The sequence below is a fragment of the Schistocerca americana genome, chromosome 7, assembly GCF_021461395.2.
Source record: "Schistocerca americana isolate TAMUIC-IGC-003095 chromosome 7, iqSchAmer2.1, whole genome shotgun sequence".
NCBI lineage: Eukaryota > Metazoa > Arthropoda > Insecta > Orthoptera > Acrididae > Schistocerca > Schistocerca americana.
Window position 1 is genome coordinate 597582661 of NC_060125.1, and position 122360 is coordinate 597705020.

Below are 122360 nucleotides of genomic sequence, written 5' to 3' on the forward strand. Positions count from 1 at the left end.
CGGGGTCACCTGATACTGTAATGTACAACACAGCCGATAGATGGCGAATGACTTTAATTGTTGCACACATTGAAAGCAAAGATCTTATGCTACTTAATGTGACACAGGCACCACCTGCACCTGCTGAAAGATTCAATTGTGTGAATCTTTTTGTTGTGCCTATCGCGACTCAGCATCTCCGCTATATGGTGAGTAGCAACTTTCCTTCTCGGGAATACTGTTTTTTGTGTACATAGCTACTCCCCCACCCCACAAGGAACTCCTTGAAAAACAGCCAGCTAATCTGTATCCTGATAAAGGAAGTCTCTGAATTTTCAAATTATTTAAGTGGTTCTCCGACATACCAATAATTTCAGAATCAACATCTATAAGCAGTTCACTAACTTTGTCTCTAATAACTCTTATATTTTGATGAAGTATCCTAATTCCTTCTCTGCTTGGAAACACGACGTCCTCTGAAGGTGAGCCCTTAGTAGGAGGGACTTCCTTTAAACAGGTATACCTATCAGCTGACTTCAATCTAAAAAAGGTGCAGCTTTTCCATGAGTGATCCCACCACCACCCACTACACCGTCACCATAAGCTTTGCCAGCCTCTCCTTCCCATACCTATTGAGGTGCAGGCCATGCCTAGTGAAACCTGATCTACTGATAGACCCAATTGGCACCACTGAAATGTGACCCACGCCCTCTGCCATCAGTGCCCCCTCAAGCCCCTTGTTAACACGCCTAACAGCTGCATTAAGATGAGGCCGATCATGACGTTGAAACAGTTGCACGCAATGATTAGTGCCACCAGTTTAAGTAGTTATCTTTACCAGATCACCACCTATGTCATATTCCCCATCTCTAGCAAGACGTTCCCTGCTCCACCCACTATCACTACCTGGTCCTCCTTTGTAAAACTCCTACATAGCTCCTCTATGGCTGTCAGTCACCTGAGCCAACCCTGCACTAGGCTTCACAATGCTGGTGACCTGGTACTCACTCCTCAACACTTCCTGCAACTGCTGGCCCACACCTCTACCGTGTGAACTACCTAGCAGCAGAACCGCCTCCTTTCTGTTTGACTTTGCAACTAACCTAGGCCTCCTAACTGCTGAGGACTGCTGCAAGTTCCGTACATCTACAGCTACAAGAGGCTCCTCTCCACTCAACTCTGACAGTTGGTCAAATCTGTTGCATATATGCAAAGTATAACTGCCTGAATACCTCCTCCTCCTAGCTGCCTTCTTGACAACTGCCAGTTCCCATTCTCCACCACCCTTCACCCTCCTCAGCCTATCTAGTTCCTCCTTTGCACTTTGTAACTGCACCTGAAGGGCACAGATCTTGCACTCCTGCTTCTCTACCAGCTTATTTCTACTACAGATTCTGTATTCCCAGGAGAAGATCTTGCTAGAATGCCCTCTGGCTTCCCCCACTGCATTCCCCCCCCCCCCCTCCCCCCCCCCCCCCGAATGAAAATATTTTGAATGAATCCCACACAGTAATCCACTACTCACAAACCTACAACAGAGCCCACACTTTTCACTCATGGTAAAATTTGCTGCCTATAATGAAATACTAATGAGGGACAGTCATTATATTTTACAGTGCTCTATGTGTGGCTATTAATGCAGAAATAGGAATGTGTCTTTCTCACTGAGAAGTTTTTCAGGGATTACAAGTCTGTCTTCCATCACTGATTACTTTGCACTCCCCTCCTCATGATGCTTGTATTCTAGTTGGGTATAAGAAAACAGTTTCGAACTCATTAAATGGCATACAATTCCTCCTCAAGAGTAGACTGACTTCATAAGGAAACTGTACTCTCTTTATTGAAAATATGACAAAAATATAGACAAATTCACTTTACTATGCTGATGAAATTGGAACAGCTGTTTTGTACCATTTGTGCAAAACAATTGAACCTGGAAAATTTCGATTTGATCGGGCAAACAAAATAGATTCAACCCTAATATGTGATGGTGAAAAATCATTTCCAGAATTTGGTTTTTGTCTTCTGCAAGATGTCCCACAGGTAAATGTGGTGGCTGTCTTCAACTTTAGACATTAATCCAATAAAGGATCCAGTAAGGCTCTGACAGGAAAGTTGGCTGACATTATATTATTATTTATTGGGATTCAATTCTCAAGAATAAACGTTGAGTCTAATATTAAATGCTTTATATTTCTTAATAACCAATCAAATCACACTAATCATTGATACAAAAAATTAGTCTTCTTTATCACATTTTAAAACAGAGAATGAGCATTTCATGTAATCTTAAAAAAAGAAGAAACATATTGCTTTATATCACATGCATTGATTATAGTTTCAAAATACAATAAATCAAGCTCATTTACACGTTAAGATCTGTCACAACCTAATATATAGTATTTGTACTATAGACACATCAAATACACCAGTAAGTATTCTACACAAAATGCACATCAGGTATACAATGTAAATTATATATCTGTGACCACTATTTTTTAAAACCTGTCTTTTTTTTAACACATGACTCTCACAATATCATCTTCAAAGTTAAATCCCAAGGTATTTAGTGAAGCATCCGATACATTTATTTCTGAAATTCTACAAATAAATTTAATCATCAGTAATTAACAAAAAAATGGGTTTGGAAATTCTGCAGCAAGACCTTCAAGAAAATTCATAACAAAAATAATTATGTGATTAAAATAATTATGTGATTAAAATAAGTCACCTACATATTTTGAATCATGTGAACATTGGATATCAAAATCACAAGGTTTTGCAATTCATTTCCAAGGAAGACTGAGATGGTAATATATAATTCAGATGATTACTTACCTACGACACACAAAATCAAAATTAAGACAATGTACTTTCAAAATTTCTATAGAAAACATGGAAGACAAAATATTTAAACAACTGAGCTGATTACACAACCGATGCTGCATTAAATAAATTGCAGACTATCAGTCTCTAAGATCTATTGTATAAAAATTCAAATATGTACACATCAAAAGAAGATCTACAATATTATACTTGGACATACATCGGAATAAAGTCAAAGACAATATCACATTTTAGAACATCTACTGAAACTTTGTAGAATATCAGATGCATATATTAAAAGGCTCAAGAAGAGTTCTACCACATTTCGGACATAAAAACTCACTCTCCTCATTTCCTGCTACTGCTAATGGTATTTAAAATCTTCATATTTAGAAAAACTAGACAACTGAGACTACCCGCAGTGTGTTTTGAGAGAAAAAAAGCAGCTTCAAGGCAGGAAGGAGCAGGGCATAGTAGTTTTTCTAATGGACTAGAAATATGCATGTGATATTTTTCCCTTTCTTTTTTTCTACTGTGGACAACACACTGATTAAAATGATTGAAACACAGCATCGTGAAGAAGTTATTCAAATTCATGATCGCAATAACAAGACAGCCAAACTTTGTCTGTCTGTTACATTATTTGTTTAACATTCACTTTTAAATTTCGCAACACAATTACTCCACAAATATATAAATATTTAAAAATTTACCATATCTTTGGTGTCTCAAAATGGTGTCCCATTGACTACTGAATCTCAGTTTTGTTTTTATTTAGTTTATATTTTCCTTTTTAAGTGTAACAGGTGTAGATAACTGATGACTGTTGTAACAGATTGGCAGTCAGTTTCACAATTTATCATAATTTATATGGACCACAAACAAATTGTAGGCTATATCTGAAGATCTTTTAATAAATTTGTGTCGAGATTAACACACCTGCCATTTGACTGTATGCTTGCAAAACTGTAAGTTCTCAAAAACCTGGCTGTGTTGTGGGGAAGAGAAGTGACTTCACAGGCAGATGCTATAAGGTTAGTGAAACTTGTCCATTTTCCTAAACTTCCATTAACCACCGTATTTGAAAAATCTGTTTTGGCACTAAAAACAGATCTCATTTCATGAAGTGATTGCACAAATTTCACCACACAGTAGTGGATATTTCAGTGTATATAACATACACACACCTAAGTGTAACACAATCACATGATTGTGATTTAAGAAGGGAGAATAAATTAAACACAATGCTTTGAATATTTAAAAAATTCAAACATAACAGGAAAGAGCTGCCTGCAATGGAAATATATAGATGCATACCTAACATGTCAAATCTTCTGCATAAGAATGACAAAAAGAAATGACAAAATATATTATATGGAAACATAAAGTCCCACGTTACACTACTAAAAAGGAAAGACAATTTACACTGCAGTAGCAGAGCACTCAAATTCATGAACAAAAGTATTTTTACAGGCACCAAAAGAAAAATCAACCATATGTCCTGAAAGCTAAAATGTAGCAAAGAGAAACTACTAGGAACTGGTATGTATATGTAATTTCTGGCACCTGGCATTAGACTTTAGAATTCTTTTTCAGATGTTTTAATATAAGTAGTTGCCCATGGAATGTGCATAAATGCACACACCACTAAAGAAATGAGAATATTATTATTAGAAAATAAGACATGTGGATTAGAGACAAGGATCCTACAATAATTATGAAATAAAGGACATCACAGGAAAAACTTATGTCAACATATAACCTCGAAATGGGAATATATCTGTCACATTTCATTTATGAAAGACAAATAAACAGATAAATAGCCATAAAGAATTTGCAAAAATACTAGTCATTTTAGGGTAACTTGGTAGTTACCTATCTTAGTGATGAGAGTTAAGAGTAATATAAAGATATTTTGTGTATTTTACGAAAGAGATTGCATACACTGTGTTGTAAACTTTTGTGAAAAAGTTATCAATGAGTAAAAAACTGCAAATAATTCTAAATATTTGAACACTTTCATCAAAAATGTGTGTATTAAATGCAAGAATTCACAAAACTGGGCTCTTCTACATGAAAGCGTCAATAAACTTTTCAGTATCGAAAGGTAAAAACTGATGAAACTTATGAACTAAAAATTGCGAAGATACTTACTAATAATGTCAGTACTATTGCTTGACACCAAAAATCTACTGAAATAGTAAAGATGTAAAATCTGTCTACATATCTCAAACTTCCCTGTTTAATGTGTTAACCCAACGCTGACTGTCAACTCTAACAAAATGTGTCTCAAAGGAGTAAAAATGTGCTTTTTAGTCTGAAGTATTCATGTGATATGTCTGCCTGAAAACTTCGAGTCAGCAAACTGAACACTGTGAAAACTTTAACACTGGTCTAGGAGATCTGGTATTTCCCATGCAATCCTCAACAGAAGAGAGAGATTGATTTCTGTCCACACAAATGTCAATATCCGAAACAGTGCAAAAATGTTTTCAAAAATAAGTGATGTAAATATGGATATGGAGGAAAACGAGGAGGAAGTGAAGTAATAGTCAAATGGGGGTACCAGTGATAAAAGAGCAAGACAGCCTTAAGTTGAAATATGAAGAAGACCTGATACATATCTAACTAATATGTAAATCACAAATCAAAAGTTTATATTTGATAGATCAGTTATCAGGAGAGTCATAGACATATATAAACACACTTAACAAGAGCTTACGGACAAGAAATTTTAGCCTCACGAGACAAAATAGTAGAACAGAAACAGCAAGCAATGAAAAAAAACTATGATTATCCTTTAAATGTAGAAAATACAGGTGGAATGTATAGGCCAAGCAACACAAAGAGCAACAGCAATGAGAAAATAATGAGGGAGAAGAAGAATAGGAAGGCTGGGCTACTGGGAGCAACACTAACCAGCACTGCTCAAATGCACCAAAAATATGTCTCCTGTGTAACTTGTAAGCTATTGTATCAACAGTGTTTTGTTGGCAATCTGCTGCTACAAAACAGCACCTCATTAAATGGAAATTTCACAGTTTAACTGCTTAAACACTGCATGATGGAAAATTATGAGGAGGGCAAGTTAACAGAGTTAAATAATTAAAATTTCTTTTTGCAGGATAAACGTGAACACAGCAAGAAGAACTAGCAAAAGAACCAAAGCAGTCAAATTTATGATAGTGGTTCAAGCTTTGAGTTGTACACCAAGACCTGTGCATCATGTAAAAACAAGCTACAAGCAGAAGCTGGATTGGACATAAGATGCTTCCCAATGTTAAATTCATACAGGTGGCAGCAATAAAGGTTACAATGTGAACACTTATTGTACCACTAAGAAAAAGGCAAAGGGAAGTTGATGAAACAGAACTGAGAAACATCAAAGAAATGTGAAGCATTACAAAAAATGAAGTTGGGATGAAAAAGAAAGGTAAATAATGCTGAGACATCCATTAGACCTCTCGTGGAGATATACATCTAAAATGATGTTTAAACATTGAGGAGGGAAAACACATTATGAAAAGGACCAATGAATCCACAGAGGGGGACAACTTGCACAAAGAAGTAATATATTAACTGAACAAGGATTAATGGCAGCAATTTTCATGTTAGTAGCAATTAATATGGCTGGATAGTTGAATTTCAACGAAAACAGACATCAATGTGATTTATGCTGGGAATTGTCAGTACAAAACATTCATATGTATTTAGAGTTATACAATGAAGATGTTGTTTCTGCACATTGGATACACATTTATTAAGACCTATTCTTAGTTACAGAAGTTGTTTCTAATTAAAATGTTATTTTTTAGGCTTACCCAAAGCAGTGAACTCATATAATGTGTTATCATTTGTAATGTTTTACAAATTACACTGTTTTTTATAGTTTAACACACAATGAGTTTGCTATTTTCGTGAGTATGTCAGCTTACTCTAAAATGACTCTTTAAACCCAAACTAGTTGTGTAACTAAGAAGAGATCTTACTAAATATGCAGCATAAGAGGAAAAATGTTGAAGTAATTCAATAAATTCACGACTGTGGTCCCACTAATAAAAAACAGAATTTAATAAAAAAGAATGAAATGCAAAAATAAAGTTTTGAGTACACTGGTGAACACAGGGAAGACACACAAACCTACAAAAAGTATCAAAATAAATGGTTAAAGAAAATATGCAGAAAGATTAAAGGCAAATGAACTACAGTTTCAATCCATACAGGCAACCTCCTCACTGTTTGCATTTACTTAAATCCTGAATATATGAGAATGACTATCACAATTTTTGCATATGATAAATCACAGCATGATAATAACAAACAGCATATTATTACAGTATAGTGTATCAAAATAAGTTCTCTGCATAAGTCATGTCATTGCTCCTTCACAATAATTCAGTGAACCAGGTTGTGATCACACCAAATTTATCTCAATGCACAAGGAAAGATTTGTACAATTCCTTTCTCTGATTGTTGGTAGACTGCTGGTCTATTGTTGCTGTCAGCATAAAGCACTAACACAACGTCATGTGTATGTAAATGAAGAATTCTGTTTGTTTTGGTGATAACACACATTACTTCCATGCCTCCCAGCAATGCAGCTGATGCTTGGGTTTTTCCTTACAGCTGCTGCTCCTCTTATTCCAAAAATAATTAAACTTGACCAGATGTCTCCTCAAGGAAGAGCTGAACAATTGGTTTTCAGATCATCTCAGCTGCAGGCACAATAAGAAACAACAAAGTTACCACTTGACTACATTTCAAAGTGCAATTTTAAACTAGCAGCCAAATGCTAATCTATAAACTACATTATTAGAACAGAAAATGTTGACTATTACACGGTTCCATTTCATTAAAATATATTTTTGTATTTGACCTGACAAAATCAGAGTTTTAATATCTTCTCTAACATCCAAAGACTACTCCTTAGAGAGTACATCCAAATAATCAGCCTTACAGAGTTAACACTGTAACATTCACAGCACTTGAGATGTACTTCATGGCAAACCAAACTGGAAACATGGCCATCTGGCAGCACTGTCATGTTTATGCCTGATAAGCAGGGAGGGAAGGTAGCAAAAGCGTACAATCTAGTACTCTTACAAACGGAGCACTGTGACAGTCTACATGTCTTTAAGCAACACTGTATGAAGTGCCCATTTAGAACAAGAACAGAAACAGAACGTACAATATTTCTCACATTAGCCACTCATGATGCTTCACTGACAGTATCCATAAAACTACCCTCACTGATGATGTTTCTATTTTCCGCAGTGGTGATTGTAATTCACTGTCTGCTACTTCAGCTGTGGATGACAATATCGACTCTTTGCTTGAATCTATGCCTATTGATTTTATTATGTTTTAAGTTTCTCGTCTGCCATACATTTCTCCTACAGCAGTCATCAACACGTTTTTGGTGTGATCCATGGCCTTTTAAGTCTTCTGTCACATCAGTCAAAGTTAACTTCATAGCTGCAAAAGCAAACTGACCATATGAGCTAGCAGTTAGCATTTTTGGCTAACACCAGGGATCAGGATAAATTCCCATTGATCACTTCGATGTATATATATTTTAGGAAGGGTGAGGGGAGGGAGGGGAAGTTCTGGATGCAGGCCCACCAAGGCTTGTGAGGCCAACTGAAAAGCTACTTGAACATGAAAACAGCAAAACTGGTGTGCAAATCACCGAAGCAGACTTACACCAGGCTTGCAACAGGCAAGATGACTCACGGTCTTCATTCAGTAACTGCAAAAGCATCAGCCATTATGTTTTCAGGTTAGCGTATGAGATGCCTGATGTACTATGAATCTTATTCTTTGCAAGATTTCAGACCAGTTCTATAGAACTTAGGCCTAGATGATATGGTGGCTGTAGGTAGGGAACCATTTTGTTGCAGAATATTGTCAGGGGAATAAAGAGGAGATTGTGTGTGCTCCTTAATTAATGCTAAAAGTTCAGCTTTCCCAGTCTCCAAATATTTTAATTGTTTTCTGTCCATTTCTATATGTCAGTTAGATTTCCTGTTACAGTCAACAGAAATTTAAATGACCACGAAACAAAACTCTGCATTCACAGCAATGAAATGTTACCTGGCATTATTGTTTGGCATTACTCGTCGAACACTGCTCAACATTTATTCACAGTGCAGTGTGTACGAAAAACAAATAATAATTCATTTATTCAGGTACCTTCTAAAATCAAATCCCATAGATGGAACAGTTTCTTCTTGAATTTGTTTGCTAGCCTGGGAATATAGTTTTGTGTGACAAAGGCCGTGATATTTTTGCTGAGACAATGTTCTCTGCATTGTTCATAAGATAGCAAAAATTGCTGTCTAATGATACATTATCTGTATCATTAATGGAATGTTTATTGTGTGCATTTAACTTCTACTTTGGAGCAGATACCTGAAACTTCCTCCACTTGGCTTCATACCCTTCCTTCCATAATTTTCACATGATTGACTCAACTTCTGCTTGTAAACATTTGTTTGCACCTACCATTGCCTCCTCTGTCCAACACTATTCCATTTTTTTTGTTCTCATTGTCAGTAACACTAATTATGCTAACAGCAAGTTGTCATGGCTTCATGCAAAGGTATTTCCTATGATCATTTTTTGTGATCACTTTTCATGCTGATATAGCAAGTTAAGAACACACAATGATGATGATGGTGTGTTTATAGGGACTAAACTACTTGGTCATCAGTCCCTCCATTTCATGAGAGAAATATGTAAAAAGGTAAAAAGCAAAAAAAGTGGGTACTTGGATGCTGCAACTATACAAGTAAGTCAAAAAGTTAGAAAAAGGGTGTGACAGTAGTTGTAACATGATAGGTAAAAGAAAATAGAGATAACCCAGGCAGCATTTTGCACAAGAGGGGTCTCAAGGCACAATGAGGTGAGGGGGGAAGAAAGTAACATGCAGTCTCATGGAGGGTACTGGCTGCTGGGGGACGATCTGCCCCCCCCCCCCCCCCCCCCGCCCCCAAACCACCCCCAACATTGAAAGTAGAGGAGTATTATAGTTTAATGTAAAGTCCACTCTCCCACAGGAAATGCAAACTTTGGTAGTGGTGGACTCATCATCTGCAGGCATCGAAGGTAGTGATGTTGACAAGCTGTGAGCACGCCCAGATCGGCCAGAAGGGCCCACTCAACAAGAACATGCGCTTTTGTCAGTAGACTACTGCAGTTGCAGTGAAGAGAACCCTTCTGACGCAGAAGGAACTCATGAGTGAGTCTCATGCGGCTGCTGCGTTGTCGGCACAACATAATGGCATCTTTCTGAGAGGCCTGGAAGGATGTATGCCACACCTTAGTAGAACTTTTAATCACTCTCAATTTGTTTTGGGTCACAGTAGCCTGCCATTCCAGTCCCCAGAACCTCAATAAGTTCTAATCGTATGTCACCACCTGGAATTCTAACGTCAAATTTATCTCCTGCCATTGCATCTTTAGCTAGATGCCTACGTGGCTCGGTGCCCACATGAACTTCACTGCTCTAAAATGGCTCTGAGCACTATGGGACTTAACATCTTAGGTCATCAGTCCCCTAGACCGTAGAACTACTTAAACCCAATGAACCTAAGGACATCACACACATCCATGCTCGAAGCAGGATTCGAACCTGCGACTGTAGCAGTCGCGCAGTTCCAGACTGAAGTGCCTAGAACTGCTTGGCCGCTCCGGCCGGCGAACTTCACTGTCTTTTCAGAGTCTTACGTGTCAACTAATAGGTCCTGGATGCTGGCAACCAAAAGATTTTTGGGGTAGCACAGGCATATGTCTTTTAAGCAACTCATAGAATCGTTACAGATCTGAAAAAGTTTGCCATCGCCAGGGATTTGACATACCGCAAAGCCAGAGATATGGCAACCAACTCTAGTGTATATACTGCAGGCATTCAGCAGAGAACACTTCTCATGTCCCCTTCCATGTACTAAAGTGTAACCAATGCAATGACTTTCAATCTGTCTGTGTAAATGCGTGCCAAATTAGAATAATCATAGAGCATCACAGAGCATTGAAACAGGTGACAGAGAAGGGTAGGAAGAACTATGTGGTCTGTGTCCCACTAGGAGTGACTTAAGGAAACAAGAGCATTCAGCTTCTTCATGCAAGTTGCCTCGAGCTGGCAGACATAAGGCAGCCAAGTTAGCATGTTGTCAAATAAAATACCCAAGAATTGAAAAGTTTCAAGGACTTCACGTAACTGGTCATCAAGATGAATTTCTGGGTGTGGGTGCACTGTCAGGAGTCAACAAAAATGCGTAACTCATGATTTTGCAGGAGAAAATTGGTAGCCGTGATTCAGGGCCTGGTCATGGACTCTCCAGTCAGCCCCCTGAAGATGGCGTTTAGCAGTGCGCAGTGATGCAGAGGCATAGTAGAGGCAAAGATCATCCACATACAGTGACAGAGACTACTATGAGGCCCATTGCATTTATGATACCACAGCGAACAGTGTTACACTCATAATCGATCCCTGAGGGACTCCAGTTTCCTGCACATATTGGTCGCTCCAAGTCAAACCTATCTGAACCCAAAAAGTTGGAGAGATAGAAAATTCTGGATAAAAATGGGTAAATTGCCCCAGAAACCCCATTCATGCAGTTTAGACAGGATGTGACATTGCCAGGTGGTATCGTATGCTTTCTGTAGGTCAAAGCACGCAGTAATCAGATGTCAATGACACGTGAAAGCATTGTGTGCTGCAGATTCCACCAGTGGTTCACCATTCCTTCGAATAAGTTACACAGCCAATTCATGAGAGAGACTGGCCGGAAGCTAGTTAAAATATGCAGGTCCTTTCTCAGTTTCAGGAAAGGAATATTAATACCTTCCTTCCATTGAGAGGGAGATTCTCCAAATATGACGAGGGGTAAGATACTCGGACTCTAAACTTTGAGATCAGTAGGTGATTATGCTCCATGGGTCACACTGATATGTGCTGCAGCTGCATTGTTGGATAGGCAGATGTCCAATTCTGAAAGGAGGGATCCCAGTACTCGGCCTCTGCCTCTGCCTTGTCTATAACAACACTTAAGTAGAATAACTTTTCACTCATATAACTGCACATTTTCCTTCTTTTGCCTAATTGTAATTAGCAATTTTTCATGTGCTTTAGTGGCAAAAGGAACTTAGAGTGGTATTGAATTAATGGATGGGTCTCATGCAGGTTAAAGGTTCTAGGAATTCATGTTGAGGTTTCTTACTTTACACTAATTGTATACAGAGGAACTTTCAGAACTGATTAGTATTTTACAAACCACATTTGATGATTATCTCTGTCATAAATATTGCACTATTTTATAGGTTTAATTATTTACTACTCCATTCTGTATCAATTTAAGTGAGAAATTGCTTGTGGTTAATGATTCACCCAAGTAAAGTAGAGGAAAAATTACTGTGTTTGTCCATTAGTATCTATGTAACCCCTGAATTAACGACATGGACTGATCAATTTGAAGATGAGATAATTCAATACTTTTTACAGTGAGTAGGTATATTATTTCCTTTTCTTCCATATGATGTCTGTTTGGAGTTTTGCGGAATACTAACTTGTTATGTTTCCACTTATTGTTTTTTTGTCTCTTTATTTGTCTTGACATTTTCATAGAGGATGAAATGCTACATTGTTATTATTGTGTAACAGGGACTTTGTGTAAAGCATATATTTGACATATTATTCTAGTTCTGAATTTTCACACATAAAAATAAAATCCTGGTAACAGTCTTTTTGACAAACCTCGATACTACAGCTACGTTTAAGTCCCTCCCACATACACTAAATGCAAGCAATTGTAATAGAGCCCTCCCAGAGTTTTAAGATCCCATCTGGGCAACCTGCCTTCCCGATGAAGTGTGTTACACCCTCTGTAACCAATATAAGGCATCACTTCTTATTGAAGAGGGAAGGATGTGCAGGGTGGCCCACCAACTTAGGGATTTTTAGGAATTTATACATAATTTTAATTCAAACTTCATTTTTTGTAGAGCTTTTCAAGTACTTCGCCATGTTACTGCACGCAACATAATGCCACTGTTCCTGTGACTCTTCTGAATAAGCTGGCATATGCACAGTACACACACCACTGCTTTAACCAACACGGAACATGAGAGGTGCATAAAGTGTGTGGTTGCTGGGAGGTCTTGGGATGCGGATAACAGCTGCATCTCTGTCCTACTTCCCAACTTCTATTCAGAACAAACACTCTCTCATGCTACAGACTTCAGCAGGAAAAATGGCTCCCGCTGTCTCTCCTTAGCTGGGTGCACCAGAACTTGCCACCAGCCACGCAAACATTAACCACCACCTCTTCCATTCCCTATCACTATTCTTTTTGATCAAACTCCAGGACTGGCAGTCAACCTCTACCTCTGTCTCTGCCTCCAGTGCATGTCCCTCCTGTATTCCATTACTGACAATATATCCCAAGTTTTCATTAATTAACTCCTTTTATTTTGCCATCTCCCTTCTGACACTCAACAATCGCAATCCACATCCTGTACAGCTGATATGGCAAGTAAATGGAGAACTTTTTATTCAAGAATAACAGCTGATAATATAGAAAGATACTGGCTGTCTCTAGGGGAGGCATCCTTAAATAAAACATAAATCTGTATTCCACAAGTAAGTTGGTTTGAACACCAGACTGCATAATGCATGGTCCTATTGGACGTGGTGTGACCTTCCACAGACATTTGAAGCTGACTTAGTATCAATTATAAGGACACCTACAGCTTAATATGGACTCTGAACCATTACACAACTTGTTTCATACATCAGATCATCATAAGAGGTGAGAAAAAAAAGCAATGACAAAAAATCCCTGGATCAACTGAGGACTGGACCTCAAATCTCTGAATTAGCAATCTAGCACTTCTGCAGTTAACCACAAAACCTCATTATTTGAGCAGATTAATGCAAAAGTCAGTTGTTAAGATGTGATATAGATTAATATGCCACTTCATTTCCACAAAATATGACATTTTTCTTAATATGATGCAATTAGTATTTTTAACATTTAAACATTTTCAACATAATTTACTACAAGAATAAAAAATATCCTTTTACATTTATTACAAATTACTAATGCAAGTATAGCACTAGATAAAATCAAGTTTCCAGGTTACTTTTACTAATGTAAAAAAAAAAAAAAAAAAAAAAAAAAAAAAAAAAAAAAAAAAAAAAAAAAGGAATAATATGACCAATTCTTTCATATAATTTGTGAGTATGTGAATCATTATGCTAAGAAACTGTAAAGTACACTTTGATAGACACATACCTTTTGCAACAATGGCTATACTCAAATTCAGCTGAGAGTATCACGCTGACTACATGGGCTATCAAGGGCAGATGCAGGATACGACTCCTCACTTATGGTAGACAATGCCTTGCGATCCTTTGGAGGTAGTTTCTTGTGACCAAGGGAAGCCACTACCGTGTGTGGTTGTTCACCATTCCCTAATGATGTAAAGTCTGATACAAATGGTAGCAGATGTGGGCTCAGAGGCGATGTCATTCTCTGATACTGATGAAATCCAGGCTCTGATGTACCGTCCTGCAATTTTTCACACATACCATTAAAAAAAATTTATTGGAACAAGTAGATACTTAATCACTATAATGGATGATGATGATGATGATGATGATGATGATGATGGACTGTCCAGCTTATTATAACATGGGATTTAAAGTACGGCATATGATCAGTTGTGAAATTATGTGATGCCATACCACTCAATTCTTTTCCATCACACATACACAAATTCTGAACAACTACGCTATAAGAATCTACCTATATTATTTTACCCACGGATGAGGACATTTTTCCTCAGAACGGACACATCAGTTGGTGATACCCCACATCCCCCCAAAAATTCATTTTATCACATAAGCAACACATTGGGCACCCCCATCCCTCCCCTCCCTCATACATTAGTTGCCTTTCCTTGGGCTATTGGTAAGACATTTAAAAAATCTAAATCTAGTGAGCCTGGAAACACATTGTTTTCACCACTAATTATGATACACACTGTGTGCAAATTCTGCATTAGGGGCACCTATGGTGCCCCTCTCTGCTTGACACCCTAGTCAGCCCCTTGTCTCACTTGGGTCTGTTTTTACCTGATATTGTCCACTATTAACATCTAATAACAAAATTTTATATATAATAATTGTTGCACATAGAAAATGTTCCTATGAGGAGATCACCAGTTAAGTTCAGGCAAGTCAAGCCATAAGGCAGAACTCATTTTATGAAATATGCGAAGAATGCAAGAATTAGATTCAAAACACCTGAGTACATGAAGATTACAGTGAGAACACAATTTAAAATGTTAAGACTAGATTTGTGATTTTAATGTAGTTAAGTCAATAGTGTGTTGCTTGAGAAAATCAGTACTTGATTAAATGTTAGTTGGCAGGAAATGTGCAAGATGATGGACAAAATCAGAAAATAAGTTACAGTTTATGAGTTTATAAGGGAAATATAGAAAATTCTAAATGGCAGATTCTGTGAAGACCAGTGGACTTAGTACCAAAATGCAAAGACTGACTGTTAGCTCTGCCTGACACTTTCATACTATAGCAGTTGAGATTCATATTTACTACATACGAAGGGAACAAGCGTAGATGGATAGAATAAGGTACATTCATGTTTCACATCAATTAATAACAGTTAGGAAGCAATATTATAATGAATACTTAATAGCCTTCTGTTACCTATGTAATTCGTTTATCAATGTTATGTGGTGCTATCATAATATCAGTGACTGCATACAGTGTAGTACAGTTCCTGCTACAAAGGGAGAACATATATAAAGCTACATAAATGTAAATAAATTAATAAATAAAATTATTTTTTGTGTAGTCTTAACAGCCACTCATGTGAACTGATAATTTAGTAATTGCCAAATTAAGGTATCTTGTCATTGGTAATTAAAGATGATGTATTCTCTTGAGCAGCTCTTCCTTCTATATCATACATTCAATATCTGTTAAGCAGTAACAAGCAGTGGTGATCTTTTAAATAGTGTTAACATATAATGAGATTATTCAGTTTCATAGAGAAAGTGACACACACATGCCCTAAAAATTAAAACAGACAGTCACAAACTTCCTTTCCTGTCAGAAAGTAACATTTATCTTTGCTGGGTTCAATAAGCAATTAACACCGCTGTACAGTTCACACTAATAGCACATTTAATTTGCCTGAGCTTTCTCACCGCTGTGTTATAACGGCTTGCAAGGGCAACCTCTGAGTTATGAGTATCTCCTTCCACAGGTTGAAACACACACAATAAAGTCCATGTAGGAACCAGGAACTTTACAAGCATTAAAAGTGATGCAACCATTGAATAGAATATCTGTCTGTGAGCAAACAATGCACTGCAGCCTTCAGCTTCGGTACCAACTGAAACAGAAAGAAGAACAAGAAAAGTGCTTGTAATAGCATTCTTAATAAATTTTGTTGTATTAATAATAAAATATATTTTTAACATATTTTAACATGTCTTTCAATTTATTTAGCAAATAATTCCAGTAAAATTAATCAATCTTACCTTTAATGTCTTACAGATTTCAGACCATTGTAATATAACCTAGCGTGTGACATTGACTTTATCTTTATGACTACATCTGTGACCTGATACTTACCAAATCGCATAACAGCATCATGGGTAACAGTAAGCAGAGCAGAAAATTCATACACAACAATTATACTCCATAAATCTCGCTTTTGTGTGCCCTTGAATGAGGCAAGAGAAGATATTCCATCAGCACGTCTGGTAACATACAGTGCTACACCAACAAATAGTTGCACCATTAGTAAGTCCGCAGATGACAACATTACATAGTAAGGTCCTGCAAAAAACAAATAACCGTTTAGTTAGAATCATGGAGAATGGGATATTGAATTTATGTTATAACTGTATATACTAAATTATAAGTAATACAGTTCATTTACAAGCATATATTTAAATATGAAAGAGGTGAGACTATCACTAAATTGGCACAAAAACTTCAATGAACCTCTTCAGTTGCTTCAGCTATAGTAGAACATAATGAGGTAACACTGTGACATGTAATCTGTTGTATTACCTACAAAACAGGCAATAACAATCAAAGTCACTCTTTATATTGCATGCTACAGGTTTGGTTGCCATAATTTTCTTCATACATTGCCATCAGTAAAGCTATTGCTCTCTAAAGTATCAGGATTGCAGGCTATAGATTGACCACAGAAATTTCTCCCATGTGAGAGTGAATTCCAGTAATGTTGTTTCATTTATTGCTGGAATGGACCATTTGTCACTGCCCTCTAATAATTAAAGATTAATTTATGAATATACATAGCTGAAACACAGCAAAGGATATAAAATCTTGTTTTTTTCTGGTAACTGTTAGGTGGTATAAATTTGGGGACTGCGAACCACTGTTAGTAATATAATAGGGAATGCCTCTCATCCTGAGTAGTCTCAAGTTACAATAATAACTTATTTTAAGAGCACAAAAATTCTATTCTTTTATTCTTTTAATGCCTTTTATGTGGTACTGTCCTGAGTGCAAACACAACTCCAAAGTCACAAAATCACAGACAGTATTTTCTTTTTCTTCTGAAAGATGGTTGTAGATTTTCAGCACCCACTACCACCAACACTCTTGCAAAAATGTTGAAAGATGAGTGTATATAAAAGAATTTAAAACTTTAAAATAGATATAACAAAAATTTACTCTCAAATACATGTATACACCCGCCCTCTTGCATACGAATCTGCTATAAGTGTGTCCCCCCCCCCCCCCCCCCCCCAATGCACTTATCAAATACAAATACAGTAGAAGCTCGATATAACATGGTTGTCGGGGGACATACTTAACTCCCAAATTCTAGCATACCTGCGGGATATTGAGAGTGAGCCATGTAATGACAAACTACACATGGAAAGTTAGGGAGAACATATAAAGCAAAAGTTGTACACACCGTACTATACTGTATTTAAATTTAAAGAACATTAGAAGTAAAACATCTCAGAAAGTTACCAGTGTGTAACAATTAGACAAACTTCACTCAAACTTTGTGCCAACAGTAACATGAGTTCTAACACGATCTGTAAAGTATACTATCAAATACAGTATGGTAATTTATAACACAGCCTGCAAGATACAGCAAGTAATTATTCTACTGCTATAAATAAGTCAGTCAGCTTTCTTTGTGCATCATTTCACATGGTTTTTGTAGCACATATTGTTTTTTGTTTATCAGGTGCAATGGCTCAATTTAGTTTGGTCCAATTTGTCGCTCCGTCCACATAATCTGACATGTACTGGGATCATCATCTATACTTCCTTCTTCAGTTTCGTCATCCTCATCCTCAAGTGTTTCACTACTCTCACTTAGACCAGAATCAATAATGTCCTTGACACCTATGATCTCCACATTCGGTTCTTCGTTGTTGACGACTACCCAACGGTTAGTCTTCAAGATCAATATTGCACTGTATAACATCAAATGTAGACTGGATGTCACAGCAGTTGAGATCTACATCACTATAGCATTCATATGTTGCATGTCCTTCAATGAGAAACTTGTTCCAGTAATTCCTAATAGTGGTTGGACCAATGCTTTGCTGCGATGCCAGGCCTACTGAATACAGAACTCTCTTTAGATTACAAGTTTCAAGAAGATCTCCACTTCCTCATCTGAATTTACTATCAATGAGAACAATTCACAGCAATAATGAACCTTAAATGCTAACATGATGCCCTGATCCAGTGGCTGAATTAATGCCATCATGTTGTTTTAGTAAAAACTAAGTTTTTTTTCTCTCTTTTTATCTTCCAATTGCAGCACATCAGAAGGTGGATAGATGGACAGTGATCAGGTGCTTACTCATTGATGGAACAAACTCTTCTTGAAAACAACTGGTGAAAATGTCACGTCATCCAAGCATTCTTTGAATGCCTGTAAGTGAATTGTAAAGACGACATATTTACATGCCTGAAACATTTCGGGCTTTTACATTTACCTATACAAAAATTTTTCAGCTTATGTCAGCCCAGTTTATTTGTGGTGGAAAAGAAGAGGGTTATTCTGTCTTTATTCATCTTCAGACCCATTTTGTTTCCGGATTTTTTCTATATCGAGCGGTGTGGTTGGAAGCAACTGGTAATAAAGCACCACTTCATCACAATTATAACCTTAATTATGATTAAATTTTCATCTACTATTACTATGTCCATAATTTCAGGAAACTGTGAAACAGATTCACCGTCACAAGACCAGTCAAACAGATTCACTGCCACAAGACCATGCATCTCCTTCAATGGTCATTTGGGTGAATTCCATGGTGATGTTTCCATCTGGGAAACCATCCATTGGAAGCTATAAAACCTTTATTTCCATGTAAATCAAAGTTAAGTTCATCAGCTTGGAATTTAATCATTGGCCTCAAAAGTCGCACACCTTCACTTCTCTTTGTTAAATACCACCTAACTAAAGACATTTGTCAAGTTCACTGTCTTCTCCTAGTTTAGTCCTTTTTCTGTCAATTCCCACATCACTTTCAACTGTGTTTACAAAACTTCTAAGTTTACTCTCTTGTTTTGCCCATCCTCTGGTAGTTACTTTTGATACACCCCACTTGCATGATAAACTTACTTTTGTTTCACAGCTCTCCACAAGATCAATAATTTTTAGCTTATCATTCACAGAAAACGCTTTCCATTCCTGCGATGCAACAAGCACACAGAAATCTAGCCACTGAATACATAACATATGATCCACAACCTGCCATTTCAATTATTGCCAAGCACTGCTTCATAGTCACTTTGCTGGCCACATCACAATGTTAACTATGAGATGTGTATTCAAAGCTTCTTTAAAGCAACAGTCCTGATATGCTGATAAGACGAACCGAAGGTTGAGTTCAATTACACCCAGCTATTCTCATTATTGTTTAGAAAGCTTGGAGGCTGTAGGTTCATACAGACGGTAATAAGATTTTTTTTAAGTTTATAAAGTATACTAGAGTGCAAAAATCATTAATAAATGATATTTTATCTTGGGGGACATACTTTATACCAAATTATATCTGAATCTGTGGTATACCAGACCATGGTATATCAGTCTTCCACTGTACAAACATGGAAGAAACTAAAACAGCTAGTCAAGATACTGTGGATGACTTATCACTTACACAAAAACACAGATGAGACAGGCACCCTGAGAACACAATAAAATATCCTAACAGTTCAGGTGAACTTTGATTAAAAGAACTTTGTACTGATGTTTCGACAAGTTGTGTGGTAGAGCCCAGCAGCTAGACACTTTCTTGAGTGCGTGTGTTCCCCATCTTTTCTGTACATTCAGGGCCTTGTCAGGCAAGGCAGCCTGGTAGGCTGTAAACCAGCAACACTGCCTCCCCCCACCTCGCCTCTGTACTCTGTTAATGGCAAAGTGATTTTATTTGAGCTATAGAAAGATGAACACAACACAGAGCCCCAAAACACATATCACTTTTTTTCTTTTGTCACTTACAATAGGGTGTTGAATAGTTAGTAAACAAGATTCTGGTTTCTCATCATGATATAAAACACAATGATTTAAAGTGTGACATAGGCCTACTGAAATATATATGCCACAAGAACTTCACAAGGGCAGTTTCTTATGTGGGAAGATCCCTTGCATTATAGAACATTGCCTTAAATGCCAATGCATTAATTCATTCATTCATCATCTACTGTAGATCTCATCAAGGAGGAGAACCTTCAGCAGTGTTGAACAAGTCAATGTACACATTCAAATGTGTTCAAATGGCTCTGAGCACTATAGGACTTAACTTCTGAGGTCATCAGTCCCCTAGAACTTAGAACTACTTAAACCTAACTAACTTAACTAACCTAAAGACATCACACACATCCATGCCCGAGTGAGGATTCAAACCTGCAAGCGTAACGGTCACGTGGTTCCAGACTGTAGCGCCTAGAACCACTCAGCCACACCGGCCGACTCAATGTACACATTAACAAGAGTCAAAGAACTCATAGAAACTTAATCTGTATACTATATTAACAATAAACTATCACTATACTGCGTAATGTTATTCGTGCTTATGCTGTATAAATTTAATCAAGTACATCAGTGAGGAAGCTACTGGGTCAATCCAAATGAAATGGCCCAAAAAAAAAAAATTAAGTTGGTTGCTTGACCATTTTTAAATATTTTTTTTTTATATGTGATTACAGTACAATTGAGAAGTTCAAAACAGTTTTTTTTTTAATTACCTTTCACCTTTACTGAATGGTGACCATTTTTATTTGTAGGCATGTGACGATTTTTCACTTTAGAGACGTTAGAAAAATATGAATATCTCTACACTGGTTTAAGTTACAACATTGCAATTGACATGATTCTTTTTAGAAAAGTGTCCTCTACAACATTGTCTATTACACAAAATACCCTAAATTCAAAAATATCCAGTCAAAATGACCTCTGAAGTATGGTATCCAAATTTCCAAAAATCCACTTTTTAGGCCCGAAAATAACAAACAAGGAGTGATTTATGAGAGTCTATTTTTGCTTATAGTTAGATATCATACACTCCTAGCCTCATATGGAGCAAGAACATTTACAAATGTTTCCTTAATTTTTTTACGAATTTTTGAAATTTGAAAATTTTCATTTCCTGTAAAGTTTGGGGTTAGTTATCTCAGGTGGGATTGAATATAAAAATTTGATTTGTGCACAGTTTGTACACCTACACGATAGCAACGAACTGTAAAAATTTCAACATTGATATCTGACTGTGAACAAATATATGAGTTTTTGAAAATTAGGAGATAATTCACATTACAACTGATCTTATGGCTGTTGCCTATTCATGTGTGATATTGGCAGGATATAATCAATTATTATTGAAGTAAGGTACTGAATTATATACAAAAAGTGGAAACATCACTGAAATTAGCCTTTATATTATTTTGAAATACTTAAAATAAATATTTCCAATTAACATCCTTCGAGATGCGACTGTTCCTAAACCTGGTGGTGAATGTTTTCTTCACACAGTTTCTGTGATGTAGAATAAGACCTTCTAGTTGCTGTGGTAAGTTCAAGCACTTAAAGTTTCCTTAAAACATTTCTCATTGGTATCCAAACTTTGTCACTAGTAGATTTCTTGAATGATGTTCTTGGGCTAGCAGGGTGGTAAAAATGCACAAAAACATCATTGTTTTCCAAACTTATTCTTTCAACCTCTGCAAGCCACCACTGTACATCATACACACATGCCACTATGTCATTCAACGTTAAAGACAGCGATGTAATTTTACTGACACAATGATCCTCATAAATTTCGGTTTCTGATGTTACATAGCATCGAACTAAGTTTTCTGCAATGCCAAGGAATTGGTGGGAATGCCTTGTTCCTTTTATTGCTATACAGTTTTCAAATCTAGTTTGAAGTGTTGTTTTCATATTCATAATAATTTCTTCTTTCTTGATCAGAAAATAGGTAATGCCTTTAATACTATCCTTGCAAAAGACATACATGTCCTGTACTGTGAGAATTTGGTCTGTAATTGGTCTTTGTAGGCTAGCTTTACTTACTTCATGGTTTTTTTATTTCTATTTTTTTTTTTGCCTGGTCATTGACCCAGTAACAATTTGGGCACAGGGAATTTCCAGGAATCACATTATTTTTCAATTGGGAAGCTGTTTCTCTCTCACATAACAAGGACAAATGTTCAAGTTTTATTTCCCTCAAATCTTTAGTAACAGGCTTTTTATGAACTTTAAGTGGATCACAGCACTTTCTTCAAAAACTGTGGTTGTACTTCAGAATATATTTCTTCTCATGATACTCACACAGTGATATTACAGAAGAACTTACTCGAAATTTAAACAAAGTTTGTCTAACTTCATCAAAGTCATTGACATTTTTCAAGTTTTTTGAAACTGAACTGTACTGTTTTATGACACACTTCACTTGCTATCTGTCCAACAGAGCACTGTTCATCCACGTTATTGCATTCCAGTTAATGTCTCAGAATTAATTACAAATTTCAGAACTGACTGACTACAACAATGCCACACCCAGCAATAATGTACTTCTTTATTGACAATAAACCTAAATGTAAATGGGCATTTTTAGTACTGTAGAACAAAAGCGAAAGCTCCTATTGTTTAATATTGCATTATTAAAAATAAATAAACTAAATGAATATTGGCTGATAGTGTTAACTAAATATATGTCACAATTAAATTTTATTACAATGAAACAATAAACCATTTAAATAGGCAACAGCCATAAGATCAGTTGCAGAGTAATGTGAATTATTTACTCATTTTTAAAAATTCATATCTTTGTTCACAGTCAGATATCAATGTTAAAATTTTTACAGTACATTGCTATCATATAGGTATACAAATTGCGCAAAAATCATATTTTTATATTCAGTCCCATCTGAGATAAATAAACCCAAACTTAACAAAAAATGAAAATTTTCAAATTTCAAAAATTCATAAAAAAAAGGAAACATTTGTATAAGTGTTCTTGCTCTATATGAGGCTAGTAGTGTATATCTAACTACAGGAAAAATAGACTCTCATAAATCACTCCTTGTTTGTTATTTTTGGGCCTAAACAGTGGATTTTTGAAAATTTGGATACCAAACTTTGTAGGCCATTTTGACTGATTATTTTTGAATTTAGGGTATTTTGTATAATAGACAATGTTGTTTAGACTTTTCTAAAAACAATCATGTCAATTGCAATGTTGTAACTTAACATTGTACAGAAATATTCAAATTTCGCTAATGTCTCCAGACTGAAAAATCTTCGCACGCCTACAAGTAAAAATGGCCACCATCCAGTAAAGGTGCAAGATAAATTATTTTAAAAAACTGTTTTGAACTTCTCAAATATATGGCAATCACATATAAAAAATTAAAATAATTAAAAATGGTCAAGCAACCATCACTGGACCACTTCATATGGATTGACCCTTACTTCAAAAGAAGTTGCTGCCGCCTAAATTTTACTACATCGCTGCTGTTTATCTGCCATTACTAGTTTCATATTTACTTGATCACAATGGTATTTTTCGAAGAAAATATTTTTATATCTATAAATACTGAGTCCTATTTATAATACATTATTATTACTTCTCATATAGCTCTATAACAAACATTGTTACTTGCCATGTAGGTAACAAAACTATTGAATCCATGAATCTAGATAATAATGATAGATAATTCAGATAATTTGTAGAAAATGTGGCTAATAACATATGTTTCAATTGTTATATGAATTGGTAGAAATTCTCAATTTCTTGCTTTATGTTTGATGGGAACATATTAACACCACAGTACATAACTTCATCCTGAACCCTGGACAAGGAGACAAAAGTCTAAGAGAACATTATTTCTATAATGGAAGGAAACATTCCACGTGGGAAAAATTATATATAAAAACAAAGATGAGGTGACTTACCGAACAAAAGCGCTGGCAGGTCGATAGATACACAAACAAACACAAACACACACACAAAATTCAAGCTTTCGCAACAAACTGTTGCCTCATCAGGAAAGAGGGAAGGAGAGGGGAAGACGAAAGGAAGTGGGTTTTAAGGGAGAGGGTAAGGAGTCATTCCAATCCCGGGAGCGGAAAGACTTACCTTAGGGGGAAAAAAGGACAGGTATACACTCGCACACACGCACATATCCATCCACACATACAGACATATTTAAAGACAAAGAGTTTGGGCAGAGATGTCAGTCGAGGCAGAAGTGTAGAGGCAAAGAAGTTGTTGAAAGACAGGTGAGGTATGAGTGGCGGCAACTTGAAATTAGCGGAGATTGAGGCCTGGCGGATGACGAGAAGGGCAGACAGTGTTTGTTGGTAATGAGGATCACCCTGTGGCTAAACATGCCTTGGTACACAGCCAGCACATCTTGGCACAGTGTTACACCGTCCGGGTTATCTGGATACTTCCCACCAACACCAACCTATCCGAACTCCGGAGATGGGAACTTGCCCTTCAGTATATCCTCTCTTCTCGTCATCCGCCAGGCCTCAATCTCCGCTAATTTCAAGTTGCCGCCACTCATACCTCACCTGTCTTTCAACAACTTCTTTGCCTCTACACTTCTGCCTCGACTGACATCTCTGCCCAAACTCTTTGTCTTTAAATATGTCTGTATGTGTGGATGGATATGTGCGTGTGTGCGAGTGTATACCTGTCCTTTTTTCCCCCTAAGGTAAGTCTTTCCGCTCCCGGGATTGGAATGACTCCTTACCCTCTCCCTTAAAACCCACTTCCTTTCGTCTTCCCCTCTCCTTCCCTCTTTCCTGATGAGGCAACAGTTTGTTGCAAAAGCTTGAATTTTGTGTGTGTGTTTGTGTTTGTTTGTGTATCTATCGACCTGCCAGCGCTTTTGTTCGGTAAGTCACCTCATCTTTGTTTTTATATAGAACATTATTTCTGTGTTTTCAAACAATGGGAAATCCAGGATGTATTTAATCTTGTTTCCCCTTTTTGCATCTGTTTCATCTTTCTCATGATTTTTCCCATGTATCTGGATGTATTTTTGTGAATTTTTTTGTATGTATTCTCATTTTTTTTCCACCAGCATGGATCCTTGCCCTAGCCAGAATCCAGTCCCACATACTGTTCATGTGTTGTTGCTTGGCTCATTGAATTCCCCCAAATGGCCTTACCAACAAATTACCCCTCTCAGGCTGTCACCCCTCCTTCCACATTGACATTCACCTGTTCAGATTCAGCCAATCCTTAGCCCTCACCAACATAGTCCCCCAAAACCTTATCAACCAAGCTCAAACCTCCTTGCAGTACCTTCACTCCATCCGCAAAATTCTCCTGCTATGTAATCTCAAATCCCTAGAGCCCATAACACACATTGAAACTCTTGCCCTCCACAAGCTAGAGCAACATGCACAATGCCACCTCAAAAAGCTCTCCACCCTGATCACTTGCTATTCCCGCCTCAATGTACCACTGTCCACCACCTCTACAAAAACCTCCAAACCTCCTCCTTGTCCCGTCATAGCTGACAAACCCTGTCTCGCAGACCTACTACATTTACCCCAACCTCCAAAACTCCCTCACACTAACACACAGAATCCAGAACCTAAACAGACCTGAAGCACTGTCATGAATCTTTTCTCCAGAAGCTTTAGCGCCATAGAAATATCAGTCCTTTCCAAAGGCCTTACCTTTTGTCCCACTCCCAAAGCCAATCATGCAGGACTTGTTAAAGACCTTCTCTCCTTCTCCCGCTCCCTACAGGGGAAACACTTGTCGCCACCAACCCTACCAATCAGACTCAACCAAAGACCAATGTTGAACTCTGACTAACTCAGTTCACTCCTCCATCCAACTGTGATCCACCCCCACTGTTCCCAAATCACCCCCTCTTATCTTTCCAGAATTTCTTAATCTCAAACCTTGCTTCACTATCATTCCCCAAATCCCTCAACATCCAAACTAACCTTACATCCACAGAAAGAGCCACAGTCCACCATCTAAAAACTGATCCTGACCTTATAATCCTACCTCCATACAAAAGGCTGCACCACTGTTGTTTTGAATCACAAGGATTACCTGGCAGAAGGACTCCATCAGCTGTCAGACACATCCACCTACAAACCTTGCCACAGTGACCTCATTCCAGAAATCCAGCAGGATCTCAGCCACTCCTCAAATCCTTAGGCCCATCCCAGAACCTCTGTCCAGACTCCATCTTTCTGCTCACCCCTACCATTCCCCGCACTCCTACTTTCTACATGCTTTCTAAAGTCCATAAACCCAAACACCCAGGACGCCCCATTGTGACCGGTTACTGTGCCCCCAATGAGAGAATCTTTGCTCTCATAGACCAACACCATCAACCTATTACCCGGAACCTACCCTCCTATATAAAATACTCTCCACAGTTCCTGTTCCTTTACCACATGGTGCCCTGCTCATCACTATTGACGCCACCTCCCTTCACATTAACATCCCTAATGCCCATGGCTTTACCGCTATTGAACATTAACTTTCCCAATGCCTGACGGATTCCAAACCAACAACCTCCTTCCTAATCGCCATGACCAACAATATCCTAACCACAATTACTTCTCCTTTGAAGGCATTATCTGCAAACAAATCTGAGGTATGGCTATGGGCACCCACATGGCACCACCCTATGCCAACCTATTCGTGGGTCATCTAGAGGAATCCTTCCTATACACCCAGAATCCTAAACCTCTCACCTGGTTCAGATTCACTACCGACATTTTTGCGATCTGGATTGAAGGTGAGGACACCTTATCCACATTCCTCCAGAACCTCAATAACTTCTCCCCCATTTGCTGCACCTGGTCCTATTCAGCCCAACAAGCAACCTTCCTAGATGTTGACTTCCACCTCAAAGATGGCTACATCAGTACCTCTGTCCATATCAAACCTACTAACCACCAGCAATAACTCCACTTCAACAGTTGCCACTTGTTCCATACCAAGAAGTCCCTTCAATATAGCCTACTCACCCGTGGTTGTCGCATCTGCAGTGACAAGCAATCCCTCTCGAAACATACCGCGGGGTCTCACTGAAGCCTTCACAGACCATAATTATCCTCCCAACCTTGTACAAAAACAAATCTCCCATGCTTTATCTTTCCAGTCACCCACCACCTCCCCAAGTCCCACCATCCGGCCACAGAGGAGCATTCTCAACATAACTAAGTACCACCCCAGACTGATGCAACTGAATTACATTCTCTGCCAGGGTTTCATCTACCTCTCATCATGCCCTGAAATGAGAAATATCCTGCCCACTATCCTTCCTATCCCTCCCACAGTGGTATTCTGCCGTCCACCAAACCTACACAATATACTTGTCCATCCCTACACAACCCTGCTCCCAATTCCTTACCTCATGGCTCATACCCCTGTAATAGGCCTAGATGAAAGATCTGCCCCGTACATCCTTCCACCACCACCACATACTCCAGTCTGATCACAAACATCACCTATCCCATCAAAGGCAAGGCTACTGGTGAAACCAGTCAACTACTGTGCTACATTCTGTGTGTGGGCACGGCAACTAACAAGTTGTCTGTTCGCATGAATGGCCACTAACAAACTGTGACCAAGAAAGAAGTTGATCACCCTGTTGCCAAGCATGCTGCCGAACATGACATCCTTCATTTTAATGACTGCTTCACAGCCTGTTCCATATGGATCCTTCCCACTGACTCTAGCTTTTCTGAATTGCGCAGGTGGGAACTTTCCCTGCTATATCCTACGTTCCCATAACCCTCCTGATCTCAACCTTTGTTAGTCATTGTTCTCATCCACCCAGCCTCCTTGTTCCCATTCCAGCACTATATAGCCCTCAATTCCACCATCACACCCAGTCTTTTTTACTTCTCTCCTTTTCCACTAACCCCTCTCCCTATCTCTGCCCTGCCCTCCATCTACCCTCCGGATTGCACATAGCTGCCATATCCTCTCCACCTTGTCCTTGCACGATCCCCAACAGTACTGCACTGTCCGCCACCCCTACCCACTATCCCTCCCCCTCTCCGCTTCAGGCTCCTCCTTACTCCACCCAGTTGCCACTCTTATCATGCACTGGTGCTGCTGCTCGCAGTGTGGCTAAGGTTGTGTGTGTGTGTGTGTGTGTGTGTGTGTGTGTGTGTGTGTGTGTGTGTGTGTGTGTCGCCTACTTTTTATGAAGACCTTATGGGCCAAAAGCTTCATTTCTAACAAGTCTTTTTGTTGCGCCTATCTGTGACTTAGCATCTCCACTATTTGGTGTGTGGCAACTTTCCTTTTCATAATATTATTTTTGTGTTTTGTGTTGTGACTGTGAATCTCACAGTTCAGTTGAAACTGATGTTTTGCTATCAGCAACAGAAACCATTATGGAGTCAATGTATTGGGGTGAGAGTGTATGAATTCCAAGACCCTTAAAATGACTTCTACAAGTTGTATGGTTATCAACTTGTTTCATGTACATCCTCCCACCTGTTCCAAGCCCATCTTCATTCCCTTGTCAACTTATTAATTGTTTGTATTAACATTTTCTATGTCTTTTGTCAAAATCCCAGATTGTTACAGTGACAAACAGTTTCCTTTCATAGTTTGATAGATCCCGTTATCACTATGTCCATGTGAGGTATTTTAATATATTTTTTGTATGGGATCTAAAATTTAAAAACCTCTCTCACACCGGCCTGATTTAGCTTCATTGATCAGGATAGTAAAAAACATGCGTATATTAAGGGAATTTTCATTGACAAAGCAGGCTTATCACATTCACACAGTTCAATACTGTTCTATCCTGATTAAATTAAGCTTAACTTAAATTCCATAAGGCAGTGAAGCAATTTCGAAGTCTCGGTGCGACGAAAATTGTCAGTCGATCTCCTGGAAACATTTGTAATAATTATTAACTTTCGGTGATCACATGGGGAAGACTGGAGATCTGCTGGTAAGACCGTGTTAGCCTATTTATTTGAAGTAACTGGATATCTTGAGCATACAAAACGGCAGGTTCGTCCAGTGTAAATCAGACGTTCCCCACTGATCCCGTGCAACACAGCGTAGTAAGCAGACACTGCCAATAATAATAATCCGTTAAATAATACGCGAACACACTTACTTTAGTTTAGTTCATGTATTAAATTCCTTCTCATACAGAATCTCATCAAGATGGCGACTAGCTCAACAATACATGCATATACATCCCTCTTTCACGACTCATCGGCAAGAAGTCCCCTATTCTTTTTCCTAAGATAAAACATAGATAGCAGAGAAGCTATTCCATGGAGTAAATGGACGCTCCAAGGAATAATTGGGCTTGAAACTACTTTGCACTGATAATCGGTAAGATAAGAAGAGATATTTCGAGATATGTACTGAGTTATATAATTTATAAAATTTCTGAAAATATCGTGGAGAGACCGCTGCAAGAGACATTACAGTATGATACCCATACTCTCATTTTTAATTGGGCCACCCCTAGTAATTTTCATTTAATAAACCATTATCTTTTAATTCACATGAGCTTATGAGCAGCTTTCCATATCTGTAGGTGGCTGGGAATAGTATTTGTAGCATCTCATCTCAGATGTATGCCAACCCACAGCCCATAGAAGGTACAGGAAACATGCAGTTACCTTCTTTTAGGCATCAATTTTCGGGTAAATTTTAGAAAAAGAAAGAGAACAGTAAAGAACTATATTACAAACATGGTTAAACAGTTAATAAAAACAATGGCAACTTGGTCAGTGTAAGGGTAACAATGAACTTATCCATTAAAAAATTTAAACAATCTGTTAAGATCAGCTTTTCGTATCACAACAGAAAATTGGAAAAATCTGAAGATATTTCTACAGATGGGTTATGTACAACATAAAATAATTTTTAAAGCACAGGAATTGAACAGATGCACCTACACAGATATAAATGAGAATCATTTAAAGTCAGTCAGGACAATTACAATGGAAGCTGAGACAGTGTGGCTACCGTCTGGAATCAAAGTACGAGAGGCAGTCATAAAGTTTTACTCATTACCTGAAAAACATCAAGCTGTGGCCATGAAAATACTGAAGATTCTTCATAAACTGTGATTTTTGCTAATAAAACAGTTATACTGATGAAGGTCTCAAATAGATTGATTCCAAGCACAGCCAGAAGAGTAATGATTATTCATGGAAAACAACCTAATGCTTAAATCTTACACACACTCATGTCATACAATTTCAAATCAGTTAAAGCATCAAACTGTATCCAGTTTACATCTCCACAACGTGGTACCTTGAGTATTTCTTTCTGTTACTGTTACCTTTATGTAAACATTAAGACATAAAATGAGCTTTTGATGTAAACGAACACTTTGTTTCATCCATGACACAAATAAAGCCAATAGAAAAATAATAAGAGTGTACAGTAAGATTGTCAGTATCCAATGAGGTAAAAAAAACAACAACAACAATACATAGGCTACACTAGATTGCACATTACGATACACATAATAATTTCATCTTGTACATTTGACATCCAAGTTTATCTTCAGAGAGCCAGTATATACAAGTACAATTTGCAAACACTCATCACACTTTGCTGAACCCTATGCAATATACATGCATCCACCATTGCCGAAGTGGCAGGCACATGAGCTATTAGACCATGTTCATCCAGGTGTGGTGTACTATTCACTTTTATTAACAAATAAAAATCTGGTGAGTTAAGGTCTGTGGAACTTGGGGGCCAGAACATTGGAACTCCATGACCAATCCATTTCCTGGAAACACTTCATTTAAATAGTTATGCACATTCATTTCAAAGCCTGGCACTGCACTAAATTACTGAAAACATAGCTGCCCCCGAACAACAAGTGGAATGTTTTCTAATGCATCAGTGAAAGTACTGCACAAAAACGTACAATAAAGGGGTGCATTCAACTTGTCTGGCAATAGGTAAGGACCCACAACCCCCCCCCTCCCCCCACAATTACAGCCCACAGGTTTATGCCAAAGTGTGCCTGAAAGCCACATTCATGGCTGACAGAGGTTGTGTTCCCATCAGTAACAGCTGTTGTGGTGGTTGAAAATAACATCATCAGTGAAGCTATTTTCATTAGACCATTTCATGTTATTTATAAAATGTTTGTAATCTTCCACTCAGTGCAAAAGCCATTCACAAATGCACTCTTCAGGCCACTGGTGTTGAGTTAACCTGTAATGATACGGATGCAGTTCTTCATCATGCAACACTTCAACAGCCAGTCTCTGCGATATCTGGAACTGCCTTGAAATATTGCGGGTACGTCACCAAGGTGATTAGTGAACAGTTTCAAGAATAATATTCTCTTTTTGCAGAATACATCTAGTCCTTGGATGACCTCTGCCCATTACTTGTGGATGAAGATTACCGGTTTCTCAAAGGCATTGCTCAAGGCAATGAAAAACATTCTTATCGAGAATTTTATTGAGTGTATCATGCAGCATATGCATGAGCAGCACTAGCACCAAAGCATACTGACTTATTCATCATTTGTATACTCCATCAGGAAGCCATCCTGCATGAACTTGACAGGATCAGTTATGGTTGTGCACTACTTGGTTAGACACACATGCACGCAATTTCATGGATCCTACTGTCATGTGATAGGCTATGTCATGTGACAAAATTATGTCCTGCTTATTAATGACAGGAAGTAGGGACCAGACATCTAAAAAATAAAAAAGGGACCTTACAAGGATTTAAACCATAGCTACATGATGGATGTGGGTTTGATATTCCAGGGTCACTCAGTGAGCTATGACAGCTGGTACATTAGTTCAGGGAGATACATGTTCCTCTGTACATTCTGATGCACTGCATGATGTGACAGTGTTGCCAGCTCCTTGTTTTCATACACACGTTTTCAAAATGCAGCTGGTCTGATTTTGCTAGATAAACTTTTGTCATGAATCTGGATGAGGATTCGCATGCTGACCTCCTAGTGCAGCATTTTTTCCTTCACCAGGTGTAGTGTTTTTGGGAGGAATTTTAGTATTTTAGCATGTTAGTACAAGAAAATTTGAATAAAATTTTCCTAGTAACCAATTCTTATTGATTTGAGAGATAGAGCTGTTTACAGTTATGACTTTTCATTTCATGTGTATAAGTAAATCAGTTATAATAATCTCAATTCCAAAGAAAGCAGGTGCTGACAGGTGTGGAAATTAATGAACTATCAGTTTAATAAGTCATGGCTGCAAAACAGTAACATGAATCCTTTATAGAAAAATGGAAAAACTGGCAGAATCCGAGCTTGGGGAAGATCAGTTTGGATACTGGAGAAATGTAGGAACACGCGAGGCAATACTGACGCTAACGACTTCCCATAGGAGATAGGTTGGGTGCAGGCAAACCTACATTTATAGCATTTGTAGTCTTAGAGAAAGCTTTGACAATGTTGACTGAATGTTCTCTCTTTCAAATTCTGAAAGTGGCAAGGGTAAAATACAGGGAGCAAAAGACAATTTACAATTTGTACAGAAACCAGATGGCAGTTATAAGGGTCAAGGTGCACGAAAGGGAAGCAGTGGTTGAGAAGGGAGTGAGGTAGGGTTGTAGCCTACTCTTGATATTATTCAACCTGTGTACTGAGCAAGCAGTAAAGGAAATAAACAAAAAATTTGGTGTAGGAATTGAAGTCCACGGAGAAGAAATAAAAGCTTTGAGGTTTGCCAACAACATTTAATTCTGTCAGAGGCAGCAAAGGACTTGGAAGAGCAGTTGAATGGAATGGACAGTATCTGGAAAGGAGGATATAAGATGAACAACAAAAGCAAAACAAGGATAATGGAATGTAGTCGAATTAAATCAGATGATGCTGAGGGGATTAGATTAGGAAATGAGAAGCTTAAAATAGTAAGAGAGTTTTCCTATTTGGGAAGCAAAAAACTGATGTTGGTCAAAGTAGGGAGGATATAAAATGTACACTGGCAATGGCAAGAGAAACAATTCTGAAGAAGAGAAATTTGTTAAAATTGAGTACAGATTTAATTGTCACAGAGTCCTTTCTGAAAGTATTTGTGTGGAGTGTAGCCATGTATGGAACTGAAACATGGATGATAAACAGTTTAGACAAGAAGAGAATAGCTTTTGAAATGTGGTGCTACAAAAGAATGCTGAAGATTAGATGGATAGATCACATAACTAACGAGGAGGTACTTATAGAATTGGGGAGAAGAGAAATTTGTGGCACAGCCTGACTAAAAGAAGAGATCGGTTGGTAGGACACATTCTGAGGCATCAAGGGATCACTACTTTAGTACTGGAGGGAAGTGCGTGGGGTAAAAACCACAGAGAGAGACCAAGAGATGAATACAGTAAGCAGATTCAGAGGGCTGTAGGTTGCAGTAGTTACTTGGAGATGAAAAGCCTTGCACAGGATAGAGTAGCATGGGGAGTTGCATCAAACCAGTCTTTGGACTTAAAATATGGTATTTGTGTAGGATAGTGTGCTGCTGCTGCTGCTGCTGCCGCCTGTAGAGAATACAGAAGACAATTTCCTAATCACTGAGTACCAGATTCAAGAGAATTTACTCACATTTTCAATCAAGTGTGTGAACTGGTACAGTGCCCAGCAGACACATTTCATCTGAATGTAGGGATGAAGAAGATGACATTATTCAGTTGTTGGAATTAGTTCTTCAACAAGCACTCACAGAATTTCTACACGTATACATGTTCCACACAGAAGAATATGGTGAACATTATTAATGAACAGCCTCTATCCTTATCACTTACAGTGGAGTCAATACCTTCAATAAGGAGATGAAGGTCAATAATTAGAATTTTGTCATTGAGTAATGGCACATCAAGGAGTAATCTCACTAATAATGTGTAGTGATGAAGACACTCACACTCTTGATGGTATCAATAACATTCATAACTCACAGTAGTGGTCTGACAAATACCTCCCAAGCCTTTGTGGACAGACATTTTCAAGAATACTTCTCAGGTGTGGTGGTGCGTGGAGTGGTACTGATTGGCCCTGTCGTGTTACTGTGTTGTCATAGAGGGTCCTCTTGTCCAGACTGCCTTGGAAATGAGCTTCCAGCATTACTGAAAGAGGTTCCTTTGGTACAAGGATGAGTGATGTATCATCTAAATTTAATATTTCCCTGAAGACAAATCGACAGAAATGGTTACCTTTTCTTTGCCACCAAGGTCACTGGACCCTATCAATTTAAGTTTTTGTCTGAGGGGATGGTTGAATGCCAAAGCCTACAAAGCAAAAGTAAACACAATAGACAAAGTGAGCATTCAGATTATGAATAATGTTACACTCATAAAAGAATTTCAAGATGACTTCAGAAGACATGTCATGTTGTTAAGAGAATTTGTAGGTGCACTGAAGTCGGAATAGGAATTTATTAAAGTCATCTTTGAACTTAAATGATTTGCCTTTGTTTAACACCTCCAGTGATTACTTGGGTTACATTCTAACAGCTGTATCTCTGTAATCAATAAAGCTTGGACACACAATATGCGGAATGTTTTATTTGTATTAGTTGGTATTATCACCTCCTAAAACACTTCCTATTCCTCAACAACACCTTGTATACACGATTCAATGAAGCCTGGTTAACATACAATCATGGAGGCTAGCTGTTTGAAAGTCCTTTGTCCTACTGAACTACATCAACCTGTAGGTTCCAACTAAAATGGCATGAAAAACCACACCACGATCAGCACTACTTTGTATATTTCCAGTCACTAATGTTCTCTGTCATAATCTTCTGCTGCATGGCAGGTAAGGTCAATAAAGCCTTTATTCTACAGACACATCCAGAAAGAATATTCTTTAAAATTGTTAAACGAAAATCTTTGAGAAGCCTCCTCAAGAAGCTTGAGATTCTTGCACACACATACCAATACAATTACTCCCTAATAGGGTTTGTGGTTAATAATAAAAATGAATTTAGTATGAACCGAAAAAATTCAGGATCACAATAGAAGAGATAGACATGATCCAGCGAAAAGCAGCGCGATTCGTCATGGGGACATTTAGTCGGCGCGAGAGCGTTACGGAGATGCTGAACAAGCTCCAGTGGCGGACACTTCAAGAAAGGAGTTACGCAATACGGAGAGGTTTATTATCGAAATTACGAGAGAGCACATTCCGGGAAGAGATGGGCAACATATTACTACCGCCCACATATATCTCGCGTAATGATCACAACGAAAAGATCCGAGAAATTAGAGCAAATACGGAGACTTACAAGCAGTCGTTCTTCCCACGCACAATTCGTGAATGGAACAGGGAAGGGGGGATCAGATAGTGGTACAATAAGTACCCTCCGCCACACACCGTAAGGTGGCTCGCGGAGTATAGATGTAGATGTAGAATAAATTAAACTCCTCCCAAACAGGCCACGAAGGCCCAACAGTACTGATCGGCCGCCAAACAACCCTCAGCCCATAGGCGTCAATGGATGCGGATATGGAGGGGCATGTGGTCAGCACACAACTCTCCCGGCCACATATCAGTTTCCGAGACCAGAGCCACTACTTCTCAATAGTAGCTCCTCAGTTTGCCTCACAAGGGCTGAATGCACCCCGCTTGCCAATAGCGCTCAGCAGAACGGATGGTCACCCATCCAAGTACTAGCCCAGCCCAACAGTGATTAACCTGACGGGAACCAGTGTTACCACTGCGGCAAGGCCATTGGCCACGATCACGATAGAAGAAGTAAAAATAATTTCCATACAGAATATCCCTATCTAGAGTTCAGAGAGGAGTTTTATATTCTTGTGGAAAGTCTAACAGGTTGCCATCAAATGTCAATGAGTCATTCTCTCTATGGTTTATCATAATATATAGACTAGGGTCAACACTGATGCCCACATTAAACAGTTCTTAAATACCCCAGTCCTGACAAAACTCTACCATCTGGTGAGCAAGATATATGGGGCAGGTGAAATACCCTCAGACTTCAAGAAGAATATAATAATTCCAATCCCAAAGAAAGCAGGTGTTGACAGATGTGAAAATTACCGAACTATCAGTTTAATAAGTCACGGTTACAAAATACTAACGCGAATTCTTCACAGATGAATGGAAAAACTAGTAGAAGCCGACCTGGGGGAAGATCAGTTTGGATTCCGTAGAAATATTGGAACACGTGAGACAATTCTGACCCTACGACTTATCTTAGAAGCTAGATTAAGGAAAGCCAAACCTACGTTTCTAGCATTTGTAGACTTAGAGAAAGCTTTCGACAATGTTGACTGGAATACTCTCTTTCAAATTCTGAAGGTGCAGTGGTAAAATACAGCAAAAGGCTATTTACAATTTGTACAAAAACCACATGGCATTTATTAGAGTCGAGGGGTATGAAAGGGAAGCAGTGGTTGGGAAAGGAGTGAGACAGGGTTGTAGCCTCTCCCCGATGTTATTCAATCTGTATATTGAGCAAGCAGTGAAGGAAACAAAAGAAAAATTTGGAGTAGGTATTAAAATCCATGGAGAAGAAATAAAAACTTTGAGGTTTGCCGATGACATTGTAATTCTGTCAGAGACAGCAAAGGACTTGGAAGAGCAGTTGAACGGAATGGATAGTGTCTTGAAGGGAGGATATAAGATGAACATCAACAAAAGCAAAACGAGGATAATGGAATGTAGTCGAATTAAGTCAGGTGATGCTGAGGGAATTAGATTAGGAAATGAGACACTTAAAGCAGTAAAGGAGTTTTGCTATTCGGAGAGCAAAATAAATGATGATGGTCGAAGTAGAGAGGACATAAAATGTGGACTGGCAACGGCAAGGAATGCATTTCTGAAGAAAAGAAATTTGTTAACATCAAGAATAGATTTACGTGTCAGGAAGTCGTTTATGAAAGTATTTGTATGGAGTGTAGCCATGTATGGAAGTGAAACATGGACGATAAATAGTTTGGACAAGAAGAGAATAGAAGCTTTTGAAATGTGGTGCTACAGAAGAATGCCGAAGATTAGATGGGTAGATCACATAACTAATGAGGAGGTATTGAATAGAATTGGGGAGAAGAGGAGCTTGTGGCACAACTTGACTAGAAGAAGGGATCAGTTAGTAGGACATGTTCTGAGACATCGAGGGATCACCAATTTAGTACTGGAGGTCAGCGTGGAAGGTAAAAATCGTAGAGGGAGACCAAGAGATGAATACACTAAGCAGATTCAGAAGGGTTTAGGTTGCAGTAGTTACTGGGAGATGAAGAAGCTTGCACAGGATAGAGTAGCATGGAGAGCTGCATCAAACCAGTCTCAGGACTGAAGACCACAACAACAACAACAACAACAAATGCCCCAGTGCACATAGAGCTGATAATTTTATGTGGAGCATTTATATAAAAACATAATTTGAATTATTATACACAAACATCACTGAATAGTGTAAGGACAATTTTTTTCTTCTAAATCTGTTACGATTCTGTCAATATACATCTATAAAAGTAATCTAAAAGTATGCCATAACTGTGCCATCCAGTCTCACATTAATGTGACCACCTGTCAAAAGCCAGAATAACCACCTTTTCTGTCCTGAAAGATACCAATATGGATGTGGAGCCAACCCCAGTGCAGTGGCCGGCTATGCTAGATTTCTCAGCTGAGGATCCGTGGCACTCAAGGTGGTCCCACAGTTTGTCAACTGTGTTTAAATCTGGGGAGTTTGGTGGTCCAGCAAGTACAGTAAATTCATCCTGGCGCTCTTCAAACCACACACATACATTGTAAACAGTGAGACACATTGCACTGTTCTGCTGGTAGATGCCATCATGCCAAGGGAAAAAAACTGCATGTAGGGGTGGACATAGACCCCAAGGATAGGTGCAAACTTATATTGATCCACTGTGCCCACCAGAATAATGAAATCGCCCAGGGAATGCCACAAAACATTCCCCAGACCATAACACTCCCTCCTCCCCTCCATCCTGAGCCCTTCCAATGATTGCTGCACAACTTTTGCCTTCAGACATCCATTGTCAGATGGAGCACAGAAAGGGATTCATCTGAATAGGCCACCTGTTGCCACTTGGTGGACACCCAGTTGCAGTACTGGCATACAAATTCCAGCCTTCCATCACTGATGAACAGCAGTCAACATGGGTGCATGAACCAGGTAACTGTTGTGGAGGCCTATACGCAGCAATGTTCACTAAACGGTTGTTGAAGAGACACTGTTGGTAAAGCCTTGGTTCATCTGGGCAGTCAGTTGCTCAACAGCTGCATATCTATTCACCTATACACATCTTCTTAACTGTCACCTCTCATATCTATGGCACATGCTGCACCACAGTTGCCTTGGCACTAGTTTTGGATAGTGCCATTTTGCCATGCAAGGTATACTTTAATCACGGTGGCATGTGAACAGTATACAAACATAGCTGTTTCCGAAATGCTTCCACCCTTGGGCCAAAAGCCAATGATCATGCCCTTTTGGATGTCAGATAAATTGCTCCATTTCTGCAATACAACAACAACTGCACTGTTTCCAGTGTCCTCCTGGCACGCTTTATACACCCTCCACTCATAGTGCTGCCACCTGCCAGCTGTGAGTGGTTGCTGTACACTGATGCTGAACATAGGCAGTGGTCACATTAATGTACAATGTGATTGGACCATGTATCTATGTGACTACATTACCACTAGTTGTAACTGGCTCATTGTCTACTTTACAGTTGTAAGCCAGTAATGATGCTTCTGCCAGCTGACATATAACAAGATTTGTTCCACATACCTAAAGGCTCTCCATCATGACATATTTATGGAACCTGATGTGCAAATGAATGACAGTGACTGTTACTGCTTGCAAATCTGTGGTGACTAAAACAGGTGAGGTACAATTTCACTACCGCCACATACAGCAATGACTTATTTCTCTCAGAAGTGAGAGCCCTTATGAAATGTGGGCCGAGTGACAAAGAGTTTACAAGAGTGTATTAACAAGCCTCGTAAAAAGCCAATATAAAATCGCTTTACTTTTCACCTCATTGAAGAAGTACCTGAATCCATAGTTGAGGACACAAATATACACTACCAAGATGGAACTCAACACAGAGGTAGCTAATTTGAATCCTGGTAGTGGAAGAAACTTTCTGTCACCAACATTTGCAGTAGCAAAAGGAGAACTGGTAGCAGAAAGCTCCTAATCATCAAACCTCAAAGCTCCTAATCATCAAACATCACACCAAGATTCTAGATTAAATTTCAAATCTCCATGCAGTGTTTCAAGGTGTGAAAAAAATGAGACTGTTGGTGGCAACTTTTTTTCAGTGAGAGAGTGATCTTAGTGCGTTATCTGACACTAAATGAGATGCACAGAGTGTTTGCTGGCTGATAATTTCACCCTGGTCCATCCTTTGATTGTGTACTCATCCATGAGAACACAGAAATAATACTGTACTGCACAAGCACTCATCACAGTGCAGCCTGAGACAGATAACACACTTGACATTTTCCAACAGGCCATACAAAGAGGACAGGAAAGTACCCCACTAAATATTGCCCAAAACAACAGTTTAGAATTCTTCTATTATTCTCAATACATTACCTGGTTACTGGATCAACTGTGAAAGTGGGGTCTGTCACACTAAATACTATGTTAAGAACACATTCATTTTCTTATTTTATGAAAATTTATTTCCACTAATTCATACATTTTCCAAAACAGGGAATATGAATAAATCACTTCAGGCCAAACCAGAAGAACAAGATATGTGAAAAACCAATTCAAATTCCAACTTATGCTGACATGAGCATTTTTCTAGTGTGCCAATCTCGGAGGTTTTCAGTTAACTTCTGTTTCAAACATTTGAATAATGAAGCACAGCAGGATCAAATTATAGTCTTGTCTATCACTGAGTAAGCTAACAGCATTACACACTGGGAATTCAAAAATACAATGTCCATCACTGACGAAATAGTTTCCAATTGCTTTGATGAAATCTCACAAGACTTTGTTCACAATTTTGGTTTCTGTTTCATCCAAAAAATACAATGGTAGGTCCAAACTTTAACTGCTGCCACTGTTGCATGAATGAAGTCTCAATGAATGGACCTAAAAATTGCTAAATTCTGCACGTAAATGTTTCTCTGCATCTCTTCCTGGTCAAAAGTCTGCTAGTTAGGTACCCAACACAGGATTCTCTCCTGTTCACTTTTCATGATGAATGCAATGTGCTCATTCAATTGAGACATCTACAGTATTAACTAGATGGTTTTCTATGTTTAATAACAATGGACAATTCACTTTTTTAATATTTGAATCTATACATCACACTGCAGATGTCTGCCAACTACCAAATGCACATCATATCCACTTGAAAATTTCAGCAAAAATGTTATTAAATTAATGTTTTCTATGAGATGGCAGTTTAATAACAATTCCCCTTTCTTCATTAAAATTTTCCAAACCTATCACTCTACCCTCTAAACATTCCTCTTGAAGAACTAAATGGGATATTCTTTTTGCATTAGCAGTTTGGTCCATGATTGATCTTCTCACCATTTACATATATATAAATGAGAGAAATAGTGCAACAAACACAATTTCTTTAATAGAAAGAAAGTAGTGCAACAAGCATGATTTCTTTAATGGAACTATTTATTTACTGATAGCTTTTTTTCTAATTTAAATCTATCTTTAGATGGGAGCAAACATTTCTTGTGGCATTTAATTTCTTATGCAGATACAGTATTATTTTCTAAAACAGTACAGAGTACACAATGTCTCCTGTTGCCATGACGACTCAAAGGTCTCCAGCAATTTATGGTAAATTTAACTTAATTAAAAGCATATTTGTCAAGCTCATGTACAGAGAAATCTGTAAAAATACTTACGCATGCATTGTGTCCATGTGTCAGATATGTCAACCATACCCATGAGTGCAACTGTAGTGCAGTAAAGAATATATAGGCAAAGGACTGGATTGACAACATTCTGCACAAGCACAGGAGTCCTTGCATACAGTGACCAGTGGAGATGACAGACTGCAGCTAGCTGCAGCAACCGTAAAAAGTAGGCGGCAAATTCCAGTTGTGGGACAAGAAGGTTGGCAGCAGCTGCAGCAGCACTGCAAATAACATACAAATGCGAACATACTCTTCAACACATGCACTTGTTGCATTAGCTCTATTGTGTATCAAAATGACAAGGTGTGACTTGAGGAAAGGGTACAGAAGGACTACATATTGCCCAGTTGTTGACTGTATCCTCCAGCTCACTAAAATGTTAGTAGTTTAGTTATTTACGCATTCCACAAACTATAGACTTGCAATCTTCAAATTTGTCGATTGATTTATTGTAATACACATATTTTCAGCAAATATACAGTTGCATGAAGATCAAATACAAAAGTTCATTGTACTTATATATTTTATACTCATTTAGTTCCAGATTTGTTTTACTTTAAAATCTCTTCTGTCAGCATCTTTAAGAAGCAGTTAAAAGAGTATTATGGCTGTGTAGATAACTCATAAACCTAAGAAACTGTCAACCAATGATAGGAAAATTAAAGTAATATTAAATACAGACTTCGCTCCAGTTAATATGAGTGTGACAGGCCATTTAATGAACAGAAAGGTTTGTAGGGAATGCAGCACACCACAGTGGTGTCAGGTGGAAAGCTGATTCACTTGAGTGATCAGTTTCTCCTTGCCACAGTGTGAAGTTCTGTGACTATTTATTTCTGTGTTTTAATTCTCTTTTGGTTACCACACAAACTTGATGCTATGCGTTTGTATGTTAAATTAGTTACACAACAGCTTCTCTGTGAACTGTTCCAATTGTTCTACACATGAACATGCACGACTGTTCTGAATAAAACACTGTCTCAAGATACCGCATTACATTTAATGTGTGTGTCCTCACTGTATTACAACTCAGCATACGTATTAAGTTCAGCGCGACAGACTGTCAATCCAAAGGGCCCGGGTTCGATTCCCGGCTGGGTCGGAGATTTTCTCCGCTCAGGGACTGGGTGTTGTGTTGTCCTAATCATCATCATCATTATTTCATCCCCATCGACGCGCAAGACGCCGAAGTGGCATCAAATCGAAAGACTTGCACCAGGCGAACGGTCTACCCGACGGGAGGCCCTCGTCACACGACATTTCATTTCATTTTTCATAAGTCTATCAACAGACTGTGACAGTGATGATCCTAATGTGATACAACTACAGGAAATAAAGTCAGCAATACAGAAGCATCACACCAAATTTTCAACAAACAGGGAACTTCCAGACAGAAGGCGCACCAGTAATATCCAGACTAGCAGTGTGGCTACCCTCATGTTGATGACAGTACAAAGAACTCTGAATCACCATCCACAACAAAAGAGAGGTGTCATTACAATCCTTGCCGATAGAGCCAGAAGGATTTGCACACCGGAATACCTGCATGCCAAATTAAAACATCTAAAGCATGCTTTCAAGGAAAGACATAAACAGAATTCTAAGACCAAACAATGAAAGGCCAAAGGACAACCATGAAAAACAATGATGGGAGATTACAGTTTTTATTCCTTTTAATAAACAAGGTAAAAGATCAGATTGTAAAGATTTTACAGAAACATCACATTAGAACGGTTTTTAGACCAACAAAGAAAATATGTCAAGCACTCTAATCTGTGAAGGATAAATGTCTTCCTCTGTCGGCATGTGGCATATATAACATACCACATACATGCTGAACAACGAAGAGAAGTGTGAATACAACTGTCAGATGGCAAGACTCAATGGAGGAGCAACACCTCTGAAGAAGTCCAGAGCAGTTCTGGATGAAACGTTATGAACAGAAGAGTTTTATGGACCACGACCTTATACCCCGAAAGGTTTATCAGGAGCAATAACTCCGTTTTGGCCACAAAACCCAGAGTTATGGATCGTGCAGGCAGAGGCAAGTTTTCTCCACGCTGGAGTGACCATGGACTCCACCAAATTCGTGCTGACAGTAAGCCAATCACAGCATCGTTAAGCAGAAGAGGTGTAAGGCATGATAACCTTGCCTCCAGATACAGAAGCACATGCAAAACTCAAGGTTGAGTTAATTTGTAGAGTGTCTGCTTCGCAAGAAGAATGAGTGAGACAGGTACTGAAGCAGGAGGCCACTGGACAGAGAAAACCATTCCAGTAACTAGTCCATTTATGAAGCAAAGTTGACGCATGCATGGTGCCAGATACATTGTTATGCACATTATGGAGTTACCACCTCACATCACAGGTAGAAGCCATTATAGCTTACCAAATGGAAATGTTGCTACACATTGTAACTTACTTGACAGACAGGATTCAGCATGCAATTGTGCCGACCTCCTGCACTGGAAACCTGACGACAGGTCACAGCACACCAATATTGACTCATGAAGATTACAACAGCTTCACAAACAAGGTCAATGCACTGAGTAAACAGATCAGTGAACTACTTTGTCATTGGTATGCTAGGCGGTGTTTCCGTAAGGCCATGTCCTACATAAGTGACATAAGCGACTGTCAGCAAATGACATCTGGATATGCAACTTTCCAGCTACAAGCAGCAGCTTCAGGCAATATGCTGCGGTGGCCTATGTGTGAGCGTCAAACTCCTACTTAGAGATGGCTACCAGAACCAATCAGCTCTTTCTACAAAAATAACAAGCTACCACCCTGCAGATATTGGTAGGGTTGAACACTGCTATCGGTCGTTAAAAGCCACACTAATGTGCCACGAGTCAAAATGGACATCTGCTTTACTGTCAGTCTTATTTGGCTTACATAACATATGCAAGCCTAACCTGGACTCTTCACTGGCGGAGTTAGTATATGGAGTTTTATGGCTACTTGACGAATTTGTTGACCCATGTGCAGCCAAAATCAATACCTTAAATGAATTACATTTCACTACTCACTTAAAGACAATGAATGTCACAAAACCAGCCATGGAAGTCCACAAACCTTTGTGCATCAAGAGCTGCAATCCTATGCATATGTAATGTTGCACAAAGATGGCGTAAAACCTAGACATTCCCATCAGTACCAAGCCCAACTCTGTCTCAATTGATAGGGTTACTCCATTTGCAAGAACCATCACAACCAAATGCTGCTCAACGCAACCAGCCCCAGCTTACACCCGAAATTCAATAACCTCCATCAGAATGATAATCTGCTCAACAACCATGCCACACGTGTTCCAAGCAGTACATACTCTTTACAGTGTAGTTCTTGGATGACACTCCTAATGCAAATAAAGAACGACACACAAAGGCTTCAGGTGGACAGTGGATTGAAGAGCTGTCAACAGGGTCACACACTCACTGCCAGGAATGCTGTGAATGGTTCCTCCTTGCCACAGTGTGAAGTTCTGCGAACATTAATAGCTGTGTTTTAATTCTCACTTGGTTAACGAATAAACCTGATGGTATGTGCTTGTATGTTAACTAGTTATGCAACAGTTTCTCTGTGATCTGTTATAATTGTTCTACACATGAACATGCATGACTGTTCTGAATAAAACACCATCTCAAGATACTGCACTACATTTCATATCCATCCCCGCTGTATTAAAACTCAGTATACATATTAAATTTGTAAGTCAAGCAACTGACTGCAACAGGTTGATAGCAAAATAGCATCAAGTGATGGTAATATCATGTAGCATACAACAACACACTGATATGCAAGACAAGATCATTGTATATACACTACGTGATCAAAAGTATCCGGACACCCGACTGAAAATAACTTACAAGTTTGTGGTGCCCCCCATCGGTAATGCTGGAATTCAATATGGTGTTGGCCCACCCTTAGCCTCGATGACAGCTTCCACTCTCGCAGGCATATATTCAATCAGGTGCTAGAAGGTTTTTTGCGGAATGGCAGCCCATTCTTCACGGAGTGCCACACTGAGGAGAGGTATCGATGTCAGCTGATGAGGCCTGGCACAAAGTCGCTGTTTCAAAACATCCCAAAGGTGTTCTATAGGATTCAGGTCGGGACTCTGTACAGACCAGTGCATTACAGGGATGTTATTGTCGTGTAACCACGCCATCACAGGAAGTGCATTATGGACAGGTGCTGATCATGTTGAAAGATGCTGTCGCCATCCCCAAATTGATCTTCAACAGTTGGAAACAAGAAGGTGCTTAAAACATCAATGTAGGTCTGTGCTGTGATAGTGCCATGCAAAACAACAAGGGGAGCAAGCCTCCTCCATGAAAACCATGACCACAACATAACACCACCGCCTCCAAATTTTACTGTTGGTACTACACCTGCTGGCAGATGATGTTCACCGGGCATTCGCCATACCCACACCCTGCCATCGGATCGCCACATTGTGCACCGTGATTCGTCACTCCACACAATGTTTTTCCACTGTTCAATCGTCCAATGTTTATGTTTCTTACACCAAGCAAAGTGTCGTTTGGCATTTACCAGCATGATGTGTGGCTTAAGAGCAGCTGCTCAACCATGAAATCCAAGTTTTCTAACCTCCCACCTAACTGTCATATTGATTGCAGTGGATCCTGATGTAGTTTGGAATTCCTGTGTGATGGTCTGGATAGATATCTGCCGGTTACACATTACGGCCCTCTTCAACTGTCGGCGGTCTCTGACAGTCAACAAACGAGGTCGGCCTGTACACTTTTGTGCTGTACGTGTCCCTTCACATTAACACTTTACTATCACATCAGAAACAGTGGACCTAGAGATGTTTAGGAGTGTGGAAATCTCACATACAGATGTATGACACAAGTGACACCCAATCACCTGACCACATTGGAAGTCCGTCAGTTCCGCGGAGCACCCCATTCTGCTCTCTCACAATTTCTAAGGACTACTGAGGTCACTGATATGGAGTACCTGGCAGTAGGTGGCAGGACAATAAACCTCATATGAAAAAAATGTTTTTGGGGTTGTCTGGATACTTTCGATCACATAGTGTATTTGTGTGTTGTGGTTCTCAATAAAGAACTGTAGATACTACAGTATTTTGATGATGAGGTGGTTTTGTTTCCGCATTTGTTCCACAATTATAATGGATTCAATGTTGATTCAGTAATTACAAGAACAGCAGCATCTGCTGCAACAGCAACATCAGCACGAACAGCAGTTTGAGTGACAGCAACAGGACTTTGGGTGACAACAGCAGCAGTTTGGGCGGCAACAGCAGCAGTCAGATTTGCTCTGTCAGTCAGTTATCAGTTCTCGCAGTGCTGATGTCCATCAGACATCATCCTCTACATGTCCAACCACTCCTCCAAGCGAATAAAGATTGAGATTGATACGTGCAATGTGTGCAGCAACATTTCACATTGTTTCTGGTAGAGGACTTGTCTTGGACTGAGTCCAAAACATTTCGATTTGTTCCCAAAACTTGCTCCATTGAAGGATCTAGAGGCTTTTTTTATTGTTGAACTGTGCGAGTTGCTCAGTGCGTATTATCTTAAACAAACTCACTCAGTGCTTCCCATAATGATTGCTCTACCTTCGTGGTTTAACTTAACTAGGAAGTGCATATTTGTTTGTGCTCATTGTACTCAGTCCTATGCTAACTCTTTGATACGTGACATTGCCATCCATTGTGATCTGGGCAGAGAAGTATGTCGCAAGGCTTTGTGTTAAGAATATCCTACAGTAGAGGTGATTCTGACTATTACACAGGCAGTTCAGGTGCCCCGGGCTGTGACGCAACTATTTGAGAACATCTTGGAAGTCATGTTGGTGCATGCATTTCCACAGCAAAGGTGTTGATCACTGACACCCTCGTCATGCTCATTGGGTTTGCGCTGCTGTTTGCTGACGGATGGTGCTCCCTCCTGACAAATGAATATGCTGCCCGCACCAGTAGGCATCGTGCATGCCTTGTCATAAACAAGGGCACACAGCAGCTACCCGAACAGCCAATCCTAGTCACAGACATGGAGTCCATAGTGTTACCACAGTGCATTTACAGGAGCTCAGTGCAGTAAGATCTATATTACACTGCACATTCAGCTACAGTAATTCCATCTCCAGGTCAATATTGAGGGCCACTACATCTCTCATGAATCTTGAAACCTGTTATCACTTGGGTCGCCCCACTCTTCCTCAACAGATTGTTGTTTGGTCAGTTATGGTGAGCAGCACATTCCTGTTCATGGCTAGTTTACAATTGGCATTACCTATCACCAAATATTCCAGAGATAATATAGTCCCCATTCAGATCTCTGGGCAGGGACTACTCAGGACGACTTAGTTATCACGAGAAACAAAACTGGCATTCTAAGGACTGGAGCATGGAATGTCAGATTCCTTAATCGAGCAGGTAGGTTAGAAAATTTAAGAAGGGAAATGGATAGGTTAAAGTTAGATATAGGAAGAATTTGTGAATTTTGGTGGCAGGAGGAGCAAGACTTCTGGTTAGATGAATACAGGGTTATAAATACAAAAACAAATAAGGGTAATGCAGGTGTAGACTTAAAAATGAATAAAAAAAATAGGAACGCAGATAAGATACTACGAACAGCATAGTGAACACATTATTGTACCCAAGGTAGACACGAAGCCCAGTTCAAATGATGAAGAGGTTAAAGAAATGTATGATATGATAAAAGAAATTATTCAGACAGTTAAGGGAGACAAAAATGTAACAGACATGTGGAACTGGAATTTGATAGTAAGAAAAGGAAGAGAAGGAAATGTAGAAGGTGAGCATGGACTGGGGGTAAGGAATGAAAGAGGAAGCCACCTGGTAGAATTTTGCACAGAGCATTACTTAATCATAGCTAATACTTGGTTTAAGAATCATGAAAGAAGGTTGAATACGAGGAAGAGGCCTGGAGACACTGGAAGGTTTCAGACAGTTTATATAATGGTAACACAGAGATTTAGGAACCAGGTATTAAATTGTAAGACATTTCCAGGGGCAGATGTGGACTCTGACCACAATCTATTGGTTATGAACTGCAGAGTAAAACTGAAGAAACTGCAAAGAGGTGGGAATTCAAGTAGATGGGACTTTGATAAACTGAAACATTCAGAGGTTTTAGAGAGTTTCAGAGAGAATATTAGGAAATGACTGACAAGAACAGGGGAAAGAAATACAGTGGAAGAAAAATGGGTAGCTTTGAGAGATGAAATAGTGAAGGCAGCAGAGGATCAACTAGGTAAGAAGACGAGGGCTAGTAGAAATCCTTGTGTAACTGAAGAAATACTGAATTTAATTGATGAAAGGAGAAAATATAAACATGCAGTAAATGAAGCAGATGAAAAGGAATACAAACATCTCAAAAATGAGATCAACAGGAGGTGCAAAATGGCTAAGCAGGAATGGGTGGAGGACAAATTTTAGGATGTAAAAGCATATATCACTAGGGGTAAGATAGATACTGCCTACAGGAAAATTAGAGAGACGTTTGGAGAAAAGAGATCCACCTGTATGAATATCAAGAGATCAGATGGAAAACCAGTCCTAAGCAAGGAAGGGAAAACAGAAAGATGGAAGGTGTATATAGAGGGTCCATACAAGGGCACTGTACTTGAGGGCAATTTAGAGAAATGGAAGAGGACATAGATGAAGATGAAATGGGAGATATGATACTGCCTGAAGACTATGATATAAGTCAAAATAAGGCCCTGGCAGTAGACAACATTCCCTCTAAAATCTGGTGAGCAAGATGTCTGAGACAGGCAAAATAGCCTCAGACTTCATGAAGAATAAAATAATTCCAATCCCAAACAAAGCACGTGTTGACATGTGAGAAAATTACAAACTATCAGTTTAATAAGTCATGGTTGCTAAATACTAACACGAATTCTTTACAGATTAATGGTAAAACTGGGAGAAGCCGACCTTGGGGAAGATCAGTTTGGATTCCATAGAATGTTGAAACACACTAGGCAATACTGAACTTACAATTTATTTCAGAAGATAGGTTAAGGAAAGGGAAACTACATTTCTTGCTTTTGTGGACTTAAAGAAGGCTTTTGACAAAGTTGATTGGAATACTCTCAAATTCTGAAAGTGGCAGCAGTAAAACACAAGGAGCAAAAGACCATTTACAATTTGTACAGATAGCAGATGGCACTCTCAAGAATTGATGGGCATGAAAGGGAAGCAGTGGTTGAGAAGGGGGTGAAACAGGGCTGCAGCCTATCCTTGATGTTATTCAATCTGTATATTGAGCAAGCAGTAAAGGAAACGAAAGAAAATTTGGAGTGGGAACTAAAATCCAAGAAGAAGAAATAAAAACTTTGAGGTTTGTCGACGACACTGTAATTCTGTCAGAGATAGCAAGGGATCTGCAAGAGCAGCTGAATGGAAAAGAGGATATAAAATGAACATCAACAAAAGCAAAATGAGGATAATGGAATGTAGTCAAATTAATTCAAGTGATGCTGAGGGAATTATATTAGAAAATGAGATATTTAAAGTTGTAAATGGGTTTTTCTATTTGGGGAGCAAAAGAAATGATGATGGTCGAAGTAGAGAGGATATAAAATGTAGACAGGCAATTGCATGAAAAGCGTTTTTGAAGAAGAGAAATTAATATTGAGTATATATGAAAGGGTCAGGAAGTCTCTTCTGAAAGTATGTGCGTGGAGTGTAGCTATGCATGGAAATGACACATGGATTATAAACAGTTTAGACAAGAAGAGAATTGAAGCTTTTGAAATGTGGTGCTACTGAAGAATGATGAAGATTAGACGGATAGATCACATAACTAATGAGGAGGTACTGAATAGAATTGAGGAGAAGAGATATTTGTGGTACAACCTGACTAAAAGAGGGGATTGGTTGGTAGGACACATTCTGAGGCATCAAGGAATCACCAATTTAGTATTGGAGGGGACCGTGAAGGATAAAAATTGTAGAGGGAGACCAAGGGATGAATGCATTAAATAGATTCAAAAAGATGTAGGCTGCAGTAGCTATCTGGAGATGAAAAGTTCTGGACAGGACAGGGTAGCATGGAGAGCTGCATCAAACCAGTCTCTGACTGAAGACCACAACAACATCACAAGGGCAATCACATTTTTTGGCAATCAACATTGCAATTTCAGAAAACATTTTCGGTCTTGACACATTCACAGTTTTTTAAATTCATGTTCAGGATTCAGCGCATCTTGTTTCCAACTGCATTCTGTTCCAGCCACTGCCAGGCATTCAGGTCTCTGTTTTCATGTGGCCTGAGTGCCACGATGGATTATGAAGCTTCCATCACCATTAACCGTATGGCCATTACCAAGTTTTAATACGCTCAAGGTGTTCTTTTTGCTCTGTGACCAGCTGTCAAGGATGACTTAGGTTGCAGAACCTGAGCATTATTGAACCAGTTCACTCTTCCCAGTAAGTTATGCCTCTGATGGTTATGTGTAAGCCTCAGGGGGCACTTCATTTGTGCAGGAATTTTAAGTCCACCATTAATGTGTCAATAGTCATTTGCTATCGCATTCCATGCACTGAAAAAATTCTCATGAAGTGGAAGTCAGTGAGTGTTTTTCAAAAATTGAATTGGCAGAAATGTACCTGCAGGTCATTAAAACTCCCTTCTGGTCATAGCAATATATATATATATATATATATATATATGCATGCCATTCAACATCGTGAGTGCTTTCACAGTTTTTCAGAGATTTTTAGAATAGTTATTGCAGGATGTACTGTGCTGCACCAACTATCCTGATGATATCATTGTCACTAGTCCCTCACAACAGGAACATCTCACTAACCTTCATATCCTGTTCACTAAACTGCAAGAGGTGGGTCTTAAGTGCAATTTGCAAAAGTCAAAGTTTTCCAGATGTAAATAGGGTATCTGAGCCACCTTCTTTTGAAGTATGGTGTCAAACCTATGGAACAGCATGTGACAATGATTCCCAACCTACCTCCACCACAGAACCTGAAGGAACTCCTTCCCACAGATGCTTCCCCACACACGGTTAGAGCAGGAGGAGGAAGAGGAGATTAGTGTTTTAACGTCCCATCGACAACGAGGTCATTAGAGACGGAGTGCAAGCTCAGGTGAGGGAAGGATGGGGAAGGAAATCGGCCGTGCCCTTTCAAAGGAACCATCCCGGCATTTGCCTGAAGCAATTTAGGGAAATCACGGAAAACCTAAATCAGGATGGCCGGAGACGGGATTGAACCGTTGTCCTCCCGAATGCGAGTCCAGTGTGCTAGGTTAGAGCAGTCTTGGCCCACAAAACTGCTGAGGTTCTAAACAGCCTATCGCTTATGCCTCCAAGATATGGATAGCAACACAATTATTCTCAAATCGAAAAGGAGGTGTGTGCCAGCAAACTCACATGTGGTGTCAAGACGACCGCAACAAATGCCATCTCTTCACCAATCATAAGCTGCTTGTAGCACTCCTCAGCCCTTGTTCGCAACTTCTCCACAGAACCTTTGTGCTTTGTATTCAAGTGTTTATCACTATGAGATTCACCACAGATTGAAATCATAGCATGCAAATATGGACGAACTGTAACACTTGCCCATGGCACCTGACCCAGATATTGACAATGCTCAGATTGTTTGTTTTCAGATCAATGATCATTTACAGCAAACACTGGATTGACTTCCAGTTAACAGCCCATCATACAGCCCACACCACCTGTCAGGATCCTGTGTTGCATCAAGCAGTTCAGTTTTTGTGCAATGGTAGGCCCAAGTGTTTGCTCACCAAGGAGTCTGAACGGTGCACTCCTGCTTAGCATCATTTCAGATGACACCCACGTCATCATCCCTCCAGTCCCGAGAGCTCACATACTGTTCTCCTTCAATGTGGCCAGTGGGGCACAACCTACATTCAGGTACTGGCACAGTGCTTTGTCTGCTGACTTGGCATTGACTCAAGATACTGAAAAGGTCTTCAGTGAGTGCAAACAGTGAGTCGAGCAGCAGAGGGTTCCACCATAGACTTATGTTCCATGACCCACTCCCAATCGTCCATGATACCACGTCCACATCAACTTGCAGGCCCCTTCTGTAATTCCTTGTAATAGTTGATAGTAACTGATGCACTGTCTGACCATCCATATGCTATATGCATGCGTACCACAGTAGAAGCTACTATGTAGGCACTAACCCAGGTTTTCACACACAAAGGTGTGCCCTGGACAATCGTCTCTGATAATGGCCCATAGTTTGCTTTGGCATTGTTCCAGACTTTTTTGCACCTACCACACTTTACCCACCTCACTTCTGCTCCATTTCACATGCAGTCAAATGAGGTGGCAGAGCATTTGGTGCACATATTTAAGAATGAGTTAAAACAGTGCTTGGCAGATTTGTCAGCAGACTCAGCGTTGTCCTTTTCTCAGCATGTACAGGACCACTCCACTGAACTAGGCCTCCTGGCAGAAATCTTCCATGGTTATCAGCCCTGAACTCTGCTTCATCTGCTCTACTGTGCACCACAACCTGAGGTGCATTTGTGTCCTTCACTTTACAATCTGTGTGATACTGTTTGGGTGGGCACTTTCTGATTGTGGTCTGAGTGGGCTCCAGGCGCAATCAGTGGATGTCCACGGTGGATGCCAGCAGGGTGACCCTCTACCGCCATCAGAACCAGCTGCACACTCGGTGGGGTCCTGAACCACCTTGTCCACATACGCCAGCTCACCTGTGAGTGCTACCCCACCTCAGGGGCAGGCGTAATTGGTGTACCTCTGGCCACCACCAGCGGGTCACCTTGGCAGACCCCATGGCCTCCTTGGCCATGCCTGGCTTTTGCTGGTGGCTCTGCACATTTTGTTCTCTGCCTTTGTTCACTTATATGCCTGCCGTGTCAGCTCCCCAGAGGAGGGGAGAGGTGTGGTAGTGTGCTCACATATGCTGCCACAATGACCACAACATTTATATTCAGCATTACCCACAAGAAGGTAATATGAGGGTGCCTGCTTCATTTGATGGCAGTGCCACTGCTGGACATGTGTTCCCAGTGGCACACAGCAAGCAAAGCCTCATTCTCTTGTGCTTCAGCAGTGCTACGTAGATGTTCCACTCACAGACTTAAAACAGTTCCGTGGTGTTTTTGGGCAAACATTGCATGCAATCTGACTTGACCTACACTTTTGGTTAATTTTCTCTCATGCTTGCATGTTTCCAGTGCTTGGTTGACCACCAATGTTCATATCTGTGTGTGGCTGCCAATAAAGAACTGAAGATACTACAACCACACAAAAAAATAAAGCAAAGCTGTGTTCGGATAGAAAGGTTGGATTAAATACCACAGTGCTTTACTACACATGCTCTTATTGGAGATGGTGTGTCCTTGCCTTCCTCAAATCTTTGAACTAACTTACTACATCAGATATAAGGGGATCCAAAGTTAGTGTGGACTCCCAACTGTGATGCAACTTGCCATATTCCACATGGATAAATTATAGCCAGATGTGAAATAATCCTTAAGTGCCAGGAAAAAAATTCTAGGACTTACTGGAGATTGAATTTCTGACTTTTTGGACTTGTAGCCTGGCACTTATCCACTGAGCAAAAGAAAAAAGGACAAGTGCAGCCAGAACTCGCACTGTTAGGATTCCATATAAACTTAATTATGTATGTAGACAATAATAATAACAATAATAATAATAATAATAATAATAATAGTGTCATGTAGCCCAACGGCCTGGTGCAAGTCTTTCTATGAGTTTGCAAGTATCAAAATGTGACATGCATGGTCATACCTTTTGATTGCACTGAGTTAGAAGTTTAAATCACTTACACTGGCAAGGGACCAAAATCACTTACAGATCTTCTTAGCATTTGCCATAAATTTCAAATTTATACATAAACCCATTCCTGCTTAAAAGGAGTCTTTACAGATGGCTGCACCTTTTAATTGCTTTGCCTTAGAAGCTTAAATCATTTACTTTGCCAAGAACCGTAGATCTTACCATCTTACAAACTTCAGCTTTATAGCTCGTCCCGTTCCTGACAAAAAGGCATCTTCACAGTCAGACAGCCAGACAGACATACAACAAAGTGATCCTATAAGTGTTCCATTGTTACAGAACCCTAAAAACTATGGGAAACGACAGAACTAATAAGTTTGTATTTGTTTGCACATGGAAAATTCAGAAGATAGTTTTAAAGGTAAGAAACCTCCATAGCAGGAAGGAATGCCAACTGAAACACAACAAATAAGACATATCCCGACAATCATTCTTCCCACGTACTATTCATGAGTGGAACAGGTTTGGAGGGATCAGCTAGTGGTACCGAAAGTACCCTCCGCCACATACCATTAGCTGGCTTGTGGAGTAGGATGTAGCTGTAGATATATTAACTGTAAAATGAGTGCTCCCTACAAGGGAGGATTTCAGTACCTCAGATGAAAGCTTTGGCAACTATCACCAGTAAAGAGCATGATGACTCCATTATTCTACAGACCCATTTGTCTCTTAAATGTTCTGGATAAGGCATTTGAGAAACTAATACGTTAGTGCAGCATGATGTGTCCACATCATCTAGTGTTTAAGAGGCATAAATCCACATACGGTTGTGGCAGATTTACCAACAGTAGTGCTAGTAGTTTAGCAATCAGGGTAAAATATTAATGGTAGTTATGTGAAGTAGGAATGAATTACCTTGTAACACCACTAGGGCCATACATGGAAGTTCTTGGCCTGGGTCAGAAACTGGGTCAACATCCACAAAATTTTGTTCTTTAATGTTGTTGTTTTTTGTGCAGGGTACTCAGCACTGTGGTTATCACAGCCTGCCTAACAATTTAGGTAACTGAGCTGCAATTAATGCGCAGGATTTTATGTGGCAAGGACCACAAACAAACTGTCCACCAGAGTTAAAGCCGCCATTCTGGCTACCACCAAACTGTGACTAACAAAGTTGACCATCCAGTTTTGTTTTGTTTTATTTTATGGCACAAAAACAACTAGGGTCACACACATCTATGTCAGAACTGTATAACAAGAAGGCAAAGAGAGGAGTTAAAAACAACTACACGTTAATCCCAATCGACAGAAGAGAAGACAGCTGAAAACAGGGACGTGGAGAGAAAGAGCTACAAAATATGCCATAGAGAAACGGAGGTCCTGAACTAAAAATTAAATGTCCTTTGCCATATTGATAAGACAGATAAGAAGTAAAATGCAGTTGACAACCCACGCGTCGTTCGCTAGAACGGCCGATAACTCAGATGGCAAACACAAACAAGAATGTAAGTGGTTAAAAAAAAAGGGCATTCTGTCAAGAAATGGTGGACTGTCGAAGGTTGAGCACAAAGTGGTGAGGGAGCACTACTTTGCAAATGGCGATGGCTAAAAAGACAGTGCCCAATACACAGCCTAACTAAAATGATCTCCTCAGGGTGAGAGAGCTGAGAGGAGGTTGTCCAGGAGCGGCTTACTAACCCGGAATTTGTTCCCATGAATGGAGGACCAGTGGTGATGCCATTTGATGGCTTCATTTGATGTCCATCGGATGATGAGAAAGGTAGATGCATCCTCAGTGCCCACACACATACTTTTTCTCGCTTTTGGTAGAGTGGTGCCACCATCCAAGATCCAAGAAGATTACGAAGTTATCGCAGTCCGACAGTACATTCTGAACCCAATGCGCTGCTACCTGTATTATTGTTTCAACCACACTTGAATGTCCTGTCTACACCCGGCCAAATGTGTAACCTGTGATACTGATATTGATAAGACAGATAAGAAGTAAAATGCAGTTGACAACCCACGCGTCGTTCGCTAGAACAGCCGATAACTCAGATGGCAAACACAAACAAGAATGTAAGTGGTTAAAAAAAAGGGCATTCTGTCAAGAAATGGTGGACTGTCGAAGGTTGAGCACAAAGTGGTGAGGGAGCACTACTTTGCAAATGGCGATGGCTAAAAAGACAGTGTCCAATACACAGCCTAACTAAAATGATCTCCTCAGGGTGAGAGGGCTGAGAGGAGGTCGTCCAGGAGCGGCTTACTAACCCGGAATTTGTTCCCATGAATGGAGGACCAGTGGTGATGCCATTTGATGGCTTCATTTGATGTCCATCGGATGATGAGAAAGGTAGATGCATCCTCAGTGCCCACACACATACTTTTTCTCGCTTTTGGTAGAGTGGTGCCACCATCCAAGATCCAAGAAGATTACGAAGTTATCGCAGTCCGACAGTACATTCTGAACCCAATGCGCTGCTACCTGTATTATTGTTTCAACCACACTTGAATGTCCTGTCTACACCCGGCCAAATGTGTAACCTGTGATATGGATGCTCACGATGGACAACACCTGCTGACAGACGGCAACACAGAGATCATCAGAGGTGTAAGGACTGCAGCCTTGACAGCATCAGTGGCCTCGTTTCCTGTCAGACTGACGTGACCAAGAACCCACATAAACATCACCATGGCTCCATAAAAAGTGAGCAAATGACAGCTTTCCAGGACCCACTGCACTAAGGGATGGATGGTGTACAGCACACAGAGGCTTCAGAGGGCACTGAGAGTCGGAGCAGACGATGCAATTGAAGAGCCTGTGACGCAGGATGTACTGCATGGCCTGATAGAAGGCGAAGAGCTCTGTTGTAAATACTGAGCAGTGTTCCGGAAGCCGATACTGAAAAAATGTCGGTGTCAATGACGAAGGCACACCTGACACCATGGTCCGACCAAGAGCCGTCAGCGTACACAAATGTATTATTGCAAAGTTCCGTGGGAAGATTGTGAAACTGAAGGCAACAGAGTGAGGCTGAAGTAGTGTCTTAGGAAGCGAAAGAAGGCCAAGGCGAACAAGTGTGAAGTGAAGCTGCAGGAGCAAGAGCCGAAAACTAACTCCAGGAGGTAATGGAGAAGAATAACACACCTCATACTGGCAATCAAATGACTCATCGAAGAAGGAGGTACGGGATGCATGGCCAAGCATGGCAGACAAACGACATGCATATCTGCTGAGGAGAAAGTCACGGCTGTAGGACAGCAGTAGATTGGCAGCTTCTGCAAATAGAGTCTCAACTGAGATGGTGCAAAAGGTGCCAGTGGCCAAACGGATGCCACGGCCATGATAGTGGATAGTATTAAGACGGCATAAGAGGGATGGACATGTGGATGCATAAACCAAACACCCATAGTCTAGTTTTGAACGGACAAGGGACCGGGACAAACGAAGGAGAGTAGTTCGATCTGCTCCCCAGGAAGTACCACTGCGGACACACAGGACACTGAGTGACCTCTTACAGCAGGGGGTGCCAGGTAAGACATGTGGGAGGACCAAGAAAATTTCTTATCGAGCATGAGCCCCAAGACTTTCATAGTTTCAATGAACAGAAGAGCAACAGGCCCAAGACGTAAAGATGGTGGATGAAATCAACTGTACTGCCAGAAATTCATACAAACGGTTTTGTCAGCGAAAAAAATGAAAACCATTGTCAATGCTCCATGAGTAAAGACAATCAAGATATCACTGAACACGCCACCTATGAGACAAGTCCTTGGAGAACTTAAATAGATTGCAAAATAAGGGAGCCGGAGATGCCCAGTGGGAGACAGACCATTATAGAGTTATGGGCAATAGCAATGAGGACGATGCTCAGACGGAACTCTGAGGTACACCGTTTTCTTGGATAAAGGTCACTGATAAGACAGAACCCACATGTACCTTGACACCTCGATCTTTTAAAAATATCTGAAGGAAACAGGGCATGCGGCCACAGAAGCCCCACATGTACATCCCAGTTCTCCAGCAGGTGGTGTAGGCTTTCGCCAAATTGAAAAACATGGCCACAATCTGGAATTTCCACAGACAACCATTCATGACATCGGTGGACAAAGTGACAAGATGGTCAACTGCAGAACAGCGTGCTCAAAATCCACACTGTGCAGTGGTTAGTAAATTGTGAGACTTGAGCCACCATATCAGTCGGGCATGAATCATATGTCCAATCACCCTGCAAACACAGCTGGTAAGAGAACTGGGGCAGCAGCTAGAAGGAAGGTGTTTGTCCTTGCTGGGCTTGGGTATGGGTAAGACTGTGGCTTTACGCCAGCATCTGGGAAATGTGCCCTCCGCCCAGATGCGGTTGTACGTATGAAGCAGAAAGTGCTTGCCTGCAAGAGAAAGGCACTGCAACATCAGAATGTGAACTTTATCTGGCTCTGGGGCAGCGGATCAGGATGAATTAAAAGCATGCTCCAGCTCCCTCATAGTAAAGGTGGCATTTTAGCACTCATGATTCAGAGAAGACAAGGGTATCAACCAAGCCCCTTCTGCTTGTTTCTGAGGGAGGAAGGCAGGGTGATAGTGGGAGAAGCTCAAAATCTCTGCTAAACGGTGATCCAAGATGTCAGAGGTAGCAATAGGGTCCACTATGACATCGTCTGCTACTGTCAGGCCGGAAATTGGGGAATGTATATTGGTCCCAGAGAGCCGTCGGAGGTTGGCCCACATGACAGAAGAGGGAGTGCAGCTGTTAAAAGAACGAGTGAATGAAATCCAGCCAGCTTGTTTGCTATCCTGAAGAACACGATGACACTGTGCATGTTTATAAAGAATTCAGTTTACTATAGTAGGATGACAATTAAAAATGCAGAGAGCACATACCCGCGTACAAACTGCGACGTGGAATGCCTCAGTCCACCAAGGGATTGGGACACAGCATGGTGGAGAGGAAGTGCGGAAAACAAAACATTCGGTAGCAGTAAGGATTATGTTTTAAGATATTCTAAATGGTCATCACAATTGGGGAAGTGCTGTTTGTTGAAGGTCGCCAGGGAGGGGTAAAGCCTCCAGTTGGCCTTGGAAAATTGCCATTTGGGTGTGCACGTAGGTGGGGTAGGCGTCAGCAAATGGATGGCACACGGGAAATGGTCGCTCATGTATGTGTCGGAGAGAACGGACCACTCAAGACAATGGGCAATGCAGAAGAAAAGGTCCAAATGGGAATAGGTGTGTGTGGAGTCTGAAAGGAAAGTGGGTGCTCCTGTGTTAAGGTCAGCCAAAGGGGATGGTGCACATTAAGGGAAGCAGAAAGGGGAGACATAACTGCTCAATAAGCTGGAGGAAGTCTGCCCTGGTGACATTGAATGATGGACGGATGTACTGGTAAAGAGGGAGAAGGTGTGGCTATGAACGTCATTCCGTACAAGCAGCATGACTCCCCCATGACACAGAATGCCTTCCTTGGGAGGAAGGTCAAAACAGACCAGGAAGAAATGCGAGAGCGGAAAGCAGTGGTGAGGATGCAATATTGTTTCCTGGAGGCAGAGAACAAGGACACTGCTATTCTAAGAGCAGCCGTAAATCGTCTTTGTTTGACTGAAGGCCATGAACATTTCATTGAAGAAGAATTATAACGAGGAAAGGGGAGAAGGGAAAAAAAGGGTTGTCACCTTGGCAGCTGCCAAGTGCCAGCCTTCAAAAGCACACTGCTACGGGGTGCAGCAGCTGGAGGATCCTGCCCCATGAGATCTACAGAGCCATCAGCATTCTCTCTCTCTGTTGATCTGTGGAGTCCAGGACAAAAAATCGGTTAGCAATGCACATCAGCAACACGGAGGTCAGCCAGGCGAGGGTATCACACGGCAAAATTGTCAAAGAGGCTCTCCGAGTCAGTGAAGGAGACGACCATTTGCCTTTGACTTCTTGGAGCCTTTACGGTTGGCAGCAGAAGACTAAGATGTTTGTTGGCTGGATGAACATAGGAAGTCTTTGTGGGAGTAGTCCTTGTCTCCTTTCCAGCCTGCCATTTGTGTAGCAGGTGATTTTCCCACGTGAGCGAAAGTTTGGTGGATTGTTGCACAGCTGAACGAGGAGAAGATGATGTTACCATGACACTGGGTGATTTCACAACCACAGTGCTGAATTTGAGGTCGCATGTCTGTGTGGCCATGTCCTTCATGGAGCAAGATGTGGCGAGAATAGTACTGTAAGTGCCAGATGGTAGAACACAGAGTTTGCAACTAGCCAATAACTTGTGAGCGACCAGATGCGGCACTTTTTCCTTTACCCAGATCTCCGGGACAGCCTGCTTAGCGAGATACATGGAACAATCTCAAGAGGAGGCAGCATGGTTGCCATTTTAGATGATACAGCAGGAAGAAGGAGGCAGACAATCACCATCGTGAGCATCCGTATCACAGGTTACACATTTGGCCGGGTGTAGAGAGGACATTCAAGTGTGGTTGAAACAATAATACAGGTAGCAGCGCATTGGGTTCAGAATGTACTGTCGGACTGCGATAACTTCATAATCTTCTTGGATCTTGGATGGTGGCACCACTCTACCAAAAGCGAGAAAAAGTATGTAAGCGTAGGCTTCCACGGCCGTTGTCTTCTTCAATAAAATTCTTCAGGGTATCAGACCGCATCGTCATAATTTTAAAATGCGCCAACGTTTCGGCCAGCGTTGCAGCTAGCCTTACGTAAGGCCCTGATGAAGGCTAGCTGCAACGCTGGCCGAAACGTTGGCGCATTTTAAAATTATGACGATGCGGTCTGATACCCTGAAGAATTTTATTGAAGGAGAAAAAGTATGTGTGTGAGCACTGTGGATGCATCTACCTTTCTCATCATCTGATGGACAACAATGACAATCTGATCAGAGTTACATTTGGATTTCTGCCTCCGTCAGACCATCAAGCAGCCTAGTGTAAATAACACCACAGGAAGAATTCAGAGTTCTATGGACCTCAACACAAACAGAATAGCCATGGAGAAGCGAAGTGGCAAGCTGTTGTTGTGTTTGAGAATCAGAAGTAGTTTCTGAAAGCAAAGTGGCATTGTGTAAATGACAGCAGGATTTCACAAGGGCTGTCATTGCATCAACACCTTTCTGAATAAGAAACAGATTTACCATTGCAAAAGACTGACCGTCTTCAGTATGTGAAGCCATGAGGAACTGTGGTGCAGCTGGGAGGGTGTTTGAATTGGGAGCTTCATTCCATTTATGTTTGGTAGACATTGATTATGAAGATGATGACTGGCGCATTGCGAGAAAATCCCCACGATTGCCAGCATCTCCAACGGCGTGCTCCTTCCAACTGGTGATCCCCTTCAAAAGGGAGCGCACCTGCCTTAGGTCACACCTCCTGAACATCTGACGGGGAATAATCAGCAATTTGGAAAGGTAGCAGCTCAGGCACTCACCCCGCCCTGTACCAGCGGACACATGCGAACCCTAGCTGTTGACCTGGGGCTGTTAGTTAGGCATTACCCAGTCACCTGTTATGCGTCAGATGCATGGGCTGGCCTTCAGGAGTGCACAGGGAGGAAGAAGAAAAAGAGGAAACTCAAACTCCGAAGCAGAGTAAGGGTAGAAGGAGGTGAACGAAGAAAGAAAAAAGGTGGGAAAAACAGTGGTGAGACTGTTCTAATGCCAGCTATGGAAAATGCGGAACACATTCCCAAAAACAGCCCAGACATGTTCCCCAAGGGAGGGGAAAAGTAATAGCAAGAGGATAGACACGAAGCACGGAAGGGAAAAGATGCCACAAAGGCTGGGGCCTTGTGGTAGCCAAGCACGAACCCACCAGAAAGCAGCGAGCCCCATGTGGGCTTGACACCCAGTGGCACAACACACTGCTGAACACAGTTTGCTCAAGTTTAGTGGCTGCTCCACAAACTGTACTCTCTGGATCCTTCCCTCCAGCATTGGCTTTTCTGACCTATGTAGATTGGAGTTATTCTTGCAACACACCCTTCGCTCGCATAATTCTCCTGGCCTCAATCTCCACTCACTCACTGTCCTCACACCCTCTAAACAACAGTTTCCCCTTTCTCTGTCTGTCACACCTCCCAATCCACACCTCCATGTTGCATTCATGGTATGCTGCACCTAACTGGATATGGTACCCAAATGTCACAAGCTCAACCTGTGCACCTGCCACCCTGCCCTTCGAGACACTAGCTACCTGTCTCCAATCTCTCCTCCTATTGCCACCTCTTTCTCTCTCTACTTCACCTCAACCAACACAAACCCCACCCCAATCCATTCCATGATAAGCATCACAAATGTGTGGTTCTTCATGTCTGAGAAGGAAGCCATGTTTTAGGAGGCTGTGTCCTATTCAAAGACATGATAAGCAGATTTCATACTTCTAATTGGTGGAAGGAGACGCACACACTCTTATAGTCCACTTTACTGATACAATTTATTTTCCATCATGGACAGCCCCCCCCCCCCCCCCCCCAAGACATGTTGTGGACCATCTCAGCCATGATATAAAGGCACACATAGGCACAGGACACTGACTGGCTAACTCATTCCCACAAATTATTCTGTGTCATGGTACAAGTTGTGCTACAACATGATGTGTCAACTTGACCTGAAAAATAGGGATATGCGACTTTTAAAAATCGTAATCCAATGCATTTTTCTTAAAAATGTTAATCTGAAATACAATCATGTGACATAATTCTCTGTTTAGGACAATTTATTATCAAAAGAAACACTTCTAAATATGTGATGGTTTACAGCTACACTGCGGCTTCATTTTCAACAGTTAAAAATGAGAAAACTGAAATCAATGAGACCATACTTCTCTTGTAGAAGACTTATGAAAGACATCACAAAGCTGGAACCACAAATAAAAAACAGTCAGAATGTACAATATCTGACAATCAGCAATTACAAGCGAACACTGCAGATGTGTCGGAAGGAACAGAACAATACGTGAAGGATTAACTGTAGCCCAAGAGAAAAATAGAATTGACATCCCCTGGGGATAAAAAGAAGACAGCCTTGATTGAAATGTAGTAAAAATGTACAAGGAGCCTTGGAAGCCTGAGGACTGCAAGCTGGGGTTTGGGTAGAATGAAAAGCTTCACTAATGAGATGTAAGAGATGGCAGCATGCGTAACCAAACACCAGGTGAGTGAAGTATAAGAAAGCTTTGTGCAAAACGGATTCCATATTTACAAAATGTTGACAAAATATAAAAGCAAATTTCTACACTACTTTTAAGAATAATGCAATTGATTGTTGTTGTTGTTGTTGTGATCTTCAGTCCTGAGACTGGTTTGATGCAGCTCTCCATGCTACTCTATCCTGTGCAAGCTTCTTCATCTCCCAGTACCTACTGCAACATACATCCTTCTGAATCTGCTTAGTGTATTCATCTCTTGGTCTCTCCCTATGATTTTTACCCTCCACGCTGCCCTCCAATACTAAATTGGTGATCCCTTGATGCCTCAGAACATGTCCTACCAACCGATCCCTTCTTCTGGTCAAGTTGTGCCACAAACTTCTCTTCTCCCCAATCCTATTCAATACTTCCTCATTAGTTATGTGATCTACCCATTTAATCTTCAGCATTCTTCTGTAGCACCACATTTCAAAAGCTTCTATTCTCTTCTTGTCCAAACTATTTACCATCCATGTTTCACTTCCATACATGGCTACACTCCATACAAATACTTTCAGAAATAACTTCCTGACACTTAAATCTATACTCGATGTTAACAAATTTCTCTTCTTCAGAAACGCTTTCCTTGCCATTGCCAGTCTACATTTTATATCCTCTCTACTTCGTCCATCATCAGTTATTTTGCTCCCCAAATAGCAAAACTCCTTTACTGCTTTAAGTGTCTCATTTCCTAATCTAATACCCTCAGCAACACCCGACTTAATTTGACTACATTCCATTATCCTCGTTTTGCTTTTGTTGATGTTCATCTTATATCCTCCCTTCAAGACACCATCCATTCCGTTCAACTCTCTTCCAAGTCCTTTGCTGTCTCTGACAGAATTACAATGTCATCGGCGAACCTCAAAGTTTTTATTTCTTCTCCATGGATTTTAATACCTACTCCAAATTTTTCTTTTGTTTCCTTTACTGCTTGCTCAATATAGAGATTGAATAACATCGGGGTGAGGCTACAACCCTGTCTCACTCCCTTCCCAACCACTGCTTCTCTTTCAAGTCCCTCAACTCTTATAACTGCCGTCTGGTTTCTGTACAAGTTGTAAATAGCCTTTCGCTCCCTGTATTTTACCCCTGCCACTTTTAGAATTTGAAAGAGAGTATTCCAGTCAACATTGTCAAAAGCTTTCTCTAAGTCTACAAATGCTAGAAACGTAGGTTTGCCTTTCCTTAATCTTTCTTCTAAGATAAGTCGTAAGGTCAGTATTGCGTCACGTGTTCCAGTATTTCTACGGAATCCAAACTTATCTTCCCCGAGGTCGGCTTCTACTAGTTTTTCCATTCGTCTGTAAAGAATTCGTGTTAGTACTTTGCAGCTGTGGCTTATTAAACTGATTGTTCGGTAATTTTCACATCTGTCAACACCTGCTTTCTTTGGGATTGGAATTATTATATTCTTCTTGAAGTCTGAGGGTATTTCGCCTGTTTCATACATCTTGCTCACCAGATGGTAGAGTTTTGTCAGGACTGGCTCTCCCAAGGCCGTCAGTAGTTCCAATGGAATATTGTCTACTCCGGGGGCCTTGTTTCGACTGAGGTCCTTCAGTGCTCTGTCAAACTCTTCACGCAGTATCGTATCTCCCATTTCATCTTCATCTACATCCTCTTCCATTTTCATAATATTGTCCTCAAGTGCATCGCCCTTGTATAGACTCTCTATATACTCCTTCCACCTTTCTGCTTTCCCTTCTTTGCTTAGAACTGGGTTTCCATCTGAGCTCTTGATGTTCATACATGTGGTTCTCTTATCTCCAAAGGTCTCTTTAATTTTCCTGTAGGCAGTATCTATCTTACCCCTAGTGAGATAAGCCTCTACATCCTTACATTTGTCCTCTAGCCATCCCTGCTTAGCCATTTTGCACTTCCTGTCGATCTCATTTTTGAGACGTTTGTATTCCTTTTTGCCTGCTTCATTTGCTGCATTTTTATATTTTCTCCTTTCATCAATTAAATTCAATATTTCTTCTGTTACCCAAGGATTTCTACTAACCCTCTTCTTTTTACCTACTTGATCGTCTGCTGCCTTCACTACTTCATCCCTCAGAGCTACCCATTCTTCTTCTACTGTATTTCTTTCCCCCATTCCTTTCAATTGTTCCCTTATGCTCTCCCTGAAACTCTGTACAACCTCTGGTTCTTTTAGTTTATCCAGGTCCCATCTCCTTAAATTCCCACCTTTTTGCAGTTTCTTCAGTTTTAATCTACAGGTCATAACCAATAGATTGTGGTCAGAGTCCACATCTGCCCCTGGAAATGTCTTACAATTTAAAACCTGGTTCCTAAATCTCTGTCTTACCATTATATAATCTATCTGATACCTTTTAGTATCTCCAGGGTTCTTCCATGTATACAACCTTCTATCATGATTCTTAAACCAAGTGTTAGCTATGATTAAGTTGTGCTCTGTGGAAAATTCTATCAGGTGGCTTCCTCTTTCATTTCTTAGCCCCAATCCATATTCACCTACTACTTTTCCTTCTCTCCCTTTTCCTACATTCGAATTCCAGTCACCCATGACTATTAAATTTTCGTCTCCCTTCACTATCTGAATAATTTCTTTTATTTCATCATACATTTCTTCAATTTCTTCGTCATCTGCAGAGCTAGTTGGCATATAAACTTGTACTACTGTAGTAGGTGTGGGCTTCGTATCTATCTTGGCCACAATAATGCATTCACTATGCTGTTTGTAGTAGCTTACCCGCATTCCTATTTTCCTATTCATTATTAAACCTACTCCTGCATTACCCCTATTTGACTTTGTGTTTATAACCCTGTAGTCACCTGACCAAAAGTCTTGTTCCTCCTGCCACCGAACTTCACTAATTCCCACAATATCTAACTTTAACCTATCCATTTCCCTTTTTAAATTTTCTAACCTACCTGCCCGATTAAGGGATCTGACATTCCACGCTCCGATCCGTAGAACGCCAGTTTTCTTTCTCCTGATAATGTGTGCCTATTGGTCAGTGTCTCAAGAGATACGGATCCACTACTTTACATCATAAATTAAACAACAACCAAAACAGTGGTGGAAGTTTACAAACACATGATAAATCACACAAAGTCTATTTATCATACAGAAAATATGGCCAATGTTTTCTGTAATGCAAAAGGAATTATCCTCTTTGACCAGCTCACAAAGGATAACAGTAGGTCATGAATACTGGCTACATCAGTACTTCTGTCCACATCAAACCTATCAACCACCAGCAATTCCTCCAAGACAGCTGCCACCCATTCCATACCAAGAAGTCACTCCCACATAGCCAAGCCATCCGTAGCTTTAACATCTGCAGTGATGAGTAGTCCCTCTTGAAATACACCGAGGGTCTCACTGAGGCCTTCACAGACTGTAATTACCCTCCCTACCTTGTAAAATAACAGATCTCCTGTGTCTTATCTTTCGAGTCACCCACCACTTCCCAAACTCCCACCATTTGGCCACAGAGAGCATTCCCCTCATGACTCAATACCACCCAGGACTGGAGGAACTGAACTACATTCTCTGCCAGGTTTTCAACTACCTCCCATTGTGTCCTGAAATGAGAAATGTCCTACCCACTATTCTTTCCATCCCTCCCACCGTGGTATTCCCCTGCCCGCCAAACCTACACAATGTCCTCACCAATCCCTACACAAGCCTCACTGCTCATATCCCTTTAATAGATGTAGATGCAAGACCTGTTCTATACATCCTCACACCACCACCTACCCCAGTCCAGTCACAAACATCACTTATCCCATCAAAGGTAGGTGTACTTGTGAAACCAGTCATGTGATCTACAAACTAAGCTGCAACCACTGTGCTGCATTTTATGTAAACATGACAACCAACAAGCTGTCTGTCTGCAAGAATGGCCACCAACAAATTGTGGCCAAGAGACTACTGGAGCACCCTGTTGCTGAGCACGCCACCCAATACGAAGTTATTCATTTCAATGACTGGTTCAAACCTGTGCCATCTGGATCCTTCCCATCAAAACCAGATTTTCTGAATTGTGCAAGTGGGAACTCTCCCTGCAATATACCCTATGTTCCCGTAACCCTTCTGGCCTCAACCTTCGTTAGTCACTGTTCTTACCCATCTACCCCCTTTCCTGTTCCCATTCCAGCATTACTCAAGTTTTCTATTCCACCAACATACCCGGTCTTTTTACTTCTCTCCTTTTCCGCTACCCCACCCTCTCTCCCCTCCCACCCTCTATCTAATCTCCCAACTACACCCAACTGCTCTACCCTCTCTCCACCTTGTCCCTGCATGCTCCCACTAGCAGCACTTTACCTATTTTCAACAAAGATCACATTGGCCAAAAGCTCACTTTCCAACAGTCTTTTTGTAGTGGCTACCTGCCACTCAGAATGGATTTTCCATTGTTTGGCACAAATCTTCTGGATGAACTAGATCAAAAATATGGGAGAAGAAGCTTCACTGCCAACAGAAAAAAAAATCTTTCAAGACCACGAAAGGAGCTTTGGCAAGGGGAAACAGGAATAGCTCATACAAGACATGATGGCCTACACACAGAATACAAAATTCTTACATTAATCAGGGGAAAGTCTATTACTTTGATATGAAGAGAACGCCTCTTCATGTGCCTGTGGATTGTGTCAGTGCACCTGACTGTTCTTATTAATACCTATACACCACTCAGACCAGTCTCACACCCATTATGCTAAATAGTGATGTCATCAGTCCCTCATTCAAGGGATAGTCCATCTGGAGTTAGTAACATCAGCCAGAAATTTGATCAAATTGTAATGTAGGAGCAGTAAAGTCAGGATACTGAAAGCTATATTGATGCCAGAGATGAGAAGTTATTGAATGAGAGGTAAAAGTATATGGTTTGGGTGGGTCTGCAGGTCAGAATCAGACAAGGATTTCTCAGGAGTCATGTGTGGTGAGAGAATATTATGAGGGAGACAGACAAGAATACTGAATATGGATTTGCAAGCAGAAACAGCAGAATGAGTCAGTCAGGGGAGCTCGGTAACATCAAACATGAACCAGTCATTGGATGCCATCAGAGTAACAAATCCATCAGGGACGGTTGGTGATGTGGTTGTGAACTGGAAACTGAAGGAACAACTACAGCTAAATCAAAGTCAGGCAGACCTCATGTACTGACAGGCAGGGACTGTTGAGCAATGTGAAAGGGGTTGTAAAAAATCTCATTAAATCAGTGGAATCACTTGTGAGTTCCTAAGCAATACCAGCAGTCCAACTAGCACATAACTGTGTATAGAGAGTTAGAAAGAATGGGATATAATTATCAAGCAGCTCCTCATAAGCCACACATTTCTGTAGTCAATGCTAAGTGATGCTTAATGTGGAGTAAAGAGTGATGTGGAAATTGGATGATTGGAAAGGATGGATTTAAAGTGATGAATTGTGCTATACCTGTGGCAATCTGATGGAAAGGATTGAACTTGGCTGGTGACAACAGTTAAGGACAGAGGAGGTCATGTTCAGTATTGAGATGTTTCTCATAGTTAGGGTGTAGTCTCTTTATGGTGCTTAAGAAAATGCTAAATACAGAAGAATATGAAGACATTTTACAGCACTGTGTACTAGGTACAGTAGAGACCATTTCAGAGATGATGACTGACTGCATAGCAACACAATACATCATGTCACAATGCAGCATTTGTGAGGCAATGGTTTGTGGACAATATCATTTCCATAATTGACTGACCTACCCAGAGTCCATGTCTGAATCCAGTGGAACATCTTTAGGATAAGTTAGTAACTTGACTCTGCCCCAGACCGCTGCATCCAATGTTCACTAGTTTCGGCTCTTGAGGAAGAATGGGCTGCCATTCTACAGCAGATAATTCAGACAACTCATTGAATGTGTCCCCAGCAAAGTTCAAGCCATCAAAGGGTGGACAACTGCAATACTAATGTCCACTAATATGTATCCAGATGCTTTGATAAGATAGTGTAATGTACAGTCAATATTCTGATAATTATATGCCAAAAATTAATGATTAAATTATCAAAATTAACAAATTTGTATACTTATGATAAATAAAAACAACAAGCCTTTGGACACTTAAAGAAAGAAACAGTGGTGTAAAAATGCATTGGAGTTCATGTGGGAAACAGAAAGCTGAATTTAGAATTAAATTCCCTACGTTTCTTAAAAGGGAAAACCTTTATGCTGCCAGTACTAACTTGTGGAAGTGAAAACCAAAGACATTAAAGGTGCAAGATATAAAAAATAAGGGTTGACAAATAAAAATTGAAAACAGCACTTAAGGAATGACAAGAGGGGGCAGTAAGACAAATAACTGAATAAAAGAAAACACAGGAATTGAGGAAGTAATACTGAATGTTACAAAACTAATACAGTGAGACAAACTGATGGTGGGCAGACTAAGGAGATGAAATTCTATGTTTGCGTCAATATCTTGTATTAATTTCTAAACCTCTCTGTAGTTTCTGACTGAGTGAAGGTAAGTTACAATATTGATAATTCTCTATCTGTTAGGGGTGGATGTTAAGCTTGGCTGTTTGATGATATTTCACAACTGTATAGATCACGTGCTGCTCTCCCTCATCAAGAACACAAACGAACAATTATACTCCATACACTCTCATCACAGTCACCTACCAGGACAGTTACAATTAAAGAAATCTGAAATACAAGCCTATAACATGGCATCAGCTACATGGAAGGAAGGAAGGAAGGAAGGAAGGAAGGAAGGAAAATCAATTTTTAACACTGCACTAACCAAGTCTTCGCAGACAGAGAACAAGCTCAAATATGAAAAGGCTGGGTGAAGGACAACACCATGCCACAGTACTACTGCACACAACTAGAGGAGCCAAAACCAAAAGTTGCAGATCATATAATAAAATGGAGTATGTGGATCACCCAAAGCACTCGAGATCAGGTTAATAACCCACAATAAAACAGTCAAATCTCAATCTAACTTAGACTTCGAGCTGCACTATAGATCAGTATGCCACCACAACAAAGATTTTGCATTCACATTCAGTAAATACAGTAGCTCACAAACCTAACTAGACCTCGGGCTATCCTGCTGATCAGTCTGTCACCACAACTTCTGTCAAGATTCCGTTCTCTTTCTGTTTGTGCATGTATGAAGTCACATGTCACATCATCACTAAATTTCAGGGTGAATCTTACAACTGGTGTTGACAGTCCTGTTGACCTGAGTATTGTGGCATAATTTGTTTTCAGCAGCAGCAGAAATATTACAGATGTGTCAGACCAATCTAGTTGACTTCAATGATGAACAAGTTGGCCTGACATAGCTGCAACATTTCTGCTGCTGCTTAACACAAATTATCACATGACACTCCATTTTATCAATAAGTTGCAGCATACTGTTTTGGCTCCTCTAGCTGTGTGTTACACTACTGCTGCACGGGTATTTCAATGTACACATGGACTGCAGGTTGTACTTTCAAATAAACAAATTAGTATGTAACTTTAGTTTATAAGATGATAATTAAAAGTTTATGACCATCCCTTGTAGATCTGGAGAAACCCTTTGTCTCAATTTTAACAAAATCTATACTAACAATCTATGCAAAACAAGGCATTGATTCAACCTGTATTAGGTATACCGAAAAATGTATTGGTGCTAACACTTCCATGAGACTATATAATGATGAATAATTCAGAACTGACTGTTTCAGGAATTGAAATATCACCAAAATAATACTCAGTAGTCTGAGGTCATAAGTGTCCACGTCATGATCTTAGAACACTAATATAAAAAAAGTTAAAAGCGACTACATGTTAAGCCCAATTGACGGAAGTCATCCACATTTAACATACTGTGTAATAATATGAGGTAAGGTAGGAAATGAACAGATAAGCGGACTGGTGAAGCTAAAAAAGGGAAGCCATCAGATGTACTGCAGTACTACCACAAAAACTATCTTGCAACGTAAAATTCAAAAATTGTGGCAGGTCATATTTCAAATAAACTGTGCACTAATACTAAACAGAGAACTACACAATTACAGCACAAGAGTTAGAGATGTTATTGCCTCAACAGTTTCTCACTGTAAAAGATCATACTAAAGGTGGTTGGTTAACATAGAACAGACTACAACGCAGTCTTTTTTTTAAAAAAAGTAAACACACTACCAGTCTTCAAAACAAGAGAGTACTTGAACACAGCATGTCCCTACAGTGATAAGGAATATTCCGAGACTAGCCTACACTGAAGCTTGAAAAAAAGTTATGGCTGTGTCAGTGAGCAGTGCATACATGCCATTTTTTTATGTTTAATAAACAATCAGGCTTGCAGCAGAAAGTGGTATTGGGTGTCTATCTCTAGTAAGTTAAATTAATAATAAAGTTTTTTTTTTTCTTTATTCTCATTTATTGTGTGGTTTTGTCAAATATTAGAAGTGCTCAAATTGTATTTTTCCCTGTAACTGTACATATATTTTGGTGAAATACAGCTCTAAGAAGTGATCAATGGATGGATATTATGTATGTATGTATGTATGAATGAATAAATAAATAGCCTAATTAATCTTAACTTACGTAAGTAACATAGTTAGCCTGCTCTGCTTAACACACTGGTTGTTACTTTCTACATCTACATCTATGTTACACTGCAGACAAACCGAGCAATTACATTTGTCTTTACTAAAATTAATGACACTGCATCCTGATCCCCCAATACTGTGAAAACATGCATGTTTACATAGTGTACAGTAAATTATATGGAAAATAATTTGTATTAACATGGTATTACTGACGCAAAGACCTTCCCGGTGCAGTGAAGAGAAAAATACGGCGTAAAAACTCACCATAATACGATTTCTCCTGCTGATATATAGAATATTGCAAAGTGGTGAATTTGAGGATGTCTGAGTACATGGTACTTTATAAGTTTCAGGAGTATCAACAGCAAAGTAAGTATGGCAAATATCACTAAAAGGCATGTACGAACGCATGCTAACGTGTCGAAGTATATAAAACAGCTCTTATTTGCAACGTCAATCGTATCGTTTCCCTGCTTTCGTCCCCTCGAAAACATTGTTTTAACGCGCCCCTTTATCGCAGAATTCGGGGACTATCACTCTCGCCAAACTCTAACTATGAAACTATTTCTAAAAAGCTGCATTTATAAAATCTAGATGTTTCAAACCATTTTTTTACGCGACAGTATTACACAAAGAAACCAAAACATTTAGGGAAACAGCATTTCATAATAGGAATGTCACGGATAGTTTGATTTCCTTATAAAAGCAAGGCACGGCCAAATTGTGATTCATAGTGCACTGGCGAAATAAGACGTTTCATTTCGCGGTAACGTTCTCTCTATTAGTTTTTCCATTTCACGCCCCTCAAATTAACAGCAGCCATACTTGCAGTCTCTCCCAAAAAAATGTAGAGCCGCAGCTGTCACTTGTTTCTGCTTAGTGCTTTTAGCTGCTTACGTTTAACAAAACACAATCTGGATTCTGGAGAGTGGTTGATATGGACGTGTAAACTGTAAAAGTGTAAATAAATTTTTTACTTTTGTGCTTTATATCTGACAACGCATCGCGAAGAGTTTGGTGTGTAGCGCAATAATAATTATTAAAGAAACCAGAATCAGATTTGCACAGACTAGGTTTTGTGGAAAGAACTTAGATTAAATACGGCATAAAAATTCGGAGACACGAATAAAAATTAGAGTAAGAAATAAATGATAAAATGTAACGTATTCGGTAAAGAATTAAAAAAACATCTGTTTCAAGTAAATATATGTGAGGTAACTTAACTAAGGGGAAGTGACTTGTAAAAAATAAAAAAAATACTATTATCCATTTGGGTTGAACATTACTTTTTTAAAAATTCGGGTAGAAAATGCTAGAAATATTTTCCGTCACAGCAAATTCATATTTAGAGTTGAGAAAAAAAGATTTCTTGAAAATATATTAGTGCAACTGCTTGTAACAAATTGCCTTTTTAAAATTTGAAGAGATAAAGAACAGGAATAAACATAAATTGGTGATAGTGGTGTTAATAAAAATTGTCACTGACGGCTGCTAATTCTTATTGTGATTTGTTGTGTAAATTCTCGGAATCAGAGGTTGAAACAGTTTTCCTCTGCAGCAGGCCTACATGGCTGGCCAAGGGAGGTGAGGCTGAGAAGTGAAGTTCCTGGGCACTAGACATTATGTCCTGGTTTAAATCCTACAACTGTGTTCAATTTCTCACAGTGAGAGTTTATGTGATTTGTCAGAAGGGGATGTTGAGCTCATTGGCTCCATTACTTCTGTTCAACAGAAGTATGCTATGTGCCAGCAGCAGGATTCCCTTCTGTTAAACAATGAGTACCAAAACAAACATGACACTATAACTCCACATGCACTCATTTCAGCCACCTGCTGTAAACACATACGGAATACACTGATCAGCCAAAATATGATGACCTCCTACATAATAGCCGGTGTAGTTACCGAATTCCTGTAAATTCTGGGGAGGGGGCGATCAGGTCTGGCGCATGTTCTATCAGATCCCAGATGTGTTCGATCAGGTTCAGATCTTGAGAGTTGGTGGGCCAGCACATCAACTGGAATTGTCACTGTGTTCTTTGAACCACTCCATCATACTCCTGGCCTTGTGACATGGTGCACTATCTTGTAGAAGGAGACACTGCTGTTGGGGAAAATCATCATGAAAGGGTGTATGATACTCCTTGCCTTGCATGAGCTCCACTGGACACACAGATGTTCAAGTGAATATTTCCCAGTGCATAATGGAGCAGCCACCAGTTTGTCTCCTTCCTGCAGTACAGGCTTCAAGGAGCTGTTCCCTAGGAAGATGATTGATTCATGTCCTTCCAATGGCATGATGATGAAGGTGTTGAGATCCATCAGACCGTGCAGTCCTTTGCACACTACGCCAAAATCCAGTGCCGATGGTCAGGTGCCCATTTCAGTCGTAGTTGCCGATGTCGTGGTTTTACCACTGCCACATACATGGGTCATTGGCTGCGGAGAGCTATTGCTAGGAGTGTTTGGAGCACTATGTGTTCAGACACACTTGTACTCTGCCCAGCATTAAAGTCTGATGTTAGTTCCGCCTGTCCTGTTTTATCGGTCTGCCCAGCCTATGATGTCCAACACCTGTAATGAGGGGTGGCAGCCCAAACTGTCAATGTCTGGATGTGGTTTCACCTTGGTTTCGCCACATAATGAAGACACTCACCACAAAACTCCTTGAACGCCCTGCAAGTCATGCAGTTTCTGAAATGCTCATGCCCTACCTCCGAGCAACACAATTTGCCCATGGTCAAACTCAGATTGATTGCATACTTTCTGTTGTGACTTGGCAAGACAGCCAAGTCACAATGAGAGGAAGCTGAAAGGCACGCGTTAAGCTCACGCAGATTGGCGTGAGGTCTGGAACAGTTAAAGGAATTAATAGTAGCAAATAAAGTACGTAGTTGATATAATACTCAACTTTAATCCATAATTGTAGAACATCTCTCTTGACGGTACATGTTATAAGCACAATATAAAATAATATCAAATGCTATGGCGCCTTGCTAGGTCGTAGCAAATGATGTAGCTGAAGGCTATACTAACTATCATCTCGGCAAATGAGAGCGTAGTTGTCAGTGATCCATCTCTGGCTAAGTCGGCTGTACAACTGGGGCGAGTGCCAGGACGTCTCTCTAGACCTGCCGTGTGGTGGCGCTCGGTCTGCTATCACTGACAGTGGCGACACGCGGGTCCGACGTATACTAATGGACCGCGGCCGATTTAAAGGCTACCACCTAGCAAGTGTGGTGTCTGGCGGTAACACCACATTTTCCCCATTCAACACACGGACAGCATGCTCATGCTCACTGATACTACATGCACCATGTATTTATCTAACTGGATGAATTTATATTGATAGCAGTTGGTGGTCATAAAGTTCTGGAAGATCATTGTATATGGATAAGAAGCAACTCCCCTCAGTTTGCCAAATAATTTCCAACTAAGTTGCTGAAAATGCCCCTTGATGCCTCTGGCCAGTAATATATGACTATGGCTTTGACTATATATAGAAATATACAGGATGTTTCCTTAAAATCACACAAAGCTGAAATGAAATAGTGGCCGTAGCACTGGGCATTTTGATATAGGGTCATCTGGTCTTTGTGGGCAGTGATGAAGGTATGGTTACAAAATTGTGTGGCGCCGATGAGGTCGACACCAGCATCAATATGCATTCGTCTTTGGACTCTGAGCATCGTCTTTGGTCTGAGCATTGTCTTTGGGATTTTTCCACCATGTCAGTTCTTTGTGAGCCTTGCATGTTTTTAGGTGAATAAATGAACTACTGCTAAATGGGTGTTGTTTGGTGTAATCAACCTGAACTCACTCCTCACTGGTGAACCTGAGTTGTAACGTCTTGCATTTTCGCTGTTTTACTGTGTCCGCGACCTCCGTGTCGGTTATTTTCGCGTGTATTACATCGACACAGCATTCGAACAATGACTTCGGCCCAGCGCCTAACGCCAGATTTTGTGATCGACATGCATCGTGTTGTGGGCAATGTACACCTGCCAGGATTGCAACACGATGCCTCTCACTCGATGATTCTGCCGATTTCGCCGGACGTTTTCGAGCCTGCAACAATAAGTGAGGTTAGGAGTGTGCATGGCTCTGGCTATCACACGCCTTTGTTCCCGCCACATGTGCCCTCCCTCATCGACAGTGCAGTTACCTCTTACGGATCTCCGTGCAGTGCGGGACCAATGCCGATTTCTGCAACTGCTTCGTCGGACAACCTACTACCGCCAGGACAACGACTTGCCACACCGAAATCTGTGCAGTACCACACGCATACCTGCCACGTGGCCAGAACTGCTTCGTTTACAGGTCAACCTCCTCAGCATCCGACCACGCCCGCACCTGCCTCGGTTCAGCATCAGCACATGCCTTCCTACTTCGATACCTCGGCCTGCAACAGGAACAATAACTTGTTATCTGTGCCCAACCTCCACCTTCGTCCCACTGCTACGCCTCAGTGTTTTGTGCCACGACATTCACCTTATCCGCACAACGTTCTGAATGGAGTGACTATGAACAGTGAACATTCACACATTCCGTCCCACGTTCGACATCATTTCCCACACTGTGCTTCTGGACAGCCGGCACCTCCGCAGCCTCCCTGCGACACAGGTGGCCATGGCTCTGATCATATGTCGAGCTTTCCGCGGACTAACATGCGTTCTCAAACTTTGAACTTTTTCTCACCTGTCGCCCCGCGCCGGCTCCAGTTGAGCTTCCACTACGGTTCTCAGCACATATTGGTGCCTCATCTGCGTCGGTCTTCCGCGATGCATCAATCCGAACACATCCGCAATGTGTTGAGCTTCTGAAACCACAATCGACACATTATGGTGTCTTACCCACGTCGGCCTTCCGCGTCACGACAGATCGCGCTCAACCACAACGTGTCACTTTCACGCTGCCACCCGAACAGCCATCGTTGCCACATCCCCTGGAAGCACACTCTCCTGGAATACTACAGCAACAACAGCTCGATTCAGGCAGTGCCCCGACGAACTCAACTCAATCTGTTCTTCCGAACATTCTACAACGCTTACCGACGCTGCCGCCGTTTAATCCTGACAGAGCAACAACTTGGTTCAAAATTGTGGACGAAGTGTTCAACCATTACAAACTCGATGAGTCAACCAGGTTTCTGTGTCTCATCACCCACCTGCATGACCAGGAGGACTTGATTGCTGACCTGGTCGTCACCCCAGACTCATCTACCCGGTACACTCTAGCCAAAAAGACAGTTCTACATCGGCTTGCACGCTCAACTGAGGCAGCAATACGGCAAGTGCTCCATGTCGAGAAACTAGGCAACAACAAACCTTACCAGCTCTAGAGACGGCTACGTGCCCTGGTCAGTGTCGATGTACTCTCTGACACAGCTCTCCTCGCCATCTGGTCAGATAAACTATCTCCTTACATCTGCTTTGCTCTGGCTCAAAGGTTTCCTGAACCTCTCGAGCAAAGAATGAAATTGCTGACAAACTGCACGATGCATCACTGCTCCATTTCGCCAGCCACTGCCTACCTGACAAGTCTAAGGTTCAGGTTCATCGCCCTGTGTCCGGACGTGGCCGGGGCCGTACTGTGCCGAGCATTCTGCTTGCTCCGGGAAGCAGTAAACAAGCAACTGGGATGTCACCGGCTCCACCCACGGTCACGCTCCTTCCTGCAACTGAACCTGCTGCGGCCACCAAACCTCGGCCACTACAACTGGCAACGAACCTTCCACAGGAAATGCGACCACACTACCTGTACTGTTACTTCCACACACGGTTTGGTGAGGCAGCACCAAACTGCAGACCACCCTGCTACTTCCCAAATGCCAATCGCAGGTAGGTCCAGGTGCTGCCTCCTGCGCACAACATGACAGGCACCTCCCAGTGCTCCATTCTGTCTGGAAACGACCGGATAATTGCAGACAACTTTACATTAAAGACATTTTGTCGGGATACCATTTCCTAGTGGACACAGGCGCCGATGTTTCGCTGCTGCCTACTTCCTTAGCGTCGTCGAACATCCGCCCTCATCATACTTCACTGCAAGCCGTGAATTCAACTAAACTACAATGCTCGGGTTCAACTTCCCACGTCGTCTATCTCTCCGCAAACTTGAGTGGACTTCTTTAGTGTGCGAAATTGATGAACCTATAATAGGCATTGACTTCTTGCGTTACCACAAACTTTCACCGGACCTAGTGTGAAACACCGTGTTTCATCATCCGTCCAAGACTCACTTCCCCTGTGCTCCATCGAGCAAACCCCCCTGTGACACATTGGTCCGGGATCATCTCATCCGTACATGCTCGTCTCTGTCGACACCGTTACAAGAAACCACGCACAATTGCCTCGTTGGGCTTGAACATGTCGCTCGCCTACGCAAGGAAAACTTCAAGCTCTCCCTCCAGCTCCACGAAACACAGCTCCAGCTCTCCGACACAGCAAAGGAATTACAGACACTACAGCAAGGACAAAGCAAGGTCAGTCAGTGCACCGAATCTGGTTGCAATCCCAGCAATCGAGCCTCCATGTGTTTACCTCCCGTTACCCCTCACGACTGTGCTATAAAGACTGTAAAGACTGCCATAACATGTACTGACAGTTCCGCAGGGCCACACCCTCCTAACACGGCAGCGTTTGACACACACACAAGCGCACATGCACGATGAGCGTCACGTGTTCCTGAACTGACGGCTCCTACCCCGCCCCTCGTGGACAGCACCTCAAACTATGCAACTTTGGCTCCTGTGCGCCGCCGTGCAACTGTCACTGACAACACAAACAGTGCACTTGCGCCAAGTGTTTCGCCCGTGACCGTGCTGCCACAGGCCACGCCCTCGAACAATGGACTCACTAACGGCTCACGAGCTCTACCAAGCTCACCCAACCACGATGCCACTGCTTCAGGCCAGCTTCTTGTCGCGTTAACTCCTGGTACACTTCGCCACCTCGGCTCCTGTCGGATCCACCTAGTGGCTCCAAACACCACGACCATGCCTCGCCTGCCCCGCCAGCCACACATTGTAAACAAACCGCCTCGCATGCCGCCGGCAACATTTCCATCGTCACCAACGGCACAGTTCACAAGCTTTGCCTCATGCCAGGTCCCCCGATCTCCAGTAAACCACGTCGACTTTGTCCCGAGCGCATCTCCGACATTAAAAATCAGATTTCTGAACTACTAGGCTCAGGCGTCATTGAACCCTCTGACAGTAGCTGGTCTCTGCCCATACACATGACACCCAAGAAAGACGGGTCGTGGCGCATGTGCGGAGACTACCGTCAACTAAACGCACAAACAATTATGGACACCTACCCCACACCCAACATTGTGGACTTTACCAGTTCCCTCGCAGGTCCGACCACGTTCTCCATCATTGATTGCAAACGGGCCTACCACCAGATCCCCATGGCACCGAAAGACATCGAGAAGACAGCAATCACCACCCCGATCGGGTTATTTCAGTTTCAATTCATGCCCTTCGGTCTGAAAAACACAACCCAGACCTGGCAACGCTTCATCAGCGAAGTGCTATTCGACCTAAAATTTTGCTTTGCATACCTTGATGACATTCTTGTGTTCAGCTCCTCCGTCGAAGACAACATTCGACATGTGCAAACTGTTATGAACAGTTTCGCGACAGTAGGCACTGAAACCAACCAGGACAAATTGCAGCTACATCAACCCGCAGTCACTTTTCTTGGTTTTCGGGTCTCTGCTGATGGCATTTCACCGCCCCGTGAGAAAGTACAAACAATACTAAACCTACCCAGACCTTCGTCATTCAAAGAGCTCTGGCGCTTTCTGGGGATGGTTAATTATTATCGCTGACATCTACCTTGGGCTGCAGAGATTCAGGCTCCACTGACGGACGCCTTGGCAGGCACCAACACTTCTGGATCTCGGCCCGTTCCATGGACCCCTGCTATGGCTAACTCTTTCACTGCCCTCAAAAATCTTCTTGCCGAGGCCTGAACCATCGCGCATCCTCATCCCAATGCACAGCTTTTCATCACCACAGACGCGAGCTATACTGCCATCGGCGCTGTCCTTAGCCAGAAAATCGACGGCCAAACTTCGCCTGTGCAGTTCTTCTCGCGCAAGCTCACCAATGCACAACGGAAATATTCCGCTTTTGACAGGGAGCTGCTCCCAGTCTACGAAGCAATCAAGCATTTTAAGACTGACGTTGAGGGACGCCCTTTCTATGTTTTAACGGACCACAAATTCTGGCTGCGGCCATTACAAACCTGCCAGCTGACCCGCCTCCTCGTCGCTTCAGATACATGGACTTCATATCTCAGTTCACCACCGATGTCAGACACATAAAGGGTGCTGACAATATAGTTGCTTACTTCCTTTCACGAGTCGACGCCGTCCATTCGCTGTTAGACCTCTCTGAACTGCCTAACCTCCAACCTGACGACTAGGAAACACAAAACCTGATTTCAGACGCTACTTCTTCACTACACTTCGTCCACACAACCTTCCCTGGCATTTCTGGTGAGATCTGGTGCGACGACAGTACAGGCACGTTACACCCACTCATCCCAACCACACTCCGTCGAACTGTCTTCAACGCATTGCATAATTTAGCCCAACCCGGCGTTTGTGCGTCCACCCGCCCGCCTCGTAGCGGAGTGCTTTGTGTGGAGAAATGTCGACAAGGACTGCCAGCAATGGGCACGCTCCTGTGTCGCGTGCCAACGCTGCAAAGTACACAGGTACACTTCACTCCCTGCTTGGCACCTTTTCGATCCTTCCTGGGCATTTCCAGCATATTCATATTGACATTGTCGGCCCTCTCCCCCCCCTCTAATGGCTTTCGTTATGTTCTCTCGTCTATCAACCGAACAACTCGCTGGGTCGAGGCTGTCCCCCTCCCCAATATTACAGCAGAAACTGTTGCTCGAGCTTTCGTCGAGTCATGGGTATTGCGTTTTGGATGTCCAGCTATCATCACAACTGACCAGGGCAGTCAATTTGAGTGGTGGTGGTGGTTGTTGGATGTTTAAGGGGGACTAAACAGCGAAGGTCATCAGTCCCCCATTCCAAAATCAGGCGAGCCCAAAATCGACGGAGCAGGTAAAAACCAAAGGGGGAGGAGACGTCCCCCCAGGCGCTAAAAGAACACAAATGCAGCAACAAACACTACAAACAAGAACAGGACAGAGGAACACCAGACAGAAAGAAACAGAAGAAAGGAAGATGGCCGGAGACTGGTTGACTGACCACGAGAACAAAAATGGGAAAGAGTCAACCATCTCACGGCACACCAGAACAGCAACAGACACAAGGACAAAAGACACAGAAAGGGAAAGGTGCAGGAACTCCCTAAATCGAACCATAAAACAGACTACCATGGATAAAATTTAAAACGTCATCAGCCATGGAGGCGTCGTCGGATAAAACCAAAGCCAAAGTGCCTGGGAGATTAAAAGATTGCCGGAGTGTGCACAGTCGAGGACACTCCAGCAAAATGTGGCCGACCGTCAGCCGGGACCCACACTGACACAAGGGGGGATCCTCCTGACGTAACAGATGGCTGTGCGTCAGGTACGTATGGCCGATGCGCAGCCGACACAGGACTACCGAGTCCCTGTGAGAAGCCCGCAGGGAGGAACGCCACACATCGGTCGTCCCCTTGACAGCCCGCAGTTTATTCGGGGCTGTCATGCCACGCCACTCAGCAGCCCACATCCCAATCAGCTTACGGCGCAACACCAGCTGCTGGTCGCGAGCCGTAAGGCCGATCTCCAAAGCTGGGGCGTCGATCGCCCCTTTGGCCAGCCTGTCTACACGTTCGTTCCCTGGGATGCCAACATGACCGGGCGTCCAAACCAAGACCACCGAACGACCAGAATGGGCAATGGCGGAAACAGACTCCTGAATGGAGGACACCAGAGGAGAGGAGGGATAGCAGCGGTCTATGGCCTGAAGGCTGCTCAGGGAGTCACTGCAGATCACGACGGACCTACCTGAGCAGAAACGCATATGCTCCAGACCGCGCAATATGGCCACCAGCTCTGCAGTAAAAATACTGCAGCCAGCTGGTAAGGAGCGTTGCTCAACATGGGCAGCATGAGCAAAAGAGTAGGCAGTGCGACCATCAACCAGGGAACCATCAGTGTAGACAGTCTCACAGTCCGAAAATGAGGCGAGGAGAGCAAGAAAACGGCGACGGAGGGCCACAGGCAGAACCGAGTCCTTGGGTCCCTGTGCCAAGTCCAGACGGATGGACGGCCGGGACAAACACCAGGGAGGCGTAGGTGCACGGACCCGGAAGGGAGGCAGAAGAGGGAATGAACCCAATTCCGACAGCAGGGACTGAACGCGGACAGCGACGGAAAGCCCAGACCTAGGTCGCCGTTCGGGCAGATGAGGACCATGGCAGGGAAAAGCAGGCGACGATTGGGATGGCCTGGCGAGCAATGCACGTGGACAGCATAGTCGGCGAGCAGTCGATGGCGGCGAATCCGCAGCGGGGGAACCCCGGCTTCCACCAGTAGACTATCCACGGGGCTCGTACGAAAAGCACCAGTTGCAAGCCGGACCCCACAGTGGTGTATGGGGTCTAACAACTTCAACACTGAGGGTGATGCAGACCCATAGGCCAGGCTCCCATAATCAAGCCGAGACTGCACAAGGGCTCTGTACAATCGCAGCAGCGTGCAGCGATCCGCACCCCAAGACGTGTGGCTAAGGCAGCGGAGGGCGTTGAGGTGCCGCCAGCATTTTTGCTTCAGTTGAGTAACATGAGGAACCCATGTGAGCCGGGCATCAAACACGAGTCCCAAGAAGCGGCAAGTGTCCACCACTTCAAGCAGGTGGCCGTCGAGGTAGAGTTCAGGATGAGGGTGGACCGTCCGACGCCTGCAGAAGTGCATAACTCGAGTCTTGGCTGCAGAGAACTGAAAACCGTGAGTCAGAGCCCATGATGCTGCCTTCCGAACGGTTACCTGCAGCCTGCGTTCGGCGACTCCCGTAGTCGTGGAGCTAAATGAGATGCAGAAGTCGTCGGCATACAAAGAAGGAGACACCGACGACCCCACGGCTGCAGCCAGACCATTAATGGCCACTAGAAATAAGGACACACTCAACACCGAGCCCTGGGGGACCCCATTTTCCTGTGTATAAGAAGAACTAGAGGCAGCACCGACTTGCACCCGGAAAGAGTGGTGCAATAGAAAGGTTTGAAGAAAAGCCGGGAGCCGACCACGAAGACCCCACCCATACAACGTGGCGAGGATGTGATGCCTCCATGTGGTGTCATACGCCTTCCGCAGATCGAAAAATACAGCAACGAGATGCTGACGTCGGGCAAAAGCCGTACGGACAGCAGATTCCAGGCGCACCAAATTGTCCACTGCAGACCGGCCCCGAGGGAAGCCACCCTGGGATGGAGCGAGGAGACTGCGCGACTCACGGACCCAACACAAACGCCGCCCCACCATACGTTCGAGCAATTTGCACAAAACGTTGGTGAGGGTAATGGGACGATAGCTGTCCACCGCCAGTGGGTCCGCACCGGGCTTCAAGATGGGGACAATAACACCCTCTCGCCATTGCGACGGGAACACGCCTTCGCTCCAAATGCGATTAAATATCGCGAGAATGTGTCTCTGGCAGTCCCTGGAGAGATGCTTCAGCATCTGCGCGTGGATGCAGTCTGGGCCTGGTGCAGTATCAGGGCAATCGGCGAGGGCAGCGAGGAATTCCCTCTCGCTGAAAGGAGCATTGTATGTTTCTGAACGACGCGTGTGGAATGAGAACGGCGTCCGCTCGGCTCGCTCCTTTAGAGAGCGAAGGGCGGGGGGATAGGAGGCAGTCGCAGAGCTCTGAGCAAAGTGCGCAGCAAGGTGTTCAGCAATGGCGGCAGCGTCCGTGCAGACAGCGCCGGCCAGGGAGATCCCAGGGACACCCGTAGGGGTCTGGGAGCCATAAATCCGCCGGATCCGGGACCACACGAGCGAGGGGGAGACACGGGAGCCCAAGGATGAGACGTACCTCTCCCAGCACTCCTGTTTACGCCGTGCAATAAGACGACGGGCGAAGGCACGGAGCCTCTTAAAGGCGATGAGGGTCTCCAGAGACGGGTGCCACCTATGACGCTGGAGAGCCCGCCTACGGTCGTGAATAGCCTCAGCAATCTCCGGCGACCACCAGGGGACAGCCTTCCGCCGAGGGAGGCCAGAGGAACGGGGGATGGCAGCCTCGGCCACTGAAATGATGGACGTGGTGAAAACACGGACCACCTCGTCAATGTCACCCTGTGGGGGAGACGCAATGGTTACAGCGGAAGTAAAAGCTGGCCAGTCAGCCCTGTGGAGAGCCCAGCGGGGCAAGCGCCCAGAAGAATGACACTGTGGCAGTGACAAATAGATGGGAAAATGGTCACTACCACACAGGTCAGGATGCACCCTCCAGTGGAGGGATGGGACAAGTCCAGGGCTGCAAATAGAGAGATCGATGGCCGAGAACGAGCCATGGGCCACACTGAAATGCGTGGGAGCACCGGTATTCAAGAGGCTAAGGTCGAGCTGAGCCAACACATGCTCCACGGCCCGACCACGATCATCGGAGACAGTCCCACCCCATAGAGGGTTGTGGGCATTGAAATCGCCCAGCAGCGAAAAAGGTGGCGGCAGTTGTGCTATCAGAGCAGCCAGGACATGCTGCGCGACAGCACCATCAGGTGGAAGGTAAATACTGCAGACGGTGATAGCCTGTGGCATCCACACCCGAACAGCGACAGCCTCTAAAGCCGTTTGTAGAGGTACAAACTCGCTGTGAAGAGAGTTAAGGACATATATGCAGACGCCACCAGACACCCTTTCATAAGCTGCCCGGTTCTTAAAATAACCCCGATAGCCACGGAGGGCGGGGGTTCGCATTGCTGGAAACCAAGTTTCCTGCAGAGCAATGCAAAGGAAAGGATGACGGCTGATAAGTTGGCGGAGCTCAGCTAGATGGTGGAAAAAACCGCTGCAGTTCCACTGGAGGATGGTATTAGCCATGGATGGGAAAGGCGTGAAGGGATTGGGGAGGCAGTTTACGCCTCCGGGGCCCCTGCTGCTACGGAGTCACCACCTGGACAACAGCCATCTACTGCATCCGAGGGACCGGCGAGATCCATGTCCTCAGCGGACGCCAGAATCTCCACCTCATCCTCAGACGCAGAGCTTGTAGGAAGCGGTGGAATGGGTGCCACCGCAATGTCGGTAGCCTTGGGGAGTTTCTTCTTCTTCTGCTTCTCGCGCTGCGCCTTGGGTGGTTCAGGCTGGGAGGGCGTCACCGGGTCAGTCTCAGGGACAGACGATGACCGTGTGTCCTGACGACCAGGGACTGGCGGTTGTTTGAGCCACTTGCGGCCGTCGGCTTTGGAACCGGTCGGAGCGTGCGAAGGAAGGTCCCCAAGGGACCCCTTCCTTACGAGAGTAGCCGAAGAAGTCTTACGCTTCTCCGGCTGGGAAGGGGGGACTGATGTCCCCGATGGTTGGGGGGGTGTTGCTCCTGAAGTAGATGGAGCAGGAGCAACAGGAGGTTTAGTGCCCCCCACCATCAAGGGGGCAGGTGTGGGACGTCGACGCTGAGAGCTGACTGGAGCGGATGGAATTGTAGGAGTGACAGTTGCGGCATAAGAAGCTGTCATGCGCACCGGATGAAGCCGATCATATTTCCGCTTCGCCTCAGTGTACGTCAGGCGGTCGAGAGTCTTTATTTCCATGATCTTCCGCTCCTTCTGCAGAATCGGACAGTCTGGCGAGCAAGGCGGATGGTGCGCACCACAGTTCACACAGATTGGAGGCGGCGCACAAGGATGATCAGGATGGGAAGGCCGACCGCAATCGCGACAGACGAGGTCGGACGCACAGCGTGAAGACATGTGGCCGAACTTCTAACACTTGAAGCACCGCATCGGGGGAGGGATATACGGCTTGACATCACATCGGTACACCATCACCTTGACCTTCTCAGGTAACGTGTCACCCTCGAAGGCCAAGATAAAGGCACCTGTGGCAACTTGACGATCCCTCGGACCCCGGTGGACGCGCCGGACGAAATGGACACCTCGGCGCTCCAAGTTGGCTCGCAGCTCGTCGTCGGACTGTAAAAGGAGATCCCTGTGAAAGATAATGCCCTGGACCATGTTCAGACTCTTATGGGGCGTGATAGTGACAGAGACATCCCCCAGCTTAGTACAAGCGAGCAAGGCCCGCGACTGGGCGGAGGATGCCGTTTTGATCAACACCGATCCGGACCGCATCTTGGACAAGCCCTCCACCTCCCCAAACTTGTCCTCTAAATGCTCTACAAAGAACTGAGGCTTCAAGGACATAAAAGATTCCCCGTCAGCTCTGGTACAGACGAGATACCGGGGCGAGTATCTTTCGCTCTCAGTCATAGCCCTTCGTTCCTCCCATGGTGTGGCCAGGGAGGGGAACGATTTGGGGTCATACACATTAGCCTTGAAGTGAGCCTTGGAATGCTTAGAGACTGCTGACGGCTGGCCGCCAGCGAGAGATGATGTACCACGCTTCATTGCGGGTCATCCGCCCTGATGCCACCTACTCCGACCAAGGGCCCTCCCCACGGGCGCCACCCAGCCACAGCAAAGGCCACCTGGCAGGATGGCCATTGCCGGGAGTCCCGATGCCCCAGGGCGATGGGCATCTACTGCTTGGCATACGTGGGGAGTTAACGGCGCAGGCATCAGTAGAGCGATCCCTGTGTTGTCAGGGGGCTACAACCAAGAGGGTACATGGCGGCCCCACCACAACGGACTGGCTACCGTGCTGGATGTTAGGTGCATAAATGGCCAAGGACGTCGTCGCAGTTAAAAGAAACACTGCAGAGTGCAGCGTGGTAATCGCCCAAGAGATCAAAAACGAGCGGGACACCTTTGCAACGACGAGAAAGACGGCTAAAGGTCTCATTGCACGACGGATACAGTGCACCATGTAAGGCGCCCTTCCCCAATTGGCTCGCTCTTCGGAATAATTTAGAAAGATGGAGGTCAAACCCGAGAGGGGACCATCACATAAGGCCGAAACATGTGAGACTCCTTTTAGTCGCCTCTTACGACAGGCAGCAATACCGCGGGCCTATTCTAACCCCCGAACCCGCAGGGGGGGTCAATTTGAGTCAGCCCTGTTCAACGGGATTTGTAACATTTGCGGCATCCGGCACATCCATACCACAGCCTAACACCCGCAAAGTAATGGGCTAGTCGAGCGCTGGCACCGCACTTTCAAGGCGGCTCTTGGATGCCATGACTCTCTATGGACAGAGGGCCTTCCCCTTGTGCTACTCGGCATTCGTGCAATCTATAAGGAAGACCTCAAAGGCACAATAGCCGAGTTCATGTATGGCCAGAACATTGTTCTCCCTGGCGTACTTGTGAGCCCTTCCACTTCTCTCCCTCAGTCTGACTTACCTTCCTTCGTGGACCGTGTCAGACGCCACTTCATCAACCTCCATATCCCCCCACCCACCAGCCATTCCTGTCCTAAGGTTCACGTCCTGAAATCTCTGGACAATTGCGAGTGTGTGATGCTCTGAGATGACACTGTCCGTGCTCCCCTCCAGCCTCCATATACCGGCCCGTACCGAGTTCTCCGGCACTCAGCCAACACCTATGACATCCAGATGAAAGATTCAGCTGTTACAGTCTCTCTCAACAGACTTAAGCCTGCCCACGTTGAGCCTTCTTCTACCCCCCTTCAGGCCACGACCATGCCACTCACTGTCGTGGTTCACGACACTTCGACCACTCCCTCCACACCGAGCGAGGTGGCGCAGTGGTTAGACACTGGACTCGCATTCGGGAGGATGACGGTTCAATCCCGCGTCCGGCCATCCTGATTTAGGTTTTCCGTGATTTCCCTAAATCACTCCAGGTAAATGCCGGGATGGTTTCTCTAAAAGGGCACGGCTGACTTCCTTCCCCATCCTTCCCTAATCCGATGAGACCGATGACCTCGCTGTCTGTCTGCTTCCCCAAAACAACCAACCAACCAACCAACCAACTCCCTCCACGTCGGACTTACACACTCGATCGAGTGACTTCCAGCTCCAATCGCCGAGCTCTCCTCCAACCTCGCCCTCTACACCGGGCTCAGGCACTCTGTCGAGTGACCACACGCTTCCCACGTTGAGCTCACCTACGATCATGCCCTCGCCGCCGGGCCCTTTGCTGGTCCCTTCGACCTCTCCACCATCGCCTGCCTCGCCCTGTCGAGGTTTCTCACGTCCCCCCCCCCCCCCCCCATCTTGAACTTGCCCTCGCTCGAGGTGTATACTGCGTGACTATACACTGCTCGTCATGTGTTTCTCTTCATCCAGTGCTCGTGACACAACCTACGCCATTCCCTGCCACCTGGTGAAATGTGTTCCCCTCCTGCCCGACGTTGACGTGGACATGCTTCGTGTGTTCGCCACGCCCACCGGAGACATCATCGTCATTGCTCCGTTCCACCCACAAACCACCAGCCTACCTGTCACTGCACGCCCAGTACGATGCCCAGCTCACTTCAATGACTTCCAGGTTCGGTGGCCGAACCTTCCTTCATGACATCTATTCACACTACCCACACAGCTCCCCAACGATGCTGTCAAGCTGACCGTGGTCCGGCTCCCGTGGAACCCCCCCGGCCTCTCAAGAGGTGGGGGGGGGGGGGGGGGGGCTATGTGACACCAATGAGATCGACACCAGCATCGATATGCATTCGTCTTTGGACTCTGAGCATTGTCTTTGGGTTTTTTTCCGCCATGTCAGTTCTTTGTGAGCCTTGCATGTTTTTAGGTGAATAAATGAACTACTGCTAAATGGGTGTTGTTTGGTGTAACCAACCCAAACTCACTCCTCAATTGTATATGAACCATGATGTTCTTGTAGTTTACCTATCATCCAGAAGGTGCCTCTGCTACATCTAAAAATAATTTTTATAGTTATATGGAAGAACTAGTAGAAAATTTCAACTCCTTCAAGAAAGATAATTGTGTATTTGGATATTTCAGTGATGATTTCTCCAAACCTAATAAATTTAAATATGGATGTGAAAGGTATACTGAAGTTTCTGAAGGGTTCTCTATGTCTGAAATAGTGCATATGTTCACACTGTGAGTACCGTTATTCTTAAAAACTGAACTGTAGCCTCCTGAAATACTGTTCAGACAACTGCGTAGCTATTTTTGATACAAATTTCTTGACTGTTGCAACTGTTCCCATGCTGCAATCTGGAAGCTCCAATCTATTCTCAATCTTCACTATCAAAATAATAGAAAGCTCTTCCATTCAATACAGTTGTATTGCATCTGCTGTTACAATATCATAAGTAAGGTAACATTTCATTTACAATTTGTGAGCACATATTGATCTGACATTAACCCCTTATAATGTTCATGAAGTACAGTGCTATACATTCTTCACAATATAATGAATTTTCTTTCCTTTTCCTTGTCTGGCATACACACATCTGTCATGCGATGTCAGTTTTCTCAATCGTGTGCCCTGCTTTTCTGAGCTGGGACATCATAGATGGAATAACTTTCCATCCAGTAAGTACCAGAACACACTGAAAAACTGCTAAGCCTTGCCTTGGACACATATAGCATCCATCAGGGCCAGTGTACATGAAAATACAACACAACTTCCAGACAGTTTACAATTGTAAGCAAATGAACTAATAATAAATGCTTTCGCTGTGGTGATTATCATTCATTGGCCATGTAAACATTGGGTAACAAATCACTTTACCAAAAAAGTTATATATCACAACACATATCTCCACCTTTATGTCATTGAAACCATAGTAAACAACTACATAAAAGATATTTGTAGTTCTGAACACACTTTAGGATTAACCACTAAAATAATGACAATTTGTCTCTCTTATTTTATCCATTTTTAAAATTCTTGCACTCGCATCTGTTTAAGCATAGCATTTGTGCTGAATACCAACTCCCATAAAATTCAGCTTTAAAAGTCTTTAAGCATGACAGAGCCAAATGTGACTTAATTAAAACCTTTGTCTCCATTCATGTTTACCTGTAGACTAACTGCAAAAATCAGTTGAACCTGTAATTTATACACCAGTTCTTCAGTTACATCAGTGTAAGAAGACATCACTTAACCATGCTCATTAGTCATCAAGTAAGTATCCTTTTTGGTTACTATCTTAATCTTGTTTAACGTCTTCTGGAAGCTACTTGTACATTTGCTACATCTATGACAATCCTGCGAAAACAGTTTTAATATTTGGATAAGAGAAGGATTTCCTCAATGGTGATTGTTGAATGTGACAAGAAGAATGACAGATGTGGTACTCCAAGTGGAGAAGAAATAAAGGAAAGAAAAGACTATCAATATTAGAATCAAAGAAAGAAAGAAAACAGGCCTCCACAACAGAAATCCATCCCACTCCCCGCCACAATGATTCCTCCCTGGGAGGTACTTCACCAGTTGTCTGGAGGACGAACATGTTCATCAATCCTATAGAATGTATACCATTGGCTTCACATCCACAGGCCTAAAAATTTGTTTGAACACCCTATTATTAATGAACTAAAGAGTATGTAGCAACAAAAATAGTAACCTCTATCCAATTAATTAGCTGAAGTACTAAAGGAAGTTGTGAGTCATATCCCTCACTGCCATGCAGTGTGTCCCAACTGCACACAGCTGTGTGCGCTGTTGTAGCACACTCAGCACTAAAAAGGTTAAGAGAGAACTTCGATTTATAGTTAGAAGTGACATGATTTCTTTGAGTGAAGAAAACGCTTTGAGCTATCAGTAGTAGAGTTAAAAGAACAAAATACACTTGAAAACTGAGTATACTGAACTTAATGATAATGTCAGTATTTTTTCACTAAGTTAATGCACTTGCTAGAGACATGTACTCCTAAAGAAAATATTCTTATTTGTGCAAATTCAAATGCAATATGATTAAAGTGGATTAAGTCACCAACAGGTTTTTGAATATCTTGTACGGTTATGGTAGCTATCTCACAATGGGTAACAAGTGCAACAAGAATAACCAAACACTCATTATCAGTTATTGATCACATCCTAATAGTTATCAACAAAAAATACTGTGAGGTTGCCATTAAAAACCTTGTGTTGTCAGACCATTTTTTTCGAATTGCAAAACTTAAAATATCTGCAAAGGAAAGAAAAATATGTGTAGCTACAGAAAGGTGTACTCCATATCAAAAAGCAGTGAACTTGCAGTGCAGATGACCAGCAAGATATGGTCAGAAGTATATCCAGGAACATTTAAATGAAAAAATTAACAAATTCATGACTACATTCAAATTAAAATTTGGGGAGACATTTCCTAAAAGAGTATATTTTGTTTGAGAAACTAATACAAAGAACTTAGCAACAAAAGGTGTCAGAAAATCCTCTGAAATGCTCAAATATCTCAACTCTATCAAAGATCATGGGGGTGACTGAGCCATCTTACAGTTTTTTCTCAGGTACAAACGTGTGTGTAAGAGACTGCTGCAGTAGGCAAAAAGAATCTAAAATGATCTAACCATACAGAACTCAAACAATACAAGAAAAGCAATTTGTAATATAGTAAAACAATTAACTGGTCGCACAAACCAAAAAAAGATAAACATCAAAATCAGAAATGAAGACAGTTTAATAGGTAACCCTAAGGACCTGGTCAACTTTGTAAACAATTACTTTAGTAATATAGCAATCAAACTGTAAGAAAAGCTTCCCAAATCACAACATACACTATAGATAACTATGCACCTTATACAGTGCTGCTACTGTCCACCACTGGTATAATAGATAAATTTAAGAGTAAAATGTCCTCAATCTAGAGAAAACTCCAATGTGTTAACTGTAGAAGTCTGGGACGAGTTGAGATGGTGGGTTGTCATGAGGATGTTGACTGAAATGTCGTGTGGCTAGGGCCTCCCGTCAGGTAGACCGTTCGCCTGGTGCAGGTCTTTCGAGTTGACGCCACTTTGGCGACCTGCGTGTTGATGGGGATGAAATGATGATGATTAGGACAACACAATGCCCAGTCCCTGAGCGGAGAAAAACTCCGACCCAGCCAGGAATCGAACCCGGGACCTTAGGATTGACAGTCTGTCACGCTGACCACTCAGCTACTGGGGTCGGACACAGGATGTTGACTGATCATGGCCTAATAAAACATCATTAACAGTCACATTTTTGTAAAATTAGAAAGCAAGTCACTTTTTTTTTTTTAATTAGAAAGCAAGCTACAGCACTCGCAGCATTGTTCAGCAGTGGTAACACCCACTTGGATTGTGCTGACAGCAGCGTATTGGAGCAGCAGGCAGCCAGCACCCTGCTGGTGGCTAGGCTGGAATGCTGACGCATGATGTCTATGGCAGCGTGCACCATCTTGGTGCTACTCTGCAGCTCAGGGAAGGGCACACCAGTAGATGCAGAAGCCTGCCATGATTCTTGTAGAGGATTGCAGGCTCCAGCACTGTTGTCCACCCTTGTGAGCAAGGCGTACAGCATCAATTTGCCTGCAGAAGTTCAAGTGGTGGAATGTCCTCACTGCCCCAGCCACAAATGGTGGCCCTCATGGGCAGAAGGATGGCTGCTAATGGATGATCACTCAGATGGCCCACCAGCTGGAAGGTACCAGGTCCATAGGAGTTGACTTGAACTAGTAGTAGGCTCATCAGTGATGGAGCCCGTGTCTCATAGTGGCTGCTTCCAGAATCATGTCACCATATTGCCTGGCATATTTCTTCCTTCATAGATGGTGCTGCCAGAATGAGATGCCTTTGGCTAAAAATGATGGGTATTTACAAAGGCTCTGTACCTACTTGTTGCACCAAGGCATGGCATCCAACCATGTACACCAAAACAAGGTGGCAGCCAGAGGGTGTAGCAAGTGACTTTGCTGCTGTTGCCATGGTCACCCTACCTTTCTAAAATGTCATTGGTATTGTGGCCGATGGCTCTGGCTCACAAAGTGTTAACAGGGTGATGGTATTGCTGCATCTGATGTAATGGTGTTGTGGTCAGCTTTGCTCTCACTTGTTTCCATCCTCCATTTCCAACAGCAGTGGCAGCATTGCTATTTAACACCATAGTGCTGAAAAATAGTGGCAGCACTACATAAATTGCCCCCCCCCCCCCCCACCCCTCCTCACCCCAGTAAATCCAGTCTCTCGTTCTTAGCTCAGGGTCATTCTGCAAAGACTCAACATACATTTCCACACTAATAATAGTATACCATACATTTTCCTAAGTGCAGACAGTTTGACTCACAAGTTCATCAAATGTATATTAAGCCTACTACACTAGCTCACTGCCATTTTATTAACATGTGTTCTGCAATTTCTTTAGGTGATTACTTATCAACTAACAGAGTAATGTTAACAAATTCTTCTCCCCCATTGGATATCCCTTAATATCTGTTTAACAGAGAACCGGCTTAATAGATCCCTTGCAAAATTACACAAAACAAAGTACAATAGTTACACTAATTCCCTCTAATACACATAGCACTGGTAATTCTTCATCATGTCATTAACTGCTTACATCTCTTACTACTCATAATATAAAAAATTCTTAAAGCATTATGTCATCAGTCTCCTTAGTGCATTATAGCTCAAGATCCAATCACACAAAACAGTCAAAAAATCTCCAAAATCATCTGTAAAATATCATTAATCATGGATACAAATATTCCTATCATTCATCACAAAGAATGAAATGAAATGATTGTATGGCAATAAATATAGAACAAATGAGTAGAATACTGGAATAAGTTTTTCCCTCTGAACAATCTCTTGTGTTTCTCACTTAATTGCATCCTGCACTTGTCAGTTAGTCCAACCTACTGGTATCTGGTGTACATGGGTGTGGCTCTTTGCCTAAAGTAAATAAAGGCTGCACAACACAGAGTCAAAGCTATTAATGTACCAGATATCATGACGCTCAAGGACACAACCACATGATATTGGTTACACAGTATTGCTATAAGTGCTGTGGCATCCGTTCTGCAGAATTATGGCACTCCTGGGTTGCTATGAGTTGGTTCAGTGTGAGCATGATTTTAGGTTCTAGAGTACTATAGTGACAGGTCAGGTTTTGTGCTGGGAATACCCGTAACAGTTTATCCAGCCAGTATAACAGTGGCAGATTTTTGTTCATCCTGATGGTTCTTGTAAAAGTGGCCAGGAGTGGGTACATAAGCTCCACTATGGCACAAGCTGTCCTGTTTCATCGCTAAGTGACCTGCTGCCATGCAGATCCAATTGCATCACCCCTCTAAGTCTCCCTTGCTCATAACAATTCATGCTACTGCTACTATGGCATGTTTGTGGAGTAGATCCAGTGCAAGCCTGCTCACTGAAAATAGAATTGCAGTTCCAGAACATCCCATTTGCATCCCTATTTGACTGTCGTGCCCAAGAATAACTGACTTTCGCATGTTTTGTTGCCAGTCTGGAACAAAGGGACCACTTGTTCCTTCTGTCAGTTCAGAATTCTTCCTTTGACATTACAACATGCCTTCCCCTACCCTGAGATTAGCATTACCTCCCTGGTCTTTAATTGCACATACTTCACCGAGTAAGGGTCGATGGTAAAATACTTATACCATGTGTGGACATCTGCTGCCAGGAACTGAACCAGCACATAGAGCTGTGTTTGGTCTGTCCTGATTTCCACTGTTGCCACATGGTAGCATACAGTAGATACTGTTTGCTTGTCTTGATGAAGAGCTCCATTTCTGGAAGTAATGCCCTCTGAATCTTTCTTAAGCCAGCCAGGTACTCTTCCAGTGCCAGTAGCACCAGAGTCAACTGTCTGTGCTTGACATGGTGTATGGCTTCCAATAATTTCATCAATTTCATATGAGCAGCCCTTATGCTGTCAGTTAGTAACTGGAAAACGTTGCAGCCATTACCCCCATATAAATAAAATCATGTTTGTATAACCCCAGTATCCTTGTTCACCATATCTACAGTTGTCTTACATATTCCGTTAGCTCTATGGTCAGCTTTCACAAAGTGTGTGTGTTGTTTACCACAACCTGCTTCAAGTTCAACAGTTGCATAATGTGCCCTTCTAGTATTACTGATATTTTTAAAATTATGGCACCCACAGTTAAAGTAGTTATACATAATTGACTGGCCAGTTCATACAATATAACAGGTATTGACACATAAGTATTAAAACTATTGAAATATAAAACTGAATGAAAAATGCAATAGTCCACTGTAGCTATATTTATTTAAGGCAAAAAAAAAAAAAAAAAAAAAAAAAAGAAAAAAAAAAAAATCCACACAACCAGCTTCATAACTTTTAAGTTACATGTTCTGGCATGGATAAATGCCATGTCATATGTAGAGGGAGTTGTTACAGAACACCACAAAGTAACACTTGATGTGGCTAGGCAAAGTTCTCAGCATTCTTCAATTGATAAAAACCATCATCAATGATGAATGTCCAGTCTGTGTTAAAGTCATGAACTGTCATCAGTTTACTGATTAAAATATGTTCCTGCAAGACTGTGTCAAGCAACAGACAATGCCCCTCATAAATGTTACCCATGAAAATATTGAGTCTGGAAGCTGACAGCTTATGTATATTGGTCACCAACATAATCATAAACATAGCATCAGACAACTAAAGCTACGAGGTGTCCAGTGTGTTATCACAGCATCTGAAATGGCTGCCGTCGGGGTACTGACAAACTTTAATAGTTTAAAGCTGTATGTAAACACTGTTATACAGTATGAATTGACCAATCAGTTATGTATTCTAGTAGCGCTTTGTTACTGTATGCCACTTCCCTTATTCTTACCATGGTGCCATTCAGTACTCCAGCATCATTGTTGTTTGCACACCCAATTACTGTTTTTAATATTTTCTCAACAGCTTCCAAACATCTCGTTTTGCACCGTTGCTAGTTTTGTGGTACTACATGTATTACTTGCTGCAATTGCCTCTGTAACTACTCATAGGACATGCACACCCTGCTATATTCCCCCTATATTTCTCCAAATATTCCTTTATCTTTGCTTCCCATTCTAATTTCAAAAATATTTCCTCCAACTTCTACACCTCATTCCTCATTTCCCATATGTCAGCCTAAGAGCCCATCAGTGACTGGTGAGTATAATAAGAGGATATACTTTTGCCTAGTGAACAGCACTCCACTTTCTAATGCTGGTTTTGCAGTGCTCCTACTCCACCCTCCGTGAAAAGGTGTAGCACTGTTGGGATTAGGATGCCCATGAGATCCAACCTCTAGCATGCAGCAACCTGGGAAAAATAAGCCATTCTTATCTCCCCCCCCCCCCCCCCCCCCTTTGAGAAGACCTGACATCCTCCACACCACTTCTTGCATGGAGGGGGGGGGGGGGGGGCGCAAGGCCGGAACCCCTGATGCAAATCAACAAATTTTTCTGATTTCCTCCATAGTCTTTCTAACAAAGGAATCATGCTCTGCAACAATTACTTGCTGTCCTTCCCAACTCTTCCATAAGTGCACCTTAATTAATATTTCAGCCCAAAATAATCTTACTCACTACTTACGTTAAACTAAATTTCATGGCACTCCACATCTCTCTTTCTTACTTCTGAGATATCAACCCTTACAGTATCACACTAGTAGATGGTGCAAGATCTTTTGGTTTTCATTCTCCCTATGTTTTCTTACTCTTTCTCAGCTATTGGCACTGTCTGCTGTGGCAATGATTCTGGAGGCCTGGAAACATTCAAGTTGGCAAATGTAACTAGATATTTACTAGTGCATAACCTCAGCCACTTGGTATGGCCCCTGGTACCATGAAATAAACTTCTTGATATTACCCTTTGGGGTATATGGACTTGATAGCATCACCCATTGTCCTACTCTATACTTGCTAACTTTCCTGTATGTTTCCCCACCTCTTCCTAAGATTCCAGGGCTCTGACTTTTGCTCTCTACACATGTTTCCATACATCCCTTAATATCTTTATGAAATTCCAAACAGTCTGTACCTTCTGATTTTTGGTTTGTTTATACTGAATTGTGAAGGCATCTTCCCCCATACACTGCCTCAAATGGAGAAAGCCAATGCTAGTGTGCGTTTTGGAATTATATGTTGCAACAACAAGTGGTGAGTAAACATCCCAGTCATTAAGGTTGTTGCTGACATAGTAACCCAATACCCTATGAATAGTACAGTGCACATATTCCATTCTACCATTAGCTTGTGAGTGCAATGAGCCATTACTTAGTTTCTGAACTCACAGGAAATGACATAATCGCTTCATCAAGTGTGGCATGAATTTAATACCTCGGTCTGTGATTACCATTTCAGGGACACCATACTTCAACAACTAATTATTCACCATGGCTCTGCCACTGTTGTTGCTTGTTGATTTGAAATGTCAATCATAGCAGTGTATCATAAGAAATGATCAATAGCAGTTAGAGTGTTACAATTTCCCACTTGTGTCTGGCAAAAAAGATCATAAAATATCCATCCCTATTGTCTCAAAAGGCTTGGCTGCCTCTGGTAACCTCTGTAGCAATGCTTCCTAAAGGGGGTATTACACAATAATCCATGAGGACAATATTGGTCTAGCGCAACAGCCATCTAGCGCTTGAATGTGTGAAACTACGAAAATTAGCACACACATTATCCATGCACCAAAATAGACAGCAGTTCTAAACTGCTGTCAATCTGCACTAGGCAGCAATAATCTGCACATGCACAGAAGAGGGTACCACAGTGTTTTCTGCTTGTTATTTGCTTATTGTTAGGTGACTAATGGCTAATTTCAGATTTTTGGGTTGGGGATTTTCCGAATTTCTTCAGTAAGTAGATGTTCATAAAAGTAGTGAGAAAAGCAATATTTTTTGCCAGTAGACTTTCTGTTATAGAAACTGTTTGTGAAAGCATTTTTTCTACTGATTGCTTCATATTCTATAAAAAAGGGATGGAACAAAGAGGTGTCAAGCATCTTAATTCAGGCATACAGCGGGAAAGGTGTGTGTGTGTGTGTGTGTGTGTGTGTGTGTGTGTGTGTGTGTATGACTTGCACAACCTGCTGTATAATAATAAAGTATGTTGGCAACTGTTTATTTCTGAGTAATATACATATAACATTACATTGTGGTTTTCGATTTGTATCATACCTTAGCATACAAAAGTTCGTGTTTCATTTGACTGCATTGCTTGCTTTATTTCAGCATGCCAGGGAAGTGAAACTGGCAGTGATACCCCAGAAAGTCCGTGCAGTTTTTCCCAGTGTGACAGATGAGGACTGCAAAACTCTGAGTGACACACACACACACACACACACACACACACACAGGGAATAGGCAAAATAATGCGAATACCTGTCACTTGGGAATGGTTTATTAATGAGGGAGTTAGATCCCCACTTACCCATAACACAGCTGCAATTTTTATTGGAATACTGGCATATAATGATTGTATAGTCTCCAGTGGAATGTTATGCCTCTCTTAGAACAGAACCCCTTCTAACTCCTGTAGTGACAAGGGAGGAGAAATCTGCTCCGACGTCTGTATGCCAAAACCGCCCACATGGGTTCAATAATGTTGAAGTCCGGGGACTGTGCTGGCCAGGGAAGATTCTGCAGTTCAGTTGCATGCTCCTCACACCATGATTATACTGTCATGGCTGTGTGCATAATCGTACTGAAATGTGGCATCATTGTTGGGGAACAACATTTGGATCATAGGGTGGACCTGATTCCTAAAAAGTTCACATAATCATTGCCTTCAACATGGCCATAGAGAGTAATGGTGGGACCAGTAGAATACCATGATATGGCTGCCCACACCATCACACTTTCATCTCCATGCTTCACAGTTGGAATAAGGCAGCCAGGATTGTAGGCCTCTTTTGGCGTTCTCCAGACATAAGCCCAGCTCAATGTTGGAAATAACAAAAACGTTGACTCGTCGGACCTATGATGTGTTTCCACTGATCAGTCATCAAGGATTTATGCTCCTGACACCATGTTTTACACTGCTTTGCATTGGTTGTCATCACTAATGGTTTCATTATAGCAGCTTGTCCAAGAATATTTGCTTTATGGAGTTCTCAGTGGACAGTGTCGATAGATATGGGGTCTTGAAGATAGCTATTGAGCTCTGAAGTCACTTTAGCTGCCATAGTTTTGTGTTGTTTTGACACAATTCGTGTTAGTGTACAACAATGTCTGTCATTTAGTTTTGATTTGCACCCACTATTACATTTACATAATGATGTCTTTCCATGCTTTGTGTAGGCTGTCACAACCGTTAAAACAGTTGCTTTTGTAATATTCAGTAAATTGACTGTCTTGGTTACTGATGCTCCAGCTTATTGGGCCCCCACAATCTGCTCTCTTTGTAACTCGTTTAGGTCTTTCATTGCATGCCAACCTTGGCCTCTGAATGCAAATACGAAGTGTGCTCTACTCATAAACAACCTGCAATGATGCCTAGTCTCTACTGAACATGCACAGTCCAGTGCAACACATGCCTTACCTGTGTTGTTGACCATCAAACACAACCATCCCCTTAATACCACTGTTCACATTACTTTGCCTATCCCCTGTATATTCCAAACTCGGAAAAATAGCACCTGTAATGAGTACTGGTTGTTTAAAGTTTTGAATATTGCAATGCATACATCTACAAAAGCTTTTGAAATGGTGGGCTGTGCTATTCTGTGGCTAAAAGCCAGTCTTGTAAAAGATTCCCCAGTCACCAGGAGGAGGAGGTTTGGAGGGATTAAAGGGACCAGACTGCAACGGTCATCGGTCCCTTTTTCCAAAGACAAAGAACACCCACAGAGAATAAAAACAATGAACGGAAGAGATCACAGACGATACAGAACAAGAGAAACAGACAAGGACAAGACAAAACGAACTAAAACCACACAGAGTGTGACGGTGGTTGGCCGACCATAGAAATAAATAAGGAAAAGCCAACCACTTAGAAACACATTAAAAAACCAGTGGAAAATCATAGGCCAAAGGCCAGAGTCAACACAAAACAATAAAATAAAACAGAAACACTCAGAGTAAATGATAAAATCCCCCTGCCCGAATAAAACGTAAAACTAAGTCAGCCATAGTGGAGTCGTCTGTTAAAAGGGCAGGGAGCGTAGCAGGCAGCGCAAATGTCTGCCTGACCACTGCTAAAAGGGGGCAGGCCAGCAAAATGTGGGCCACTGTCAAAGCTGCCCCACAGCGACATAGAGGAGGGTCCTCCCGGCGCAGTAAATAACTGTGTGTCAGCCGGGAGTGGCCAATGCGGAGCCGGCAAAGAACTACTGAGTCCCTGCGAGTGGCTCGCAGGGATGACCGCCACACAGCCGTCGTCTCCTTGACAGCACGGAGTTTATTGCGCATTGGCAGTTCGCGCCATTCATCGTCCCATAGCACCAAGATTTTGCGGCGGAAGACTGCCCGCAAATCAGTCTCTGGGAGGCCAACGTCCAGAGATGGCTTACTGGTGGCCTCTTTCGCCAGGCGGTCAACATGTTCGTTACCCGGGATACCGACATGACCGGGGGTCCACACAAAGACCACAGAGCGGCCGCAACAGGCGAGAGTATGCAGAGACTCGTGGATAGCCATCACCAAACGAGAACAAGGGAAACACTGGTCGAGAGCTCGTAAACCGCTCAGGGAATCGCTACAGATAACGAAGGACTCACCTGAGCAGGAGCGGATATACTCTAGGGCACGAAAGATGGCGACCAGTTCAGCAGTGTAAACGCTGCAGCCATCCGGCAAGGAACGTTGTTCGGAAAGGTCCCCTAGAGTGAGCGCATATCCGACACGACCAGCAACCATCGAACCGTCAGTGTAAACAACACCAGAGCCCTGATACGTGGCCAGGATGGAATAAAAGCGGCGGCGGAAGGGCTCTTGAGGGACTGAGTCCATAGGGCCCTGTGCCAAGTCGAGCCGAAGGCTAGGGCGACGAACACACCATGGGGGTATATGCAAAGTAGCCCGGAAAGGAGGTGGAACAGTGAAACCCTGGAGCCCAGAGAGAAGCTCCTTGACGCGGACCGCTATTGTACAACCAGACCGGGGCCGACGTTCTGGCATACGGACGACCGACCGCGGGAACAGGAGACGATAGTTTGGATGCCCGGGCGAGCTTAGAACATGGGCAGCATAAGCGGCCAGCAAACGTTGGCGTCGGAACCGCAGTGGAGGTACACCTGCCTCCACTAGTACGCTGTCCACAGGGCTGGTGCGGAAAGCACCAGTGGCAAGGCGTATCCCGCTGTGGAGAATCGGGTCCAGCACCCGTAACGCAGATGGGGATGCTGAGCCATAAGCCAGGCTCCCATAATCCAGACGGGACTGAATTAACGCCTGGTAGAGCCGCAACAGTGTAGAGCGGTCGGCGCCCCAGTGGGTGTTGCTCAAGCATCTCAGAGCGTTTAGATGCCGCCAACACGTCTGTTTCAGCTGCCGGATATGAGGCAGCCAAGTCAACCGGGCATCGAAAACCACCCCCAAAAACCTGTGGGTCTCCACCACAGCAAGGAGTTCGTCGGCAAGATAAAGCCGCGGCTCAGGATGGACTGTTCGGCACCGGCAGAAATGCATAACGCAGGTCTTGGCTGCCGAAAACTGAAACCCATGCGCTACAGCCCAAGACTGCGCCTTACGGATAGCGCCCTGTAGCTGACGTTCAACAGCTGCAATGCCAGTAGAGCTGTAATAAAGGCAGAAGTCGTCAGCATACAGGGAAGCGGAGACAGAATTTCCCACGGCCGCAGCAAGCCCGTTAATGGCTATTAAAAACAGACAGACACTTAAAACAGAGCCCTGTGGCACACCGTTCTCCTGGACGTGGGAGGAACTATACGAGGCCGCGACTTGCACGCGGAAGGTACGACACGACAGAAAATTGCGGATAAAAATCGGCAGAGGACCCCGAAGACCCCATCCATGGAGCGTAGAAAGAATGTGATGACGCCACGTCGTATCGTACGCCTTCCGCATGTCGAAAAAGACAGCGACCAGGTGCTGACGGTGGGAAAAGGCAGTACGGATGGCCGACTCCAGGCTCACCAGATTGTCGGCGGCGGAGCGGCCTTTACGGAACCCACCCTGAGATGGAGCCAGAAGGCCCCGAGACTCCAGTACCCAATGCAAGCGCCGGCTCACCATCCGTTCAAGCAACTTGCAAAGAACGTTGGTGAGGCTAATGGGACGGTAGCTGTCCACCTCCAGAGGGTTCTTTCCAGGTTTCAAAACGGGGATGACAATGCCTTCCCGCCATTGCGACGGAAACTCCCCCTCGACCCAAAGACGGTTGTAAAGATCGAGAAGGCGCCGCTGGTAGTCCACTGAAAGGTGTTTCAGCATCTGACAGTGGATGCCATCTGGCCCAGGAGCGGTATCAGGGCAAGCAGCGAGGGCACTGCGAAATTCCCACTCACTAAATGGAGCATTGTAAGATTCTGGGTGGTTGGTGCGAAACGAAAGGCTCCGACGTTCCATCCGCTCTTTAATGGAGCGGAAGGCCTGGGGGTAATTCGCAGAAGCGGAACTCATAGCAAAATGCTCTGCTAAGCGATTGGCAATGACGTCGGAGTCAGTACAAACTGCTCCATTCAGTGAGAGCGCAGGGACGCTGGCAGGTGGCCGATAGCCGTAGACGCGTCGAATCTTGGCCCAGACCTGCGAGGGAGTGACATGGAGGCCAATGGTGGACACATACCGCTCCCAGCACTCCTTCTTGCCTTGGCGGATAAGGAGGCGGGCCTGCGCACGCAGCCGTTTGAAGGCGATAAGGTGGTCGAGGGAGGGGTGTCGCTTGTGACGCTGGAGCGCCCGCCGGCGATCTTTAATCGCTTCAGCGATCTCAGGCGACCACCAAGGCACAGCCTTCCGCCGAGGGGACCCACAGGAATGGGGAATGGCAGATTCGGCGGCAGTAACGATGCCGGTGGTGACCGATTGAACCACCGCATCAATGTCATCGGTAGAGAGAGGCTCAAAAGCGGCAGTGGAGGAGAACAAGTCCCAGTCAGCCTTATTCATAGCCCATCTGCTAGGGCGCCCAGAAGAGTGGCGCTGTGGTAGTGACAAAAAGATCGGAAAATGGTCACTACCACACAGGTCGTCATGCACACTCCATTGGACAGACGGTAAGAGGCTATGGCTACAGATTGAAAGGTCAATGGCGGAGTAGGTGCCATGCGCCACACTGAAGTGTGTGAAGGCACCATCATTTAACAGCGAGAGATCGAGCTGCGACAATAAATGCTCAACGATGGCGCCTCGACCTGTTGCCACTGACCCACCCCACAGAGGGTTATGAGCGTTGAAGTCGCCCAATAGCAAGAAAGGTGGCGGCAATTGGGCGACCAGTGCAGCCAGGACATGCTGCGAGACATCATCATCCGGTGGAATGTAAAGACTGCAGACGGTAACAGCCTGTGGCGTCCACACGCGTACAGCGACAGCCTCTAAAGGCGTCTGGAGAGGGACAGACTCGCTGTGCAGAGTGTGAAGGACATATATGCAGACGCCACCAGACACCCTTTCATAAGCTGCTCGGTTCTTGTAATAACCCCGATAGCCACGGAGGGCGGGGGTTCGCATCGCTGGAAACCAAGTTTCCTGGAGAGCAATGCAGAAGAAAGGGCGAAGGCTGAGAAGTTGGCGGAGCTCAGCTAAATGGTGGAAAAAACCGCTGCAGTTCCACTGGAGGATGGTATTGTCCATGGCTGAGAAAGGCGTGAAAGGACTGGGAAGGCAATTTACGCCGCTTGTTCACTCACTGCCATCGATTCAGTACCCGTACGAGAGGCATCCATGGCGTCTGAGGGACCAGCGAGATCAAGGTCCTCAGCGGACGCTAGAATCTCGACTTCATCCTCAGACGCAGAGCGCGAAAGGTGCGGTGGGGTTGGTGCCACCGCAAGTTCTTTAGCCTTAGAGGTCTTTCTCTTGGACTTCTCTCGCTGAACCTTGGGTTTCACCGGCTGGGAAGGCTTCACCGATTCAGTCTCCAGGACAGAGGAGGATCGTGAAGCCCTACGCCCGGCTGCTGGTGAGGACTTATGCCACTGGTGGCCGTCATCCTTCCCGCTGGGGGAACCCTGGGAAGGGAGGGTCCCAAGGGAACTCTTACGGGCGAGAGTAGCCGAACAAGTTAGGCGCTTCTCCGGCCGAGAAGCGGGGACGGACGTCCCCGACGGGTGGGAGGAGGTTGCTCCTGAGGTAGGCGGTGCAGGAGCAACCGGTTGGGGAGAGCCCCCCACGGGCAAGGGGGCAGAAGGAGTCGTACTGCTTATCGAGCTGGCTGGAAGTCTCGAAACTGATGGAGCTAGCACAGTTGTTGTAGCAGCTGCATACGAAGATGTCATTCTCACAGGATGGAGTCTGTCATATTTCCGTTTGGCCTCAGTATAGGTCAGCCGGTCCAGGGTCTTATATTCCATGATTTTGCGCTCTTTCTGAAAGACTTTGCAGTCAGGCGAGCAAGGTGAATGGTGCTCCCCGCAGTTGACGCAGATGGGAGGCGGGGCACATGGAGTATCGGGATGAGACGGGCGTCCGCAATCTCGACATGTGAGGCTGGAAGTGCAGCGGGAAGACATATGGCCGAACTTCCAGCACTTGAAGCACCGCATCGGGGGAGGGATATAGGGCTTGACGTCACATCGGTAGACCATCACCTTGACCTTTTCCGGTAACGTATCACCCTCGAAGGCCAAGATGAAGGCACCGGTAGCAACCTGATTGTCCCTCGGACCCCGATGAACGCGCCGGACGAAATGAACACCTCTACGTTCTAAGTTGGCGCGCAGCTCGTCATCAGACTGCAAAAGGAGATCCCTATGGAAAATAACACCCTGGACCATATTTAAACTCTTATGTGGTGTAATAGAAACGTTAACATCCCCCAACTTGTCACAAGCAAGTAACCTGCGGGACTGGGCGGAGGATGCCGTTTGTATCAGTACTGACCCAGAGCGCATTTTAGACAAGCCCCCCACCTCCCCAAACTTGTCCTCTAAATGCTCGACGAAGAACTGAGGCTTTGTGGAGAGAAAAGACTCCCCATCAGCTCGCGTGCAAACTAAGAATCGGGGCGAATAACTGTTAACTCCATCCTGCGACTTACGCTCTTCCCACGGCGTGGCCAGGGAAGGGAACGTTTTCGGATCGTACTTCTGAGCATTAAATTGAGCCCGAGAATGCTTAGAGACTGCTGGCGGCTGGCCGCCAGCGAGAGATGATGTACCACGCTTCATTGCGGGTCATCCGCCCTGATGCCACCTACTCCGACCAAGGGCCCTCCCCACGGGCGCCACCCAGCCACAGCAATAGCCACCTGGCAGGATGGCCATTGCCGGGAGTCCTGATGCCCCAGGGAGATGGGCATCTACTCCTTGGCATACGTGGGGAGTGAACGGCGCAGGCATCAGTAGAGCGATCCCTGTGTTGTCAGGGGGCTACAACCAAGAGGGTACATGGCGGCCCCACCACAACGGACTGGCTACCGTGCTGGATGTTAGGTGACATGTGGTCCATGGGCGTCGTCAGTGCAGAAAATGGCCCTGCACAGTGCTTGGCAGAAAGTGCACGCAGGGGCGCATCGATGCCCAAGAGATGGAGAGCGGGCAAGACTGCAATGCAACGACGAATAAGATGGCGAAAGTTCTCAACACAACACGGACACAATGCACCAAGTAAGGCGCCCTTCCCCAATCGGCTCGCTCTTCGGAAAAAATTTTGAGATATGGAGGTCAAACCCGACAGGGGACCATCACATAAGGCCGAAACGTTTGAGACTCCTTTTAGTCGCCTCTTACGACAGGCAGGAATACCGCGGGCCTATTCTTACCCCCGAACCCGCAGGGGGGAGTCACCAGGAAAAGTAACATTACAACTAGCCTGCAGGATAACAGGGTGTTTACCAGTATTTTATCAGTGATCTAGGCTGGTATGATCACAACACATATAAACATATGATTTAATTCTTACTTTCGAGAAGGCAAGAAAGCCTCACTCATGACTATGTCACACTTGCTAATTCTATCTTTTATCATAGACGGCAGCTTCTTGAAACAGGCCCTGTACATCCTCTCAAAATTCTGAAATTCTTGCTGATCTTTGGGCCTTAGTTCTTTCATCATCGATGAATATATGCCCCTGCCCTCATCCTTTCTTTTCAGCCAGGTTAGAACCCAACAACATCTGGCTTTTCATTTTTGTCATTGTTCTGCCCTAATCCAAAGATTTACTGTCACTACCGGGTCAATAGCTCCAAAAGCAAGTGGGTCCTCCATGTGCAAAACGCTGTATAAATATAATTTAGATATACACATACCCCTGTAACCAAGTGTCGTAGTATAAAACTAACTGTCGAGTCCGTAATTCAGAACAGTAGTAACCTACAAAGAGAATAACAGTTACTTAATAAATAATGATAAAAACGACTTCTTATTAAATGGCAACCTTGAGCTTACATAAATAATTTGAACAAAAGACGTTACAATATATCACATGTTCCCCCTAGTGTTTCGTGTGGTAGAACGAATGACTTTACAAGAGATCAGACTGTTCTATTTGTGTTTTGCACATTACTACTGTCTACTGTGCATATGTGTCAGGTATATCCCACGTGGATGGTGTAATAGGTCAACAGAAACCAGTTACAGATTCGCACGACTGGGGTGCTGGTGCATAGGTGCACAGTTTAGATGTATCATGTAATAGGGGCTTAATGGCTCTGATACGCTCACTTTGAATATGGTACTCAGTTCTACACATACTGGTCTACATCCCTTTTCCTTGTCCTCCATCTGAAACGTTTGCCACTCTTGACCCATCATCATACGTCCCCCAGGCTTTCTGCAATACTCTTCCTTTAGCTTAGCAGGTAGCATGGTGCACAGTTCCAGTCTCACTCGCCTACGTAACAACCCATCATGCACAATGAACTGTGGCTGTGTTATAAACGTCTTGCAGTCTGCATCAGCAGCCTGTGATGCCTGTCACTCTACTAAACTGTGACCTAGTGACCATTCTACTGTAGCATTCCTGCTCAAGCCATCTATATTTCTATGCTTCCTGCCTAGTTTATGGAATACTTCAAACTCAAACTCACTTAGTCTCAACACTCACTTCGTGAGTCTGCTTGATGGAACCTTCAAACCTAACAACAGTCTGATCTCTTGTGACTAGTTACCACCTTGAATTGTTTACCATACAGATAACATCTAAGATATGTAACCCCATACATCAGGTTCAATATTGTGTTCTCTACTGTGCAGAAATTCCTCTCAGCATTATTCAGTTGTCATGAGGCATGAGCTACAGTATGTTCTTCGCCATGTTTTACCTGATTCAAAACATATCCCAATGCCTGGTTGGAAGTGCCACATGACAGTACAAACTCCTTCTCATAATCTGGAAAGATCAATACTGGATCAATGTCACATCCTCTTTCAGCCTATCAAACAAGGTTCAACACTATGCTGTCCATTGAAATTTTACCCAATTTTACAGTAATTGCATAAGTAGATGTTGTGGCATCGATAGTTCGTATCAACCATGAAACTTAATATCTGTGAACTCTAAGCACTCTGTTGAGCCTCCATCTTAACTTTACTTTAGAAAGTTCTTTGTTATACTTCATTCTGTATGGACGCAGTGTCATGTGTAAATACATACAAACTACGGCATATATGGGGATTAAGTTTTCTATATGCCAATTACTGATCCCATTCCCATAATGTGTAATGTCTGCAAAGCCCTTCACGAATTTTCTATAGTAATTGACTATGCCCAAAAATGCCTGTAATTTGTTAGTTGTGCAGTGAGATGGAAAATCCCGCACCACATGTACTAATTTCAGGTCAGTCTTTATCCCTTTGTGACTAATCACACGTCCTAAATATCTCATTTCTTCCTGAGCAAAATGACACTTTTCCATACTTATGTATGGCATGCAGCATATAATCTCTTACACACTTCCCTCAACTGCCATATCTGTTAATTCATATCCCTCGAAAACACAATTATATTATCAATGTACATCATATATTGCTGTGGTTCCAAACCCCTCAGTAATCTGTCCATCAACCACTGAAACACGGCCAATGCATTTTTCAACCCAAATGGTATTTGTCGATACTGGTAATGGCCCAAGTCGACTAAAACAAAGCTTTTGTCCACTCCCTGAAACTGCCTCAATTGATGAACCTCAATTGATGATACTAGCTACTCAAATTTATCGTAGAGAAGCACTGGCACTACTGCAAGTTGTCAAATGTATCCATAGTTAGTTGTTGGGTATGCATCTGTTACTATTTCAATGGTCAGATGTCAATTATCACAGTTAAATATATATTGTTTTGTCCATCCACTGGTGTTTTCAGTGTCATGACAACTGCTGCCTACCAAAGGCTAGTGCTCTCCTCTAATAAGCCATCATTCAGTTGTCAATTAATTAAGTCCTCCATTATTGGCTATAGATTCCAAGACATACATTATGGTTGCCGATACATGGGCTACACTGGCAGTGGGCTCTGCGGATTAAATAGTTCCTTGAATTCCAGTAATAGTTGTTCCATCTCTACTCTCTCTGTTCCCATCAAATGCTCTGCCTTCTCACATAAAGTGGTTCTAGTGGCACCTTGTGTATGATTATGGCCCATGTGTGATGTGCCCAAATCATTTTTGTCCAAAAGGTCTAAACTCACTACCAACAATCCTTTGGTTAGCTTCACCCCATTAATGCTAAAGTTATCTAAACTGATGGATATCATTCTCTCACCCTCCCCTCCACCCCCCCACCCCCCACCCCCACCCCCCATCCACTGTATTTATACAATACTTCTCCATACAAAACACCATGATGCACCCAATAAATCATTCTCTTCTGGTGGCTGTATCATTGTCCATGTTTCACTTCCACACATCGCTACACTCCATACAAATACATCAAGAAAAGACTTCCTGACACTGAAATCTACATTCAATGTTAACAAATTTCTATTATTCAGAAACACTTTTCTTGCCATTGTCAGTGTAGATTTTGTACTCTTCTACTTCAGCTGGCATAAATTGTTTTGCTGCCCAAATAGCAAAACTCTTCTGTTACTTTAAGTGTCACATTTCCTAATCTAATTCCCTTAGCATCACCTGATTTAATTAGACTACATTCCATTATCCTTGTTTTGCTTTTGTTGATATTCAACTTAAATCCTCCTTTCAAGACACTACCCATTCTGTTCAACTGTTCTTCTAAGCCATTTGCTGTCTCTGACAGAATTACCATATCATCATCAAACCTCAAAGTTTCTATTTCTTCTCCCTGGATTTTTCTTTAGCTTCCTTCATTGCTTGCACAATGTACAGATTGAACAACATCTGAGACAGCATACAGCCCTGACGCACTGTCTTCTCAACCACTTCTCTTTCATACCCTTTGACTATTATTACTTCCATCTGGTTTCTGTACAAGTTGTAAATATGCTTTTGCTTCCTGTATTTTATCCTGCTACCTTCAGAATTTCTGAAAGTGTATCCCAGTCAATACTTGCAAAAGCTTTCTCTAAGTCTACAAATCCCATAAACGTAGTTTTGCCTTTCATTAACTTACCTTCTAAGAGAAGTCGTAGGGATAATATTGCTTAATGTGTTCCTACATTTCTCCAGAACCCAAACTGCTCTTTTCTGAGGTTGGCTTCTACCAATTTTTCCATTCTTCTGTAAAGAATTCATGTTAGCATTTTGCAGTGATGATTTATTAATCCCACCGTTCAGTAATATTCACATCTATCAGCACCTGCTTTTTTTCACATAAGAATTATTATATTCTTCTTGAAGTCTGAGGGTATTTCACCTCTCTCATACATCTTGCACACCAGATGGAAGAGTTTTGTCATGGCTGTTTCTCCCACAGCTATCAGTAGTTATAACATAATGTTGTCAACTCCCAGTGCCTTGTTGCAACTTTGATTTTTCAGTGTTCTATCAAATTCGTCGTGCAGTATCATGTCTCCCACCTCATCTTCATCTACATCTTCTTCCCTTTCAATAATATTGCTGTAAGTTCATCTCCCTTGTGTAGATCCTCTATATACTCCTTCCATCTGTCAGCCTTTCCTTCTTTGCTTAGGACATGTTTTCCATCTGAGCTCTTGATATTCATACAGCTGCTTCTCTTTTTTCCAAAGGCCTCTTTAATTCTCCAGTAGGTAGTATCTATCTTTCCCCTATTGATATATGCTTTTAAATCCTTACAGTTGTCCTCTAGCCATTCCAGCTCAGCCATTTTGCAATTCCTGTCAGATTTTTTAGATGTTTGTATTTGCTTTTGCCTGCTTCATTTACTGCATTTTTATATTTTCCACTTTCATCAATTAATTTCAATATCTCCAGTGCCATCAAAGGATTTCTATTTTGCCTTGTCTTCCTACCTATTTGACCCTTAACTGCCTTCACTATTTCATTTCTCAAAGTTACCCATTTGTCTTCCTTTCCCTGTTCTAGTCAATCATTGCCTCATGTTCAGATCACAAGGTCATCTCATGACTTTAGGGTGTATGGATATGTCACAGTAAGCACAGGGGTATCTTGCTCCTTTTGCCTGACCTTACCTTTCTTCCTTACCACTCCCCCCCCCCACCCCCCACCCCACCCCCAACCCTCTTCGCTTGTGAAGGAGCTGCCAGCAAATGAGGCAGTGCTTCATGGGCACCCTTAAATGGGCAGACTCACTCTACATGTACAACCATGGCACAATTCAGAAATTGCTGTTCTACATTGACTGGAGGCATCATTTCATTACTTGCTATGGCCATTGATACCATGCAACAAACTTTTTTCCTTTCCTCTTTGGCACATAGGTGCTAGTCAACATTATCCTCTGTCAAATGTGATACATGAGTAGTTTGATTTTTCCCTTTCTGTGTGCCCTCTTGCCACTCGAGGGCTTTTGTATTCATCTTCTGAACCTGGTACCAGAGACCTTTCAATCTCTTAGCAAAATTCTGATCAGAGGATACATAGTTTATACAATTACAATGGGGATGGCATCTTTTACCCATAAACAACCTCATGCGATGATAACCCTTTGCTTTCATGTACCTTTGAATTATGGTGCAAGTCAGTATGTAGCGGCTGTCGCAGATGTTCAGTTTATATTTTATACACAGTAGTTCAGTTTAATTTGTTTTTATGTACTTCTCCAAAAAAGTGAATTGTATCTGTGTATTTTACTTTGTAGATTAGTGTGCATTGTTGTTGTTGTGGTCTTCAGTCCTGAGACTGGTTTGATGCAGCTCTCCATGCTAATCTATCCTGTGCAAGCTTCATCATCTCCCAGTACCTACTGCAACCTACATCCTTCTGAATCTGCTTAGTGTATTCATCTCTTGGTCTCCCTCTACGATTTTTACCCTCCACGCTGCCCTCCAGTGCTAAATTTGTGATCCCTTGATGCCTCAAAACATGTCCTACCAACCGATCCCTTCATCTAGTCAAGTTGTGCCACAAACTTCTCTTCTCCCCAATCCTATTCAATACCTCCTCATTAGATACGTGATCTACCCACCTAATCTTCAACGTTCTTCTGTAGCACCACATTTCAAAAGCTTCTATTCTCTTCTTGTCCAAACTAGTTATCATCCATGTTTCACTTCCATACATGGCTACACTCCATACAAATACTTTCAGAAATGACGTCCTGACACTTAAATCTATACTCGACATTAACAAATTTCTCTTCTTCAGAAACGATTTCCTTGCCATTGCCAGTCTACATTTTATATCCTCTCTACTTCGACCATCATCAGTTATTTTACTCCACATATAGCAAAACTCCTTTACTACTTTAAGTGTCGCATTTCCTAATTTAATTCCCTCAGCATCACCCGATTTAATATGACTACATTCCATTACCCTCATTTTGCTTTTATTGATGTTCATCTTATATCCTCCTTTCAAGACACTGCCCATTCCGTTCAACTACTCTTCCAAGTCCTTTGCTGTCTCTGACAGAATTACAATGTCATCGGCAAACCTCAAAGTTTTTACTTCTTCTCCATGAATTTTAATACCTATTCCAATTTTTCTTTTGTTTCCTTTACTGCTTGCTCAATATACAGATTGAATAACATCGGGGAGAGGCTACAACCCTGTCTCACTCCTTTCCCAACCACTGGTTCCCTTTCATGCCCCTCGACTCTTATAACTGCCACCTGGTTTCTGTACAAATTGTAAATAGCCTTTCGCTCCCTGTATTTTACCCCTGCCACCTTCAGAATTTGAAAGAGAGTATTCCAGTTAACATTGTCAAAAGCTTTCTCTAAGTCTACAAATGCTAGAAACGTAGGTTTGCCTTTTCTTAATCTTTCTTCTAACATAAGTCGTAAGGTTAGTATTGCCTCACATGTTCCAACATTTCTACGGAATCCAAACTGATCTTCCCCGAGGTCCGCTTCTACCAGTTTTTCCATTCGTCTGTAAAGAATTCGTGTCAGTATTTTGCAGCCATGACTTATTAAACTGATAGTTCGATAATTTTCACATCTGTCAACACCTGCTTTCTTTGGGATTGGAATTATTATATTCTTCTTGAAGTCTGAGGGTATTTCGCCTGTCTCATACATCTTGCTCACCAGATGGTACAGCTTTATCATGACTGGCTCTCCCAAGGCCATCAGTAGTTCTAATGGAATGTTGTCTACTCCTGGGGCCTTGTTTCGACTCAGGTCTTTCAGTGCTCTGTCAAACTCTTCACGCAGTATCTTATCTCCCATTTCGTCTTAATCTATATCCTCTTCCATTTCCATAATGTTGTCCTCAAGTACATTGCCCTTGTATAAACCCTCTATATACTCCTTCCACCTTTCTGCCTTCCCTTCTTTGCTTAGAACTGGGTTGCCATCTGAGCTCTTGATATTCATACAAGTGGTTCTCTTCTCTCCAAAAGTCTCTTTAATTTTCCTGTAGGCAGTATCTATCTTACCCCTAGTGAGACAAGCCTCTACATCCTTACATTTGTCCTCTAGCCATCCCTGCTTAGCCATTTTGCACTTCCTGTCAATCTCATTTTTGAGACATTTGTATTCCATTTTGCCTGATTCATTTACTGCATTTTTATATTTTCTCCTTTCATCAATTAAATTCAATATTTCTTGTGTTACCCAAGGCTTTCTATTAGCCCTCGTCTTTTTACCTACTTGATCGTTTGCTGCCTTCACTACTTCATCCCTCAGAGCTACGCATTCTTCTTCTACTGTATTTCTTTCCCCCATTCCTGTCAATTCTTCCCTTATGCTCTCCCTGAAACTCTCTACAACCTCTGGTTCTTTCAGTTTATCCAAGTCCCATCTCCTTAAATTCCCACCTTTTTGCAGTTTCTTCAGTTTCAATCTGCACTTCATAACCAATAGATTGTGGTCAGAGTCCACATCTGCCCCTGGAAATGTCTTACAATTTAAAACCTGGTTCCTAAATCTCTGTCTTACCATTATATAATCTATCTGATACCTTTTAGTATCTCCAGGATTCTTCCAGGTATACAACCTTCTTTTATGATTCTTGAACCAACTGTTAGCTATGATTAAGTCATGCTCTGTGCAAAATTCTAGAAGGCGGCTTCCTCTTTCATTTCTTCCCCCCAATCCATATTCACCTACTATGTTTCCTTCTCTCCCTTTTCCTACTGACGAATTCCAGTCACCCATGACTATTAAATTTTCGTCTCCCTTCACTACCTGAATAATTTCTTTTATCTCGTCATACATTTCATCTATTTCTTCATCATCTGCAGAGCTAGTTGGCATATAGACTTGTACTACTGTAGTAGGCATGGGCTTTGTGTCTATCTTGGCCACAATAATGCATTCACTACGCTGTTTGTAGTAGCTAACCCGCACTCCTATTTTTTTATTCATTATTAAACCTACTCCTGCATTACCCCTATTTGATTTTGTATTTATAACCCTGTATTCACCTGACCAAAAGTCTTGTTCCTCCTGCCACCGAACTTCACTAATTCCCACTATATGTGTATTAACTTACTCAAAGTTTTTTGCGTAAATTTTTGGTGTGTTAGCTTTGCATGAGCCAACTTTGGAGTGTTGTATAAACTACATGTAGTGTAGCAGCAGAACTTAAGAGTGCACCCAGCGACTTCTTGGGTTAGTGTTACATTACTTGTGACATAGACAAAAACTGATTAAAATTGGACAGGGACTGCATCTATTGTCTATGGATGCAAAGGGAATTGGACACACTCTGTAAACAGCTGAAAGGTATGTTGCCCACAGTTGACAGGCTTCCAGCTACTGCCCTGGTCTGTGGTGGCACTGGGGCACCAGAGAGAGATGTTTTGACTCCCCTGGATCCTATAGCATCACCTGGGATCCCTGATCCCACTGTGCCTTCCTATTTGCAAGTACCAGCTGGTTGACACTTGCCTGACAGTGGTTGCCAAACAGTGGCAGAGCCGAGAAACTCTGGGCAGAGGGCAAAATTGGGTGCCAGTCACATGGCTGTCCCCCATACCCCATAGAAACAGGTCTGAGGTATTTTCCACTTCTGTAAGTATGCCTTAGCCAGCACAGGGCACCTCACCTGTTGGGACTGTGGTTGACCTTCCAGAGAGGTCTGGATGAGGACAGAGAGCGGCATTGCTTCTCATTGGGAGGGCCAGTGTTACATGGATGGTGGAGCCTCTCAGAGAAATGTCAGGCAAATCAGGAAAGAAGGCTAGTGTCCACTCTGTTCACTTTCCAGAGCTCTTGTCCAAGATGTGGAGGCGGCTCTGCCAGCAGCAACTACGTGCACTGGGTGCACCTGGCTGTGGTCTGTGGCTCATGTCATCACTTATGCCACCTGCTGCCCGGATTCAGAGACCATCCACGGATCCTACAGGAGGCTGGTTGACTTGGCGAAGTTACAGATGGCCTCGCTCATCCATAATGGATCAACAAAGATCAAATCTTGGATGTGGACTTCTGGGTTTCAGCTATTGGGTTGAGAAATGTAGGATTCCCCCCCCCCCCCCCCCCCTTCCTTAAGAGATCAGGTGAGCACTGCCGGAAGTGTCTATTAGGGTAGTGGAATAGATGTGGCATGCACATGTGTGTTTTTATAATAGAGAAATCCATCTACAGACCCGATAAGATGCATTTTGATTTCAGACAGGGTAGCATTCATCATAGCAGATCGGAGAAATAAAACGTTAATATAAACGAGATAATTGCAAGAGACTCTACGAAAAGGTCCCAGACCTAGTCTCACTTATTAATGGTAGAACTAGAGAGACAACATGGCAGAAACCAAAAATTAGTAGCAATGAAATTCTAAACTCTGACTGGAATGTATACTGCAAAGATAGGTTGAACACTGATGGAGGAGGCAATTTATAAACATAAAAAATACGATAATACCTAATGAGATTAGTACAAATTCAGAATGCGCAATAATTTGAGTGAAAGTAAGTGTTCAAGGTGGATCAAATATGGTCATTGGATGTTCTTATAGACTCCCTACCTCAGCAACAGTGGTCATCAAACACCTGAGCGGTAGCTTGCAGAACATTTTGCGTAAATCTCCTGGTCATGTTATAATTTTAGATGGAGACTTCAACTTACCAGCTATAGACTGGGAGACTCAAGAGATTACGGCTGGTAATAGGGGCATGGAATAGTGCAGAATTGTCGTATGTGACTCATCTGAAAATTATCTTGAGCAGTTAACCAGAGAACTGACTAATGAAGGTAACATCTTAGACCTGCTGGTGACAAGTAGGTCTGAATTTTTGACTTGGCACAGAACTGGAATCAGCAATGATAAGGGCCTTACAGCATCGATGAATACAGCTGTAAATAGAGACACAAAGAAAAATAGGAGGACCTTTCTATTTAGTAAGAGCAACAAGAAACATATTTTTGGTTATCTGACAGGTCAACATGAAAATTTCACCTCCAACAGTGACACTGTTGATTATCAATGGACAAAGTTCAAGAGCATTGTACAGTACATTTCTGAGAAGTATGTTTTAAGCAAAGTTGTGAGGGATGGGAAAGACCTGCTGTAGTTAGACAACCATATCACAAAGCTGCTATAAAAGCAAAGACAGCTTTACTGCAAATTTAAAAGTAGCCATAGCCTCACAGACAAACAAAAATGAAACAAAGCCAAAATTACTGTAAGAAGGGCTACGTGTGAAGCACTCAGTGAATTCGTAAGCAAAATTCAGTCTACTGACTGGAGAGAAAATCCTAGGAAATTTTGATATTATGTTAAATAAGTAAGTGGATCAAAGACAATCTGTGGTCATAATGGCATTGAAATGAAGGATAACGTAGAAAAATGCCAAAATACTAAATGCCTCTTGTTTAAAAACTATCGCACAGGGGAGGATTGCACTGTACTTCCTTCTTTAAATCATTGCACAAACAACAAAATGACAGCAAAATAAGTGACCACGGGATAGAAAAGCAACTGAACTGGTTCAAAAGAGAACAGGCCACTGGAATAGAAAGGACATCACTTTGATTCTACATACAGTATGCGGAAGAGCTTGTCCCCTCTTCTCGCAGTAGTGTACCATAGGAGTAAAGCATTCCTAATGATTCGAAAAAAGCACAGATGATTCCTGTTTTCAAGTAGGGTTGTTGAAAAGATGCACGAAACTACAGGCTTAGATTGCTAAGGTTAATAAATGAACTATTGCTAAATGGGTGTGAATATTGGTCCAACCAACCCATTAATCCTCCTCAGGTTTATATCTATGACACTGGTATGTTGTATAATTTTGGAACAAGTCTTATGTTCGCTTATTACGACATCCCCCTGCGTGAACCATGGACCTTGCCGTTGGATGGGAGGCTTGCATGCCTCAGTGATACAGATAGCCGTACCGTAGGTGCAACCACAACGGAGGGGTATCTGTTGAGAGGGCAGACAAACTTGTGGTTCCTGAAGAGGGGCAGCAGCCTTTCCAGTAGTTGCAGGGGCAACAGTCTGGATGATTGACGATCCTGGCCTCATAAGCTAACCAAAACGGCCTTGCTGTGCTGGTACTGTGAACGGCTGAAAGCAAGGGGAAAATACAGCCATAATTTTTCCCGAGGGCATGCAGCTTTATTGTATGGTTAAATGATGATAGCGTCCTCTTGAGTAAAACATTCCAGAGGTAAAATAGTCCCCCATTCAGATCTCTGGCGGGGACTACTCAAGAGGACGCTGTTATCAGGAGAAAGAAAACGCATTCTACGGATCGGAGCATTGAATGTCAGATCCCTTAATCGGTCAGGTAGGTTAGAAAATTTAAAAAGGGAAATGGATAGGTTAAAGTTAGATATAGTGGGAATTAGTGAAGTTCGATGGCAGGAGGAACAAGACTTCTGGTCAGGTGAATACAGGATTATAAATACAAAATCAAATAGGGGTAATGCAGGAGTAGGTTCAATAATGAATAGTAAAATAGGAATGTGGGTAAGCTACTACAAACAGCATAGTGACTGCATTATTGTGGCCAAGATAGATATGAAGCCCACGCCTACCACAGGAGTACAAGTTTGTATGCCAACTAACTCTGCAGATGATGAAGAGATTGATGAAATGTATGATGAGATAAAAGAAATTATTCAGATAGTGAAGGGAGGTGAAAATTTAATAGTCATGGGTGACTGGAAGTTGATAGTAGGAAAAGGAAGAGAAGGAAACATAATAGGTGAATATGGAATGGGAGTAAGGAGTGAAAGAGGAAGCTGCCTGGTAGAATTTTGCACAGAGCGTAACTTAATCGTAGCTAACACTTGGTTCAAGAATCATAAAGGAAGGTTGTATACATGAAAGAAGCCTGGAGATACTGGAAGGTCTGAGATAGATTATATAAAGGTAAGACAGAGATTCAGGAAGCAGGTTTTAAATTGTAAGACATTTCCAGGGGCAGATGTGGACTCTGACCACAATCTATTGGTTATGAACTGTAGATTAAAACTGAAGAAACTGCAAAAAGGTGGGAATTTGAGGAGATGGGACCTGGATAAACTGAAAGAACCAGAGGTTGCAGAGTGTTTCAGGGAGAGCATTAGGGAATGGCAGCAAGAGAGGGAAAGAAAACCAATGTGCACTCCGTGTGCATACCGGGGGGAGTCATTCCAGATGTGGAAAGGGTCCTTCCGGATGCCATGAAGGGTACAGGGTGCACCCATCTGCAGGTGGTCGCTCATGTCGGCACCAATGATGTGTGTCGCTATGGATCGGAGGAAATCCTCTCTGGCTTCCGGCGGCTATCTGATTTGGTGAAGACTGCCAGTCTCGCTAGCGGGATGAAAGCAGAGCTCACCATCTGCAGCATCGTCGACAGGACTGACTGCGGACCTTTGGTACAGAGCCGAGTGGAGGGTCTGAATCAGAGGCTGAGACGGTTCTGCGACCGTGTGGGCTGCAGATTCCTCGACTTGCGCCATAGGGTGGTGGGGTTTCGGGTTCCGCTGGATAGGTCAGGAGTCCACTACACGCAACAAGCGGCTACACGGGTAGCAGGGGTTGTGTGGCGTGGGCTGGGCGGTTTTTTAGGTTAGATGGCCTTGGGCAAGTACAGAAAGGGCAACAGCCTCAACGGGTGCGGGGCAAAGTCAGGACATGCGGGGACCAAGCAGCAATCGGTATTGTAATTGTCAACTGTCGAAGCTGCGTTGGTAAAGTACCGGAACTTCAAGCGCTGATAGAAAGCACCGAAGCTGAAATCGTTATAGGTACAGAAAGCTGGCTTAAACCAGAGATAAATTCTGCCGAAATTTTTACAAAGGTACAGACGGTGTTTAGAAAGGATAGATTGCATGCAACCGATGGTGGAGTGTTCGTCGCTGTTAGTAGTAGTTTATCCTGTAGTGAAGTAGAAGTGGATAGTTCCTGTGAATTATTATGGGTGGAGGTTACACTAAACAACCGAACTAGGTTAATAATTGGCTCCTTTTACCGACCTCCCGACTCAGCAGCATTAGTGGCAGAACAACTGAGAGAAAATTTGGAATACATTTCACATAAATTTTCTCAGCATGTTATAGTCTTAGGTGGAGATTTCAATTTACCAGATATAAACTGGGACACTCAGATGTTTAGGACGGGTGGTAGGGACAGAGCATCGAGTGACATTGTACTGAGTGCACTATCCGAAAATTACCTCGAGCAATTAAACAGAGAACCGACTCGTGGAGATAACATCTTGGACCTACTGATAACAAACAGACCCGAACGTTTCGTCTCTGTATGTACAGAACAGGGAATCAGTGATCATAAGGCCGTTGCAGCATCCCTGAATATGGAAGTTAATAGGAATATAAAAAAAGGGAGGAAGGTTTATCTGTTTAGCAAGAGTAATAGAAGGCAGATTTCAGACTACCTAACAGATCAAAACGAAAATTTCTGTTCCGACACTGACAATGTTGAGTGTTTATGGAAAAAGTTCAAGGCAATCGTAAAATGCGTTTTAGACAGGTACGTGCCGAGTAAAACTGTGAGGGACGGGAAAAACCCACCGTGGTACAACAACAAAGTTAGGAAACTACTGCGAAAGCAAAGAGAGCTCCACTCCAAGTTTAAACGCAGCCAAAACCTCTCAGACAAACAGAAGCTAAACGATGTCAAAGTTAGCCTAAGGAGGGCTATGCATGAAGCGTTCATTGAATTCGAAAGTAAAATTCTATGTACCGACTTGACAGAAAATCCTAGGAAGTTCTGGTCTTACGTTAAATCAGTAAGTGGCTCGAAACAGCATATCCAGACACTACGGGATGATGATGGCATTGAAACAGAGGATGACACGCGTAAAGCTGAAATACTAAACACCTTTTTCCAAAGCTGTTTCACAGAGGAAGACCGCACTGCAGTTCCTTCTCTAAATCCTCGCACAAACGAAAAAATGGCTGACATCGAAATAAGTGTCCAAGGAATAGAAAAGCAACTGGAATCACTCAATAGAGGAAAGTCCACTGGACCTGACGGGATACCAATTCGATTCTACACAGAGTACGCGAAAGAACTTGCCCCCCTTCTAACAGCCGTGTACCGCAAGTCTCTAGAGGAACGGAGGGTTCCAAATGATTGGAAAAGAGCACAGATAGTCCCAGTCTTCAAGAAGGGTCGTTGAGCAGATGCGCAAAACTATAGACCTATATCTCTTACGTCGATCTCTTGTAGAATTTTAGAACATGTTTTTTGCTCGCGTATCATGTCATTTCTGGAAACCCAGAATCTACTATGTAGGAATCAACATGGATTCCGGAAACAGCGATCGTGTGAGACCCAACTCGCCTTATTTGTTCATGAGACCCAGAAAATATTAGATACAGGCTCCCAGGTAGATGCTATTTTTCTTGACTTCCGGAAGGCGTTCGATACAGTTCCGCACTGTCGCCTGATAAACAAAGTAAGAGCCTACGGAATATCAGACCAGCTGTGTGGCTGGATTGAAGAGTGTTTAGCAAACAGAACACAGCATGTTGTTATCAATGGAGAGACGTCTACAGACGTTAAAGTAACCTCTGGCGTGCCACAGGGGAGTGTTATGGGACCATTGCTTTTCACAATATATATAAATGACTTAGTAGATAGTGTCGGAAGTTCCATGCGGCTTTTCGCGGATGATGCTGTAGTATACAGAGAAGTTGCAGCATTAGAAAATTGTAGCGAAATGCAGGAAGATCTGCAGCGGATAGGCACTTGGTGCAGGGAGTGGCAACTGACCCTTAACATAGACAAATGTAATGTATTGCAAATACATAGAAAGAAGGATCCTTTATTGTATGATTATATGATAGCGGAACAAACACTGGTAGCAGTTACTTCTGTAAAATATCTGGGAGTATGCGTGCGGAACGATTTGAAGTGGAATGATCATATAAAATTAATTGTTGGTAAGGCGGGTACCAGGTTGAGATTCATTGGGAGAGTGCTTAGAAAATGTAGTCCATCAACAAAGGAGGTGGCTTACAAAACACTCGTTCGACCTATGCTTGACTATTGCTCATCAGTGTGGGATCCGTACCAGATCGGCCTGACGGAGGAGATAGAGAAGATCCAAAGAAGAGCGGCGCGTTTCGTCACAGGGTTATTTGGTAACCGTGATAGCGTTACGGAGATGTTTAATAAACTCAAGTGGCAGACTCTGCAAGAGAGGCGCTCTGCATCGCGGTGTAGCTTGCTCGCCAGGTTTCGAGAGGGTGCGTTTCTGGATGAGGTATCGAATATATTGCTTCCCCCTACTTATACCTCCCGAGGAGATCACGAATGTAAAATTAGAGAGATTAGAGTGCGCACGGAGGCTTTCAGACAGTCGTTCTTCCCGCGAACCATACGCGACTGGAACAGGAAAGGGAGGTAATGACAGTGGCACGTAAACTGCCCTCCGCCACACACCGTTGGGTGGCTTGCGGAGTATCAATGTAGATGTAGATGTAGATGAATGATTGACAAGAATGGGGGAAAGAAATACAGTAGAAGAAGAATGGGTAGCTTTCAGAGACGAAATAGTGAAGGTAGCAGAGGTTCAAGAAGGTAAAAAAAAGAGGGCTAATAGAAATCCCTGGGTAACAGAAGATATATTGAATTTAATTGATGAAAGGAGAAAATATAAAAATGCAGTGAATGAAGCAAGCGAAAGGGAATACAAACGTATCAAAAATGAGATAGACAGGAAGTGCAAATTGGCTAAGCAGGGATGGCTAGAGGACAAATGTAAGGATGTAGAGGCACATATCACTAGGGGTAAGATAGATACTACCTACAGGAAAATTAAAGAGACCTTTGGAGAAGAGAGAGCCACTTGCATGAATATCAAGAGCTCAGATGGAAACCCAGTTCAAAGCATAGAAGGGAAAGCAGAAAGGTGGAAGGAGTATATAGAGGGTCTATACAAGGGTGATGTTCTTGAGGACAATATTATAGAAATGGAAGAGAATAACATGAAGATGAAATAGGAGATATGATACTGTATGAAGAGTTTGACAGAGCACTGAAAGACCTAAGTTGAAACAAGGCCCTGGGAGTAGACAGCATTCCATTAGAACTACTGATAGCCTTGGGAGATGATCCAGGCCTAAAAAAACTCTACCATCTAGTTCAAAATGGTTCAAATGGCTCTGAGCACTATGGGACTCAACTGCTGAGGTCATTAGTCCCTTAGAACTTAGAACTAGTTAAACCTAACTAACCTAAGGACATCACACACATCCATGCCCGAGGCAGGATTCGAACCTGCGACCGTAGCGGTCTCGCGGTTCCAGACTGCAGCGCCAGAACCACGCGGCCACTTCAGCCGGCTCTACCGTCTAGTGAGCAAGATGTATGAGACAGGTGAAATACCCTCAGACTTCAAGAAGAATATAATAATTCCAATCCCAAATAAAGCAGGTGTTAACAGATGTGAAAATTAGCTAACTATCAGTTTAATAAGCCACAGCTGAAAAATACTGTCACGAATTCTTTACAGATGATTGAAAAAACTGGTAGAAGCCGACCTCAGGGAAGATCAGTTTGGATTCTGTAGAAATGTTGGAACATGTGAAGCAATACTGACCCTATGACTTATCTTAGACAATAGATTAAGGAAAGGCAACCTTACATTTCT

General features: G+C 42.6%; 1 protein-coding gene across 1 annotated transcript; it reads right to left on the minus strand.

Moving 5' to 3' along the window:
* Positions 1-2199: 2199 nt before the first annotated feature.
* Positions 2200-72574, minus strand: LOC124621980. The gene is made up of 6 exons (XM_047147517.1): positions 72006-72574; positions 41207-41439; positions 16472-16678; positions 16042-16229; positions 14100-14375; positions 2200-7520 (listed from the first exon to the last, which is right to left on the minus strand). Exons 1-5 carry the CDS (start codon positions 72233-72235, stop codon positions 14127-14129), a joined length of 1107 nt encoding a protein of 368 aa, XP_047003473.1. The 5' UTR covers positions 72236-72574; the 3' UTR covers positions 2200-7520; positions 14100-14126.
* Between the last annotated feature and the right edge of the window lie 49786 nt (positions 72575-122360).

Excerpts from the sequence above, each read along its gene's own strand:
- LOC124621980 (XM_047147517.1), bottom strand. The coding sequence starts at position 72,235 with ATGTTTTCGAGGGGACGAAAGCAGGGAAACGATACGATTGACGTTGCA. Across the intron at positions 41,440-72,005 it reads GCAGGAGAAATCGTATTATG|TGCTGCTGCAGCTGCTGCCA; the intron begins GTGAGTTTTTAC and ends TGTTATTTGCAG. Across the intron at positions 14,376-16,041 it reads CAAGCCGTTATAACACAGCG|GACGGTACATCAGAGCCTGG; the intron begins GTGAGAAAGCTC and ends GAAAAATTGCAG.